Consider the following 143,409-nt stretch of genomic DNA (forward strand, 5'->3'; position numbering starts at 1 on the left):
GGTCGCTTTCTCATAACACCAGCACGCCGCCTGAGTGTGTTTTAGGTTTGCACAGAAAAAGGAGCTGTGAATATGGACTGCAGGCTGCTTCTTATGCAGACAGACTGAAGACAGACACGTTTCAGCACAGCAGGTTATGTGGTAACACTGCACAGAGGCCCAATTAAACTGGTATCTCTTGCTATGGTTTGGTTGTTTTTTCTACAGGGTGATAAATCATGTGTTTACAGCCTTTACATTTCTTCTTGTTAAAATAATAAAATCCCCATAAAGACTACTATTATTGTAACTGCCTAGTCTTCTTAGTTCTTAGTAACTGAGGTAATCACAATGTAAAAATCTTTTAAGCTCCCATTCATGTGAGAAAAGGCTTTCCATGTGTGAAACATGCATAATCACACCTAAGAAAAAAAAAATATGCACCACAAACAGGCATATTTCATTTTTACATGACCATTTTCCAAACAGTGTTTATCCTAAAGATTTAAACAGACAGTTCTGTTTAGGAATGACATGTAAACAAGCTCTGTTCTGATTGGCTGTCCTGTGATGTGCCTCATTCAAAAAGCATTCCAGGCTGAAACTGCTTTTAATATCAACATCCAGGGCTTTACTGCTGAACAGGCTGAATAGGTGGATATATGGAAATGCACTTGGTTTTCTTTCATGACATCACAAAAAAGTTGATATCCAAACAAACTGTTTGTGCAGGTCAGTTTCTCTATGAGGACTGTATGGACTGGGGAGTGAGCGGCAAGTTTTGAAACTTTAAGTGTTACATACTACATCAAACTGTTATTTATCTCAAACAAGCAAGGAAATGTTGTTTTTTACATTATATGGCCGCAGATGGTATGTTGTTGGACATTTGAATGGTCAAACTAGATTGGCAATCATGATAGATGAAAACTATGACCTGAAGCCTACATTCCAGGAAACAAAATAACATGTAACCTCTACCCCAAATTAAAAAATGGACTGTAAATACTTTTTTTTGTGAATAGGTGCTTCAATGTATTAATGTACAAAAGTGGTGCACTGCAAATCTGATATATGCCAATTACTGCATTTTTATGGCCCTACCATTTTAGGTGAATAAGTATTAGACTGTATTTAATGAAAACACCACCTTTCTTCCATTCATCAGTACTAGGCCTCGGTGATCTATAACAACAAATTAAAGAGCACCCCATTTATCAGCCTCCTTCGAAACGCATCGCCACCACTGACGTCAAGTTTTCAGCTCATTGTCTCTGTTCTCTGAAACTGTTTTCCCATCGTGAACCTAAGAAGGAAGCAATGGCTTTAAATATTTATCTATCCCCAACCATAATGTCTTGCATAATTGCTGAATTTGTTCCAAGCTCTTGCATGTGGGCACCATTTTGGACAGAATGAGAGTTTCCAGCTGTCAGCTAAGTCACTGACAGTAAAAAAATCAATATTAGTTTTCTCACAATGCAGCATGAGATTACATCTATTTGTTACCTAATACAACAGAGGTGTGTTCATGGTGATGATAACAAAATGGAGGTGTGGAGAACACAGGAAGTTAATTGAGAGAGGGCCCTTTATTTCGTCCTAGTGTTGTTTCCTTCCTGAGCAATTTTTCGTTCTCTTTAAAAAGGACGTCCTGTACTTAGTCAAGTGGCTAAAATAGAATGATAAAAAAAACCTCTAGCCCTACTGAACGTGTCTTTCAAATCTATGATAGCACATCCTTCTATATACATCCAGATGTGTGGTTTAAATGTGGGAAAAACAATTGAAACACATTTGGAAAAATAAAATACACACAAAAGCATCTACAAATCAGCTACATTCTCTACTTGCAAGGCAATTGTACCTTCTTGACTTTTGGCTTAAGTTATCAGGCTACCTAAAAAAATTCTGCTTTCATTTTAAAACTGATGCTAAATCATCTACTGATCTTGTTTCCACCATTTGGGGGTCTAATTAAAGCCCTAAAAATAAAAACCCTACAGAAGCACTATGTATGCTTGATAAATAAGTCATCGCATGCTGGAATCCCGCAGGCCTCTTGGTGAGAAAGATATCTTATGGTCTAGAGCCCCCTACTGGTGCACAGCTGAACATAAACCAAACACTAAAGGTTAATTAGTCCGATTTTTCAACATTTCTGCATAATTAAATTATTAAGATGTAAACAAAGCCATTCAGAGTGGTATGAGGTGAAATGCACTGTTGTAAAAAACCTCACCAAGTCAGCACTTTTCACAGTGGTGGTGACTAGAACCAGACATCCAAAATGCTCAATGGGTCTAGTTTTGTCACAGAAAGTTCCTAGATGAAACTGTTATAAATATGCTGCTAGATGCCTGAGACATTGTTTTGTGATAAGGTTTTCACCTAATTTTGAATCCATTCATGGCAGAGAGGTAGAAAGAGATGGCAGAGAGGGACATCGTAAGTACCCAAAAAGTAGCCAAACAAAACCAATTTTCTTAGATGCAAAACATGTAAAAACTCATATGCAGGTTCACCAATTGTTTTGGATAGCAATAAAATGGCTATATTTGTGATTCTGATGTGTCAATCCATCAGCGGCATTGCAAAGAAATCTACGCCAATACATTTCTCTAGAATGGTGCATTTCAAACCACTGTAAATGATGTTGTTTACACAAAAAATGACTGAAGTATGAAAGCATAAAAAACTGGTGGAATTCCTCTTTACATCTGCAGTTTACCTACTGTTTGCCACCAGCTATGAACTCAACCTCCACACAAAAAGGGGAAAAAAACCTTGTGTGATGCAGAAAGGCCTTTACTTGTTGAAATTTGAGGGTGGGGGGGTGCACAGTGGCTGCACAGAAAACTCTTACTCTCCAGCTTTAAGCATCACATTTACTCATTTCTAAACAGGCTGTATCACTGTACAAACATAGACTACAGTGATAAGAGGAAGAAAAAAAGCCACTTAGGTTTCACTCAAGACTCAGAAGTTAAGCTGGGTACAAGCTCATTAAATTCCTTGTTTTAAGATATCCTAGTCAAGGACAGTCAAAACTTGGAATGATCATGCTGTGTTAAATCAGATTAATCATTAACATCATCGGTTCCAAAAACCTGAAGGATTTGCAACCTCTCAAAAAAATAAAACTGAAAATGCCCATCAAAACCTTTTCCTTTTCAGACTCGAAACATCACATGAACCTGTACCCCCAGCACCAAATAAAAGATGTACAATACAATCTCTACTGCTAAAATGGTCTAATATGAACACAAATAATTATTCAAGCATTATTTTTCTTTTAAAAGTCTTGCAGAGACAATGGCCAAAGGAACGGTCAACTAAAAGTCTCAAATAATCAAACCTCTGTACTGAGCGGAACAAAGATGTTTATGAACAGTTCCAGGAACAGCTGATAAGGTAAACTTCACAACAAATTAAGAAATTCTTATATTGTAAGTATATACAACATTTTTTTGAGAGAATTTAGTGTTAGTTTTGTAATATTCTGAAAGTATCAATGGATTATAACTGCCTTGTAACTGCCAATAACAACATCTCTTTAAATTTAAATCTTGCACTACGGACCCAACCCTAATGAGCTTATGTCAGTATAAAAATTAGAATTCAAAATTCACTCTCTCATTTATACAGGATTTTGACAAACAGGCTGTGGCGTTCTGATAGCATTAAAAGAAAAACACAACTACCTCCTCATTGTCTTGCATTACAGGCAGTCTGTTCTCTCCTCTACTCAGTCCTCAGTCTCTGAGGAGTACATACTCTTTGACAGACTCTGGCAATGGTAGCTGTTTCACAGCAGTTGGGAGATACTGCACTCCGAGGCTGTTTCGAACAGCGCAGCGAGCCAAGGCTCGCAACAAAGGCGGCTGGGCCACCATGCTTGTTAGACGCGCCAGCAGCTGAGGATCTTTGCTGAGCTCACGGGGCAAGGAGCCATCGGCCCTACGGATATCAAACTTCCCCGCGGCTCGGCACAGAAGCTCCAGGCACTCTTCCTCCTGCTCTGTGCCCAGGCCCCGCGCCAGTAGAGCCACCAGTCGAGAGATGGGCGTCTGGCCCTTGAGGTTGGTGACGTGAACCTGGGCTCCGTACTCCAGTAACACACGCACGCTCTCCAGGTTGCCCTTCATGGCTGCCCAGCTAAGCGGGGTGTCATTGTTGTAGTCACGGGCATTGGGGCAGGCACCACTCTCCAGCAGGGCACGCACACATTCAGGGTTGTCTTTGAAGGCAGCCCAGTGCAATGGGGTGTCCTTGTTGCCATCCAGTGCATTGGGATGAGCTCCATATTCCAACAGAAGCTCCACGCAACCCTCATCCTTCTCTGCAGCGTAATGCAAAGCTGTGCGGTTATAGCCGTCCAAGGCATTGACCTGTATGTAAAACAGAGCATGACTGGATAGCATTAATAAGATACCTGAGATGCTGATTTTTTAAAAAATACTGATAATTACGTGGAAGATACAGCACCACTTTAAATTACTATGTGTTTGTTTTGTTTTTCAAAATAAACCCACAGTTTCTTAATATTACACATGGATTAATTTAGTCCCAGGCATGGATTAAGTTTAATCTTGGACTAAACTTCAATGCCAATAGTTCTAGTTTAAGCCAGGTCGTAAATCGGTCTGGGAAAGTGGCTCAAGTTTAATCCTAAACTAAAACATATTGTCAATAAAAGATCTCCAATGCCTGGCTTACAGGGCATTCCAGACTGAAACTTTCATCGGTTTAACAGAATTTGTGATTTATCACTGTCATGTTAGTATGTTTTCCTCAATGTTCTCACTACAGTGGCCAGGATACATTATGCAAGTTCATCACACAACAACTGGAAATCCCTGTGGTGTCAACCAATTCAGACTGCTAGCCTAGCCACTGCACTGAGCTATAGACTAATAAATCTGACCAGGCTAGCATTAATGTAACTCTTACGTCAAATAAAACAGCTCCAAGTTTTTACCCTTTTAGCCAGAGAAGCCAAAATAAGGTAATATATCTAGACAGCCAGACAGCTACTTTGCTGACTTTATCTTTAAGCTTGCTCCCTCCTCACCTGATGAGTCATTTCTGTTGAGTAATGCATTCTAATGATATGAAGACAGTTAGTTCTTTCATTTTGGCCAGAATGTTGCTTTAATCTATCTGGAAAATCAGCACTATGGGATTCAATTCATTAAAACTGCTGTACCTCTGCACCTTTCTCCAACAAAAGCTCCACACAGTCTGCATCAGCCACCATGCAGGCACAGTGCAAGGGCTTCAGGGTGCCATGCATTCTGTTCACGTCCGCACCCTGAAGGGGAGGAAAAACATGTTGTGGTCAACCACAATAACTACTGTATTATACAAAATTGGATAAGACAGTAGACCTGTCTCATCACTAAGGATACAGCCAACGTTGACAGCATCTCTCATCCGTTATGCTACTGTCCCATTTCATAAGATCAATCGAATGCAGAAATGCTGAAATACTGGCCGAGTTTGCTTTCTCTTAGTTTCGAAAGTGCATCTAGTTGCAGTTACACTAGTCTCATCTAATATTTATCTAATATTTACTTAGATGAGCACTGAGAAATAAAATGAAGCTGCATGAGAAGGAGGAGAAATGCGTAGCTCAGGTACCCTGATGTGTGTAAATTCACATAGAAGCGCTTTGCAGTCGTTTAGCTAGCTTAAACCTTAATGAGTCAAAGGAAATGGCTGTGTCTTTAGAGAAGTACAGTTTGGTCATTTCAGCAGCCGATATTTGAGTAAAAGACTTCAGTCGAGTCTAGCTCACGTCTTTGTTTTCAATATCCCTTTTGCCAGTGATTATGGTTTCTTCGGTTCACTGTTATTCTCTGCATTCTCCTGCCAGAGCGTAGTGCAGTTTACCTGAGCTAAAACGCTCAGAAATGGATCCAAATCATCATCATCATCATCATCTTTTACAGCACAAAGATGGCAATTTAAATCGATTTCTGAGCCTTTTTGCTCTGGTAAGTCACACTATAGCCCACAAGCTGTTTTTATATGCGGCCCATAGCAGGTCAGACCATCCTTTTTTATATGTTTAGGTGACACTATATAGTTTCTCTGGGAAAAAAAACATCACTCATGATTAAATAAGTGATAGAGCCATAAATTAAGCCTTAGTGTCATTAATGTTTGTATGTAACTGACATACATAATACATGGTGTTGTAAATGAAAAACTGTGTATATTTGTTATAGCCAACTGCAATTACTGTTTTTTTCTTAAGTTACAATTTTTTTTATATTTCTGATGTTTCAGAGTCAGTGTCACCTCCCACCCCAGCACCAAAATATATTTCAAATATGTGGGACAGACTAAGCCTTGACTTCGAGACATGACTAGTGTTACCAGATCCAGTCATGCAGTACCCCCTGAACTAACATACCTAAACCAGATCATGACGGACTCTATCATTGCAGAAAAAAAAAATAAAAAATTGTGCAGCACAAGTGGACCACAGGGCTGCAGTTGGTAAAACAAATAAAGAGCAATTACATTTATAAACCTTACCCTGCGTATAAGGTCCTCCACATTGTCGTGTGGAAATGAGCGGATGGCCGCAATGGTTCGGATGAGCCTTTCCGAAAGTGAGTATTTACTCTGAATACTCTGCATGATGTACCACATAGTCGAGCTCATGTGGAGCAAAAGGACATTGCACCCGGCCGGGTGGCGCCTCACAACAGCAAGTAACTGAAAAGCAAAAGGGAAATGACCCCATGAGATGTCCAAATTTGTTTATTAAGACATTTTCAACACTGTGTAAGATTAAGCATCCACTAGGTTTGCACTTATCTAGCGCGATCAGTGGGCGTGTTCATGCAGTCACTCAGTGTTTACAATGCTCAATAACATTTGTGGCCCATACTCAGGCCATATATAGACGATAAGCTGCAAAAAAGAGTTTTCTTTGAATGCAGTGTATTTGTGACATCACAAAAACCAACGTATTAACACATATAAACATATGTCTACTCAGTCTACAGCAGTTTAGCTCCGCCCATTCATGTGTGAAGTTTTAAGGAGCGTTTCAGCCCAGATTGCTTTTTGAATGAGTCACAGTACAGAACATAGGTCGCCTACATATCAGTTTCAAAGGCACAGTAACGTAAATAGCCCATTTAATTCGAGTGGACAAAGAGAGGTCAGAGATAATAATGTAAACATTAATCATTTTGGTGCACTTTTGGTACATAAACCCACACAGACGTTCTAAGTGGACCCCAGGAAAAAAGTAAATACAACAAAATGTAGGATATAGCCCCTTTAAGCTATCAAAGAGTATATGAAGGCTTGGAGAATATAATTTTATTATATTATAAACGATAATTCGGTAACGTTAGCTAAAAAATGGCAATTGATGATGACGTTACACTTGGCAGATTATTTTAGCGGCAGGCAATGCCTGACAAAAGTGACATGACAGAGGAAATGTTTGCGTGGCTAACGTTACCTTAGCTATGCTCCAGTCCGGTTCCCTCTAACACTACTGCACATCTTAGTGATGTCCTGCTCCAACACATTAATTTCAACCTCGTGAAGGCTTTTAAAATGAGCTGATGAGCTGACCCGGGTGTGCCTCAGCAGGGAAACCTTAAAATGTGCTCGTAGTTCAAAAAACGGCATTGGGATGCACCTGTCTAGAGTAATACTAGCTGAAAATCACAAAGCTGAAGACAGTTTCTTATTAAATTTTCCGTTCCACCTTAAATGCTGCAGCAGTTGCATTACGGCGCCTGAACAGGTGTCAGAATGTAACGTAAGTGCTGCACCATTTAAGGTGGAACGGAAAAATCAAATAGGAAGCTGCGAAGAGGCCAAATTCTGCCTCATTTTAATACTGTCTACAGAAATGAAGCACTCTAATCTAGTTTAAAAATCAAAATCAATCTCTTCCATTCTTGGTTCCACTTATTAAACCAAAGCGAACGCAATATCGTTAACTGTTTGCGACTAACGTTAAGCTAACTAGACGCTACGTGAGTTCGGCTAGACAGCAAGATATCATCTAAATTCAAATTGACACGCTGTTTTCATCCACAATTTCGCTCTGGAGTGGTTGTAAACAAACCCTGCAACGCAGAACGAATAACACAGCGAACTGTGCTGATAAATTACACTAACACAGCCCGTCAAACACGTTGTTTTGTTATTAGCTTCGTCGGCTTTTCTGGCTAGCGCTAAACTAGTGTCGAGCCGCCGTCAACGCGGACTGACTGACTGCTTTCTTTTCCCCACAGCGAGTTAATACGCTACGAATGAACTCTCATCGATGTGAATGCAGAATTAAGTGCCTTTATCTATGTACTCACACAAGAAACTCACAAATACAAGAAAGCCGTACCTTCGAGGTCTGTCTGCTTACAAGTTTCAGCCTGTCAGTCGAACCAAACCAAACCAAACCCCCTCAGCTCAGCCCTGCTCAACAAAAACACGGCCATGGAAACGTCACTGACGGGAAGTGACTTAGAAAACCTGCATCCATCCCATCCACAGTTCACTTAACGTATTATTCACAGAACTACCGGCTACATGGCCCGTTCAGCCTGTGGTCAAACATTTAATGACTGAATTACCTAAAAGCACAGCTATAAATAGTTTTAAACATATCTCTCCGTCGTAGACAACATTCTTCCCATACCAAGCTGTGCACTCCATATATAGTCAGCACATGGCAGCCGGCTCCTTCCAACACACTCTAGACCAGTGGTGCCCAGTCCTGGTCCCGGAGGCCCACTGTCCTGTACATTTAAGTGCTTCTCCTTCTTTAACACAGCCATTTTAACTCAATAATGGGCTGTTAAAGAGCTGCTTAGTTGGATCAGGTTTTGTGAGCAGGGAAAACGCTAAAAAAATGCAGGGCAGTCGGCCTCCAGGAGCAGCGTTGAGAAACACCCCTACAGACCAGAGGCGCCCAGGCCTGCTCCTGGAGATCCATCACCCTGCAGAGTTTAGCTTCAAACCTACACCTGATTCAGGTAACAAAGGTCCTCAGATGCATCTGAGCACTGGAGCCAGGTACGTTGCATGTGAACTTTCCAGGGTGGTAGATCTCCAGGACATGGAGTGAGCAGCACTGCCCTCACTCAGACTCTACACTAGGGGTGCCTAAACTTCTTGTCTTGAGGGGTCAAAGTGCAATATTTATGATGGGCTGAGGGCCAAATAGAATTTAATTAGTCATGTATGCAGTCGCACGCCCACCGGTTGTATTACAAATGAAAAGAAGTATAAGAATACTAAGTATAAGAAAATAAGTGAAAATAACATCCTCCACAGAGAACACACTTCTGCACATTTTAATACACAATTGCTATTTATTTGCTGAATTTAACATATTGGGAAAAATAAAGCATGAATGTGGTCCATGAAAAATAGTTCTGGCACATTAAAATTTTGTTTTCAATGTTAAATTCAGTAAATAAGCAGAAATCGTGCACTAAAACTTTCTGAAAAATGTCATATTTAAGTTTGCTCTTGGTAGAGGATGTGCTAACTTATGTTCACTAAGAAAATCAACAAAATATGTAATTTGACCAGTGGAGGTGTTCAAACTTTTGCCTACAACTGTAGCATAAAATAAGGATGCATGATAGAAATCAACAGATTTTTGCTCCAAAAAAGCAAATGACAATCAGCCAGTTATTATTTATTATTAAAAAGCTATTACATTGTTATTTTATAATCTAAATACACTTGCGCTGTATTTGAAGTACCAATATTGTGTTAGTGTGTTCCATGTATTTATTCAGCCCTTACATTGTGAGCGTCAGTTAAAAAAAAAAATCAATTTAACTTTAAAGGAAGCATAATTGGCTATAAACATTCACAGGTGGATTCCTAGTATAAAATGAAGTTTGTTCTCTCATTGGATGAAAGGTTAGATTGACTTTCTGGCAGGCCAGAACACGGTGGGCAGCCCTGCTGTACACGGTGCCCTTCTCCATGTACAGTGGTGTTTCTGGACTTTTTGGGCCCTAGGCCAAGAAAAAAACAAAAAACAAAAACACCCTGTAGGCCTTATCAAATATCCTCCGTCTGTTTTGTCAATGCATTGACTGCAAAATGGAATATTTTACTAGCCAATCAAAATCCAGGACAAAAAAACCATCCAGATCGCCAGACTGCATACCAGCCAATCACAACAGGGAAAATTCTACTTTCATTAGTTGTAGCAGGATCAAAACATTTTAAAATAATATAAAATGCATTTCAATTCCATTAAAACCTGTGTATTACTTAGTTAAATTCCACTCCAATTTTTAATTGTAGTATTTATTAAATATTTCAGGTAAGCTAATGTCTTTTAACAAACAAGATTAAAGAACTCATTATATATGGCAATTTTTTCCCCACTTGTGGTCTGATTATTATGTTTGCATGGTTTTATGTACTAAGAACAGACATAATACAATTTTACATACAAATTTTCCAACCTCTAATTATGTCTCACAATGATTCAGGCTATTGTTTCTGTGTTAATATATGTAAATGACCTCTGCTCTAATTGGGTGCTCTGTATTGTGCCTAATTCAAAGAGAATTCTGGGGTAAAACAGTTCTTGTAACCTCAGTGCAAATAGGCAGATATATATAAACACAGTTTTTCCATTACGTTTTCCATGTATAGGCTTTAACAGTTTGCACACTACATCAAACTCAGATTAAAAACAAAAAATGAGGACAACTGGGTTCTTAAGCAGAATGAGTTTCTGCTCCGGTTGACAACACATGCTTTTGAATGAATGACATGCCAATTTGGCTGTTTGATTTTGATCAAATGTTAGCTCGATACTGCTGGCTACATACTGATGTTTGCATACATGCATTATCTGTGCTGTCTGATGTTAAACATTCAAAAAGTTTGATTAACTTTGCATGGTAGGGTTCTGCTACAAGGGTTGTTGAATAGGCTTATTGTTCTATAACATTATAACCACCAGACATACAATAAGACTTGTTTATAGTCACTGTCAGTACAAAACCTCATATCCTTATAAAGCTACCTACAACTTTTATTGGAAGCTAATGGAGAAATTATTTATTCCAAGCTATTTTGGAGCATTTCTATTGGTCCATTCTTCATGAATTTGGATACAATGTAAAGGGAAGCTGGCAACGTCAATTTGTGTCAAAAAACGAAAGAAGTGGAGACGCAAGCCCCCCCGTCCCCGCCCCCCCCGTGACCACCATTGTAAAATTAAAGTCAGTAAGTCTTTGTACAGTGAACCATTTCACAACATACCACTCTGAATGACTGTTTACATCTCACTTATTCAATGTCTAGAAAAAATGCTGAATTCCAGTTATTCACATTCCAACTGTTTCTTAGAAGGAAACAGGACACGTGTGGCAACAAATGAGCTGGAACTCTAAGGCCAAAACAAAATAATTTATTTCTTTTTTGTGACATTTTATGCAGACAGCTAGAATTTAGTGTCTCAAACACTTTCGATCCATTGTTATATAGTTCTTCCCTTTGCCACACCACCCCAAAAATCAATTAAACAGTAATATCCCAAACATTAAGGAGAATGCTATTCCTGTAGATTTTTGCAAGCCTGTCAACATCAATATCATTATCTTATGCTTCTAATATGATTTCACATTACATAACAGTAATATTTTTTTTAAACAAGTTAGTGCACTTTGTTTCATTACACTAAACCACTAGCTGCTCAAATTCATTAATGAAAACAAAAGGAAAAAAAAAAAAGTAAAAATAAACAATAAAAGCCCCAGTGATTCGTTAATTTACTGCATTACTAAGCCTCTAGTAAATGCATCAAGTATATTCTCTCTGCTGAAATCTCAAAAATATACAAATGTTATATCTGATATCTGTGATTCTCTCCCAATGTCTTTTTTTTTTTTTTAACATAGTCAGGAACCCATCCTACGAGGACTGGGCTGAGGTGTGTGGGTGGGAGGGGAGGGGGCAGCAGGATTAAAATAAATAAAAAAAAAAATAAAAAAAATCAATTTCATAAAAGCAATACTTACAATGAATTAAACAGCAATACTGCATCTTCCTCTGATTACATTTTTTGAAAATACACAGCACCAGTTCACCTTCACGTCACATTTTTTTCCTTTTCTTTTTGGCGTTTGCAGAGTCCCTGCTTCCGTGAGCATGATGCCCAAAAGGTGACGTCTACGTCAAAACTCTATGTTGGGCGGGCCCCATATGCAAAAGCAACTCTGTTATCCAAGTGGTTTAGTGCAGATTCCACAAGCAAAAGCTGGTCTATATGAACTGAGCAGCTTCCATTCTTCCCCACGCTCTCTCATGTATGCTGGCGCCATCAAGAATCTTGCACTGAAGCTTCTGTGAAGGAATTTCAGATATTGCTATAGCTATCTGAACAGTCAAGCAAGCGGTAGATATCGGTTTCATATTTTGGTGCTTCAGAAAGAAACATTGCTCACATTTGTTTTTATAATCAAGGAGGACACAATAAGTGAATATTAAGCATGTAGACCGATTTCTCCCTGTTTTGTTACATGAAATGACTAGTGTACTACAAAATGAAGAAGACCACATGTGTGACAGTCTGATGTAACTGACAATCCTTCGGGCATGGAAAAAACAAAGTGGTGCGAGAGGATAAATGCATTCCAATGCTCATTCTTTTAGCAAGGAAATCCAGTATAACTTTCCAACGGCCTTCAGTTAACATTTCTTCTCTCAAACAACCTATAGAAGACTTCTCAGCAGGGGAAGAAGCAGTTTCATGCATAATCTGACCTCTGCACTGCCCACAGAGACATTTAGATCCAGCAATGCCAGACAAATCTGTCAATGAGGCTCTGAATTTTGAATGACCACCACAATCTGGTGCACACACTGGACACAACTCTAGGGCAGCCCCAGAGATTTGTCATAAGTTCACGTTCCTGTCCTGTAGCCGTTGTTCTTTGCACCATCTCTGGAGGTCAGAAGGAATGAAATGAAACGTTAACTGAATACAGGGTTGTTTCTCGTTTCTGGATGTACAAAAATTTAACTGACCAGAACTTCACAGTGGATCCTCAACCAATGTCTGCTGTTAGATTGTAGTTACAACTGCGACAATAAAGGATATTGACATCACTCGTCAATAAAATAGGCTTCAGGCTTTCCTGACCTATATCACTATGACAAATCTAAGCACAATATAGTAACTTGCCATTCGTTATTAATATTGAATGTCCTGATCTTGTTAAGAATAACAAAAAAATGTCACCCCAAAATGAAACCAAAAAGCAGCCATTGGCTTAGCCTGTCTATCATTAGCCCAAACCAACACAAATGTTGTAAACACAGCCATGTGCCTGCCTGATTATCAGGAAATGCGAGCTTGCTCAGAAGCCATTTTGGGAGGATAATGCACAAAAAAAACAAAACAAAAAAAAAACAAAAACAGAACATGTATGAGATGATACAAAGAACTTGAGTGTCTATGTACCAAACTGTGATATCATGATCTTTCACAGGCTCTTGGTTACTCAAGCGAGCTAAAAACAACTGTAATCAAAAGGAAAAAAAAACAAAAAAAAACAAAAACACCCTTCAGCAAACCAGTGATCCAACATCACAGCATGATTATTGGCAGGCTTTGACCATATAAAGTGATGTATACGAATCATTACCAAGGCTCAACAATCCTTCAGATCTTACTGCGCATTACACAATGTCTAAATACAGACTTGATTCCGAGAGCGCAATGTAATCAACAACTATGTCACGCATATTAATGCAAAATTCCAGATCAACAGCAAACCGCACTGTTGCTCCTAGCTAATCTGCCAATCCACTCAAGCACACTTTGCATGTTCTATATGGGATCTAAATCCCAAAACGGATTAAATCAACACTACTGCAAAACACATCCTTCCACTCAAAGATCAAGGTTCATGTACATCTCCCCCCCTCTCCAACTCATTCCACACTCTTTTGCTTTCCTAGTGCCCTGCAAATGCAAACAAAGCAAAAAAGAAAGAATCAGATGATCATTGCATGTCAAAAGTGATATTTGTATAGGTACATGACATGTACAGTATGCATGTTCCTTTTTCTTCTTAGTGCATATGTTCTTTGCAGACCACTATTATTGTTTCAGTTCTACAGCACAGAGCACTGGGTCCCACCTCTCCCTAACTGGGTAAAAGGCCCTCTTCTCAAAGAAAGAAAAAAAAATTTAAGAAAACAAAAAAGGGAAAAAAATATAAAATAATCGCATTGATACATTCTGAGGGGACATTGTCAAGTGAGAAGCATACATTTTTTTCCTATTTGAGGACCTCCTTCAAAAAGCTTATAGTAGCTTCTGATTTTTCATGCCCATATGCCTGGACGTCCCAGTCTGTGCAATGTCATTTTATAAGATTTTTCCTCTGGATGTGCTCCAGGCAGGAGGGGTGGCTACCATTAGATTTTAAACTTTTATATTTCATCTTTTTAATATATATATTTATATATGTATGTGTGCTTGTTATATATATATATATATATATATATATATATATATATATCACACATAAAGGATTTTTTTTAGTCTTTACTTTGGCGATATAGGGGGGATGTTCTGCTCTTTGCCAGTGTGTCTGGATCCTCCTTGGGGAGAAGTGCGGCGGTTAAAAGGGGGGCGTCTCTGCTGCTCGCGGAGCTTAAATCCTCCCGTATTGGCTCTTGGGGGGCCGTTGCTGCGATAGAAGCCCTGGGAGTCACGGGCCAGCCGGCCCTCCCTGGCCTTACAGTCTCCTCCTCGCTCCTGAGGCCGCTCTTGTCGTTCAGCAGGCCTTGTGGACTGCTCCTCCACCTTGTTGACCCGCAGCTCTCTCAGTGGCTGGGAGGCTGCACTGGCAGGGGCAGAGGTGGCCGCAGGAGGAGGAGGCGGAGGAGGGGGATCCTTAGGTGGTCGCTGACACACTTCGGCGTAGCTGAGCTTGCGAGGCTCCTAAAGAAGAGACAGATAACAGGAATGAAGGGAGTTTGCAAAATGCACTGTGATTCATCAATCTGAATTGTGCTAAAACTGCTTTGGAATGTCAATTATGATGATCACAGGAATAGTACACAGTGTGTGCGTGCATACATTTTCTGGCCAAACTAAAATTACAGAAAGCTTGGCAATACGTTTTTATTAACATGTGACAGTGATCATTTTGCAGTTTGAATAATACAGAATATTCACACTTCATTATAAAAGGCGAGTTTCGCAGATTCTCCACTCAAATCACTTGTGTGCACAAACGCATGTATGTTTATAGTTAAGAGTTTCATGTATAATGCTGATCCAAAATGTGTATGTGGGTAAAACTACTTGAAGTAAAATGTTTTGTTTGAAATACAGCTAAGAAGAGTTTGGTCTTAAGGAAGGATTCACTACAAAACTACAACATGAACATGCAATATGAATGTGTGTTTAAGCTTTGGCTAAGAAGTACTAAACCCTGTGTGCTAAGTGAACATAGACCACTACCATCTTAGTTCAGAATTAGGGAATTTCAACATAAGCGCTCAAAGTTAGCATTATCTAAGCAGTGGTACGCAGGCTAAATGAGAATCTACCATTCTTTAAATCGTTTCAAAAAGGACTGATGTATTGAATCACTGTGTGGCCAGTGATTTATACCCCAAGTGGTCACCAACCCCTCTGATGACCCAACTACCTTCTAGTAGGTTTGCTCTGCATCCTAAATCTCACAGATCCAGTCCAGCTAGTTAGGGATCATGTTGGATCAGGTGAGGTGGATAAGTGTTGGAGCTAAGCTCTGCAAGAAGACAGATCTCAAGAGCAGGGTTGGTGTCCACTGTTCTGAATAAAAGGACCTGTTGTCCAAGTCCTGTTGTGGAGAAGGGTCTCACCGGTGTGGTGGTGCTGGAGTGAGCAGGGTTGGCCTGTGAGGCTGCAGGGCTGGCTGGATTCGGCTGAGTCTTGGGGGCAGGTGCAGGCTGCGTGGGGGTTGGCGGAATGGCTGCAGTGTGGGTTGGGTTCACAGGCATCTCTTTATGGACCAAGGGCTCAGTTTTCTCCAGTTTCTTCTCCTGAGGGTTTGTGCTAGGAAGCAGAAGCAATGGAGACACAGAATCGACACTGATGAAGACTGCACAATAGCTGCTTTGGAGTCTCTTTTGTCTTCAGGAAAGCAAAAGCTAAGCAATACAGACAGGATACATGGCTACCTGTGAGTAGCAGGATCCTCAGAGTGAATAGTCGGTTTGCTCGCAGGTTGAGTAGGCCTGGGAACGGTCTCCTCCGAGGCTGGACCAGCAGGACTCACAGCAGACTCTTTGTTTGCGTCCGACTGCTGGAAAGGGAGAATTCTTGCAGTCAAGAAAACTGAACCTCACAAGCTCTTATCAATAAAACAACATGCCTTTACGTTTCCTAAACTAACCTTGTCTCTGTTCAGACCCCGTACCACGTCAGACATGCGGTTCTCCAGCATGGGCTCCCCCTGTGGGCTGACAGAGCAGCCAGGTAGAGGAGGAAAATTGGAGGCAGCCAGGTCGAATTTAGGTTGTGGAACCTTCACTTCAGCAAGTGGAACTGGCCTCTGAAAAAGTTAATAAAACAGAAGAAATTAATCTTATGATTTGAAAAAAAGAAAAATAAAGCCAACAAAAGCTCTAAAACAGAAGCAGCAGTCGCATTCATATTACTGTTGTGCGTTCATCCTCTCTCCTCCTGCGACCCCCTCTGTATGTAGTCCTCCTGTAAACACAGGTTTATAACTTCAGTATTACAGGAGAGCCATGCAACAAAAGAGGGCTGAGTGTATTGTTGGGTGGCAATTAATTCAATGAGTCACTCTAGTCTCTAGAGAGCTCAGATCAGGTAATCTGACTTCATGTCGGGCTTGACACGGGGGATTAGGGCTTTTGTGGGGGAGGGGGGCAAATTTGTTGAGAGCTGTATAGAAAAGTACGACAGAACTCAAAGGAGTGCAGAATTCATTATGCGCAAACTATAGAGACATTCTCTGCCAAAGAATTGTACATTTTCTCCCTTCTCTAGTATACCAGTTCTAGAGAACTGCTTACAGAATTATCCATGGTGATCAGCAGAAATCGCTCACAACAACTGGCCATTAACTTTGAAAGGCCATTTTTAGTGTTTGCTGCAATTCTAATGTGATGACAAACCATATGAACAGCAACAAGCAATTAATATGCTATTTACTAAAAAAATTAGTGTTGGTTAAACAGAAATTTCAGTTTCCACCTACCCCAAATGTAACCCATTACCCAAGACTCAATGTAAAACCAGTCCACTTAATAAAGCTTCTTTTACAAAACTAGTGCCTGATGATCTACAGTACTGGGCAAACACAGCAACAACCCTTCATTTATTTAATTTCCAGTCCAAATGGCCATTAAGCACAAATTAGCCATTTTTCAGCATGACGAAAAACACAGAAGATATATTTACCAGAAAATTACACAGCCTCAACTAAATAAGTATATTTTAAGCATTTAGTGTGTCCACACTCTGCTTTTATTACAGCCTTCATTCTTTTCGGGAGACTCACTTTCAGGTTTTCAAATAAATCTGCAGAGATATTTTTTTACCATGTAGTTCAGTCTTAGGAGTACATTTTCTGCAGCTCACAATCCAAGCAATCCCAACTACAAAGTTAGACTTTTCAGCCAATAAAACCTTACTGTACTTATCTCAGACACTCAATTTCAATGTTCTAAGACAAATTTTCTTCTGTTTTGTCCATTTCTTTTGTCTGTCTGAAGGGGAATATAATGCAAGCAACCGCTTTGGGAACAGCTTTTGTTGGAAGGACACAACTGTAACTGGTTGGTTTTAAGACGGAAGGATGGAAGAGTTAATGTGGCAGCAGGTGCGCAAAAATAAAGAAAGGGTAAATTAAAACCTGACAGATTTAATATTATACTTAATGTCGGAGGCTTTTGGGGAATTTTCTGTTAAATGTTTCCTGCTTTTCTCCTGACACTGAACTTAGTGGCTGTATTGACTGGAAATTAAATAAACAAAGAGTGTTCCCTGTCTTTCACAGTATTGTCCATCTGGGGAAAAAGAGTAAAGCACTTTTAGTGAATGATGGCAAGAAGAATGAAATACCTTCCACGTCCAGCCCCAGTGCTGTCTTCGGTCACGTCGGTGGAGGCCAGGTGAGGGAAAGAAGAACTGAGCTCGGAAGACCCCAGTGCTGGGCCACTGCTAGAAGGGGGCTGTGGACTGCGGAGTCCATCCACCAGAGACACAGGGGGGACAGTAGAGGTCAGCCCATCGTTAGCCCGTGCCTGAGGTTTCACGTGGTTCCTGTTCAAAAAGAAGCTAGCATCAGATATGATTGCAAGTTCTCATAAAAGATATCTACTGTCATCCGATAGATCAGTTCAGACAGAGGCTCATGATCCGTGGACTGGGGCAGCATGCAGTACCTCCGTAATATAAATGTACTTGCAAGCAAGTATAGAAGGACATTCAATCACTGCATTTCCCTGTCAGTGGGCTAACTTTGACCATTATGTCATCGGCAACACAAATTAGTCCATACAGTGTATTACTTGTATGGCAAGTAGTATGTATGTGTATATATATTATATATAAAATGCAAGTCATAATTTAGCTGCACTGAAATTGAAGCAAAAAGCCAGAATTTTTTGTTGTTTCATGAAGTCAAATGTTAAAACACTGGGCAGGGATTTTAATCAACTTTAAAAGCCTGCTTTGTTAGCCTGTTACTTTGAGAGCTACACCTCACCCACAGCACAGTAAAGAATGACCAAAAACACAATGTTAGTTATGGAGATAATGTTATTTTGACACAACAGAGGCAAAAAAAAGAACGCTCTTTCTTGCATCATAGCGGCAGAAAAAGGGTCAAGCATTTCCGACATCATGGAAAAATGCAGATTGGTATGGCATTCAATTTGAGTTTGATGTTTCTCCCCACACCAATACAAGCTTCACTGCATAAGCATGGCCAAAGTAATACTGTGTAACGTCATTTAAATCAAACACAGGAAGTATTAATATAAATGGAAGGGAAAGGGTGTTTAGTTAACCACAGACATTGGTGGGAAGGTATGTGCTGCAGTATTACTGGATGGTTTATTTTGATGAGTTATTTCTGAGGTATGAAAAGGGTGGAGTGATAAGGCAGGTATAATGATTTTTCAAGCTTCAACAGCTGTACCTGAAGGCATTTATTACATTCTTTCTTGAATAGAGTGGAACACTGTGGGGACAATAAGAAAATCAACATGAAGGCTTGAAAACAAACAGATCACATTCATTCAAACAACCTACCTGAGCGACCGGTTATATTTCACAGTTTAAAATGGAGCCATGAGTTAATTAGAAAGCAAACATCTAAGCAAAACCTTTTCCAAAAGCTAAAGTAATTGTTTACGGAGCGTTAACATGCATACATACAGGCACAGAATTGCCTTTAACTAGCACTAGTTTGCAGCTACTGTACCTTCTGCACTCTTAAAAATTAAGGTTTTCTTTACTAAAGAACCCTTGAACAAGCATCATTTTTAAGAGTGTGCTGATCAATGTACTATGAAAGACTGCCACATTAAGATAAGAGAGTCTCAAAAGGACAAACCGGTTTCTGCTGAAGGGTCGTCCAATGTTGAGAGAACTTGAACCAGTTTTGTAGTGTCCGGCTGAGCTAAATCCATTGACAAAACCACTGTTGGGAAAAGGTGCCTGTGGTAACAGGAGAAATAAATAATAGCAAATTTCATATAAATGTTAAGGTGAGCAAATTTTCAAATTAATGTGAATTCTACAGATTTTTTTTTCAATCCTCAAAATACATTAGGATATAAGCAAGATCATTCAGAGTGTTTTGACATGAAATGGCCCATTCTGGAGAAATTTAGAATCACAACAGTGTTGACAACACCTGAGACACACCAAGCCAACTCTCTGCTTCTGGATACACTCAGACAGTCAGCTGCTGTCCGCTGTGTGTCGGTGGTTGGCCACAACCAGAGAGGGTGATTGAGGGTGATTGAGGAAATGAAAATGAAAGCAAGAAAGAAATCTACACATGAAAACGGCACTCTAGTAGACACACATCGAGAACAGCATGTTTGGAATGGGCATTTGAACTAGTTTTTCCTATCCAATGTCCGAACATTTAAACAAAAAATACATAACTATAGTGCTCCCAACAAAAAAAAAATAGTTATGAATAAATATGGATGCGCTAAATCTCTGAAGGCACTCTGATAACACAAACAAAGCTTAAGTTACTTTTAGTCATATAATTATGAAAATGAAACCACACATTTTAATTTACTGTTTAAATGTACAAACATTCAACAGCCTTTCAGCCCCAAATACCGCTACTAACATTGGTCTTCTTTCACTTACACACTCTAGGCTCAGCTTACATATGGACATTTGAAGCTAATAATACATTCAAACAATATATTGCCACTGTCTAGAGGAAAAACAAAACTCCAAAATGGCCTCTTTACAGAAGAGGGCAAAACTGTTGATTATTTTTAATAGTTCATGTTAAAGTTCATGTTAAACAGTTTTATTCCAAGCCATTTTGGAGCATTTCTCTTGGAGCATTAAATACGACATTTTCACACTAAGCAACGGGTAGCTGGTAAGCTAAAATGATGCAAAAAATAAAAATTGACAAGAAAATGAGATACTTGGGTTTTTTGGACAGTCACTATATTCTTGAGATTGTATGCTCCAGTTTTACAAATTTAAGCTATTTCTGATTTAATACTATTTTACCACTATCAACATTACACCTGAACTCTGACATGCATAGGTCCACTGGTCAATCTGAATAGCAATTAAATGGCTGTATTTGTGTTGTAGATGTCTTGACTCCAGAAATTTACCATGTCCGACTTCACATCAAACCACTCTGAAGGACTTTACATCTCAACAACTGATCTGTGTGCAAGTTTTGAAAAATCCAGTTTTCCCCTTCAGTACATTTCTAACTGATTGTAAAGGCCCACAATCAAAGCATCCTGTTGCATTTTAAGCTCAACATGTTTGAGTAGCAAGCCATACCAGGGGAGTCTCAAAGTATGGAGTTGGAGATGGAGTCCAGGTGGGAGGTACAATGCCATAGAGTGGATACTGTTGCTGAGGGCTGTAGACAGGCTGCATAAAGAGTGGTGAGCTGTACTGAGACTGCGTGTGAGACTGCTGTTGGTACACGTTGCAGTCCAGGCTGCGGTAGCCGTTCTTTGCAAAGAAGGTGTTGATGGCTTTTATTCTAGCCTGTGGACAAAAGAGAAGACACATCAAATGAGTAAATGGGAGTATTTTGTTAAATAGGAGAAACTTGTTTTACGCAAAACTCACCATGATTGGTTTTCCCTGAAATGTTTTCACTTCTTCCCTTAAATATTTGTATGCCTGAAAGGAGGGGGGTTGGGGGGGGCAATGTAATTACGCAAAGATTAAAATTAGTGTGATGATGAGCTTGTACTGGCAACAGTTATTACAAAAAGCAAAGTAAAAACCCTGAAACTATACGCTATATGAAAGACATAAGAATTCACAATAATAATCAGAATCACATCAGTATCAGCATATAGATGTTATATTTCTCTGTAAAGCTTATCCAGGTAGTTTCCCAATTTCCACATTTTCAATCTGGATACTGGATAACAGCAATGGCACAATTCCCATACTGGGGCATAACTAATAAAAACAATGCTTTTACCTGTTGCGCGTCCGTATCTGATTGGAATGTAATGTACCAGTTATTGTTGTGTGCAAACTCCACACTAATGACCTTAGGACAGTTGTCATTCTTGAACAAAGCTTCCACTTCCTAGCAACAGAAAACAGTACGAATGAGGCATGGGTGAAGTTCAGTTAGAGATGCTTCATTCTTCTGCATCTTCCTAACATTCTTAGTACCTCCACAGGGGTTGTTTCAGGGAACCTCTCGCAGAATGATGATGCAGCGTTTATGATTCGGTCGCACTTTCTCCCCTTTCTCATCCACTTGCACCATAGGAGATGCTGAGGAGAGAGAGTAGAAACGAGTCATAGAGGAACAAAATGACCTCCAGACAACATGACGCAAAAAGGTAACTACAAAACAAGTATGTGATCACTGCTGTCATATCAAAACACTGCAAGTCCTTTGTTTGCCTTTTTTCTTTTTAAATGGCCCATATGGAAAAATGAGTTTCCTTTGTTTTTTAATAAAGCAGTTAAAAGTAATATGCAAACATTTTTAAAGTTTAAACATGTACCATTCACTATCCAGTCCATATGGTAAGCAGCAAAAACAGCCCATTTTAAATTGACTATGATGCTGTGAGAACCAACTATTTTATATAAATCCACATAGCAATCCACAGCAATCTAGCACCTCCCATTCTCACTGAAGTTCTAAGGAGTGTTTCAGCTCAGAGTGCTTTTTAAAAGAAGCACAAAGCAGGGCCGGTCACAACAGAGGTCATTTATGTCATCAGTCTTAAATGCACAATAGGAAAAACAGCCTGTTAAATTATAACCATTTTTGGTACATAAACCACACAAATGTAATAAATGGACTACAATGGGAATAGATACATGAAGAATGTTGGACATGGGTCCTTTAAAACTTTTTTAAAAATGCCAGTTGCATTTTATAGTGTAAACATTTCAAGATGAACCAATAGGAATGGTTCAAAATGAGTCGCTGCAAAACCTTATTACATTAACATACACTATGTGGACATCTGACCATCACACCTATATGCACTCGGATATCCCATTCCAAAACCACAGGCATTAATATGTAGTTGGGCCCTCCTTTGCAGCTATAACAGATAGTGAAGTGTGATTCATCACGCTTCCATAGCTGCAGAGTGTACCCCACTCCAGTTGATGTATGGCACAGTCCATACAGATCTTAGGCTTGTGTGCAGCTGCACACCATGGAGACCTATTTTATGAACTCTTGATGCACTGTTCATGGGCTGATGTTGCTTTCAGAGGCAGTTCGGAACTCTGTAGTGAGTGATGCAACAGGAAAGTCTTTTTTTTTTTATTTAAAAAAGAAAACAAAAAAAAACCCGCACAATGTGATTCAGCACTCAGTGACCCCGCTCTGTGTGTTTGCCTGGTCTACTGCCTTGTGGCTGAGCTGTTGCTGCATCTAGATGCTTCCTTTTCACAATAATAGCACTTACAGTTGACAGGGGCAGATCTAGCAAAGCAGAAATGTCACAAACTGACTTGTGGTAAACGTGGCATCATACGTGGCATATATACGTTACAGTGCTGTGTTTATAGTCACAGAGGTCTTCAGTAAGACCCATTCTACTTCCAATGTTTGTCTATGGAGACTGCATGGCTATGTGCTTGATTTTATACATCTGTGAGGAATGAGTGTGGCTGAAACTTCTGTATTCCATAATTAGGAGGGTTGTCTACATACTTTTGCCATATAGTGCACTTTAAGTCATACATAAAGTTAGGAACACATTTTCCTTCTCCTGTACAGTTACCATTTCAAAGATGCAAGGTTTTAGGACAACAGCAACAATGTGAAACAATAAAGACCTGCACCTGCAAAACACTGACATGTAAAAGTGTAGAAATGTAAAAATGTAAAACAATACATACATCTCAACACATCCAAGATAAGGTCCATGTCAGTAGTAAGGACCTTGATTCCTTCCATGCTGGCAATAGTCCAAATCGGGACAAACTGGTCACTGTCCATTTGAGAAATCAGGTAAAGATCCTTTGATAAGTTTTCCCTGTTGAACATACATAAGTTAAGTGACAGAAAGACTCAAAACCCAAATACATACATTTAGTGAGATCTGACCGCAGATGCCTCAGAGACCAGACCCACCTGGAGAAGCAGAATTCCAGCTCTTTCTTGAGAGACTCACGCAGACTTTCTGCAGAGAGAGGCTGCTCCTCAGACAGTTTGGACTCCACTGTGTAACAGAAACACAAGCCATCAGAGAACACAGTCTGATTTGTAGATGTTCCTACAGCCAATGGCACAGACGAATGAGACTGAATTTGACACTGAGTGTAACATAAATCCAAGTTGAGCTTTGGTGTTTATACTACTAACCATTAGTTCCACTGGTGGGCTCACAAACAGTGAAGTTTGGATCAGGGGGATCCATGCCGTTTACCACACCCTCCGCAGTGGCCGAGCTACTGTTGCCCGCAAGCACAGAGAACCCAGGCGTGTACGGTTTACATCCATTGGGCTCTGAGTAAACACAGTCCAATCAAAACAGATGTCAGCAACATCGCTAGCATTTGTCCTACCAATGTTGAGCGCACCAGGACGGGTAGGCAACGTTCCTTGTGATCAGTTAAGTTCTATCTGTCTTTATGACGATGTGTTATCATTATCACTAGGGATGCAAACTGTTTTGACCGATAACCGATCATCATCGTGTTCAGTTGTTAAGTAAATAACCTAAAACCACTAATTCGACCCATTAAACTCAAACACAGAATTGCAATTTATATAAACACGGCTAAAGGTTTTACTGAATAAAAAAACAACAGCCAGTAACAGTAACAATGTAGTGTATTTACTTACCAAATATTATTAGCCCAAGTTAACATAAGGCCTAAAAATGGCTAGCTTTAAGTTTATATGTATAGTTTAACCAACAATCAACATACAGTAGCTCACAGGTTGTAAGCATTTTCATGGGACTAACTAATCATTAACTAACACAGGTGTAGGCTATAGCTTAAGGCTATACTGAACAGTTTAAACACTTCTATATCCCTTTATCGACAGCTCTGGCCAGTTAAAATTAAGCCGAGTGTCGAGAGTCAGGGTCAACTTTGTGCGTCACTAAGGAGGACTTCTGGAAGAAAGCGCATTCTTGTGCCTTCATGTGTATAATTATCCTCAATTTGAATGAAAAATCTTCCTATTCAAATATCAATTGTTTACCGGGAATTAAATCAAGCATTAGTCTAACATTTATACAGTTGTTGTTTAACAGCTAATCAGATAATCATTAGCATGTCTAGTTATCATGGTAATTTATGTTGCAATATTCTTTTCTGAGTACAGAAGAGGATATTAACAGTAACCTATTTTTCCAGCAAGAACTACCTAATTTCAGATAAAGATATTAATAGATTTGGTTTACCCTCAGTCACGTTATGCTGGGACCAGGGAGAGGCCTCAGTGCCATCCACAAGAGCCTCGCTGGATGCAGCTGGAATCTCCTGCCACACTTTGGCATTAGGGTTCAGACCGGCTCCTTTCGAGGTCACCTGAGAACATGACAGATCAGATTCATTTCACTGTGACTTTGAGAATAGTCCAACTTATGAGAAAATTTGCTGTCAATGAATGTAAGACTACAACACCCCCCCGCCCCCCGATCAAAACTATTATCTGCCTTTAAAGTTTTACTGACGAACAAGGGCTGGAAGATTTAGCGCTTTTTCTTCAAAATTGCACATTTAAAAGACTGCAACTGTAAAATTGCAAGAACTGAATTTATTACAGCCTACACTACCAACAACATAGTCCGGTGTGGCAGCAGATTTTCATTCCAATCAAAACAGAAGCACACTCGGTTGAACAACTGATTGTTTATATGAGGTGTGCTCCTGTGTGGTAGGAATGAAAACCTTTAGCCTCACTGGCCCTTCACAGATAAGACTAGTGACCCCCAATTTAAACTTATCACAAACAACCAGACACCCATGAGCTGTGACAACACAACAAGAACTAACTGGCTGTCTAGTGCACTCATGCCAGAAAAACGTGGATATGCTGGTCTTCCTGGCCAAGGCTGGACCTTAACTTGTAGAAAGAAAAAAAATCTATAACTTAAATCAGTCAGAATATTAATCAGAAAAATGTGGTTTCTGTCCTTCTCAGTCACAGCCCATTCTTTACTTCCTTCCTCAAAACACATTTTCTACTTAACTTTTCTAACTGCCCCTCACATCCAACAACAGGCCTCCTCAGGACCAGTAGCCATTTATCTAACTAACAGTTAGCCTCTGTGTTTACACAAACCACATGGGGAACAAAATACACATAGTTACTTCACACTTCTGTATGTCACAAAAGAGGAAGGCTCATTCAGCCACTGGATGCAAGCACCATTAGAGCCCTATGATTTAGGCAATACAAAGAAAACGAACAAAATGATGGAAATGAGACAGCAAGAAGTATTTCAGATAAACACAGAAAAGCATTTGAAGATTTGGGGGAGATTTTTCAATTTCTAAACAAACTAAATGTTTTGTGTAATTTGTCTGTCCACTATGCGGATATATTCACATATAAATTTTATTTTTTACAGAATTCCTGTAATGCTTTTGTGAACATCACAGCGTGCACAATGACCACCCACTGCACATCAGTAGAGGCATGAAGTTAGCTAGTTGACCATGGGAAATAACCTGTAAATTTAAAAACAAACATGTAACATTCTGCACTGGAGCTATGACGCTAACGCCGTTTACCTCACACGAAAAGATTCAATTACTTGTTTGCTACATTAGCTATACTTAAGCGTTGTTTATGAAGTAAACTTTGCGTGACTAACATGACTTGAGTGATCGACTGCATTTGGGGTAAGGAGATTATTATTATTATTATTTTTTTTTAAGGCACTTCACTTGTACACTTGCTATATGTGTACAAACGATGTGCATAATGCTAATTCATAACATACTGCACTTATTGATTATTACATGTGGCGGAGTATCAGTCTATTTGAAATAATGTTTAAACAAAAAAAAAATTTATATATATACACACACACACACGCACGCACACATAAAAAATATATATATTTAAAATAAAAAAAATGCAAAAAATAAATAGAGGACACTACCAAGACAGTTAACTAATTATAAACCTTGCCTGATTTGCTTGACTGGTTGCTAAGGACTCCTACAATATTGACAATGATGACCCAACGTTTTTCAGCTTACTAGGTCTTGGACTTTGAACAGACTTCAAACCTGAGCTAAGTTTTAGAATTAGAACTATAGAGCCTCATCCAGCTGTGCAGCCACTGACCCTTTCAAACAGTCTCTCTAGCCATTCATACTATCAGACCATACCAGGATACCAATACAGATACCTTGATTTCATTACTGAATCCTAACTGTGGCTTAAACCAGAAATGCAGAAATGAGTACGTTAACGTCTTGCTGTCTTTTTTGACCCTCACAAACTAAGCATCTGGGAGTACCTTAACAGAAAAGGGGAAGAGGCAGGGCTTATGCTTAAATGATTAGAAAGCTACCTGAAGGACTCATAAATTAAGAAAAAGAATACTTATGTGCAGGAGAATAACCACTACCGGGGATACTATGGGATGGGGAAAATAATGTTAACCTATTCATTTGTTTCACCTACTATCAAGCAAGCGTTCAGTTAATACGTTATCACTCTCACTATACCTCAAGGAAAGCATACGAGTGAAAGCAAACCAAATTAACACGACGCTAAATCTGCATTAGTACTGTGTGCGTGTTAACCTATATACTGATGAGTATCACCAGCTATTAAAACAATAATAAATAAAATAATAAATATCAACCCCAAGCAGAGCGCTGATATCTATGTTGTCTACAACAGAGGACTTTGATAAAGCCACATATTTGGACTTCAGAGATAAAAATCAAAGACGTTCCCAATTCAATGTGACTGACTGCAACAAAAAGGGAAACATGAATGAGTTGCCTATTGCATTATCTAACATATTTATACTCCTCTGAGATTACGAAAAAATCATCCCAACAAATAAATGCCCATTACCTACTTCAATCAATTACCTACTACAATCAAATGAGTCAGTTGGCTGATAACACTGGCTGATATGGACGACGTGTGGTTTTACCAGTTTTGAAGAAAAACTATCAATAATCAGGATTTTTTGTTGGATTTTTTTGGACTTAAAATATGACCTCAATACAGGCTGTACTGGCACACTTCAACACAAAACACCATTATGGGTAAAATAAACATGTAAAATGTATGCAAAACCTAATATTTAGAAAAAGTTATAACACATATGCAAAAACCCACAAATTCTTAGGAATAATAAAACCATCCAAAGAATTCTGGTTAACTCCACTCTCCTGGGCTGCACCATTAATATTATTTAACACTGTATTTCTGTGGTTTGAGTTTAAGAAGTGACCATTTATAACTGACGGTCACTTCACAATTCACAGATGACAACTGCATAATATCTTTCAGTGAATCACTACTAAGACAATTGAAGTATACAATTAAAATAAAGATATAAATACAGAATTACTAGCCTATATTACTGGTCATCATTGGTTAAAATTTTCATATAGGTCAGGCCTTAATGTAAAGTGTTCTGAATATCATTTTACCATTATATAAGGGTGCACCAATGCTAGGCACAAACACTGGGCTGAGTGCAGAGCTCTGCCTCTTTATTATTAATGCAAATGTGGCAATAACGAAATTGCTAAATGTAGCCTGCACAACAATTCTGATGGTAGGTACAAATTTATAAGACAAAACTGCTCTCAATATTAAGACAGTCTGTTAACTACTTGGTATCCAAGACACACTTCACAATATGGAAAAGACTGTGAGCCAGAAATAATAGCTACTTTGAATGAACCAAGAGAGAAATCTGCTTTTGACCGCTACACTTACACACTTACCGGACCTGTCTTGCAGCTTGACCTTTAATTTAGGGAAAGAGTACATGTACCATACCACTGTTCTTCGAGTGTTTAACAATATAATCAGGCGACCGTGTCAAAAGCAGTCACTGAAAACAAGAGCAGCCCTGTATATTCAACTCATTTGTTTACATTAACATGTAACAAATTAACATCGCACACATGAGACAAATATACTAGAAACGGTGGCAGGAGGTTGTTTATCACTCGGCTGTTCCCTTCCTGTCAGCTACATTCACTCCACACCACTCTACTCAACAATGAATAGGCCCGATTCATGTTTTGCTCTATGATCCTGCCTTAAAGGACACATGGCTGGATTAAGCAAAATTCATGGCATTCTTCGAGTGATCTAGCATACTAAAAGTCACAACACCACGCACTTGGTACACGACTGACCTAAGCCAGCTGTACATTACACAACTTAATATACTAACTCTGCAACTTAAAAAATAATAACATATCTAAAATAGAAAGCGTCACATGGTTAATGTCAGTCTTTAGGTCATGGCTCACACACTAGACAACGACACAAAGAGGGAATTATGAGTAATAGCTACAACAAAAGCTATGAATAAGCACTCATAATCCCAAATCTCGCAATTATCACGACACAAAGCTTAAACTGGACTAGATGATTTGTTTGCTCCTTTATGCACAACCAAGAAAAACAATTTTAGCATTTTACTATGAGCTGGGAAGAAGGCACGAAATTGTTAAGCAAGCGCACTGAAGTTCTGCTCCATACATTATAAAGGCACTTGTACATTCATCAAAGTTCAACAAGCAGCTTCTCCTTCTCTGCGGTCTGCAGTGTAAATAAATGTTTCTTCCCTTTTTTTCCCTCCCTTCTGGCTGTCAATGGCTAATACCTGAAACACTCATTCACTGACCATCTCACACAACAGGACTTGTAGGTTTTGAGTTGTAAATATCTAAATGTGAAAATACTGTAAGGCCTCCAATCATTTCAGAGCTTTTAACACTGAAGGTTAAAAGAATCGCTCCCTTCTCACAGCCTGACCTAGAAAATCACTTCTGGCTGTCAGAATTTGACAGAAGGGGAAATCGTGGTTAAAAATCATGCTTAATCATGTAGTTTATATCTAGCACTAGGTTAAACTTGGGTTACTTTCCTTGCTCTTTTGAAGAAGCTTGATGTAATATGTAAACACTTAAAGTTCAAAATATACCATACAACATCCCAATCCAAACACAGAAACTAAGCTGCAAAAATAGTCTGTTTTTGTGATGTCACAAAAACCAACACATTTACTTATACCAGCACAGTCAAGTTACAGAAGGTTAAACCCTCCCATTTATGTTTAAGTTATTTAAGGAGTGTTGAGCCTGAATTGATTTTTGAGTAAGGCTCAATACAGGGCAGCCAATCAGAACAGAGCTCATTGACATATCAGTCTTAAAGGCTCATTAACAAAAACTGGCTGTTTAATTCTAAGCAGTAAAGAGAGCTAAACAAAGGGGAATCATGAGAAATGTAAGATGTGGACCCTTTAATAAAGCCACACTTCCTGAGTACTGGCACTCTATGCTAAAAGAATGACTTTAAGCTGACATGGCTTGTGTTGACCAGACAGTTTTGTCTGCTTTCTTCCTTTAAAGTTATACAGAGGAACAAGACAGAAACAATGTTTCCAGAAAGGAAAACTGCCATTTATTTCATTTATGTATTTTGAATGGTTCTTTCAAAATAATCTGAAGCAAGCAGCAAATTACATACACTGTAGTTATCGCCCAGGTCCTGGATACAATGAGTGAAGTGTACAGCACTAGGGAACCACGTAGAATTAAACTACAAATATATCATGTAGCACTAATCTAGGCTATAACTTCACTGTGAAAGTGAACAGAATGAGTCTTGCTGGGTACGCACAGCTCAAATTAACGAAACAAGCATTAAATCCCCAATCTGTCTTCTGATTATTTGACTTGCTAGACAAAAATGACTGTCACTGGTACAGTCACCTGGAATTCAAGACTGCTGACACTATTTCTTGGCTGCTCTCCTGGAATGCAGAAATGAAAGCCAGCCTTCACATTAAATTGGAAAAGTCTAACTCAGTAAAAGCACTGTAGGGCCAATGCACCCATTAAAGGGGAACACCACTGATTTTTCAAAAAAATTGACATGATTAACTAGTTAAAATTTAAGCAATATCACTCAAAGTCATTAACATTACATATAAAAACTCAGAAGACACATGTAGGTTCACTGGTGGTTTTGGATTTGTAAATAAAATGGCCATGTGTTGTAGACATGGTGACGCCTGGTTCCTATCACCACCACTGTAAAGAAACTAAAGTCTGTAAGTTTTCTCCTCACTGAAGCATTTCACATCAAACCAGTCTGAATGACTTCATCTCGAGGACTGAATTAATCTGGAAATTTTGCTGAATTGGTGGAATTCCCCTTTAAAGTGCAATAGCATAGTTTTTTCCCCCCACAGGTGATTGCTATAGGTGACTATTGTCTGAACAGACAATTGCATTACTGAAATGGGGTTAATTAAAATAAATAAATAAATAAATCAGCGTTGTGTTTATAGCCTGGCTTCCAACAGTGTTACAGCTTGCTATGCTGAAATATTTAGTACCAGGACATGTTACATGTGAATGGGGGCGCAATTGTGAGCAACCACCTGCTCCAAAGGGACTCGGCTCCTCCTCCTCCTCCTCCATAACAACTCTCATTTCAAAAACAGCTGTTGCACATTATTAAGCTTTAGCACCAACAGAGTTACTTCTAAAAGACTCCTCAGTGCTCAAAAACAAGCTGAAATGACTGTTGCTCAAGAAGACAGTACAGAGAAATCATTAATTAGCGAGAAATGAGACGATGCATTTGGTAAAAACAGTGGCCACGGGCCCCTGTCTCTCTCAGGCAGGAAGCCCAGTAGACTACAGCATTCCCAGGTGGCAAACTGCTTTTAGAAGTAAATACACCGTTTGCCATGTCCTACTCTAACACATCAGGCTTTAGTTTCGTTACTCGTGAAACGTCGCCGGGAAAGGATCTGATCTAGATTTACTCGGATTTTTTTGCCATAAATACGCTAGAGCTCGTTGTCATATGACTGACTCAGTAAGCTTCACAAGCAATGGCATCACACAGGCCGCTAACGCTGTTCGACCTGCAGTTAGCCGCTAGCTAAACACCGAACAATTAACCGCGATAACTGTAGATCTGCTCCACCGAAAATTTGCTCTTTGGTCCATTTCTAACAAGTTTAACAAACTAACGAGTGCAACAACCAACCGGCAGCTCGCCGGCTAACGATAACGCCTGTCGCAGCAAAACAAAAAGTAGGCGCCTGACTCGTTAAGACAACTAACGTAATGTTGGCTAGCTAGCATACCTAGCATACCACTTCATTAAAACACACTGATGGAAGCCGGGAGCTATAGAGTGATGGAGTGAACGTGCAAAACGTAAACAGCATCATATTGTCGCAGTGTTACTAGGGGGTGTCTAGATCGCAAGGAGCAAGAATATTTTTAATAATCGATTGACAAACAACGCTAGCTAGTTAGCTAACTAGCTATCGATACCCAACATCTGAAGCCTTCACGCCATGAGCAACTTGCCATTTAGATCTATGTATGTCAATGCTAGCTAGACGAGGCTGAAGTCGGCTTCTTGTTCGATTTTTTCCTGTTCCACCTTAAATGGTGCAGCAGTAACATTCTGCACCATTTAAGGTGGAACGGGAAAATTCGAGCAAGAAGCTGACTTCAGCTTCGTGCTAGCCAGACCAAATTAACACCACACGTCGTTGGCCTTATTTAGCTAGGCAAGGTAGCTAACTTAGCTCGCTAGGTTATCTAGCTACACCCCCTTTTTCAAAAGACAGGGGCCCGGTGACGGTGGCTGTCCACCTTGTTGTGTGCTTTTTAGGAAGGTAGGTCAACATGGAAAGGAATTCAAGGCCTTGGCTCACCATGTTGCCCGAATCTCCTCCGCCGGTCCCGGGTGCGGTCTCGGTTCCAGTTCTAGTCCCAGTCCCGGTTCCGGTCCCGTCCTCCCCGCGGGTTTTCGGTCCCGGCTGCTCAGCCTCCTCCTGCAGCGGCTCTCCGCCCTGCTCTGAACTCATCGGCCGCTCCCTGGCTCTCACCGCTGCGTCGCCTCCGTCTTTCTCTCCCCGGCCGGGCCCCCACGTGTGTCACCCACCCCCTCTTCTTTATTTCACAACCACCAGCTAGCTAAGGAACAAGACCAACCGATGTAACCGTCACTACAGTCGCAGCCGGCTCCCTAGCACGGCCACTTTAACTGCTTCTCCGGCTGCTTATGATCGCTAAGCTAGCGCGCTAAATGGCTACAGCGGAGACTCCGAGCTGGCTAGCTGGCTAGGCTGACTATTCAATGCATCGATGATGATGATGATGATGATGATGATAATAATACGATGCGAGCGCGCGCGGACGGCTACGACAGCGAACCAACACACGACGAAGACGCGGCTCCGTCTCTAGCGCGTCTTTCTCTCCACAAACACAGGCGCCTGAGCCATGCGGCGCATTCCTGAAGGGGCAGCCCGAGCGGACACAGCGGACACGCACCTTCCCTCCGAGCAGGCGGACATTAATGCGCTCCGCCACAGTCCCAGCTTCCCCAGCGACCTCCCCATGCCCTCTGAAGTCTTTCTATAACATCCGGTTAGTGAAAGAATGGCTACCAGAAACATTTATAAAATAGATGCATAAAATAGATTATTAAAATATAAAATAGATTTTTATAAATAAAAATCAACACGATCATCATCTTTCGATCATTTATGCTTTAAATGTAATTTCGTTGCATATTTGCGGAGAAAGAGTACACTTCTGATTTTTTCAACTTACAACAAGCGCTGATAGTAATGTTAATAACGCCATGGTACTGCTTTTATTTTGTAATACAGGTTGTAAACATAAGTGTGGTGCCATAAAATTATCACTTTAAGGGAAAAGTTACATTCATAAATGTCGATTGACATGTCAGATTTTTGTGTCTATCTTGTAACGCTATGTACGTATATAAAAAATTGAAAACAAAACACCTATATTTACTTCTACTACCATCTCATCTGCTTCCTTTGAAATGTCTCCCCTGTTCTTTTTTTCTTATTTTCTTTATTGGATTTGTAATTCTGTGATCCAAACATGCCTTCCCTCAAATGCAATGATCTGTTATGGTTATTTAGGTTAATATGGTCAATTAAAAAACAATGTATGAGCTCAGAGCTTCATTCATTCGTTGAATCATTTTTGAAGTTATATTTTATATACTTTTATGTAATATATATATATATATATATATATATATATATATATATGTGTGTGTATATATATATATATATACATATATATACATATATATATATATATATATATGTATATCAGCAATCACAGGAGTGATAGAGACTTTCAGATAATAGTGTGCACACATATGTAAGACATAACAAAAGGAAAAGCAGGTGTACACAGCTCCAGGCCTTGGAGGGGCCGGTGCCCGGCACAGTTTGGTGTTTTACCTAACACACCTGATTACACGGTTAATTACCAGGTTTAGTGGGTGTGTTTGAGTAGGGAAACTTCCAAACTGTGCTGTACACTGGCTCTCCAAGACCAGAGGTGTGCAACCCTGGTATAAAGTAACCATTATTAATTTAAATGAAGTAAGAGTAACCAGGTTGCAAAACGTTTACAGAAATGCATTGAAAATGGCACTGTATAAACTCAGAGTATTCATTTATTTAATTTTATAAAGGGCTTTTGTTATTAGTGATTTTTTATCCCAGCAGTCAACTGCCAGAGATATTGAGGCAATGATACCAGCATGATATGAGTGGACCAGTCACAGCAGTGCTGTAACCACGTCGGTGTCACTGCAGTGCTGAGAATGATCCACCACCCAAATAATACCTGCTCTGTGGTGGTGCGCTGGGACCATTGAAAAGTAGGGTAAAGGAGGACAAACAAAGTGTGCAGAGAAACAGATGTAATTGTAGAACAACAAAGTGCACCTATATGGTAAGTGGAGCTGATAAAATGGACAGTGAGTGTCAAAACAAGGAAATGGTTTTAATGTTACAAATGTATAAAGTAACTATCAACAATTTGAAGAAAATAAGAGTAGCCAGAGTGCAGAACATATACATTTGTAGAAATATGTTTTACAAATTCATTTTCATAACAAGCTTCTTTGTTTTTGGAGAAGGCCATGAGTTTTACATACTGCCTGGCACAAATGTGCCACATGGGACAGAGCTGTAGGATAATGTGACCCTGTAGACCTATAGAAACAAGGCAAATATTGCTTGTTGTGTTAGCTGATGTTGGCTGGCAAAATTGGTGTAATCATTTGTTACAAATCAAATGATTACACTGCAGTGAGAACCAGCCTTAACAGTTCTAAGCAGTGCACATGCATCTGTTTTGAGGGGTGGTGCTTAGAACACTGAAAAGGGACTATATTCATTTAGTAGTTGAGTTTTGCAACATTTAGCTTTAGACAACCTCCACCAAAATCTATGACTGCTCCTTTAAAGGAATGGTTTGGTGAAAAATCTACTTAACACAATTATCTACATACTTCAGATGTAGTCCATCAGCCAAGATATGTGTGGTGCCTGAAAACGTATCTAACAAACACTTGAAGATACCCTAATCTTTTCTAAAAAACACATCCTCAAAACTTTTTTCAACTCACTCAAAAAGCATCCAGCTCTTCATTAAGGTCATGCAGATGATACTTTAGGAGTTACTGTAAACTACAACAATGAACAAACACAACAACTGTGAAAAAAATGTGAATGTAACCTGTAGCATCCATATGTCTGTGTGATGCACATGCACAAAAACACAAATCAGATTTACACACAACACCCCTGTTGTCTAAAACAGCTGTCCCCAGCGTTCAGCTACTCAGTTAATGCTACACACTGCTAACCACATAAATGTCTGCTTGACCTTAAAGAAGACCGTGGTTTGAGAGGGTTGAGAAAAGTTTTGTGGATGTATTTAAGGAAAAGTTTTGGGTGTCTGTTGACTTCTTTTTTTTTTTTTTAAATACGTTAGCCTTGTAGCTCCAGTGCTAAACTAAAATGTAAGTGAAAAATTTGATTTGATTGTAAATTTGAATGTAAATTTTCTGCCAAACCATTTAATTAACCCCTTAAATGACCCACTGGCAGGCCCAGCGTTTATTACACACTTCTGTAACCTAAGAATAGATCAGCCAGTTTGCATTGAAGTCCCTGTAGTTACTGGATAATAAGCTTTAGTATGTAACAACGATGGTATTTTAAAGGGTTAAGGCACGATTTGGTAGTAGATGTTTAAAAGTACAAGGTATGTTAAGATCATAGTGGACCCCAAAATTACAACTCCTCCAACTCCGCTGCAGAAGATCACCAAGGTCCCAAACATGGACATCTGAAAGGTCTGGAGGTCTGAAAAGAGAGATAGAATACAAATGTTGCACAGCACTGAAGCCATTTGATTATGCTCTTCAGTTGGTTCCTATATTGGATTCAAGAACAGAATAGTTAAATCTGTCCTGCAAGTGATGTGACTCACTTTGCTTTTCACTGTAGAAGATTCGGACAGTCTCACTGTTCGACTCCACATTAAAAAAAAACATTTCATTATGACAGGAAAAGGTTTGTGTTTCAGGTGAATAAATGAGCTCAGTAGAGGAACAGCTTTGTTCACAGCTTTCTTTTCCTGATGTATTTGACAACCTACACCGAACACAAGCCCTGGAGGGAATAAAGAACCAATATGAGTAAAATAACCGAATTTATATTTTAATGAGATGTCCTACTGGTCTGATCTTCCAGACAAGGCTAGAGTCTTTAGTAAAACTGCTCTGGTAATAGACATTCTACTATGAAGTCTCACACACAGTGGCTAGGATGGGGTTTAATCTGTGTCTAGACAGCCAGAACACAAGGCTCTTGGGTTTTTAATTCTTACCCATATTCAAGGCAGGGATACAGGGCCTCATTGCAGTGCTTGCCTTTGAAATCTGGATTGCATATACATCGATTACATTCACAGTGCCCATGATCACTGCATATACTCCTATTTCCTGTATGGCACTCATCTGCAATGGTAGGACATTCACAGGCAGGCCCTTCATAGTTTGGGTGACATTCACAAGTGCCACAGTTACATCGCCCATTTCCTGCAGAGGCCAAAAGAAGGCTCAAGTCAATAGATGTGCTAACAAATGTATAAAATAACCATATTATCAAAGGTTTGTGGGCATCTGCTCATCCAGTGTTCCTTCAAAAATCAGAGGTTGATTATTTATGGGAAAACCAAAATTCCTTACTTTGTTTGATGTACTATATAAACATGATTAAAGTTTCAAAATGTACCCCTTGCTCCACCGTTCACACATTCCATAGATGGAAACTCAGCAGCAAAACAGCCTAGTTTGAAGTAATTGTTTTGGCGATGTCACAAAAACCAAGACATATATCCGCCTATCCAGCCTACAGAAATTTACCCCACTCATGTTGAAGTTATAAGGCGTGTTTCTGTCCAGGCTGCTTTTTGAATGAGAACAAGAACAGGGAAGCCAATCAAAATAGAGGTCATTTGCATATATTTGTTTTAAAGGCACAGTAACAAGTACAGCCTGTTTAATTCTAAAGGATTAAGAGAGGATGGAAATTGTCATTCAAAATGATTTATGGCTGCTTTTGGTACAAAAACCCACACAAAGGTCATAACTGGACCTCGGGGGGAAAACAAAATACAAGAAAAATGGATGAGGGGCCTTTAATAGGGAATATGCACACCTTATTAATTAGAGGATTGGGCTTCACGGCCCAGTGCTGGGGGACGTTATATCTCTCTGTATGACTATTCAGTACCTGAATTCGCTGATTAAAGGGATTTGGATACTTTTGGAGATACGTAGAAAGTAAATGGATCCTAATTCTTGGGCAATATCACGAAAGACTTACTATAAAAAAATGAAGATACAGCAGTAAATCATTGTAAATCCTGCTGAACCTTTTGTTTTTGGGGCTGAGCCCTTCCCTACCTCCACAGATGAGGTTTTTGTGGTAATTGCAGCTGGTGTCATCACACTGGCAGTGCTGGCCTCGGTAGTGACTGCGGCAAATGCATTGACCACATAGGCAGCTCCCATGACCGCTGCAAATTTGTGTGCTGTTATTGTGTGTGCATGCAGCATCCATGGTCAATATGGAGTCTGCATTCTGCTGCTTCTCACACTCGCACGTCTGACCAATGTAGCCTTCATCACAGCTGCAAACAAAATGCACAAATACTACTTACACGTGCAAAGACAATTCAGAAGAATACTCTTAAAAATTAAGGTGCCAAAAGGGTTCTTTGGAGTGGTGCCATAGAAGAACCACACTGGGTTTACTAAAGAACCTTTCAGTGTTCTTTTTTTAAGGAATATATATCTCTATCTGTCATATATACAACATACAGTAACACACTTATAATTGACCATGTGCTAATAATGACTGACGCTCTCATTCTTACAGAGATGGAAAAACTTTGACAGAAGTCCTCTAAACAAAACTGCAGTTAGAGCGATGGCAGTAAATTAGTATTAATTATAATTATTACACTAAAATGATGAAAAGGCGTTACTGAGGAATGTATAATGCCTGACATAAGCTGTCCTGGTCATCTGAACCAATCTTACTCCTGAAACTGAAAAAGTTTTGGAATAATCTGTGTGGAAGACAACACTTCTGAGGTAAGTTTAACTTTATTTGGCTAAGTGTATTTTCAAAAATCAATTTGATATGATGTCTAACGATAAAGAACATTCCAGAAAAGGGTTGAGATCAGTTAGCTAAATTGTTAGCTTAGCTGCTGACATTGTTTCATTAAAGTTTGCTCAAAAGCCTTGTGTAAAATGTGAAGAGTCCTTCTCAGCATCTCAAATTGCTCTAACTAGCTCAAGTGTAAGCTTTAGCATTAGCTCCTCTAAAGGTGCAGCGTCTGTCACTAAAACCCCTTCTTGATTACACATAAAAACCTGCTGCTTTAACGTCAAGTGCCTAAATGTTTTCCCTGGTTTAATTAATGTTAACAAGTTTCCAAAATCCAGTTTTTGTTCACTAAAATTGGCCTATATTCACATTTTGTGAGTTAAAGGTGCAGTGTGTAAGATTTAGTGCAATCTAGTGGTGAGGTTGCAGATTGCAACCGACTGAAAACTCCTGCCTCACCCCTCCTTTTCCAAGCATGATGTAGAACCTAAGGTGGGCACCATGTTTTTGCTTTTTTGATGACAAGGATTCACCCTGCTTTGCTTTTTCTTGTGCTGAATAATAAGTATGATCCTTCATTTGTCAGAAGTTGTTTTTTTCAGACTTCTTACAACACAAAAAGGTTGGCCAGCCCAGGCAACAACCACTGATTCTTCTTCTTTTTGCATCTTCCAACCAGTGCTACAGCACCACCAACTTTAAGCTGCTGCTTTAATGTAAAAATGTGAAAGGTACCCTCTAGAGCCAGCGTTTGGTTTGTCTAATAGTCTATGGTCTAATAAGGCCAATGCCCCAGGAAAGGTTTTGAAATTGCCACAAAATCCAACACATTTAAGTACAGTATATCCGCTTATTCAGTCTGTAGCAGTTTTGCCCCATCCATTAATGCTGAAGTTACAAGGGATGTTTCAGCCCAGACTTCTTTTTGAACAAAACACAATACAGGGTATCCAGTCAAATCAGAGGTCATTTACATATATCAGTCGAAAGGTACAATAACAAATCAGGGAATTACAACTGTTTTTGTTATAATATAATAAACTAAATAAAATACAAGAAAATATGGGTATCAGGGTATAGGGCCTTTAAAAGATGATTCAGCATTACTCTAAAGAACCTTTCTTGCACCTTTACTTTTAACTGTGTACAATTTGTCTCTTGTGCACTTCCACAATAGACATATTGTTAAACAAATACCAGCTTCCGCCTCAGATCATTTAGCAATTTCTGCGTACAGTTACACAAGAGGAAATGTCTGAAATGTAACCATTCTGAAAACCGTGAGCCAAGGTTTAGATGGGGACCTGCCTGCAGATGCCACATGTGTATGTTCCATTGCCATGACATTCCGTTGACTGCTTCTCTGTGTCGCTGCAATCGCAATCGCAGATTGTCTCCACCGTCACGGAAAGCTCTTCATTAAGGCCTTGAGGTTTGATAATGAAGGACTGGATGTCGGAGAAACATACTGAACTGCTCACCGTGACGGTGAAATTAATCTGCAAGAGAAAAGCAAACGTTCAGAATACTGTAAGTACTTGACAGTTTGAAAACTGGTTAACATTCATTTTTATTTTTACACCACTACCTACAGTTGGCTAGTTTGGATACCCTGGTCAGATTATATATTTTGTTGATTTTCTGAGTGAAAGTAAGTTAACACATCCTCTACAAGAACACACTTCTGCACATTTTAATGCACAATTACTGTTTATTTGCTGAATTTAACATATTGGGGGGAAAATAAAACAAAATGCAAAAATTATGGCACATTTTATATTTTATGTTAAATTTTCCCCTCAATTTATTTAACTAGGTACTGAATAAATACAGCAAATAAAAAATTGTGCTGCACTAAAACTAGCAGTCAAAAATCATTGAAGCCTGAGCCTAACAACAGTGACTAAATGCATTCATCTGAAAGTGATGAATCAGCAGCATTGATTTTGGAATGTCCAGTAAAGTATGAATTTTTGCCCTTTTTAAAACCTAAAACCCCAAAACAAAGCTTAGTGTGTTGTTTGTATTGTCTAGATTCTACCGTGTAAATATGTGGGTGTACAAAATAACAAAAATATCATGTCATATTCAAATGCGAGGTCAGAGATTTACACCTTTTTTTTACCTGCTGAGCGAAGCCTACGTTTCTGCACTCTCCTCGTCTCTGGCCATGAGTATTGGTGCCATCGCTGCAGTGTGAGCTGTAGGAGATGTCCAGTCCTGCTGGAGCTTTGTGATGCTCCAGTATCAGCTTAGAAACCAAATCCTGTGAATATTGTAGTTTTCTTTGAAGGCTTTCTTCAAGCTAGTAAACCAAGGTGCAAAATACAGGGGGCCTGGTGGTGGTGCCGAGGGGGGGGGGCTGACTAACCTCTTGGACCCCCTGAATGTCTCAAAATAAAATTGTGGGGGGTCTCCGAAAATAAACTTATTATGACATTTTCACGGATGTTGTTCATCAGGTAAAAACAGGTCCTCAAATACAAATTCAGTGAAAGGTCACTGTTTAGCTGCTTAACCCACAATCGGCGAGCTTCTCTCTTCGGTATTCTTAACTAACTAGAGATGCAGCACTAGTCTGCCTCAGGGTGGTGCTGTAGCAAATTAATTTACCCAAGTTGGTCCTTCATAGCTTAGCAACTGTAACTATGCCCAGGATACCTTTGAGAAAATGTACAATATGCCATAACATATTTGCAAATCTGAAATCTGAAAATAGCATTTCCAAAAGACAAGTTGTTAAACTAAACATTTTGTTGCCGTTGAAGCTAGCACCAGTGCTGCTATGGCGAGTGAGTTAGCAGCTAGCCAGTGCTGGAGCAGCCAGCCAACATTTCACACACTTTATCAAACCATGATTTCATAACTCCAGGTTAGTTTCTAAATACATGATTTGAAGGCAAATTTCAGTGATCTTTCAAAAATTCTGCATAATTGAGTTGTTGAGTGTTTTTTTAGTGGTGATGATAGGAACCAGGGGTCAGCAATAAAAACGATCTCCCAGGCATCAGATAGCGTATTTATAACCACTTCATGTAATAATTTTCTGTAAGGTAGCATTTAGAGGGATTAAATGCTTCGGACGTCTGACTCCCCTCACCACAACTGACCAATTCTGACTCATTCTGAGCATTTAACATCAGATCACTATGAATGACACTGTTTACATCTTCATATACAAATGTTGAAAATTTGGAAGAATTGTATTTGAAGGGTCAAGAAAAAACTGTTCGCAGGCCTACTATTTTAAAACCCCGATTTTATTTTCACAGTATGCTGGTTTACTTACATTGTAGGCATCAGAGATGAGCTGTAAAACATTACTGGAGTCATCCTCCAAAATGCCCACCACTGACTGGGGAATTAATTCACTGACTGCCTACAAGGTCAATGCATTTAAAAGTGTGAGAATACAGCAGAGAATATAGATGTAAACGTTTTTGCAAAAAAAGTTCCACATAAATAAATGAAGACAATGACCTGATAGCTCTCAACAACTTTCTCAGTAATCGCAAATATTATTTTTATATGGTTCTTAGCAAGGACCTCGGAAAGATGGGCAATCGAAGGGTAGTCCTAAAAAACAGCATGATGGGAACACATGTAAACAACATGACTGTCACTGAAAATCATTCAATAAATGTTATAAAACGGTTATACAGACTGCTATATCCACATAAAAGGGTATTTTTGTGTGTCTTACGTAGACTGTGGCCTTTTCGTAGAATCCCATACTATTTAAGTGGCATTTTCCATCATTTGGCCTGACAATACCAGCGAGCCTGCCATCTCCAGCCATGTGGAAGAGATCATCAGAGAGGTACACCAGGATACGGGTCACGTTGCCCCACCCGATTTCTTTCTGAAGAGAGCAGCAAACTGAAGATCATTCAAATGCAGCAAAACTCATTTTGATTTGTATTTGGAAACTAAAAGGAGACACTTATTTACTATCACAGTCTTTTATTTATCAGTCATTTTGTTGTTTTCTCACAACAATTGTATTGGCCTTCTCATCTGTATTTTATATTTTACAAAGTTTTACTCATTTATTTAAGTCTTTTTCTTTCTTCTAGATTTTGTTTCTGGTCCCTCTTATAAGCATTTGTTTAAAAAAAAAAGAATTAGGTTGTCTCGACAAAGCAACCTCCTGGGACACCATAGCAGTGGCCAAGCAATACCTTAGCAACCACCTGGGATATCATACCAACTGGCTAGCAATACCTTAGCAACCACCAGGCATAGCATACCAACTGGCTAGCAACACCTTAGCAACCACCTGGGATAGCTTAGCAAAAGCCTAGCGAAACCTTAGTAACCTGGGATACAACAGCAATGGCCTACAAACACCTTAGCAATAACCTGGGATGACACAGAAATGACCTAGCAACAACCTAAAAACCACCTAGTTATTATATTAACACAATTAAGTTATCAAAAACAATCAACAGCTACCCACAACTGTTTTAACTTTTAAAGTGTATTTAGTTGTTTTTTTCAAGACAACCTAAAGTGTTTTCACAAACTTTCCCTATCTAGTTATATTATCATCATCCAACATCCTTTTACAGTTACCTCACATACAGCAACCTGCATTACTCCGTCAAAGCCAGACTCAGGCAGGTCCTCGTTTGTGGAGATTTTTTGCTTGCTGACCTCTGTCTCAAATTCCTCCATGTTGTCAGTGAGCTTTAGAACATGCTGGAAGCTGAACGATGGCTGACACTGGTTCAGGGGGCAAGGATTGGCCAATTTTTTTGGATTTATGTTAACGTAGGGACTTTCACGCTTGTCCACAAAAGCTCCAAAACCTGCACGTAGGAAAGGTAGTTAGTTACATTACTGGGTGACAAAACACACTATTTAACATCATCATTTCACTATAAATCGTCTGCTCTCTCTGGGTGAGTTCAAGACTATAATTGCCCATCAGGTTGTTAAAAATTTTCTATAGTACACATGAAAGAACTTTCAGCACTGTGAGAAGGTCAGATACCACCCTTCATTTGTTTAATTTCCAGTTGAAATAATAAATACAACTTATTCATGATTCAGGAGAATTCAAACTACTAAAATATACACAGAACACCACCAAACACCACTTAAAGCTTTCATCTTTGAGAGACAGCAGAAAATCTAGCTCAGCCATTGCTTCAGATCTGACAAAGAAACAGCTGATGTTCCCAGAACAATGGACTGGCCACCCAGGCGTCCAGACCTCAACATCACTGAATATGTTTGGATCGTGAGAAGCAGAACCAACTTCTAAGACTGAACTTTGGAGGTGTTGAAAAATATCCCTGCAGATTTAATTGAAAAACTGAAAGCAAGTCTTCTGAAATGAATGGATGCTGCAAAAAAAGAAAAAAAAATTAACACATTAAATACTGAAAAAAAAAGATATTTAGTTGTTGAGGCTTCTGAGGCTAATTTTCTGTTAAATACATGCTTTTTTCCCCCCGACATCGAAATATGATGAACTTATCCTTAAAAGCCAGTTTGAGTGGAAATTACAGTACTGAACATCCATGAGACTAAAAAAGGACTAGACAATTAAAACAAAAGTTGGTTAAAAGCTTACAGAAGGACAGTGAAATGCAGCCCATACAAACACTGGTTCAAAACATACAAATAGCGAAACAGTAATATTAAAATACAGTAAATCCAATCAAAAAAAGAGTTAGATAGGTTTTATATAAGGATATGAATGTTAAATCATTCAGCACACGCACCAATCCTCACAGCTTGGGTGAAGTTCTTCAAAGTAGAGACGACATTACGGCCCAGTGACTTCACATTCTCCAAATCATCTCTCATGGAAAATGAAAGATCCATAAGGTAGTACAGGTCAATAGGGTAGCCCTCAGCTCTTTTGAACACCACCTCAAACGTGTGGGGAACTCCTTCAAAACAATGCAAATATCAGTCTATCAATAAACAGTACATATAGATCACATCACATAGACAAATACATTTTGTTTTCTTTTGACAGTGGAAATGTTACACTATGTTATAACATGTTATAAACTTGTTTGGCAGTGTAATTGGTTTAAAGAGCAAAACCTCATTTTTGAACTTTTTGATGTAGTATAGAAATTATATACTATTGTATAAAGTAGTTTGACTTAAGTTTCAAAATGTACCATTTACTTTCTATTCTTATGCAAAGCAATAGCAATAGCAATGCGAAAACAGTCAAATAGAATTTTTAATTTAACGTTGTAGTGATGTCACAAAAACCAACACATCTGCATATATCCACATTTTCAGCCTGCAGCATTTTAGCCCTGCCTATTCATGCGCACCAACTCTGAGCTTGAGATGGAGCTTCTGTGGTCGAAGCTGGACCACGTTGTCCAAACTGCTGCCCAGCTTTGTGTCAGTGATGCTCTGGACGTTAGGCTTGGGGTCAATGATCGCTGAGCAGTTCCTTCTCCTCAGACCCTCTGCAGTGTCACAACGCTTAGAGTCTGGCTCTCCTGGACTCAGAAAACCCTTCAACCACACACACACATTCATCACTGCAGTTGTCATGTTTAAGTAGTATTCTGACAGGAGAAAACTAGCATTGTAAATAAAATGATGTACAGTACTGTGCAAAAGTCAGAGATTACTCATCATTGATTTAACAAAAAAATTACACAAAAGCTTCAACAACTAAGTATTATGTCAGATCTTTCAGTATTTTGTGTGCCCGCTCTTTACCTATTTAACAGCTTCTAGTCTGTTAAGGAGACTTGCTTTCAGTTTTTCAAAGAAATCTGCAGGACCTTTTTCACACCTCCTTGTATTTTCTGCTTCTCATGATTCAGTAATTCCAATTACAAATTTATCAGCAGTCCATAAAACCTTATTCCACATCAAAGATGTCCAGTTTCAGTGTTCTAGTGCAAATGTCCTTCTTTTTGTCTATTTCTTTTTTTCAGTAATGGCTTCTTGACAGCTACACATCCTTTCAGCCCCATAGCTTTGAGAAATAGCTGTTGATTTTTTCAGATCTGAATCAAGAGTGGAGCTTGATTTTCTCCTCTCTTTCAAAGATGAAAGCTTTAAGTACTGTTTATCTGACAGATTTGGTGGTCTACCACGTCTTGTAGGGTTGTAAGGAGACCCGTTTTCTCTGTATCTTTTTTTTTTATTATTTCCAGGTTTGCAAACTCCATTTTTTTCAGTTATTTGCCTTTGGTTTTCCCCTTCATTATGCAAGTGGATTATCTTACATCTCCTCAGAACCATCTCTTTTAGACATTTTAAATGCACATGAATAGGAAATGTGTGAGGCAGCTGAGGTGAGTTTGGGTAGTTGTTTGAGTAAATGCCTGTGTCTCATTGAAGAGGAACATGTCAGTGAGAGCTTTGGGAGCAGCTTTTGTTGGGAGGTTGTAGCTGTAACTTGCTGCTTTTAAGGTGGACGAATGGGAGAGTTAAAGTGGCAGAAGGTGCACAAAAATAAAAAGTGGACAAATTAAATACTGACTGATTCATTAAATCTCGAGTTGGAGGATTTGGCCTAATGTTCTGTGAAATATATGTTTAGCTCTATATAAAGGGTACAAATCTTGATGTGTCGAGGTACATTAAAAGCATTTTACTTCTCCAGTAAAGTCACTGTTTAGGAAATTGATTTGTTGGCATAATATTTTAAATCTTCATGATGACACCAGAAAAACTGTACAGACAATTTTGGAATGTTCAACTGCTCACCTTCTGCTTACACCAAGCACAGCTGGCATGCTGCACACACTCTGAGCAGGTAGGATTGGACTGGCACTGACCTACAGTGCCTGGAAACAGAAGATGTTTGGGAAGTCAAAATCATGTTAGAAGAATAATGTTTAGGAACACAAAATGGAGTTAGAACTGAAGTTCAACAGGAGGACCATGCCTGAAGCCCCTCCCCTTTCAACCTATCCTAAGAATTTCCTGTTGTTTCCTGTGATGAAGCTTTCAAACCCCACCTCCATCCTGTCTAATCCCTGTTCCTCAGTTCTATCTGTGAGTCCTACCTCTATTCATCTAGATGGGGGTCCAGCCTTCTAGCTTAAAGAAGAACCTGCCCAGAACTTAGAGTTCTCAGGGTTCTCTCCACTTCATCATCATACAGTCTCATCTCAAACTACACTATATGTTGAAGGCATGGTCCAAACTCGCAAACTGCAAATCATCAATTATTGGTAACACTTTATAATAACAGGCCCTAATAAGCAGCACCTTAATATTCATCTAAGAGTTTTTAGTTAGTTACATCATGGTTAGTTATATCATGGTTATATATGCATTAACAGAAGTGAATTATTAACCATTTACTCAGAGACACAGATAATGAATAATTATTTTGAATTGTAGAAATCTAATCATTAATTATAGTTTGTTATTAATGACCATTTGATTAAAACTCAAAAATTCTATAACTTGAAATATTAAACATGTAGCTTATCTTAATAAACATGAGCATTTTGTCTATGTCCTGTTTTAAGTGATTACATAGTTATTACATGCTAGTTTAACTGTGATACATAAAGGTGATGGGTAGGCTATCTGATCAGCACGCAGTCTACTTGAATGTAGCTACCATGTGATCTACAAATAGTGCAACAATTTTTGAAACTGTGTCACTTTTTCAGCCATCCATATGGTGTATGTTGATGGCAGCCGTCTCTGTCTCTCCAGAACTGGAGCTGCCCAGGGGTGTGTTTAGGGTCTGGCTCTTGGGCTATAGCCACATGCTTTTTCTGTAGTCTTATTTACTGCCAAAATATTTTGTATGTGAATTATGGGCTCATATAAGCACTGAATCTTCAGGGTAATTGTATCACCGAAACAACCCTGTCTAAGCCACTAGATTTAGTGCCTTTTGAGACCCTTTTTACTTAGTGACTTTATTTATAGAAAACAAATCTCGCAAGGGGGAAAACAAGAAATATACATCTTTTGTAGGACTGTTGGTATTTATTCTCATGCATGCTGCCCATTTTCTTTATTGAGTGTTCCATAGTTTACCATTGCGTGCTCATTGTGTTAGGCTACTGTATGATTTTCTGACATGGGTTACAAAGTTACTTAGTTAGTACCCAATTTTAGATGGAGAGATGAGTCGGTCTTCACCATAGGTTATTACAGTACAACAGTTATCAAACACATTGGATATTTTAATGATATATTGACCATCAAACCGGAAATGTCGCTGGTTTTCATTTCAGAAATCTGGTCACCTTACTGTATAGTGCAATATTTTCGGATTCTGCAATTTTGTAGTGCTGTCTGAAAAATTCAGATCCAGTGCACTCAAACAATCCCACAATGCACCGCAATAAGTGTACGACTGATGTACACAGCCAGACAGGGGATACCCATAACGCACTGCATTATTTGGTTTGAAGATGCAGCTTCTCTGAGGAGGATTACCGAGCCCAGCTACAATGGCAGTGTCTTCACAGAGCTCTATTCAGACCTGTTACAGATGCAAATAAGCTCTTCTCAGGTCTGCCGTCAAATTCAGCAGTTATATTGCACTGGTAGTGTTTATGCCAGTGTGTATACAGTGTATATAGGGTATACAGTACAGGGTATAAAGATCAGGAAACCATTTTGTACACAGCACTGAAGTAGAACCATGGTGTAACGCCTTTCTTTTTTTCTTGCTAGCCGTGTAGCCTTTAGCATACTAATAAGCCAGCTAGCAGAGGAAAGTGATGAAGTTGTTTGTGCAGTCATGTATAGGTGGAGTAGTTTGTACCTTAAAGCCCAGCAAATTAAATGTTATGGTTTTGAAATGTTAATGATTTAAAAGTAGTTTATTGCTTTGGCTTATAAATAGCTTTGTCTGCCATTATTTTCGGTTTGAAAAGGGAAATGTGTCAGGTCACCATGATTTCTGGGCAAGTTCTGCTGCTGAAGTCGACACTGGTGTTCGCTCGCTCTCTCGCCCCTCAGAAGGCTAAGCTAACATCCCGTCACTTCAGCTAATAAAGTAATAGAACTGCCCTTAAGATGGTGCTGGGGATTCCCTCTGTCCTTTTTCAGCAGGGACTTTTAACATTTATAGTTATACTTGTGAGGTTCTACAAGCCCTGCATCAGCTTTTGACAGCATCAGCTGTTTTTGTTACACCCAAGAGAATAAGCCAAGAGCCACAGTGGTGAGGAAAAACTCCCTAAGAGTAAAAAGGAAGAAACTTTCACAGGAAGCACGATTCAAAAGGGGATCACATCCTCCACTGGGGGATGATGAATAGTGAAACGATAGGACAACTCATTAACTATCAATAACAAACACTTAGAAAAGGAATACATTGCTAAATAAAGCGGCCTCTTGTTATAAAGTGTTACTGTACTGGGTGAAAAACTACTGAGGTACTGAGGGACTACAGCAGAACTTCTTAAGATATCCAGCATCTGTCATCAGTTATCAGCTTGTTAGCTGATTCCATTATTCTCTTTTTGAAGCAAATCATATGCTCTCATGAACAAATCATAATTAGTAACAAAAGGAATCAGTAACTAAATGCTAATGACTAACATGTAAAAAGATTAAATTCTTTTATCACAGATATATTTGAATAGCAGTAAAAATAGTATCATCTAAATATTAGATTGAGGATTTGACTTACCCCTAAGAACAAAACAAAACATGAAGACAGCCAAAGATATCTTCTGTCTCAACATTGTCCAGAAACAGAGTGAGTTTAGAGCTCAGCTAATTCAGCTGTGAAAAGAAAATATTAATTTAATGTCTGGAAAAAAGGTTTAAAAGAGTGACTCCTCATAGAGGTCTGGAGCTGCACAAAAAAAGCATGCGATTAAATATTTTGTACAATCAAAGATGGAAACTGTGGTGCATTGAAAGCAACTTCATGATATGGTAGAATGGGCACTGATCAGGCACACCCAGCAATGACCGTCCTTTATGAGTGGCTGAACATGGTCTACGATTTTCTTCATTTTACTCAGGCAGGAAGAAACAAAGAAAAAAATGCAAGAAGCACAAAGAAAATGAATAAAAATGCATTTCTTATAAAGGTAATATATTGAAATGTAGTTTGAATTATTAGGTAGGCTGATTATTTTCACAGCTGTCTGGGGGTTTCAGTTCTCTTACACTCAAGAAGCAGTGGGCTGTTCATGGTGTTCCACATCACTGATAACTCAGTGGGCACTGCATGCAGTGAACTTTACTTTTTTGCTCGAAGGTTATTTCACAGTAAATATATCATACACAGTACTGTGCAGAGGTCCACCATTTATTTATTTAATTTACAGTCAAAACAGCTGTTAAGTACAAGTTATCAACTTCTTAGTGTCAGAAAAAAACAGAAAATATTAATTGAATAGAAAATTAGTCAGAAGACTCAAACAATGTCAAAATCTTCAGTATTTATTGCCTTTATTACAGTTTCCAGTCTTTTTGTGAGGCTTTCAGTTTTTCGAAGAAATCTGCAAGGATGTTTTCCACTCCTTCAAAGTTCAGTCTTAGAAGTCAGTTGCATTTTCTGCTTCTCACAGTCCAAGTAATCCCAAACACATTCGGTGATGTTGAGGTCTGGACTCCGGGGTGGTCAGAACAACAACTTCTGTTTGATTTGAAAACCTTTTTTTCTTTTCAGTCAGTAAGGGCTTCTTGACAGCTACACATCCTTTCAGACTCATAGTGCTGAGTTGTCTTCTCACAGTGGAAGGATGGACAGAAACACCTGTGAATTTTTTTAGATCTGAAGCAGAAGTGGAGCCTGATTTTCTCCTCTTTCTTAAAGATGAAAGTTTTTAGTACTGTTAGTATGGATGGGGACAGTTTAGGTGGTCTTCCAGGTGAGTCTTACGAGTCCCATTTTCTAAATGGTTTTTTAATACGTTTTATAACAGTTTCAATCACAACTCTGTTTTCAAAAAAGTTTGGATGTTGTGCAAAATGTGAATAAAAACCAAATGCAATAATATGCAAATCATTTAAACCATATATTTAATCGAAAATAATGCAAAGACAACATACTGAATGTTGAAACTGAGAATTTTTATTATTGTTTGAAAAGTGTATGACCATTGGAATTTGAAATCTGGGACAGAGGCATGTTTACCACTGTGTTTCATCACCTCTTCTTTTAACAGCACTGTAAGTGATTGGGAACTGAGGAGTCCAGTTGCTGTAGTTTTCCTGCTTGATATAAGATTTCAGCTGCTCAACAGTTCAAGGTCTCCTTTGTCGTAGTTTTCGTTTCATAATGCACAAAATGTTTTTAATAGGAGACAGGTCTAGACTGCAGGCAGGCCAGTGTAGCATCCAAACTCTTACTATAGACCCATGCCACTGTAATATGTCTTGCTAAAATAATCAGGGCCTTCCCTAAAAAAGACGTCGTCTGGATGTATATTGTCCTATGTATATTGTTCAGCATTAATTGTGCCTTCACAGATGTGCAGGTCACCCATACCATGTGCCCTAATGCACCCCTATACCATCATGGATGCTGACTTTTGAACTGTGTGCTGATAACCAGCTTGGTGGTCTTTAGCCTGGAGGAACTGGGATCCATGATTTCCAAAAAGAATTTTCAAATTTTGATTCGTTGGACCACAGGACACTTTTCCACTTCACCACAGTCCATCTTAAATGAGTTTGGGCCCATAGAAAGCAGCAGCGTTTCTGGATCCTGTTTGTATATGGTTTCTTCTTTGCATGGTAGAATTTTAACTTCCATTGTTGGATGCAGTGATGAACTGTGTTCACAGACAGTGGTTTTCAGAGGTTTTTCTGAGCCCATTCAGTGATTTCCACTACGTAATCATGTCTGTTTTTAATGCAGTGCCGTCTGAAGGCCCAAAGATCATGGCTAACCAATGTTGGTTTTCGGCCTTGTACCATGCATTTAAAGATTTCTCTGAATTCTCTGAATCAGTTTCAACATTTGATCTGTTGTCCTTTTTCAATTAAATATAGAGTTTATATGATTTGCACATCATTGCATTCTGTTTTTATTTACATTTTGCACAGCCTCCCAACTTTTTTCGAAACTGGGTTGTATTTTCACTTGATTTTCTCTGTCATTACGCAAGTACATTATCTGATATTTCCACACAGGTGAGTAACGACAGCAGCGATATATATATGAAGTGTATGAGTGAAGTGTATGGTAAATGGTGACTTCCTAGTTTGGTTTGGTGCCTTTCTGCTGGTCTGTTTAATGAATAATGAATATATATGAATATGTATATAGGAACATATATAGATATAGCTATATATAGAGATAGCTAGTCTATCTTCTCCTTCAATTTTCTGCAATCAATTTGCAGAGAACTGGCATAAAAGACCCAAAGAAACTTCTGCTTTAGTTTATTCTGTTTAAATTAATTTTAATTGATTGCAGTGGTTACAGTGGTAACAGATTCCACAAGTGCATGGACAAAATATGACAAAATAAATGGTCAACAAAGAAAGAGGGCCATCACAAAAAAATGAAAACAATGAACAGTAAAGACTAGTGACATGAGAGAGATTGGATGTGTGGTCAGGTTTCCCCACATTAGTCCTTTGCTCTTCTCAGTCCTCATTTTACTCTTTCATTTTACCAGACAGAGCGACTGGAGCTCTTTTGCTGATAATATGCTCCATATGAGCCTGCTCAGAGGTGTCCAGATTGATCTTGTACTTAGCCAAGATCTTCAGAATAGGTCTCAACTTCAGCCACCACGTAGTCTTTGGAATACGGTGCCTAGAGAAAAGATTTGAGTAATAAAGAATGTAATTTGGATTTCTCTAATTTGGAGTAGGCTTACCATGTGCTTGGTATCACAGGCTTTATGGATCGATTTTAACTGATTTAGAAACATATTATGAATTATACACTAAGCATCACAGTTGTGCTGTCTGTTTGTTCTCAGTACTGCAAGTATGGAGTTTCACAGCAGGGATTTTTACCCTTTCATCCCTCGTTGCTCACTAGCAGCTCAACACAGTCAGAACACTTTACACACAGAGAGCTGATAGTGCCATAGTTAATCTGACAACACAGTTACAAGTAAAAATATAAATAAGTTGATTTCCATTCCATCGGCAGAACAGCCATTAGAGGGCCTGCAGAAAGAGGCTACAGCAATTTACCATCATCAGCAAACTATGGACAAATCAATGAGCAGCAAACTAACCAAAGCACCAGCAAAGTGGAAAGCATAGTTTGCCAATGATGGTAAAGATACCTGCACTATAACAGGAATCCAATAGGTGTCAAACATATGATTGCTACTGAATTTGACTAGTACCGAAATGCAAACTTACTCAAAATCAGTCTGCTCCTTGAGCTCAGCCAGGGGCTGGAACACCAGACCTCTCTTCCTCATGCCCAACACGCACGCAGAGTCCTCACTGTTGGCAAAAATACGCCCTGCACAGACATCAAGATGTTGTAATCAAAACCAGGGGAAGACATAACATATCCTAAAATCATTACATATACATATAAATCTGAGATACCAAAGATATAATTCTCACCATGTCTGTAACACTCCTTCAGCTTCTCAGTTAGCCAGAGAACAGACTTTGCACCCATCTTAGTGGCAAAATTTCTGTCAAATGGAGTTGGAGTACCACCCTACAAACACAAATTCATAGTAAAGCATTTTGATGCATTTGGGAAAATGCATTCAGTGCCAGCTCTACATAATAAGCAACATAGGCTGCTTAGGGCCCCGTGGCTGTCATGGGGCCCCAAAACAACTTCTGGATTATTAAGTTATTGGAGTAGAGAGAAAAAAGCAAGTGGTTAATCATGTCACAAAAAATGGAAAAGAAAAAGAGAAGATGAGGAGATTAAGTGTAAAAATGTACATTTTGTGTTTTTGTAGTGTTAACATTATGCCATCTATTTTGGCTGATTAAATCTTCAAAAAACAAACACATACGCAATTAACTTCTTGATATCAAAAAGATCCTGCTTAGGGCCTCCCAAAGGCTAGAGCCAGCCCTGAATGCATATCACAAGTCTCAATAGTGATTGTGTATATTGAGTTCTTGATCACTCACCTGCTGCATGTGTCCTAGGACATTCTTACGGCAGTCAAAGATGCCCTTTCCTTCTTCTGAGTACAGGTTGAAGATAAAGTCAGTTGTATAGTTGGCATTGCAGTTCTCATTTCTGTGAAAAAAGAAAGGATTTAAAGGGGCCATATTCTTCTTTTTTCGATATTTCTGTTTTATTATGTTTCCTTGAATTTCAATTATGTTTGTGGAGGTCTGTGTCTTTAAGATTGCTATATGTAAATGTGATTGCTGTTCTTAATGCCCTCCCTCATTCAAAAAGCAGTCCAGATGGAAACACTCCTTACAGTTTCAGTATGAATGGGCAGGGCTAAACTGTTGTAGGTTGACATATGTACATATGTATCTAAATGTATTGTTTTTTCGTAACCTCAAATTCAAAACAGACTGGAGCTCAACAACATACGGACTGCATAGATTTTAGCAGCCTATGGATCATATAGCCTGAGGAGTGAACAGTACTTTTTGAAACTTTAATACTGTTTACATAGTACATTGAGCTGTTTGCTGATGATATCGGCCCTAAAATTTAACAAAAATATATATTAATGTGTAACATAGCTTTGATCCAGTATATTTGCTAGAACCTGATCCAAACTGTGAACTCCAGAGGGGAACTCTAAGGGCCTTCAGAGAGGGCCTAATGATTTCTGGGAACTATACAATACAAGCCTGTAATTTTTTTTTTTAAATTTACACTCTGCAGTTATTACAGTGCTACTTTTGCTTTATTGGATGGAAACAAATTTTTGAAATGTCCAGGGATTGTTTTTCTCTGGGGTATAACTAAGTGACCTCTTCTGATGATTAGGACTTCAAGAGCTGAAGAAAAGCTCTAATGCGTTACAAACAAATAGCATTATTAGAAGCTATAAATGTCTGTGTTTAACCTAGAATGGCCAAAAAATGGTCATGTGAATTGCTGCTAACATACTACTAGAATCCCATACTGACGCTAGCAAAAATTAGCGTTATTGTAGAGGTGGGATTTTCCTCATGTTTTGACCAAGGTTGCACAGTCATGACCCAAATTTAAGGCCTACCTCTAATAGTCATGGTTTGTCACTGGTGAACTCTGACATCCTAACATGTTTTAGTTATAAAACATTACCTTTGACTGAGTATTTCTGACCGACACCAACCTGAGAATCAGCCCTCTCTTAACTGTTGTCTTCATTTTCTCTACCAGATGCTCCACATTTGTCTGAAACAAAGCAGTTTAGAATACCAGATTATAAAGAGAAGAACCTGCAGGACTGCACACACATGACTCCGCAGACTCAAGTGTTTTGCACGTTCACCTCTAAATCACGAATGTTGAACTTGTCCTCAAAGATGTATGCGGCATCTGCACCTGCAGCGAGGCCGGACATGGTGGCCAGGTAACCACAGTAACCGCCCATAGTCTCAATGATGAACACGCGTCGCTTAGTGCCAGCAGCTGACTGCTTGATCCTGTCACAAGTCTACACATGCACACAAGTCAATGAACAAATAATATAAAACACCTGTTATAATGGCCATGATTTTTATTATGTTACTTGTTGCCATGTTAAAATGAATTTTTCTTAAATATTTGGAAATAAAATACTTTGTATAATATACAACCGCTGTTAAAGTTTCCAAAGATATCATCCACTCCTTATACAGTCAATATATGGAAACTAAGCTGCAAAAACAGCCCATTTTTAATACAATATTTTTGTGATGTCACAAACACTAACATTTACATAATTCTGCCTATATTGGTTTAGCCCTACCTTCACACTGAAGTTTAAAGGAGTGTTTTGCCCTGGACTGCTTTTTGAACAAGGCACAACACAGGGCAGCCAATGAGAACAGAGGTTATTTACACATAACAGTCTTAAAGGCACAGTAACAAAAACAGCCTGTTTAACTGTATATGAAAAAAGGAGGTTGGAAAATGGTCGTGTAAAAATCAATTATGACTGTTTTGCATAAGGCAGAAGTTAATTATTGAGCTAAGTTTAGTAACATTTTATTTGGAGTGGTCCTTTGTAGATGATTAATAAACTCTTAACAGATTATCAGTAACACAACAACAACATATCAGTGAAGTAGCAGTAGTGAAGCATCTGATTAATGTGATAATGAGAGATCTGCTGCCAATTTTGAGTACATCATTTGTCTTGTACATAATTTGGTTTGTGTCAAAACAAAAAAACATTAAAGTATTAAAGTATCTGAAGTAACAACGCTATTTTTTCAGTGTGAATGGGCAGGACAGACTGACTTAGGCTGAAAGGGCAGTCACACAAAGTTCGTTTAAAATCTTAACACCCCCAGGCAAAGGACATAATAAAATAAGAAAAAGAAAATAAGCTAAAACAACCTCTATAGAGAACACACTTCAGTGCACCATCTCTACTGATTTACGTTTGACATATTGAAAAATATATATATAAAACATGCTATTTTTTTGCACAGACCACGTTTTATTATTTTTCCCCCATTATGTTAAATTCAGCAAATAAATAGTAATTGATTCAAATGTGCAGAAGTGTGCTCTCTTAACTTTTTTTCTCTTAGAAAATCAACAAAATTCAAACTCAAACTCAAAAATTCAAATTCAAAACTTCACATACGACTACATGAATGAGTGTTAACAATTTGAATGAATTTAAAACAGCCTGCTTTTCAGAAACAGGACTGTATGGACTGGAGAATAAACGGCACATCCGAACAATGTTTACACATTATAACTCATTTAAAAAAAGAGAGTGAGTTAGCTACGGCTCTAACCGAGGTGATGGTGTTCAGGGCAGTATCAGCCCCAATACTGAAGTCTGATCCAGGAACATTATTAGAGACAGTAGCAGGTATGACCACCATGGGGATACACAACTCCTCATACCTCTGTCTGGCCTGGACCAGCTCCAGACCACCTGAGAACGCCTGATTAAAAAACAAAAACAATTTTAGGTCTGAAAATCAGTGGTGCATATAGATAGATAGGACAGTCAGGCAATGTAAGAATGACAGCATGATAGCACTGAGTTTGATTTGTAGGTGGATTAAAATGAGGTTTTGTCACATACCTCGAAACCTCCTATAATGACCAGAGCATGAATGTTGTACTTGGCAATGTTCAGGCTTATCTCCTCTATGTGCTTAGCTGGAAGGGTTCTGCCAGAGAAAAGAAAGACAGCAGAGAACATCTCAGGCCAGAGATGAAAATAAAGAGGTTTGCTGAATAAATAAAGAGAAAATAAACAGTGATATTAACTAAATTGGGGTGCGCAATATTACAATAAATCACATCATAATACTGAATATACAGTGGGTATCATCAGCACTTCCAGAAAACTGAACTGCATATTTCAGAACTGCATGTTTCAGAAAACTGAACTGCAGAAAAGCCTAATATAACGATACACATTGTATATGATGAAAATGTCTTCAAGTAACAGTATATTTCGACCATATTGCCCACCCCTACTGATAAGTAAACAGTACCTTTTGGTGCCGAAAACTGAGCCCCCTTTTCCTGTCCAGCCGCCAACACTGTTCCAAGTGACAGACTCGATCTAAGGAAAGGATCAGACTCACAGTTCTAACACATATCAAACAAACAGCACTACTGAAACTGATTTTTTTAATGTTGTTCTGACAGACAAGCATTCAGTATTTGCTAAAGAACTTTTTGTGTGGCGTTTAGTGACCTTTCCTTGGGCCAAACCCTCGAAGCCGTCATGCACTGCCAGCATGCTGTGGCCCTGGATGATGCCGATCCTGACCGCAGCCCGCACAGCTGCATTCATGCCAGCACAGGGAGCCCCCACATTCAGCACGGCCACATTAATGTTACTCTGATAAAGAGAGGAGAGGGAGAGCCAGAGTGAGACAGAAAATGAGAGATTACCCATACATAGAGTTGTGCTTGAAAGTTTGTGAACCCCTTAGAATTTTCTACACAAGATTTTTCAGATTTTTACACAAGTTCTAATAGTAGATAAAGAGAACCAAATTAAACAAATGAGATAAAAATATTAGACTTGGTCATTGATTTATTGAGCAAAATGATCCAATATTACGTATCTGTGATGGCAAAGGTATGTGAACCTTTGCTTTCAGCATCTGGTGTGAAACCCTTGTGCAGCAATAACTGCAACTAAATGTTGATTACTGTTGATTAGTCCTGCACATCAGCTTAGTAGAATTTTAGCCCATTCCTCTGTACAAAACAGCATCAACTCTGTTATGTTGGTGGGTTTTCTCCCATGAACTGCTTGCTTTAGGTCCTTATGCAACATTTCTATAGGATTATGGTCAGGACTTTGACTTGACCATTCCAAAACCTTAACTTTATTCTTCTTTATCCATTCTTTGGTTGAACAACTTGTGTGCTTAGGGTCGCTGTCTTGCTGCATAAACCACATTCTCTTGAGTTTCAGCTCACGGACAGATGTCGTGACATTTTCATTTAGAATTTGCTGGTATAATTCAGAGTTCATTGTTCCATCAATGATGGCAAGCCATCCTGGCCCAGATGCAGTAAAACAGGCCCAAACCATGATACTACCACCACCATGTTTCACAAAAGGGATAAGGTTTTTATACTGGAATGCGGCGTTTTCCTTTCCCCACACATAATGCTTATCTTTTAAACCAAAAAGATCTATTTTGGTCTCATCCGTCCACAAAACATTGATTCAATAGCCTTCTGGCTTGTCCATGTGATCTTTGGCAAACTGCAGATGGGCAGCAATGTTCGTTTTGGAGAGCAGGATTTTTTCCTTGCAACCCTGCCATGCACACCATTGGTGTTCAGTGTTCTCCTGATGGTGGACACATGAACATTAACATTAGCCACTGTGAGACAGGCCTTTAGTTGCTTAGAAGTGACCCTGGATTCCTGTGTGACCTCGCAGACTATTACACACCTTGTTCTTGGTGTGATCTTTATTGGTTGACCACTCCTTACAGTGTAACAATGGTCTTGAATTTCCTCCATTTGTACACAATCTATCTGACTGTGGATTGGTGGAGGACAAACTCTTTAGAGATGGTTTTGTAACTTTTTCCAGCCTGATAGAATATCAGCAACTCTTCTTCTGAGGTCCTCAGAAATCTCCTTTCTTCGTGCCTTGATACACTTCCACAAACATGTGTTGTGAAGATCAGACTGTGATAGATCCCTAGATTAAATAAAAAAGGGTGGTCACTCACACCTGCCATTGATTGCCCACTGATTAAAAACACGATATATATAACAAAAGTGGTTTGCCGGTACACCATTGCTACGTCAGCGTCAGTGCTGAGAATGTTTCACCACCCAAATAATACCTGCTCTGTGGTGGTCCTGTGGGGGTCCTGACCACTGAAGAACAGGGTAAAAGGGAACAACAAAGTATGCAGAGAAACAGATGGACTACAGTCTGTAAGAGTGATAGTTGTAAAACTATAAAGTGCACCTAAATGGTATGTACAACTAATAAAATGGACAATGAGTGTACTTAATGAAGTGGCCTGTCTCTGCATACGTTTGGGATCACTGTCACAGTTGTCTATAAAATAAAAAAAGGCTACAGACAAATGTATGAAATGAGTCCATTAAGATGCTTCTACTCTACAAAAGATGTATTAATAATAATGAACAGAGCTGTAGATTATTCCATAATGACTAGAGTTAAAATATATTCTTGACACTGTAACATTTTATTAGAAGCAAAAAAATGGCCTTAACTTATAATGTAAGTAATATAATGTAATGTAAATCATTATGTACCATGTATATTGGTCCAATTGCCTTAAGAGTGATATACATAGAGTTTTATGTAAAGACCTGAACATCCTTCAGTCAAATGACATGTGCTGTTGATTTTCTAATTAAAAGTAAGTGATCACCTCCTCTAAACTTAATTATGGCACTTCTATGACAATTGTAGTGTCATTTAGTAGACAATTTCTTTCTTTTTTGCTGAGTTTAATATATTGAATAAATTAAATCTAAAATCTAAAATTTGCTTTAAGTTTTGCACCAACTTTTACACATTTTGTACTTTATTGTTTTCCCAAAATGTTAAATTCATCAAATAACCAGTTGTGCATTAAAATGTGCACAAGTGTGTTCTCTGTAGAGGGTGTGTTATTTTCACTTAGAAAGTTAACACAACATATGATGTGACCAGGGGTGACCACACTTTTACATATGATTTTTTATATGTTTTAGTAACATATAAAAAAAATAAGTTTTATCTGGTATATGTATAAAACATGTTATTATTATTACTGTTGTTGTTGTTCTAGTTTACTTGGCATAGAAACATGGTTTGAGGAACTGATTCAGCTGCTGTGTGTTAGAAACAGATGCAGTTAATAAATTAATGAAATGTCATGCTTCTTACTTTGGTCTCTGGAAGATGTACATGAGCCAGCAGCTTGTATGTGTTCCAGTTGTTCTCAAAGCTCCTGGACACAGAGAAATCATTGTGATTTCACATGACAAAGCAAATTTAAAAACTGATTATTCTACAAACACACTGAAGATGCCTTCACAACCACATACAGTATTCATCCCAAGCATAAAGGAAAACATAAAAACCAGTATTCAATAGCAGACACCACACAAAGAACAAACCCATGTTTGGAGCAAACTGACTGAACTGAATTAAAACACTTACTTTCCTCTGAGCTTCACAGCTTCGTCATATCTGCCCTCTTTCATGGCAATAGTAACATCTTTGGTCTGCAGGAGAGAAGGTGAGCGTCAGAGAGAGAAAATCAGAAATCCTCACCACACAGATCAGATGGCTCCACAGATGCTGAGAAACGTTTGCAGAATTACGCACCACTTGCACACATTCCATCAGCGGCAGTCGGACCGCCTGGTTCCCCGACAGACTGACCACACACGCTGGAGTGTCAGGTGTGGCCTCCAGCAGAGCCATCACAGCCTCCACACCCATCCTACTGCCCTGTTACACCAAACACACCAAACACACAGGACAAAACCGAAATGACATCTAAAAAACTGAGAGAAGCAAGAGGAAAAAAGAGAGAGAGAGAGAGAGAGAGAGAGAGAGAGAGAGAGAGAGAGAGAGAGAGACAGAGAGAGAGAGAGAGAGAAATAAAGAAAAAGAGAGAGTTAAAAGAAAAGAGAAAGAAAAAAGAGAGGGACAAAGAAAGAGAAAGGAAGAAAGAACAAGTGAGAGAGAAAGAAAGACAGACACAGAGAGAGAGAGAGAGAGAAAGAAAGGCAGAGTGGGGAGAGGGATATAGTGAGAGAAAGAATGAGCATGGAAAAAAAGAAAAAAGACAGACAGAGAAAGAGAAAGAAAAAAGAAAAAGACAAAAGACAGTGGAACAGTGAGACAGAAAATGAGAATGAGACAGAAAAAAGAAAAAGAGTGTGAGTGATAAAGAAAGTGAGAGAAAGAAAGAAAAAGAGACAAGAAAGACTGAGAGACAGAAGGGAAGAGAAAAAAGAGAAAGATAAATTAATAGAGAAAGGAGGAAATAGAAAAAAGAGAGACAGAGTGGGTCAGAGAGTAAAGGTTAGAAAAAGAGAGAGAGAGATAATGAGAAACAGAAAGGGTGAGATAGAAAGATAGAGATAAAGAGTGAAATAATGAAAAAAGAAAGTAGAATGAAAAGGAAAATAGAGAAAAAGAAAAGAAAGGGGTAAAGAAAAAAAAGAAAGAATGAAAAAAGAAAGAAAGAGGCAGAGAGAGCGTGAAAAAGACAAAGTGACAGAGGGGAGAAAGTTAGTGAGTAAAGGAGTGACAGTGAAATAAAGAAAGATAAAACAGAAAGAGATAAAGAGAGAAAGAGAGAGAGAGAGAGAGAGAGAAAGAGAGAGAGAGAGAGCAAAAGAGAGAGATAGACAGACAGACAGAAAGAGAGAGAGAGACAGATAGAAAGAGAGAGAGAGACCAGTATCCTGTCGAACGCTGAAGGGGTTCCTCCTCTCTGCACGTGTCCCAGGATGGTGGTGCGCGTGTCGTAGCCCAGCCTCTTAGTCACCAACTACACACAGAGACGAGAACAAAACAATAGGACATTCAAACTACCACACACAGGATCTTTAATGAGCAGCAGCAGGTATGAATTTAAAGATGAGCAGATTAGTCTGTTACCTCTTTAACCTGATCACATGTGATGGGTTTGCCGTCTCTGCCCATGGCTCCCTCAGCCACAATGATCACATTCAGCCTAGAGCCTCTGTTTCTGGTCTGAGGGAGGAAAAACACAGAAATACAGAAAATAGCAGGATCATCTATGTGTAGTGGCCTTGTCTATTGTGCTGAGGACACTTAACTGCTAGTATTGTATCAATGTACCTTTTCTATACGAACATCTCAATCCAATACACACAGGTTGCGAACAATACATTCAATGGACTGAAGCAAATAAACTACTCAGTTTAATATTGATTATATAGCATGAAGTGTAATAAAAATATAACAAACAAGCCCACAATGAAAATATTGCTTCCTCTATACCTCAAAATCAAGAGTCTGGAGGATAAGCACATTCCGTGTAAGTGTTTATTACCTTATAGCTATTGCATTTTTATAAAATATGTACTTTTATAATGTTGAATGCTGTAATAAATTGAAAATGGAAACATTAACATAAGGCAGATTTACTTCTATTTTGCTGTATTGAATCAAACTGTCAAATTGAACCAAATAATGAATTTTGTGAATCATTACACCCCTAATAATTATTTAATACATAATGGATGACCTCCTGTTGATGACCTCCCATAACAGTCAGGCTCAACTGAACTACGGTATGTTCCATTCATTTTCCATGTTGTCATTTTTCAGTTAGTTATGCTAAGATGAAGATGTTATTTCTGATTGTTCTGATGCTGATAACTTTTTCTTAAGGGGGAATTCTGATGATTTTTCAGAATTGTGCATAATGCATAATTAATGATTAAGATGTAAACAAAGTCATTCAGAGTGGTCTGATGTGCTAACGTTCTAGCTAGGATTGTTAACTGTGGTGGTGATGGGAACCAGCCTTCTGAGGTTCTGAAGTTTTTTTGGGGCCTCTGGAACCTGCACCACAGAAAGTTATACATGAAGTAGTTACAGAAACATATCCTGATGCCTGAGACATTATTTTGTGATAGTTTTCTGATCTAGTTTTGGTAAAAAGATACATGCATGGCATTGTAAAGAAAAGACAGAAAACTTTTTTTTTCATATTCACCACCATTTTATCAGTATTAACATATGTATTAAAATTTTCGTTCACATATAGTATCACTGGTTGTTTTGGATAGTAAATAAAAAATATATATTTGTGTTGCATTCATTTTGACGCTGGGTTTCTATCACCACCACTGTAAAGAAATGAGTCTGTAAGGCTTTGAATGACTTTACAATTGGTGGAATTTTAAACCTCTGACCACTCTAATCTGAGTAATGTGAGTCTGCACTTTTGCCTCTGAAATACATCACAGCTTTAAATGTATTATGTCAGTCCCACAGTCCAGTTTGCTGTGACTGAATGTAAAAATGGTCTGATGTGTTTATCAAAATAGCCAAAAATGTATTATTTTTTCTGCTTCATATTCATCTTTTCATCTTTACTCCAAACTACAAATCATGTGGCTACACTAAGATGTGTGTACGGTACCTCCATCAGCCTCCTGCACAGGTGGTCCTCCCAGCCATCATCAGGAGGCATCTCAGGAATGAACACCCAGTCAGCACCACACGCCAAAGCAGTGACCAGAGCCAGATAACTGAGACAAATACAAATACACATAAACATGGGGCATTTAGAGTTAATATTGTAATTGTCTTCTCATAGTTATCAGTAGGGATGCGCTGATAGGTGAATTGTGGGACAGTGCAGATACATAAACATGTGTAAAATGTAGACATACCTAAACCTAAACATTCTGTACAATAAATACATCATCAAACATCAGTTTGAAATATCGGTCACATATAAACATCTGTCAAATGCCTGAGTGTTTATTTTTTAAGCAGATATCTGCTGATACTGATTCTGATATTGTCATGCATCCTTAATTATAAGTTACTTGTTGCTTTTTGGGCTCTTACCCACAATGCCTTCCCATGACCTCCAGGATGAAGGCACGCTGGTGGCTGTGAATGAGAACAAAGTTGAAAATCCTTATTTTGACAAACCCTGCTCTTCATACTATAGAAGACACTTTGATAAACCTGAAGCTGAGTACTGACACTAAATATACCCAAAGTATTAGAAACAAATAACTGCTTTTCATTGAAGCTACACTATGTAAGATGAAGCTGACGATTGTGAGCGTTGAAAGAGAATTCGAAGAGAACTCACAAGCACACCATATTTTAATGTGTTTGTTTTTCTCATGACTCAGTAACACTATATCAATGACTCAGTAACACTATATCAATTGTATATCAATTCTAACAACAATCTTACATAGTGCAGCTTTAACAAAAGCGTTGCTGGCATTGTTTGAGTTCCATTTATTTTTCAAAATGTTCTAATACAAGTCATTCAGAGTGGTTTAATGTGAAATTGTTCATTGTAGAGAAATTTAATGACTTAGATTTCTTTACAGGGGTGGTGATAGGAACCAGGGGTGACAATGTCTACAAAACTAATATAGCCATTTTATTTACTATCCAAAATGACTAGTGAACCTATATGTGTGTTCTCAATTTTTTCATGTAATGTTAATAATAAACAAAGAAAAAAAATGGGGGACTATTTTTCCTTATAAAGCTCTGCATATGCTTTATGCCAAGATTTTATCTCAAAACTATCATAAATTAATGTCTCAGGCATTTGTAACCATTTCATGTAATCATTTTCTATGCTAAAGCTTTTAGATGCGTTAAATGCTTCAGACCTAACACCACTTCAGGTTCCTAACACCATCACTGTGAACAATTCTGACTGGCTAAGGTTATAACACTAAACCATTTCACATCAAACTGCTCTGACTGAATTTGCATTCATCTCAATCATTTGAATATGCAGAAATGTGGGAGTGGGAGGGGTCCTAGCTTGCTTCTGTCATCCTGCAGACCTCTGAGCTGTGGTGGTGATGCTGTCCACCACCTCCATGATGCGGTGGAGAGCAGAGTCGGTGCCGATGGTCATATCTGTCCCACAGAAATCATTATCGATGGATCCCACCATGCCCACGATGTTCAGGTGAGACGCACACTTGGCCTCCTCTGCAGTGATCTTGCCTGAAGGAAAAAGTCGAGTAATTGTTAAGTAGAAAAAAATGCGGAGAAGATTTACAGATTGTGCTGTACTCTAATGACAGACTGCTACAGTGACTTTTCCTTCCATACCTACCTCCACACTACACATAATAGCAGTGGTTAAAAAAAAGCATGTTGTAAGTTTATATTAATAATTTTGCACAAAGTAATTAATACTTAGTAATTAAGTAATTACATTTAGATAGTGTAGCAAAACAACAATAATAACTTGAAATATCAAAGGTTTAAGTATCTGGATCAGGCAGGTTATGGATGGAGCTAGACTATGCAGGAAGGTAGAGCAGGATTGGTGCCCTCAAAGTGTAGTAGTTATTGTGGCATCCATCAAAGTCTAGTAGAGATCTGGACTCTCACCTTTGCTGACCAAATCACCCAGCAGACCACTCCACTCTGTGCGGAACTGATTGGCACCAGTCAAGCTTCCGTCTCCACCAATGACACACAGGTTGGTGATGCCCCTTTTGACCAAGTTGAAGGCAGCCTTTATTCGGCCCTCCCGGGTCTGGAAATCCTTACAACGAGCGCTGCCAATAACAGTGCCCCCCTAACAAAGCAGCCAAGTGGATACAATGTTTGCTTCATGAAAAAAAAACCCTATGTAGAATAATGTAAAGAACCTATGTGAAGTACACATGGCTATGTATTTTATATGTGAAATACTTTATAAATACATTGTTCCAGAACACAAAAATGTATTTCAAGACATGTCACACACATACTAAAAACATTTCAGAATACACTTAAAATGTGACCTGCACTATTTAAACATATAAGACAATAGTAGGTACATTTATTGCGTCTTGTACTGTCATAGTATTACAATGTGTCACAGCAATACTACGCAAATGCATTAAAAATGCATAAAAACAGGAAAACCGTTATACATTGATGAATAAACGTTGCATATTTTTTCAGTATAAGAATATGAGAACTCACCAGCTGGAGCATCATAGACACACTCTCCCAGGTAGCAGGGCGAATGTTATCTCCTCCATCAACTAGGCCCTGGTAGCCCTGAATACGGAGCACAGTAACAAGTGAGATCAAATAAACAGGTAATAATGACATGGGTTCTTACAACAGATCGATATGAACACATGCAATTTCCCTAATAATACAGCAAATCCTCCATCAATTATTTAATACTTAACACAAATCTGTAAGACAAACTGTGCTACATTATGTCTGTTGAGCTGCGTTTTCTCTTGACCTCATGAACGAAGAAGACTTTAGCTCCCGTGTACAGGCCGACTCTGACTGTGGCTCTCACTGCTGCGTTCATCCCTGAAACAGACAGTGTGAGTGTGAGTTTCATCTCCAGTTGGAAAATACCAGCCCTGATTAGCTTTACTGCTCCCAAAATGCCTCAATATTAGGTGTACATATAAAGAATGTTGATGCACAAATTGCATTTGTCATTCCCTCAGAAATGATAAGTTTCCTTCTCCGTCATTATATCATTTGAGGCTCATCGAATTATATAGCCAGCTAGTCTAGCTTGTCTCCTCTGGCTTGCAAAGCATAGAACAAGTGAGAAAGGTAGTAGTGGTGACAATCAATCACATGCTAATCAGTCACAGGCTATGCAATCAAAGGCTAGCCAGTCATGAATTAATCAGTCATAGGATGCTTCTAGAACTGCATACTACTATACACATACTGTTCTGATGAATGGATTCTTATGGTGGCATACTAGTTTTTACATACTAAGTGACCCTTATTAGTCCCACAACGGGGAAATTCAACCTCCGCATTTTAACCCATCCGTACAGTGAAACACCCACATACACACTAATGAATGCACACACACTAGGGGTCAGTGAGCACACTTGCCCAGAGCAGAGGGCAGCCCTATCTATGGTGCCTGGGGAGCAGTTGGTGGTTAGGTGCCTTGCTCAAGGGCACTTCAGTCATGTACTGTCAGCTCAAGGGATCGAACTGGCGACCTTCTGGTCACAAGGCTGGTTCCCTAACCTCCTATTAGTATGGTAGTATGTGGTTTTGGACACACTAACAGACTAACCAGTCATAGGCTAACCAATTGTAAGCTAAAAAATCATAGACTAACTAATTATATACTAAACAATAATAAGCTAACCAGTCATAGACTGACAAATCATATTCAGTCATTAATGGGCTAACAAATCATACAATAAACAATCATATTCTGACCAGTTATGGGCTAACCAATCATAGGATGGCCAATAGTAGAAATCCATCATAGGCCTAACTACACTGATTATGATTTTCTGGGTTACTTTGTCAAAGAAAAGACAGAAACATTATCTTTTACACAGATTTTACTCTAATGATTTTTTTTTTAATGAAATCCACTAAAAACGCAAAGACTCTAGAGAAGATCTTATTTTAGCATTTTAATTCCACAAGGGATGCAAATTCTTTGAATCTCAAGGCCAGCCCTTGACAGGGGGCAGCCTTGTCGACCACCCGGACAGCGGTTCTGTGGTCAGAAAATGACCAATGCAAATCGGATACAGCAGATCAGCTAGTGTCTGTGTTAATATAGTCATTAACATCAGCCTTTTGTTACAGAGCCCCTAAGGGCCTGTGGTTGAAAATAATTTTGTGTTCCTTTACAAGTGCAATAGATTTTGCAAGAAAACGCACAACTGCTGCAAGAAAACATAGCACATTTCTGCTGCTGCACATTTCTGCTGCTGCACAATGGCTATTTAGGGGCTTAGCATGTTGTAGTTATTCATTCAGAATGAGAAAAAAACATATCATGTGATAAATGTAGTGGCATTGAAACTGTATCTAAGTTCTTAATCAGGGTCCAGAATTTCTGTGGGCAACTCGTGAGGTCACTCAATCCTCCTCCTGCATCTTCTACAGCTCCACTGTAAAGGCCAGGATGCGTGGTCTCCGTTGTGATGGATGCGGTGACTCTAATTTCAGAACGGAACAGCTGTGGAGCTGTTGGTGTTCCTATCTACATGTTCATGTCATTCCAGAAAAAGGTCACTGGTGCTAAAATAAGACCCACATCACAGAGACACTGAGGCACAAGACAAGGAAGGCTAAAGGCTAAAGCTAAAGGTTATATGAACATTGGAGTGTAATGGAGACAAGTGGGGGATGATCAAAAGACATTCTGAGCACATGATTGAGCCTGTCTAAGTGTTGCTTAAGACATGTTGCTCTTGCAGGAAATCAGAGAAGCAAAACAAGGTTTGTTGGAATATGGAACTGGAATCACCACATAGCTGATTGTTTATGCTTAGTATGCTCGAACACTACATTGCAAAAAGAAATGCAATTGAGTTTACTTGATTCAAATGTGTGCATCATTTCCATATGAATCATATCAAGTACATCAACAGAACTGTACTGATAACTAAGTAAACATTTAAGAAAATACTACGAACTAAGAAAATAAAAGGAAATTTGTATTTATGTGGAAATGAAGTACACAATAAATCAAATTTAAATGTAATGCATTAACTTTTTTCCAGTGTTCTGCATTTGTAATCCTGAAAATACAATGAACTTTCCATTTTAAACAGAGGTCTTTTATACAAATTACACTGCTATAAGAAACACTATGACAAAAGATCTTCAACTGTGGCCCAATGTTAAAGCTGGATCATCTTGCCTTGTCTGCTATTTCTTTGGACGTCCTTCTGAGGCTTCTGCGTCATCACTAGGTCTTAGATAAATGGGGCCCCTACTTAACCGTGCTCAAACAGACTTAACCAGCCCCTCTCCCCACTCAACCCATTCTGCTTACCTTGAGCATCACCTCCTGATGTCAGGACAGCGATGGCCCGTCCAACCCCCATCTTGGTGGGGTCCACTCCTGTGCTGGGCATTTGTGACATAATGAAAAGTGCTCCAGAGAGCCCGGTGGCAAAGGGCAAGAGAAAAGCAGGTGAAAGACTGATGTTTTCCCCTCAAGTCTCTCAGAACAGGGTTGCAGAGGGGAAGGTTTTATAAGAGAGGATTTCACCTCCCGCCCCCTTCCCTTAAACACACAAACATACCCCCCTCCCACCATGCAGGACTAAATATAAGTTCCTGCATCATGCCTTAGCTTTCTTTCAGCTTTAACATCCACTGCTGAATAAATCAACGTCTTTAAAGTTATCAAATGGTGTGAAGACGTGACCTAGTGCTGCACACATAGGTCAAGGTCAATCATGCATGGTGGATACTATCTATGTCACTCACGACCAGGGCAAACACCAGGTTTGAAGTCAAGGTGTTGGGTGCTCTTAGCAACATCTTATTTGGGGACATCCACCAACTCCAATAATATTCTTTTGTATGCAAGAACAGCGCTTTTTCTACAACATATATTAAATGTATTTTTAAAGTTGTACTAATACTTGGAGCCCCCTGATAGCTCAGGGGCTCTACGCAACTGCTTACATCGCTTATACCAAGAAAACGCCTGTTCCATTCAACCATATATGCAGACAGATCTGAGATGGGAAACAAACAAAATACTAAAGAATTACAGCTAGCTGATTTAGTGTCTAAAGAAATATGTGCACACCACCGAACTGCACCAGCTATACAATGTAGCAGTGGATGTAAACATGTCATACATAAAAATACTAGGTCCTGATTGATATATCGGTTATAATTGCTGAATATTGAAGTTCCACAGATTTATCAGCATAGGTGGAAAAACCCTCAAACAGAGCACTGACTATGTCTGGGAGTAAAAATATTGTACTCATTTCATTTGTGAGATGATTTTATTAGACAACACTTAAACACTAAATCTGCTCCTGTTTGAGAGTCCAGCATTGTGAAAGCTCATATCACGGTCTTGTTTTTCCATTTGATTATTTAGGGTCACATTTAATTTGATTCTTTGAGTTTTAAAGAGCTATTTGACCTAAAACTAACATTTAATGTTATTTGTTATGTAACATTCTGTAGCGCAGCATACGACCAAATTCACAAATTTGTATTGTTTTCACCCAGTGTGAAAAACTACAATACCCAGCATGCATCACATCTCTCATTACAATACCCAGCAGGCATTATGCAAATACATCACACAATCACTGGGAATCTCTACAGTGCTAAACAAGAGGCTAATAAAAACATTGGTGGTGTTAGTTAGCATTAGCTTTGTTAAATGAGTAATTCAGCAAGCAAGGAAAAAAAACAAACACATATCCACCCCAAAGCACTGTAGGAGGGATGTTTACAACAGCTTTATAAATGATTTTATAAATTTGATAATTGACGTCTGAAAATCATCAGTCTGTAAAGCGCTGTTTAACAAAAACTACTGGAGTCTATTTCATTTTTCACTGTATAAAATGATATTGATCTATAGTATCACTTGTTGAAATGTTTAGCCCAGAATCAGAATCAGTGACAAAACATGTCATGCCATAAACATTACACTGTAATTCTCTTAGTTAAAGGTGAGCAAACTGGAACTTCAAGCTATCCTCTTACACACCAACTGATTGCTGTACAAAGTAAAGGTTAGCATGCAGTTAGTATCAATATTGCACTTCCATATTTGTTTTTTTACAAAGTGCTCATTTATCACAGCATTTCAAAGTTTCAGCAGGTTCAGGTAATGAAAGAAAAGAGAGCTGAGGACATTTGTTAAACATTTATTATTCTTTATAGACAAAATAATTACAATGGCAGTGATCAAGAAATCAGCTCTACAACCAAGAAACAGCCATTTCAGCTTAAACACAAGGTTATTTCTGCCTTCCTCTGAGTGCAGCACACCTGATGCAGATGGAGGCAGACACAGAGGCCATTCAGTCAGACAGTGATCAAACTTTAGTGTTTGGGTAAAAATACATTAAAGTCATCCTACAAATATCACCTTAAAAAATACAGAGAGCATAAATCATCTCATGTGGAAGACAATCATGTGAACACCAGTGTGTGCAACATTAAGGACCTACTCATATGTAATTCCAATTTTTCAAAATTTTTGCCCATTTAATTTGCAATAGATATAAACAGTCATTCAGAGGAGTTTGATATGAAATTTTCCATTCTAGGGACATTTAAAGTCAGAGCTGTTCACAATGGTGTTGACAGGAACCGAACATCTGAAGACATCATAGAAAGCTATCACACAAAATTGTTATTAATACACTGCCTGAGGCCTGAGACATCGTTTTTACAATATTTTTGAGATAAGCCTTTTCATGGGTAGAGGTACATGTAGGATGCGATTAAATAAAACAGTCCCCAAAGGAAATGGTTTTTTTTCCAGATTTACAACAATTACACCATCATCAAAATTACACATAAAAACTCCTATGTAGGTTCACTGCTGGTTTTGGATAGTAAATAAGATGGCTATATTTGTGCTATAAACATTGTTGATCCTGGATCCTATCGCTGCCACTGTGTAGAAATTTACATTTTTCTTACCTTTTCACATCAAACCACTTTGAATGACTTGATTTACATCTCAACAATTGAGTTTTGCAAAAATTCTGAAAAACTGGTGGAACTGCCCTTTTAACAATCATCACAGGGCATCTGCCTGTCCTGCTTTTGTGCAAGAACCAAAGTAATTTTTTTACCAATTGCCTGCAGGATGAATTCCGCATTAAAAAAAACAACAACAACAAAAAAAAGCAGTATAATGAAATAATACTGTCTGGTATACTCTAGCATTGAAAAGCTGATTGAACTTTGCCTGGAAAAGTGAATTAATCAAGCAGGCTTCCACTTTCTTCTCTGCAGATTAGCCTGGCATTACCCCAACCAGGAGTTGTTCTCCATTCATTTTTAAGTTCAACCAATAAATTACACTGACGTCTCTGACTGAAATACTGAAATAACAGCCTTTGCAAAACTTATATAACCAAATGCTACAATAAGTAACTCAGCCGTTTAACCAATTTCTAAGTATTTTATTAAATCTCAGTTGCTCCAGGTGAGTTTCTGTGGCCGTTTTGATGAATTAAGGCTAGGTTATGCACCAATGATATCAGTTTCGCATCAGTATTGGCAGAGATTTGCTTTAAAAAATAATATTAGCATTGAACAGACGGAGATTTAACTAATATTTCAAACTGATATTTGATGACGTTTTAACTGTACTCCAGAAGAACAAAATGTTTAGGTGGCACTGTGCTAAAATATCTGGATTTTAGTCCTCTTGCTGCATTTGTAACCTGGTTCAAAATAATCATATACTTTTCAATAAGGTTAATCCAGGTAGATCCTTATTTCTACATGGTTTTGTAGTGGCACTGACAGATTTGTATATGAAAAATATTGGATATCTGAATCTGCCCTCAATTCCCATAATTGGTGCATTGCTAATTAAGGCATTTGCATGATACACTTAATCATTTTAGTAAAAAAAAAAGAAGCAGCTCAATCTTTACCCATCACACATTAAGGATCTGCACTGTAACAAAATTAGAATTGTCTTGTAATTGCAATGTCTAGCAATTAAAGAGGGCGCAGTACCACTTTTTCTTTGAGTGCTGTCTCTAAAAGTAGGCCATCCTGTTCAAAGGACTCAAACACTACTATATCACAGGGTTTTTAACGGGATTGAATCAGATTCATTCTTGTTTGCTCTCCAATATCCGAGCCAGATGGTATAGAAACAGTGCAGTCCCTAGCAGCAATATATATAATATCTCAATATAATATTCAGCCTGAACATTTAAACTACTCTACACTTCTGGGCAAAAAATGGGCCAAGTCCAAAATGTAATTGTTTTTACTGGTGTTTTGGCCTGGTCAGAGTCCACATTTAAACCCTATAGAGAATACTGGGTTACACATTAAACACAAACTAGCTCATCAATGTTTTTTAACTGTTTAAAGCCACCAATGCTAAGTGTAAAAATACTGACTTCTTTCTGTCAAAGGTTATTTTCACATTTATAAACAAGACTTCAACATTTGAAGAAATCAAAAAAGCTCTCCCATTTTAAGTTACTTTATTTATTTGTTTAATAATTTGTTGTTAAGCCCATTTTCTTGCCCAGGAGTGTATAATGCTAACACAATCTGATGGTGGAGAAATGCCAGAATTAATCTGTGGAGTGAAATTTAGTGAAATTCTGAGAGAGATTCAGGATGGTTTGCATGAGGCTAGATTGAACTATGGAACAGGAAAACAACAGAAATCAACGCATGTTTGAGTTGAGCCGTCACGCTCCAATTGACGAGGGAAGGTAGGGAAGAGGACTGAGGCTCTAGGAGTTCAAGCCAATAGGCAAAAAGCACTGTGGAGAGGAAGACAAAACAGAAAAGCAAGTAAGCTAAATTGCAATTTGATCTATTCCCATGTGAGGTGGACAATAAAAAGAGGGTAACTCACAGTGGAATCCTGAAAGAGGAGACTGGAGGCCACAGGGTTGCTACAGCGGGGCTGTGCTGGCCATGCTTGCTGGCAGGAAGTGTACGTAGCACATTCTTCATCCAGAAACATTTCTTCCAGGGGCGGCAGACGCCGTCTTAGAGCACACACTGCTGAGCTGAGACCAGATGCTGCTGCCAAGTCCATAGACATGCATATGCACACATACACAAACAAAAACACATCAGTGAACACTGTTAAACAATACGTCAGACTCAACTTGCTCACTATAACAGGATGCATAGCACTGCAAATTAAGAAGTGAAACTGGCTGATGCAGACTGCCAGCCTGAATGCAGGAAATAATAAACTAGTCAAGAAATATTTTCTGCTTAAACAAGAATTAGACCGAAAATTTCATAAAAACATCCGCATTATTAAACTGTTAAGTACAAAGTCATTCAGAGTGGTTTGATGTGAAATATGTCGTTCACAGCAGTGGTAGGAACCAGATATATGGAGCATCTTTAAGATGCTTTACATAAAGTTATTACATAAAATGGTTACAAATATGCTCCCTGATGCCATAGCTCTGAAACAAGGCCTTTGTCAATAATATATAGTTTTAAAATCCATTTATGGTGGTGATGTATAGGCAGTACTATTTAATACAATTTTACTATGATTAACACTACATACAACAACTTAGAGGACATTCACTCGTTGTTTTGGATGGTAAAAAAATGGTTCCATAGGTTCTATCACCACCACTTTAAATAGGAGTCATTATGTGCGTCTACATTGTACCATTTCACATCAAACTACTCTGAATTAATTTAAATCTCAACAACTGAATTATGACAAAAAATTTGGAAAAAAACAAAACGGTGGAATTAAAAAAAAATAAGCTGAAACAGACTTGTTGGTACACAACCACATCAGCACACGATCTAAGACAAAAATCTTAACCAAACGCTGAAACATACATATTAAACACCAGAACATGCATACTGAACACATATTAACCCCTTAACATTCACATTCATATTCAGACTTCTATTACTCATTCCTATATATAACTTAATGATAACTGTTCATTTTACATTTTTTCCATGTAGTTACTGAATAATAAGTCTTAATATGTGGACATCCAGGAATGTTAAGGGGTTAAAGTGAAATAAACTGAGATGTATCACACTGAATGAGTGTGCAGAGCTCTGATCAATTTACCTTTTGTCTTACAAAGTGCGCTGGGGGTAACTTGTTTACTGTCTGAATTTAGTGCACTCTGTGATCCACTGGACCGGGCTGACTGTGCAGGAGCTGTGCTCTGAACTTCAGTGCTAGTTGCACAGGGCTGAAGCTGCCCTGCAGGCTCAGGAGTCTGTGCATTACCATGAGTCGGGCCCGGCCCGAACAGCCGCAGACCAGATGAGAGAACAATGACCGACTGCCTGTGCGTTGACTGGATAAAGGGCTGAGCTACTGGGATACTGTTCTCTTTCTGTAAAAGGCAGCTGTTTGTTGTTGTGCTCCCTTCATGCTTCAAGTGAGGTTCAACCTATGAGAAACAAAAATACTATAAAATATATGGCAGATTAAGCAAATCAGGTAGATCACAAAGCAACACAAAATGTATCTTACAGTTTGGTGATGTTCCAGTGATGGACCCGTATCTCGTCCTTCCTCCATCTGCTCATTCTCCTCCTGCTCTGGTTCCTCTTGAAATAGCCTCTGAACCACATCCTCCTGCCACAGATTCACATTTCCACATTAAAACTTGTTCATGCCCATTTACTTCCTTAATAGTGTAAATTAAGTTCAAAGGTTTCAAACTCTGATCACCTCTACTTCCTGAGGGGTAGAGCTGTCTGTGCTGGCCGCTGGGGTTTTACTCAACCCAGGAGAGGCACTGAAGACGGGAGTCTTTGGTGCACAGATAAGCCTCCTCTGAAAAACACACCCACACATACATGCGTATTTCAAGTGTAGACAAGGAGCCAAAAAATGAGGCTTTAAAATGGCTGCTACTACTGTTTTCAGCAATGCAATGTACTTTTGTCTGGTTTTATAGATAACAGCAGAATCTTATAAAAAAAATAATAATAAATTGCCAAGCTATGGCTTCAAAGTCTTGTACACACGGATGTGAAATATAAATGAACAAAACAGCAGAGCACTAACCAGAGACTGTGACTGGCCGCAGGGAACTCGTTGTTGTGTCCATTTTGTGTTGGGAGTTCGGCTGGCACCTGCAGGTGGAACAAATGGAGAAATTAAACAACGAACAAAAAAAAAAATTAATACAACAAAATCTTAGGCATATATTAAAGATATGTCAATACTGGTAATTTCACACTTCAACAGCTAAAGTGCACCAAATCACACATGTGGTAGGCCTGTTACAATTGTTACATAACCACCTAATTAATTATTTGCGAGGATCACAATTCCTTAAGCTGACTGCAATCATTTTCCAATGTTGTTAAATTTTAGAATCATATGCTGCATCAAACAAAAAGTGAATTGGGTTTGCTTGGTTGAGGAAAGAAAGAAGGGGTAGGTTATGACAAAAAAATGCTTTAACTCCTAACTTGGTGCTCCAATATGTTTACAGAGGTCAATGGTGCATAATATTTGTTTATTTGTTAGCTATGATTAGTCAATTTGGCCACTTTAGGTTTGTACTTTGACAGCTGCATACAATGAACAAGAAAAGACAAAACGTTCATTTGTATGGCAATTAATAAACTGTTGTATGACAATATTTAAAAATGTTACTTTATATCTACTTCTTTACAATTGGCTTGTCAATTTGAGTTTTTTTTTTTTAATCAGGTTGCTGATGCTTGGCGAAAAATATGTTCCATGATCCCAGGGGCCAAATTCAAACATATAACTTCACTATACTTTTATTGCTTATCTGCTGCTGTTATCAGCAGCTTGTGCTGCAGGAACGATGAGTGTAAAGAGTCAAACCTTAAAACAGGCAGGTTATGTGGACTATGCAGTGCTGACATGATGCTAGAAGAAAAGGAAAGCATGCTCAGGTGGTGAACCTTCTCAGACCATTGTAAAAATGGCTTTCAACCAGCAGGAAACTGAACTAGGGTTCACTTGAAAGCGAATTGAGACCCGTGAATTTTGCTGGACCAGGGCTCAGTTGTTTGGTGCAGACCCAAGAACAGGTGGGGTGTTTATACTATTGCAATTGTTACATAATTGCCTAATCACAATTTTTTGAGAGGACTGCAATTACTTAAGCTGACACTTTTAACTGATTTTCCAAAGTTGTTAGATTTCAGAATCACATTATGCTGCATCAAACAAAAAGTGAATTGGGTTTGCTTGGTTGAGGAAAGAAAGAAGGGGTAGGTTAAGGTACGTGTGAAAGCGCCCTTAATCTACACCCTTAATCCCTTTCGTTTTGCACCGGAGCTCTGTTTTCATGTGTTCTTCTGCTCTGTTGGCATGAAAACATGCAACCACACTGGCCTTTTCTGGATAAGACTGGACACCCTGCCTTATGATAGGACGTTGTTATCTCCTTATCACTATTAGGTAAACCTAAAAAAAAAAGCTAAGCCATTCAGCTGGACACAAAAGTAGAAACCATGTTCAGATGTTCAGGATATAGCGAGAGCAAATCTCAGAGTGACACTGTACCCCAACTTCTCTCCACTGATATTCTATTCAACTCCTGAACTAATCCCTGATATTCTCTAAACATCAGTGCCTGGTTGCACACAAACACCTGAAGTTTTCCCCTTAAGGATGAACCTTAAGGGTAGGATTTCCCTTACCAAAGGGAATTTGTTAAAGGTGTTGCATAAAACCCCTCAGACATTTCTTTAGCTAAGGGAAAACACAGAGGTTTACTATAGTCACTGAGGTTTTAACTACTGTAGTAAAAGTCAATTGTACCCATGGCAGCGTTCTCTCATTAAAGGAACTTAATATTAGCAACTAAACTAGACAAATACTGGCAGTGACTCTTTTAAAATCAGTTCTCAAATCATAACTACTGATTACTTCTGCTGGAATATCTCCCACTTTTAGCGAAAACTCCACTGAAAACGTGTCACGAACATGATTAATATTCTTGATGCAAATGTATTGACTCCCTTAAACATCCTAAGGGAAATGACAGTTAAGGAACTTTATGCAGCGCTTGAGGGATTATTGAAGGGAAAGTCAATCGTTAAGGAAAAATGTATGATGAAGGTGAATGATGAGTTCACTTTAGGAAAACATTAAGTAATACCCTAAGGGTTTTTTCATGCAACACACTTAACCTTAGAAAATACATAAGGGTAATCTTAAGGGAAAGCTCAGCTTAAGGTGTTTTATGCAACCGGGCACATGGCCTTGTAACAACATTGAACTGTTGTTTAAATAGTGCAGTTTGAAAATGGGCTGCAGGCTTTGATGAATTAAGCTGAGCACCTTTGGGCAAGACAGAAAAAGACTCACCAGTGTGTTCTGCCCCTGTTACAGGACCTTCTGCCCGAGTCTTCTTAATTGGTACTCTTTGAGCCTACAATAGAAAAACATTATTTGTTCAAAACAATTTTGTCTCATTAGTTTTGTATTGGAACAACAAGGGTAATACAGCCATGGAGGCTTACATTAGGACAAATAGACTTGTGTATGTGGTTTCTGTCACTGTATGGCATACCGTTATATATAAAAAGACAACAGTGTGTTGCTTAGCTAAAAACAGTGGCAACCACTTTGAACTTTAATTTTGTCCATATATTTGTTTATTGTATAACTACATTAGCCTTGTAGCCCCAGTGCAAAGCTAAATGAGCAAATTTCAGACATAAAACAGGTCTTGGCTGTTTTGACTGACTTCAGATTGGCATAAGATGAAAATTGTTCACCTTCAATTTTTTTTTTGCCAAATTCTTTTAAAGAGATGACATACTTGATATGAGAGTTGTATCATATAGTCATATAGTCAAATGATCGAGGTGTTAATTGGAATGAATCCACAAGCAAACCCACAGAGTAAATGGAAGTTCCTCTTCCTGAGGGGCAGGTAGACATTCTGGGTGTCCCTCCAGCAGGACCCCCTGCTTTGATACCCTCATTAAGCAGAATACTACGAAGGGCTGAAGGGTCAGGGGAAAATGGCACAGCACTCCCTAGAACAAAGTACATATTTTAGATGTAAGCAGTAACATACTGATGGGTTTCAATCTAGTAGATCAGCCTACTGTGGCAAGAAAAGAAACTGAAAGCTCAATGAAATAAATCCTACCGGTGCGTCCTGGCACTACTGTAGCAACTTCTGTCTGCGGCTTCTTAACAGGCACTCGCTGAGCCTTTCAGAAACATACCACTCCATGAAAAAAAATTCCCCTCCAAATCTCACCATTCAAAAAACTTTTAAAGCTGTAACTTCAATCAGATCATTTTAATTAAACTCACAGAGAAAATGGAAGTTTCTCTCCCTGAGGGGCAGGTAGACACACGAGGCGTTGCTCCACTAAGACCACCCACCTTCACTCCCTCTTTTTGAAGAATACTACGGAGGGCTGATGGGTCAGGGGAAAATGGCACAGCACTCCCTACAACAGACACACTATATCAGTGTTGTGTATTCATAGAAATTACATTAATATTACTTATATTATACTATTCTTTTCCTTTTTGTTTCAAGATCACTTTCTGTTGCTAACTGATCATTTGTCCATGCTGTGACATGAATCAAAGATCAATCATTGATCAAAACAGTAGGAATGTGGGAAGAAGGAATTATAGATGATAGAACTAATACATACCAGTAGGTTCTGGCTCTGCTGTAGTAGCTTTTGTTTGGGGCTTCTTAACAGGTACTCGTTGAGCCTTTCAGAAACAAACCACTCCATGAAAGAAAATTCTTTTAAATATTTAAAAAATTCTATACTTAAAAGGGCCCATATCATATTTACCATACCAATTTTTCTTTTTCTATTTTTTAATTAACAATATTTTATTTGTGATGCAAAAAGTACCATCCACTACTCAGTCCGTATATAAAAATAAAGTAAAGACAGCCTGTTTAGAATTTGCCTTTTGTGATCTCCAATGCATTGAAGACCCTGTCATACATGGATCTTGGGGAAAAAATGAAGTACAAGGAAAACGTAGATATGGGACCTTTAAAAAAATCATTAAAAAATATTAAACGCTGTAAACTGGAATCAGATACTTTTAAGTGAACTTACAGAGTAAATGGAGGTCCCTCTCCCTAATGGGTGGGCAGATGCTTGGGGTGTTGCTCCAACAGGACCACTCACTTTAACTCCCTCATTTAGCAAAATACTACGAAGTGCTGACGGGTCAGGGGAAAATGCTACAGCACTCCCTAGAACATGTTAGTATATGTTACATCAGTGTTCAGTGTTTATAGAATGAAATGCTAAGCTACAGAATGTCTTGCTAATATTACTATTACAATTACTGTCCTTACAAATATTACCTAGATTTTTAATAAACCATTTAATATCCTACATTTTAAAAATATTGCATAAGAACATCTGCTTTTAAGGAATTACTTTCATGTAGTAGGACTCTACTTACCTGTTGTATTTGTACAACTAGCAGCCAGAAGCGTCTGAATACATCCTTTAGTTGTTGGATGGCGAACTGCTTGGTCATCAACCTCAGCAGTTCTTAAAGAGTTAGTTTGATCCTTGGTAAGTTCTGAATGTGCAAGTGTGATGCTGCCCAGTTGTCTGCTTAAGTCTCTTTGAATAGAGGAGCCTATTTCATTAGAGAAGTCACTGACTACCTGTGACTCAGACTTTGTGTGACCCTCTAGACTTAAAGGCTTAGTTTTAGTATTGTTTATGTGGTCCACATGTGCACTCCTTAGAGCAGTATTATGAGTAGGAGTTCTGTTTTTTGTTCTTTGTTGAGAGGTGCTCAGTGTCTTGGATGGTGTCTGTCGACTATGATGAGTCAAGGGCATTCTAGACCCCTCACTTTCAGAAGCAGCTTCAGCGATCTTCTGGCTGTGGGTCCGAGACTGGGACAAACTGAAAGGAACAGGCTTGGTACATGTTTTCCTCTTCTGAGCCTTGCCCTGAAGTGAGCATAAAGAAAATTGACCTGATTAAGGGGGTTTTCAGACTTTTTCCATTTTTCAGACAAAGACTCCATGGACATTCTGTGGACAGAATGCCCCCAGACTCCAACTCCTAAAACATTATGTAAATGTAAAGCTGTTGTAAAATATCTGTCATTATCTAGTTAGAATAAGGAGGTAATTTAGCATTAAAGCATTACCACAGTCAAAACTTACAGGCCATAAAAAAAAATTAAAGGCTATCAAACTTTCTAAGCTCAAAAACTCGGGAGTGAACTTTTGTTTTGGATGCACTTAACCGTGTAATGATTTCAGTATAGATCAACAATCGAATCTAAGTGCACAGAAATTTAAAGCCATACTCTCAGTACGCCCTCTGCTGCCAATCTCTCATTCAAAATTTTTCAATGCAAACCGCTGCCAGTGACCAACCAAGGCATCTGGGTGCATCCTATCAGAGTAACATGGGCAGAAAAGGAGAGGGGCTTATACATTTTAGTGGTTGTGATTTTTGGGGTTTATTTTGTTAAAGGACAGCAAAGCAAGTGTTGAAAAAGTTTAAGAACTCAACCGAACCAAACAAGTCTCTGTAGTGTACACAAAGCACATTTTCAGGCACTGCTTATTTCTGGTGTATCAAAAAAAGGTATTGTGTTAACACTAACATTTGTTACACCACTGTATCATACTGAATAGCATTTTGTGTACTGTTACACCCCTAGATGTCATGTGGTGGAAGTGATCCCTACCCAGTCCATAGGTATCCCTTCTCAGTCCATGGGTAATAAATAATAATAAATCATCATCATCATCATCATCATCATCATCATTTTAAAGCTGCTGACTATATGTCACAGACCCCACTTTGAGAACAATGGCCTTATAGGGGTCCAAAACTTTTGTCATCGTTACTGATCTCTGTGAACTGTCATGGAAAACCAGTCATGAAAATTTTATTGAATGACCACAATTCTTTTGCACAGCTGGAACAATTCACTTGATCATGCTCCAAAGTATTTCAAGTGCCCAATTCGGATAACCGACAGCTTATATCTTATTCATTAATAGAAAAAGAGAGATGGTTGTTGATGTTCATCTGTATTTGCTGCTTTAACAGAACTGCCCACAACAGGTCCATATAGAGGTTCTTTGTTGTGAGGCGGGCATAAATAAAATGATGAACCTACCAGCAGAGGCCTCTCTTCCCATTTCTTATACCCTGGAGTTTGAGAAACTTCTGTAAGAACTGGCTGCAGGGATTTTGCAAGGACAGGAAGCCTGCTGACAGTCTTCAGTTTATTTACTCCTTTTGTGGGCTTAGTAGCTTCATTTGGGTCCTGATTCTCAGATCCTGTTTTGGACGACTGGGCAGTGTGGGGTTTGGTCCTCAGCTTCTCAGAAATTTTATTTACTTCTTGATGTCTCAGAAACCTGTTGGATTGAGAGAGAGTGTGACTATTAACATGAGGATCAACCACTTTATACGTCTGGAAATCATATACCAAACTTTAGCAAGTCTCAATCCTTTACGTGAAAACTAAAATATGAGCAAAGCACTATTATCTTTTAACAGTCCATTTACCCTGTATGTTCTTTCTGGTTTTGGTTCTGAGGACCCAGAGGAGCTGTTGAGGATGCCATGGCTTTCAAACGTCTGTTAAAAAAGAAAGATCATGAATGTTCACTGTAATGACTCGTTTCAGATGAGAAAAGGGTAATGAACGACGCTGAAGTTGGTTTTGTCAGCTTTCTATTCAAACGTTCCATTCCACCTTAAATGGTGCATCAGTTACTCGCCGGCACCTGACTGTTTAAGGTGGAAAAGACATTTGAATAAGAGGCTAATTTCAGTTTCGTGGTTAACACAACGTCTTATAGTACATACACAAAAAAATTAGCAAAAACAGTCAGCAAACTACACAAATTATACAGAAGTTACAGGAATGCTGCACAATTTAAGGTGGACCGGGAAATTCGAATAAGAAGCTGATTTCAGCTTCGTTAAACTAACGTGGTTTGACCACAAACCCGTAATGTTATATCTCGCTATACAGATGAAGTCCGAAGTTTTTAAATTCACATATACTCACTAAATATTGTGTAAAACTCCTCCAGTATTCCCGTCTGTTTGAACCAAACCGCACAAAACTTTTATTTTAACCCACCACTCTCGCTTGTTGATTTCCGGGGTATACAACAATTTGTAAAAAGCTCCTTTCTCCATTGGCTAACGCGCTCATTCCGTCAACCAATCGTTGAGCTCTATCAGAATTACTATGGAAACCATGATGCGGCTTTAAACCACGTGACCACGCTCATTTTCTTGGGTCATAACCGCTGCATCGTGTTTACAGGCGTCTGTGCAGTACTCTTAAAGGGCAATTTCACCGATTTTCAAATTTTGTGCGTAGTTGACATAAGAAAAAAAGGCGTTCGGATCAGATTAATTGCAGAGGAACTTACTGACTCTTACTGATCAATTTGTTTTGGTAATTGAGGGTTGTGACGTATGCAAATGTAGCCATTTTATTTACAATCCAAAACAACCTAAACTTCTTTTCGGTGTTTTTAAAAAGTTAATGGTGGTGAAATAGTGGTAAGTTAAAACAAAAAAAAAATCGTTGGGTACTATTTTGCCTTACCATGTCCTGCATGTGTCTCTCAGGATTTTTAAACATATGTTTCCAAATGAAAACTTCAGAAGAAGTGCAAAAGTACAATGTCAAAAAGTAAGTTAAGTGTGTCATAGAACTGCAGTAATCCTACATCCAGTACCTAACAGCAGAGGAAATCAAATTTGTGAGTCTCTATTTTTTTGCTCCAAAATTAAATGCTACAGTAAGATGTGATGATCTCACAGTAGGCCCAATGCTATCACCATGGGTGGAAAAAGTACAGAGAAATTGTACTTAATAGAAATTTGTACTTTGTCAAAATCTCACTCAATTCAAAAAAAGTGAAAGTGTAGAGCCAAAAATATACATGTAAAAGTCAGAAGCGTATACATTTACACATACTCAAGTATATAAAAGTAAAAAGCACGTTTCAACAGATAAATTGGTGTGTGATGTGCTGACTAATTGGTAGAACTAGTCCCCACAAAAAGACAAGTTAGCATATTTATGGGCAGTAAAAACAGTAAATTCAAATGTGCAGAAACCTTGCTCGCCTTTGAAATTTGTCACATGTACTTTGAAGGTCAAAGTAAAAATGTGAGGAGTGAAAGTCTGTATTTTTTTCTTGGAAATGTAATTAAGGAAAAACCTCAGTTGCTTCCAAATTTAAAAAAAAGGAAGTCTAAACCAACTGAGGCATACACTGTTTAACCGGGTTATACAGGGTATCCCAAAAAAATTGACAATTTCGTAGTCTAATAACATAGCATATTCTCCCTCAAATGATCTCAAATTTTAACAAAATGTGTAAAAACTAACCATGTTTAATTTTTAATGTTTTTTTTTTCAGGTTGAAGAATGGCGTTCACTAGAAATGAAAAGGCATTTTGTGTGTTAGAATATGCTCGAACACAGTCAAAGAAGAGTGTGCAGCATGCATTTTCGAGAAAATTCAATAAAAATGCACCAACTGGAAAGCAGATTTGGACTTGGCACAAAAAATTCAAAGAGGAAGGCTGTCTGTGCAGGGCAAAGGGATCTGGACGACCACCAGTATCGGAAGACATTACATTTGTGAAGCTTTGTGAAATCAGTTATAAAATCTACATCCCCCTGAATTTCTTGTTCAAACTTTGATAAATAAATCTTGTATTGTTCAACATGAAGCCTATTTAATTTCGTTTGCCAGGACATGTAGTTACTCAAATATTCACATCTCAAATGATGTCAATTTTTTTGGGACACCCTGTATACTATGGCTTTAATCTGGCAATAACACACACATAGCCAATCAATCAAAAACTGAAGCATTGAATTGAGCTTAAATGGACTTTTGCATTGTATGCTAAATTAAAACAATAACTGGGGAAGAGATGCTGCAGGGCCACAGACGCACAGAGCATAAAGTCACTACGAGACAATAAACATGCAAGTAGAATGTACCTCTTGCTATTTTTGTTGTAGAAATGCTAACTCATATTCTAATCCTACAGCGATGCTGAAACATGCCTACACACCCACATTCAGCAATCTGTCTGAAAGGGTAAAAATACTTGTCTCTGGTCTCTTTTTTTGTTGTGAATAAGTGAGTTACACTAATGCTAGTTTGGTTGTTTTGTCAGCCTGTTGCTCACTTGCTAGGCTATCAGTAAGGATTGGTTAACACCACAGGGATTCCTAATGGTCGTATGACATATTTGTGCAATGCATGCTGGGTATAGTGAAAGAACACTGATTAAAAAGAACATGGAAATGATATCAAATTGTGAACCTTATTAAACTGATGAGACTGAGAGATACTAATACTGTGCCACAGAACACCATATAACATAACAAATAACATTAAACCTCAGCTTTAGGCCAGAATGCTCCTTTAATATATGATAACTGCTCATGAAGGATGAACTATATCTAAACACATTCTAATCACACCTGTAGTTACGCCTGTCTATTAAATGACATTTCAATTCTAACAGCAAGTGTAAACACAGCCTATTAGAACTCTACTGTATGCATGGTATTTTATTTCTATTACAGAAATTTGTGATGAACCTGAAGTGAAACCAGCAAAGTGTGCAGGCTCCGTATAATTTCCATATAAGTTTCTCTGTCTCAAATTCACTTCATTTGAAAGGTAATTAACTCTTATTAATATGTGAGCCTTCTTTGCTGGCTATGTGCTCATGTGAATATGACAAAGATGCAAGCAATAACATACAACGTTAAAAAATATCCTTTAATTGAGCTCATTTGAAAAAATCTGTTCAAACCTTTCAAATTATCAACCAAATGGTGTAGACAATAGCTGGCTGGGAAAATGTCAACATGTGTAATTTTCAATATGCATTGGACTCAATTTATGTCGTGCTTTAAAGCGGTGATGCACTACGTTTGACGTCTTTTTGTATTCCATCAAAATGATATTTGAGATACAAAATAAACCCTGAGAGGAACTGTGGTGAAAAACATGAACCATTTTTTAAGACAAACACAGAAAACAACTGGAAACAACTTACACAAATCAAACAAAATACAACAGAGGTGAGGACAGAGAAGCAAATAACTAAAATTCAATGGGACGTTTAATTGGTCTTAAAGGGCAGAAGAAATACAAGAAAATAACCTTTTCCTCTGATTGACTGGGATGACCAAACGTTTCTCATGTCAGTATAAGCATCTTTTTTCTCCACATTAACCTTGATCACATGATTATAATACTTGAACATGGGGAGGCCATTTGCACAAAAAGGACGTATTTGCCGAATTCGCTGTATTTTTTGTCATACTAGCCAATGGAGGAGACTTCAAAAAGTTAAAATAATAAAAAACTTAATCCAGATTTAGTAAGAACATATTCAATCCCTCTAGAATGAATATTAAAAAACTAAAATATATTGACAATACAGTTTATATTGTTGAGGGGGTAAAGCAAAGAGTGAACAGTAATAAACTGGCAAAACTATAGAATACATTAACTTCATTATCACCTTACCAATGTCATAAAACATCAACCAAAAATAACATATTTACCCTATACAAATAAAAATGTCTAAACAGCTTGCTGTTAAACTCTCACACATTTCCCAAAACATTAAGGTATCTTTGTACAAGGTATGTTAAGAAAGATTCAAATGCAACAAACCTTTCATTGTAGCTAACAAAATTACACCAATTATGTACACTAAACTTTAATACCCCCCCTCAAATCTTTGTCATGACACTACACTAATTTCCATTTTAGATGCATTACCGTTTTACTAAAAGGTACCACACCACTCCTGCTGATATCAGCTGGCAGAAAACTACATTTAAACAAATAAATGGAGGCAAACAGGGGAAACGAAGAGCAAGACAACATTAAGACATCCTACTGTCTGTGCTGAGTGACTAAAAATGTGTATTTACAGAGCTGAAATACATGAATCAGTAGAAATACATTATGTGACTATGGTAAAAATGACACACAAAAGCAAACAGTGACAAATGAGCACTCGTTAGAACCTAGAGCATTACTAAGGGTAGAACTGATTTTACTGTTTACGTTTGTTGTGAGATCTCCTTAAATCGGCTGCAAACAAGTATTACTATTCCATACTACCAATCACTACCAATTTATGTGTACGTTAAATGCACTGACCACGTGGGAAAAAAATGATCGTGCTGGCCAAAAGCATTCACAGTGAAATATTTTGTTTGAATTATGAAAATCTGTCAGAAATAGCAGGATTGCTTACTTAATTATGCTCCCTTGACCAAAAGTCAGCAGACTTCAGAAAATAAAAGCTACATAATAAATGCTTGAAACTTCCATACACTGAAGACTGTATGTTGGCTTGTGTAAAAGTCATCACCAGCAAGTTCACCAAAACGGTCTCATACCTAGAGCTGCAAACAAGGGTGCTGTTTAAATTGATAAATAAAGAGAAACTATGTAAAAATTGGTAAATTAACTGATATGCTCATAAACTATCTGAAAGCAACATGACCTCCCACTCTTGTTATTTCTTTTTTAGCTGGGGCTACTACAATGTTACTCTGTAATTGCTGACTGTAGATTTAAAACAAACCCTGTGGACAAATATATCACAGGACTTGTCAAAACCTCTGCTGCAGGCAAAGCGAGAGATCAATGAATAAGAGGGTGTTTGCTGATGATGACATTTTACACAGACAGACAACTGTCAGATCCTTACGCTTGATAGTGCCTTGGTGAGCAGAATCTATACGAGCAGCATTATCTTTATGGATTTTTAGAAATGAAACGTTTCCTTTGCTTTATCCTTCGAGGGACAGCATTACATCATACTTGTTGACAGCCCCAATTTAGCTTTAGCCTTCATTACTTTAGTAGTAGTCCAGATGAAACTAACCACCATGAATTCCTGTGTCATCTGAGGTCTGTACAATTTCACTGAGGAATTGAGTGAAGCAAATGGGACTGATTATATTACACACAAACGAAGAAAGCTTTAAGTCCTGCTTCCTCATGTTTCTACCATTACTTGACTTGCTACAAGAAAATGCTGCATACATATATTAAACACACTCCCCCTTCCCCAAATCCGCTCACTCACTGTTTGGGTGCTAATCACCTGAAAACTGAACCACTGTTAGTTTAGAAATAACAGGGCTTCATAATTAACTGCAACGAACTGTAGAGGCCAAATTTACAATTTGGTTAATATACATACCAATTATGTAGCCGAAACAGAAATATTACAGTAATGAGGACTGAAGCCATATCTGTACTAAGCCCCTTAAGTGCTTTGTAGCTTTTAGTTATTGTTTTACAATATGTAAATAGCATGTAATAACAGATTAACACAGACAAACTCATGTCTAAAATGTTAAATAAATGAGTAATAAAAAAAAGCATGCTAAAAAGAGGAGGTATTGAGCTTAAAATGATGAATAGCACATTTTACATGTAAAAGTCACAATCACAATAGTCAAATCAGTCATGCCATCCTTTGTTCTCACACATTCAGTCACACAGCGTCACAGCGTCTTTTTCAGCCAGTCTGTCCTCTTTCGTCGTCATCCGTCATCCGTTGCCCCATTTCTCCCCCACACATCACTGTCTTTTCCAAAGTCCTCTCACAAAAGAAGCTTGCCATTGCGGTGTATTTTCAGAATCTTTCCCAGTCTCTGTTTAGCTGTAGCAAGTCCTTTCTTTGGACGTTTCCCTGCAAGGAAGAAGAGAAAAACAAAAACAAAAACAATGGGTTACAGATTATACAGAAAAGCCCTTTTGTTCTAGCAATGAATGGAAAACTATCACATTAAAACGTTAGCTGCCATATTCAGTGGTGAAACGCGCAAGCTACTTCGCTATGCTTTCCTTTAAAAAATAACATCATGTGTAATAGAACATTTGTGTGTACTGTAAAATAAAACTTAGTAGCTCATGATACAAACGTTGGTACAAATTTTCAGCCATACCACCCACCCCTACTAACAACCTACAGGAGTAGTGTTTTTGCATTTACCTTGTCCTACTCCAGCAGACCCAGGACTTGCCAGCCCAGCAGGTGAGGGTGTAGAGGGGGAGTAGTTGCTGCTGTTTTGGGGTGAAAGAGAAGGTCGTCTTGATGTGAGGAACACCCCTGGGGCCATGGCAGCGCTTCCTCTGGGACCACCTGGGCCAAAAGGTCCTGCTGTGTACTCATGGTCCAGCAGGCTGGCGGAGTAAGCCTCCACTCTCCTCTCCTCTGCAATACAGTCTACTGGAGGCTCAGGGGGCAGTGAGGGGGACATCGGGCTGGAGTCTGGCTGTAGCTGAAGTTGTGATGCTGCTGTGTGGGCTTTCTCTTGAGGGATCTTCTTTTTTGTGTATTTTCTCTTGGTTGTGGTCTTCTGTTGCTCCTAATATCAAAACCAAAGAAAGGAAGGTTAACTCAATAGGCAGCACTGCATATTGAAAGCCTGTCCCTGAATGGAAGCATAATGCTCACCTGCTGTGCCAGTTTGGCAGCAGCAGCAGCGAGCCCAGTCTCCACCGATGCCACCCTGACGCCCTCCCTCACTGGTCTCTCCTGCTTGGGCAGGGTGGGGGTTACACGAGCTAGGAATAAAGGAACAGTGAGAAAGACTGCATCAGTTACGAACAGGCATACGTGGCTGTGAAAGTTTTGTAAAGAAAACACAGCTAAAATAAAATATAGACAAAATGTTTGAAGTTATAAGCTTGTACCTTTAGGGCTCCACGGTGTATCATCCCAGTTCCTCTTTCTTTTCATTTTAGACTTCAGTGTATGGTCCTCCTCGTCTGACTCTAATGAAGGGTACACTAAATAAACAGGAAAAATCCAAAAGCATTAGAAATAAGTCAATTAAACTCAATGATCTTAAGGACAAATAAGCTATTAAGAGGACCATCAATAAAGTGAACAATTCTCCATATATAAGACAATGCTATGAGATGCATGGTAGGAACTCACCATACTCAGAGTCCTTGAAACAGGTGCCCAGAGTCTCCTGCTCATCTGGGCTCTCCTCGTCACTTAGGTGCCTGGCAGGCCTTTTAATGGGTCGTTTGCCTGGCCTCTGGATGGTGGCCTTCTTCTCACCCTTTTTCTGAGTGCCACTCACCCATGCAGCTCTCCTGCCTTTTTCATTCATGACCCTCAGTGCCTCACCCCCTCCAGACATAGAGAGAGGAGAGGAAGAAGAGGAGGAGGAGGAAGATGAGGAGGATGAAGAAGAGGAGGAAGAGGAAGAAGGAGGATTGGCCATGGACAGCATGCCCTGGATCGCATCACGGGTGCTGGGAGAGGCTGGAGCTTCCTCACTAAGTGACAAAAAATGGAAAATGAGCATTGCAGCTCTTGCTTAATAGCATGTATACATTTAACTTTTTTCTTTCTTTAATGTGTTTCACAATTTTCAGATGATGTATTGCTGTTTCTTTTCACTTTCATGTACACCACACTTCATCTGAATGTATGGTGAATCACTAAGCAGGTGGAGGCAGGAGAAAGTCATGGTAGGTTCTGTACCTGAGGGCCGGGTCCAGGCCAGCCACCTGCTTGCTGGCTTTGAGTAAGTCCAGAATTCCTCCTGCACCCCCCTTCACTCCCTGAACAGTGAGCAATTCTTCATCTGTGGTGTAGTCCTCCTGAGGGACACAAAAAGATACAAGATCATGCTTGATAATATCTTTCCACCTATTGCAACTGTAACACATAGCTCTGTACATTAAGAGGGGAATGTTACATGAAAGAACATCTGAAAACAAGTTTACCTCAATGTCAAAGTCCACCTCCCCCGGTTCTCTGACTCTATGTGGGTCAGTGCACGGTTTTGCACGAGGTAGTTTCCTAGGAAGACCTGTTGCACAGCAGTATTAGACCGTATTATCAGTATTGGGTTAAACATCTATTTATACTGCTCTGAAGTTCTGATATATGCAAACAGCATTACAAATAAACTGGACATGATCCTACCAGCCAGCTTTTTCTTGCTGGGTACAGCTGGCCTACGGCGAGGAGGAGGGCTTTCATCAATCTGAAGCTCATCTTCAGAATCGAAGTCTGAAAGAGCTGAGCTGCTTGTTAGAGGCTGAAACTGAGCAGTGCGCCCTGCTCCATTAGCGCTACTTGAGCGGCCACCTTTCTTCCTGAGAGCACAGTAAGCATAAGTAAGGCACAGAGCAAAGTCTTGAAACAAAATTTTATCACTACACCAAAGTAGAGTCATGCAACACTGTCCATCATGAAGGCCCAATCATACCCTTGTATCTTGCCGTTGGTTAGGACCAATTTGAGCTTGCTCTTATTTATTTTCCCATCAAAGTCATCTAGGCAGGCAGCAGGCAGGTCCATCTTTTGAAAACAAACAAAAACACAAACAGTGGCAACCTATAGTTTGTAATCTACATCATTTTTTAAAATCCAAAGTGTCTGTAAAAGTCTTTGCCTCTGTTTTCAAATCGATTACACAATTCTACCTTGCTCTTGTTCTTGGCTTTATTTCCTGGCTGGAATTTCTTGAGGGTGTGTTTAGTATGAATCTCAAGCATATCCAGCTCTCCTGCCTCCGTCTTCATCTCCTTCCCTTTCTGGCCCTTTTTCTTTGTCCCTGGAGGGCCTACACCCCCTCCTCCAGCCATATCATTAGGTTTGGGGCCCCTCTTTTTACCTGGGGGTCTGCCAGAGTTGAGAGGAGTAGTTAATGGAGCTTTGGGATGAGGAGAGGGAAGGCCTTGTGAGCCACCAAAGGGAGCCCCACTTCTGCCAATATTCTGCTGGAAGATGTCCTAAAAGGAGATCAACATGTAAAATAAGTCAGTAAACACTGGACTTATTCATACCTCAAGAAACATACCAGATGGAGGGCTTTTTTAGTGCAATACTTCCTCAAAAGCTTGCATTAAAATAGAATGACATTCACCTCCACAAGTCGAATCTCTTTAGCCAGGTCCTTCACCAGTTGCTGGGTCTTTATAGTCTCAGGTATCTCATCCTCATGTTCAGCCAAGGACTGAAAGGCATTCACTAAATACATTGAACTTTCAGTTCTAGTGAAATCAATTTTAATTTAGATTGTATGTCTTTAAAAGTCACATATAAGTACAATGCTTTATGGGTGGAGACCTACTTCAAATCAAGGCAAATTGAGACCAAAGCAGGAAATGCAACTTCTATAACATTATAGATAAAACATTACCCAAAATGTGCCCTGTTGAGCACAAGCAAAATAGTCTGAACAGCATTTGAATTGATTTCACAGTACTGATTGACTGCAATAGATTTTCAAAATTACCTCTTTGCGGGTCCAGCTTCGGAAGGCATTATTAAGAGCCTTGGCTCCATTGACAAGGTAAGAGGCAGGATGCCGACGATTTTCCCTTAGGCCTACAATGAACACAACAGCATTTCAAAAGAACAGCTCTAGTTTTGGTTGATACAGCTTAGATGTTGTTGCTGTAGTAGCAGTGAAAAGCCTGCCTCTCTCTGGATAGCAGAACATGCCTTCATCAAAGACACCTTGGCCAAATGACTTGAAAATCTGAACCTAAACAAGTCTCAAGCAAGTAAGTCGCTCCCAAGGTTTTCTCAATGGTAAAAACAAACCCTACAGGGATCATTTCAGTAAGCAATCTAAACGTCAATATTCACTTCTGAATATTTAACAAACAGCTGGAAAGTCTTACCTCTGAAGGTGTCAAGCAGGTGCTTGCCAACATACCAGCACACTGTCTCAAAATTAGGAAACTTAAACAAGTCTGCTGTACTGAGTCTTTTCTCTATTTCATAGGCCCTAAGCAAGACAGAGGGAGAATCAACAAACAGAAGCGTTAGAAACAAAATGCATGACATACTGGATTACATAATAGGCATAAAAAATATACAACTAACCACAAAGATAATATTCCTAACATCCCAACTAAAAACAGGAGACAACTCACCGAAGCTGCATGTCAATGTTGAGGCTATGAAGGAAATTTCCACCAAACGCCAAACAGTCAACAGGTGTGAGAACTGCATGGATCCAACCTGACACAGGACAAAAAGACCATCAAACGTTACCTTAACATCATCATCATTTCTAAGACCCCACAAGTGTCTTCTGTATGATGGAACTGAATATGTCAGCACTGGCACACAGTTCTCATTTAGACAGGTGTTGAAAATGTGTTCGGAAAATAGTCCCTTTAGTGTGAGAATAAACCAGGCATGTCCCCATTGACCAAGCACGTAATTAGCTAGAAACTACTTAAAACACCCCTCGACAAACATACTGCACATGCATTTTGACATTTTAAACACAAACTGAATTTTAAAACAAGTGGCAGACGCAGCCAAATATGTGGCTAATCTCAAAAAGTTCTCATTCACTGCAATTACAACACTAATTCAAACAGCTGCATACCAGTAGGGATAAAGAGAGTGTTTCCCTGCTTGAGTGAGCATTTATAGCACATGTCCACTTGGTCCCCAAAGAAGAGCTCGTTTTGATTGGAGGAAGAGCTCCAGCGCTCAAATAGGGCCAGGTTGGCGGGCGTTGGACGGATCAAGTAGAAGATCTTCTCACCCTAAGATAAGAACACACGTGTTAACCATGTTTACTCAAACTTCTTAATATGCTTCCTTTTTGTCGGGAATTAAAAAATGGATTATCAGCTTTAGCTGTTTTACTAACATTAAACTAATGTGCCTTACCCGCAGCACATGGTACCATACAGAGGTTCCCCCAAAATCAATGTGAAAGTCTGTGTAGCTGTCCTTCACGCCCATCAGGCAGTACTTCTGCACATTTGGCCTCTCAAACACAGACTCCTCTGGCCAGAGATTTTCCACCCATGACAGTTTCCTTACAATCTTTGGTGTCTCTACCAGGTTAGATAACCTAAAGGCATACAAAGTGAAAGAGAGTTAGTGGACAGCACTACTTGAAGTAAAGAGTCTTCAATTAATGCAGATTAATGAATTACATACTAAGGACATGTTGAACATGCACCAAATTGTACCTAGTATCTGAAAACTCCAGGCTTATCACATTGAGCACTCTATCTCTGTTGGGGCTGTTATAGTATGCAACAAAATCCCCAAGTTTCATCTTCAGGTCTGCCTGACGGATCACATCAATCACGTCAATTTCCTTGTCACTTCCTATAAGACAAAGCACTCTGTTAGCATTTCATAAAAGATGCACTGGTTGATATCCATCATTAAAAAACATTAACTGAGAAAAACAAAGACCATATGGAATTACAAAAATGATGGAAATAGCATTGCTAACAGCATTGGACTATTGTTTGGCAAGTAAGTAAGGGTGTTTACCAATATAGTGCTCAACATCAGACACAGTGAAAGATGATGGAGGCAAGCTCATGCCCAACCCATCCCTCCTCAAGACTAAGACTGGAACACTGAAGGAGCGCTCCTCTAGAAAGTCAACTGTGAGTTGGGCTCCTGTGGGCTTCAGAAGGACCTCATCAGCACTAAAATGAAGATCAAAATCACAAATTAGGCACAGGCTCTTTTGCATTACTTTACATATTGACCTTTTTAAGTGACTGACGACAGGGACAAATAAAAATTACCTTGGAAAGGTTCGGCTGCGCAACTCTCTAACAAACTGAGCACTACCGGTCTTCACAGGCCGCCCTGACTCTCGCCCACCTGCTCCACTCTCAGACTGCTTAGAGCCCCCACGCCGTTTACGCACTGAAAGATAAACAATATTCGCAATTATACAACAAAAAATGTAGCTAGTTATCTTAGTGGCCTAAACAAAAACAATTGCAAAAACAGAACAGTCACACATATGACATTGTCCCTTATTGTACCTCCTTTAAAGATCCTGAAGCAATGATTCCCAATTAAAAGGGTAGTTAAGTCTACTTTCACAAGGAAAAAAAAACCTGTAATGACCTCCTCCTTTAAGGGGAACTGTGGCCTACAATTTGATTTGTATTTAATATATTACACACACACACACACACACACACATAATAGGAATATGTGTCATGTAGTGCAGTGTTGTATCCTTCAGTTACACAAAAGTGTTCTCTCGCTACAATATCCAGCATGCATTACACAAACATGTCATACAATCATTGCGAATCCCTACAATGCTCAAGGCTAATAAATGCAAATAGGATATTTGGCTTCCCAGCAGTAACTTTATCTGAATAATTGAGCTAGCACCAAATTAGCACAAAAACAAAACAAAAACATTTCAAAACAGCTCACTGCCAAGTATCCATCATAAGGGGCTTGTTATTTTCCCAAAAGATCCTGCCACCCTCAAGATACATTATGAGAAGGGAGTCTTCCTTGTCTTTCACTATCTGGACTATTGTGGCATCACTGTATGAGGCAAGTTGGCATATTTACAATGGACACAGAAATACATTTTTCATTTTGGGAGGAACGTCCCTTTAAAGTAAGTAGATTAAGAAACACAGGAGAAAAACTACAGGTACTTACTAACAGAGGGTCCATGTGTCACCTGACAGTTAGGGCAGTGATACAGGTCAATGTCTGCTGCTTTATCTTCTTCCACTCCAACACAACTATAACAAAACATTACAAGTGTAAGACACATCACCAAAACATTTTAAAATCCAAGAGTAAATAAGGCTGATCAGGTTTAATCTGTATAAAATGTCACACTCACCTTCCATGGAACCAGTCTTGACAAACATCACACTCAATCATAAACCGTGTGACATCGTAAGGAAGTCGGCATAAGCAATACACAGGAACAGATGCCATACTGAATTTGTGGGCAGACTATTTAAGCACCAGAAGGTAAGTCTCAACTCTGATCTCCCTTTAGGCACCACAGTGTACTCAGCTGTAACTGTGCACAAGCACAGCGGTCCAGCTCATTCGTCAGTGGGCAGTTTTGATATAACAGTCACTTTAACTGCAATATGTTAGACTGTGGAAAATGATGGCAGGGACAAAAGTTTGCTTCTGATGGCATCAGGCAAGGTTTTCGTCACCACTGCAGTCAAACACGGCAGCCAGCATATGCCATGACTTGACACCTGTTGAGACAGTGATGGAACAATTCAGGGCAGAAACTTTTGTTCTGTTTAAAAACATCAATTAAAGTACACTTTAATTAATTTACACCTACTCTATAACACAAGCACCGCTTGCAGGTGATCACCCGCGTAATTCCCAAAGACCACTAAACATCAGATTGGCGCCTTATAATTTGGAAGGGAGCAAATTTGGGATGTAGAATGAAATGTTTCGACAAGCATACGTTTCAAGATTTTATTACATTCAAATATGTCAAATATGTCACTCAAAAAGTTGCTATTTACTGAACACGTATCACCACAGTGAACCGTGTAAACATCCGCGGTTTAACGCTGGCAATTTAGAAGTCCATTTAGAGTGATACAAGTGTAGGAGAAAAATTAAAAAGGCGCACTTTTTAAAATAGCTAATTAACCAAAATAGAAACAACTAGTGACATTTATATTCACTCTTTAAAGCCAGCTGCTTGCACTTATTAAACTAGCCTGCAAAATTAATGTAGTAAAACAGCTTATCTTAGCCACACAGCCTAAATAAACTGAACACAATGAATACGGGAACCCGAGCTAACTCAGCTAGCAAAACACTCAGCGGCTTTTTGCTAGTTAGCCAACAGTACTAACGTTAGCTAACCTAAAGCGTTAGGATGGACAACAGCATTAATATTCATGTTTATTATTAGTCAAAATGAGATTCAGCGTGGGGGAATACTTTGAAAAAGGGATAAAACATATTAGCTTACCGCACCTATGAGCTGCTCCGCTCTGCAGCTAACATGCTAACTAAACTACGCTACGCACTAACGTTAGCTTCTCGATTTATTAGCTAACTTTAATATTAATGTAAACGCTAGCCGTATAGCCTCTATCCTTCGGCTACCAGAATCTTTTTGACTAATAGGTGTAGAATAAACGTCGACGCGTTGCTCTTAGCTCCTGGGCCCGCTCCGAACCAAAACAGACAAAAGACTTCCCTCAGAGCCGCTGTCAAGTCTTACCGAGTTCAGAGTGTCGCTAGAGAACCGAGGGCCAGGAGCGTCATACCGGTTGAAGTCCTTGGGAAAATCCGAGGCGCCGTGAGGCCTAGTTTGGAAACACTAAGCTGCTTTCCGACTGTAATATTTGCATTGCTTTTTGTTATTTTTTGCTCACTCAGAAGTGGAGGTTGGTGAGTAATTTGCGCCAAATTACAACAAGGTGTATCGGAAGAAGCGCAAAGCAACAACTTTGTTCAATTCGCTACATAAACATTGGCGATAGAGAGTATCCATGTCAACACACCCGTGCAGCGACCACTGTCTGCAGCAGGAGGAACCAGATCAGTTCAGCTACATTTCGGATTAACGGGCCTGAGCTCTCACAGCTAGCCCTCTCCACACAGCGCACACTTAGATGGCTTTCTGTGATAACTCGTGCACGGGCAGCGCACTTCTGATAAGAATGGAGTAACACAGCTTTCTATGACTACAGGCGTATGTACAACCAGTGCTTAAAGGGCCAATATCCTACATTTTTATTGTAATTTATTTTTCCGCCCCAGAGATCCACTTACATCATTAAGAGTGGTTTTATACACCAAACATACTCATGATTCATTTTGACTTTATACATTTTCCAACTTCTCTTTATCCCTTAAGATTAAACAGGCTGTTTTGTGACTGTGCCTTTAAGACTGACTTATGTAAATGAACTCAGTCCTGATTGGCTGCCCTGTAAAGTTATTGTGCCTCATTCTAAAAGCAGTCGGGATGAAATACTCCTTATAACTTCAGTGTGAATGGGCGGGGCTGAACTGCTGTAGGCTGTATAGGTCGATATTGGACTGGGGAGAGAACTGTACATTTTAAAACTTTTTTACTTCAAACTCCTTTGTTTCAAAAAAACGAGGGAAAGTTTTCTATTATATGGGCTTTTTAATGGTTTATTTAATGTTTGTGTACTTGATTGTATATTGTATTGTATAGCATATTGTTCATTGTATTTATCCATTGTCTGTTTGTATTGCTCCACTGTGTTAAGTATAGGTGGAACAATTTTTCGTACCTTATTCAACACAAGGTGGTGGTGAGAGGGAATGACAAAGCTGACGACGAGTGTACACAAGTATAGAGTAAGATCTATTTCTATGATGATAGGCTCATATACAATGCATAAATCTTGTCATCATATATATCTTTCAGGATGATACATACACTGATAGCTTTCTGTGATGCATAGCCAGTTCACTTTATAAGGACAGTTTTATACTCCTCCATAATGACAGGCTCATGCACACTACTAGCTAACTTACCCAAACAGACCAGTTTCCCACACATGGATTAGGTCTAGCCTTAGACTAACTTTGCAAGGCCAATGGTTGTTCACCAAAAGTATGAAAATCCGTTTTAGTGTAGGCTTTGGCCTTATCTGGGTCTGGGAATCTGGCTCTGCATAGAAGCATAGAATTAGATACCTTTTCATGAGAACTGGCTCATGTAAAATACAGGCTGTGCATAAAATTTAGATCTATCTATTTGGCTTCAAGTTACCCCTGAGGATTTATTTTTTGAGCCTTTATTGGTGTTGTTCATGTTGATCCTTAACTATTGTTTGACTCAGTGTGAACTAAAATATAGCAGGCTTGTTTATCACATAAAAAATGACTTATTATAGTCTAGCACAGTGAGAACATAAAATTTCCTTCTGCTTCAAACATTTGTTGCTCTGAAATCTGCACCTATATCTGCAAAGAACTGTAAAGATGTTTTGAGAACTGTAATTGAGTAGAGTTTTGGATTTGAAAGTTTTTAAATTCTTATAGGCAACTAATTAATGCAGACAGTGTGTACACACACACACACACACACACACACACACACACACACACACACACACACATATATATATGTATAGGGAAAATACAAAAATAAGCAGAATCTGCACACAATGTAATGAAAAATAAATAGTTGTATTGGTAGTAACAGTAGTGGAAGTAATAGTGTATTTTTACTCATTACTCAGGGGAACAGAATCAGAATATCTGGCATAAGGATTACAATGATTAATAAAAACAAAGCACTGGTATCATGAATAATGACTTAGTAATTTTGCCAACATCAGAATATGTGTAGATCATATGCCTCATGGTGTGTCCAAATGTGTCCAGTAGGGGGAGTTATTAGCAAAGCTGAGATCGTAGCAAAGAAACTGATTCAGAGCATATAAACTAAAAATGTACATTTTAATAGAATGAAAATAAATGATACTCACAGGACTTGCTAACACTAACACAGACACATTGAGCATACCATCCTTTATTTCAGATGTACACAGTGTTCTGTGACTCCTGAATTGAGGTTCATTTTGGTTCAGCTGTTTGTATTATTCTATCTCGAACTTATCTTGAGCCTCTAGTTTCAGCAACTGTTTTGTGCAGCACATGTATTTGATCACTGTTCTTTGAGTTATAAATCACAACAGACAACTACTTTGTGTAGGAGTACAGCTTTAAACCACAGCAATGAGAGAGTTTTAGTTCTATTCAGCAAATCTCACAGGATGCAATGTAACACATATCTGAATAAAAGAACTGAAGTTATGTAAAGGAGTTACATGATAGATTACAAAACAAGGCTTTTGCTTACGTCTGTCACAGTTGTTGATAACACAAGCTACCATTTGTCGCAGAGAAGTTGACCATGATCACTCACTGATGTTTCATCAGTGCTGAGTCACTGCTGTGAAAGAAGTTCAAATAAAAATATAACAGATGTTAGTTAATGACTCTTTTAATTGTTGCATATCACAATTATTAAAGTACATATAATTGTACATGTAGCTCCTTAAAAAAGTTATGAACTTAGTCATTAGTTCACAGATTTTAGCACGTACATATTTGCCTCTTACTGCCAGATAATTTCAAACAATCTTTAAAGAAGGGCTGACACACTAAACTCCATTAATAATAATAATAATAATAACAACAATAATAATAATGATAATAAAACACATTAAAAATGGCCTGCAATGACTGGCAATTTGCATGATGATATTTCTTATTTTAAATCCTTCTTCTCTTAGAGTAAAAAGCAGAGTCTGATAGACACATATTTATATACATTTTTGCCACAGTGTTTACATTATTTTTAAAAGTCTCCCTTGTTTATCTTTGTTCTAGTAAAGTACTGAAAGGCTATACATGATTTATTTTTGTCCAGTTAAATCGATTTATTTAAATGATTATTCAATGAAACAAAATAATCAGTAGATTACTTGATATCTAATATAATTGATAGTGACAGATCTAGTTCAAAGTGGAATCTTTATGGCAGTACTGTTATGCAACCTGCTGCATACCGCCCCCCTTGCCCTACTAATGACCTGCACCACTTCCAACTAAATTGCTGCCTTGGGGTGGTCAATATATATATATTACATCAACTTCTCACTGACAATACTAAAAAACAGCATGTATCATAAAAAAAGAGAGACCAATAATAAAGTGTCTGTGCACAACAACAGCCCGTACATAGTAACTGTATAAGCTTAATTAACATGTAGCTGATTGGATGTCAGCCTATTATGCCATCATCTTATTTATTAATTTATTTGTTACCAATTGTTAGATATTTTCCTGCTGTTCATTCTTAGTTTATATTTAGAAAAACAAAAAGCAGTGAAGTTGTCCTTTCCAGCTTGTTCACAAACCTCAGAAAAACTATCATGATATATACTGTATATCAGTCAAATGTCTCCAAACATTATGATATTTTATTTTTGTCATACTGTCCACTTTTACAGCAGCCTGTCCAGCAGCAGACCACTGACTCCGGCTCAATATCCCAGGCTCAGCGCTGGTGGCCGAGGCCCAGCTACGGGGGTGGGCTGGCTGGGCTTCAGCAGTCCGCGCCCCCATCACAGATTGATGAATTGATTGCGGCGCTGCTGCCAGTGTGTCTGTGCCCTGGGCGAGGGCGCCCCGGTTACGAGAGGGAATCCCAGCAATGGCACCCGCTGTGGTGCCGCAATTGTGTACGGCCTGCAGGGGGCCTCGGGGGCTGTTAGCCCCGGGAGCAGCCCTGACCCACATACTGCTGTCACACCCCTGGAGACACACACTGCGAGGGCAGGCAGGGAGATGAGTGTGTGTGTGTGAGTGTGTGTCTGTGTGTGGGTGGGATAAGCCAGGCAAAAGTGGGGGTTAGGTGGTGGGCACCTTGTTGAGAGGATTTTCACAATTCCCACTGCTGGATTTTTCCAAGTTAGTGATTAATGTTGGCTGAGAGCAGTTAGAAACGATTCAAGGTCCCATATACTACATTTTTCTCCTATTTCACTTTTTTTCTCCTGAGGTCCGTTTTCAGTCATATGCAAAAGTTTCAACACCCCCTGTCAAATTACATGTTTTGTAATTCTAAACAGGGAACACTCTTAAATATGGCGTTTTTCATCTAGTTTAGTTCACAATTTCTATATTAGTTAACATATAGTTTATATATAGTTTAACATATCCAGAAAATACATTGGAAAATGTGTCATAACTTAAGCACAGTCATATTTTATATTTAAATTAAGCAAATAAATAGAAAACTTGCACTAAAATTTGCAGAAGTGTGTTCTCTGTAGAGCATGTGTTCACTTATTTTCACTTCGAAAATCACTGTAATGAAACGGGGATGCCCAAACGTTTGCATATGACTGGGCAAAGTTAGTGTAGTTTTCTCTACCAAAAATAGTCATAATTCATTTTTACATGACAATTTTCCAACCTCTCTTTCTCCCTGATGTTTTGTTACTGTGCCACCTTTAAGACTGATTTATGTAAATGACCTCTGTTTTGAGTGGCTGAACTGCATCTCATTCAGAAAGCAGTACAGCCTGAAATGCTCCTTATAGCTTCAGTGCCAATGGACAGGGCTGAACTGCTGTAGTTGTAGACAAGTAAATGAACTGGTTTTCATGACAACACAAAAATGATTTACTCAAACAGAATGATTTTTCAGCTTAGCTCCCATATATTGACTATGTGGACTGAGGAGAAGACCGTATGTTTTGAAACTTTAACAATGTTACATACTACATCAACTTTATTTAACACAAGTGAGGAAAACTCAGTTTTCTATGGAATGGCCCCTTTAAAAGCTCAGGTATCGCTAACTCCTTCTGTATCTATAGCACCATACTCTACGAAAAGATTTATAACATTCTGTGGTATTGCGTAATGTTACCAGCATTAAGACACACGTTCTATAATTACGTACCAAACCACAAAAAGGCTGAAATATATGGTGTAACAGCCCCACATCCCACAGTGCTTAAACTGTATTCTGGAAATAACCAAGTAAATAATGAACCCAGCATGGAAGCCACTGCAACAGTCAAACATCTTCTGTGGAGTCACACAAGTGCTCTTTCATTTTCGGTCACAGAGAGTTTATTTGGGCAGTTTTGTTCAATAAACGTATGTTTATTCATGCAAGCAGATACACTGTAGTACTAGAGGCTAAGCATGAACATGTTTGTAAGTATTTAAAATGGTTTCAAATAATGGATCAGTTTTTGATTATGTATAGTGCAGAATTAATACAAAAATCATATTTAATATACGTATCAGATCAGTCTGAACAACAATTTGTGAAGGCAAAATAAAAATGGAACACACAGGGTCATGAGTAGAGCTGTAAGTTGTTGATAATTACCCTACTTTTATTTCAATGGAAAAATAAAGCAATTACACCACATTGAAAATTCTTATAATATGATGTGCTAAGTGCCTTTGTGCACAGATTAGTGAAGAACCAACAAAGTAACTAGCTGAGGTAACTGAGAGGTGCTGTATCATGCAGTGAAATGAAGATGGTGTCCGAGGCATTGTTTAGTTCTTTACAAAGCATTGTCGCTGCTTGCTTAATGTTTGATTTTGATAGAATCTCAGCACAGGAAACATCAATACAGGCATAAATAATGTTGACAAAGCATTTACAAAAATACAAAATATATGTTTTCATCAGCAGCAAAAAAAGATATGACTAACAAAATAACACAAATTTACTAATCTCTTTTTAAAGGTTAACATTCATACTTGTTCATGGGCACCAACACACGCAAACGAACCTAGTTCTGATTTGAGGACAATATGAAATGTAAACAGTAGGGCTGCACATTATATCAGTGTAGGGATGAAATCTGAATCATCTCAGTATTAGCAGATATCTGCTTTTAAAAAAAACATTATGGACAGATGTTTAAATTTGACCTACATTTCAAAATATGTGATGATGTATTTGTCGTATTTGGGAAAAACAGAACATTTACGTGATGCTGGGTTACTGCGCTAACATGTCTGCTTTTTATTCAGTTCACTGCATCACTGCAACACAACACAAATAAACATTACATTTCTCTGAAATGCTAATGCAGATGGATCTAGTCTTAACGTCTTAATTTTGTCAAAGAGACTATTTTCAAAATTTGCTTGTATTTTATTTTTTCTCCTGAGGTCCACTCATAGGATTTGTGTGATCTTGTTCACCAAAACAGTCAAAATTTCATTTTTACATGGCCATTTTCCAAACTCTCTTTATCCCTTAGAATTAAACATGCTATTTTGATACTGTACCTTTAAGAGTGATATATGTAAATGACCTCTGCTCTGATTGGCTGTCCTGTATTGTGCCTCAGGAAAAAGTACTCAGAAATGATACACTTCCTTTGAGTTTAATATGAGTGGGTAGGATTAAACTGCTGTATATCTGGATAGGTGGACAGTTGATATTACAGAAACAACGAATTTAAAACAGTTCTTGGTTTAAGGTTTCCATATATGGACTGTAGAAACTGAGAGGTGAATGGTACGTTTTGAAATATTTTTTAAAAAGTGAGGGAAATTTAGCTTTCCATGATAAGGGCCAAATAATTTTTACGTATGTGTAACTACTGTATGTGAAACATATTGAATATTTTCATTTGGCCCACAGTTCCCATATTGGTGCACTGCTAAATTGTTGTTAGTTGTTATCATGATATTGACCCTTGCAATACTGATACCACAGGATGCTGCATTATGCAGACCTACCCTCTAACCAACTGCAAGCTTTTTCTTTTATTGTGTTGGATGCTTCTTGACCATTTACAGCCGCAGATGAGTGTGGCAAAACAACGAAATTGTAATACTATGTGGTAGCATGTAAAATCTCAATTCTACACTTCTAAAAAAGCTGGTTCTTCAACGGTTCTTTAGCAAAGAAAATGATTATATATAGGACTATGAACACTCAAAGAGCCCTTTGCATTAAAGGTTTCTTTGCATCGTGAAAACGTTCTTCAGATTGATGGAGAATGTGCTGTAGATGGTTCTACATAGAACCTTTTTACAAAAGTTCTACAAAGCACCAAAAAGGGCTCTTCTATTGTTACGATGTCAATCTTGTTAACCACCTACAGCTCATTCTCCATCAATCTGAACAACCCTTTCGAGATGCAAAGAACCTTTTAAACATGCAAAAGGTTCGTTGAGTGTTCACAGTTCTATATAGAACCATTTTCTTTACTAAAGAACCCTTGAAGCACCATCTTTTTTAAGTGTGCAGTACTTTGTCCAAATCTTGCAGCCCTAATGAATAGAGTGCCTTAGAATCAGTCTCCACTACTGTACGGATACTCTAGGAAATATAAATGTCTGAAACACCTACCAGTCAAAGAGCTACAGAGAGCTACTCCTGCCCTGCTATTAAGGCCAATGCACAGCATCTAATACACACATGCAACAAATACAGCAAGACAGATCACACTACCATGACAGACATCATGCAAGAGCAGCAAATTCCTTTCACTGAGGTGTACAAATACAGCTATCTTGTTATAGAATTGTAAGGACCACACCAGGCATGTTCGGTAACACTTTAGTGTAGTGCTGTGTTCATAAGACTACATAACACCCACATTAGCTCGTCATAACAACTGACACATAACTATACAAAGATTTATAATGGCTTATTCTATTTAGCCTTCATTTGTCACAAACGCTGCTTTTGTCAACTTTGACGCCATGGTGACATTACATTAATGTCAGATGACTGATTTTTTTTTCTGACATGACAATTTTTGGGGTGAAATAACGTGTTCTAACAATTTACTGAATAATAAAATGAAACTCACTTTACATCACAGAAGATGCTGACTTTTGTTCAACCAGCCTGGTTTGGCAAGCTACATCATATTATCATTATTATGACACCGTGACATACACAGAGCTACAAAGCCTGTCATTTCACCACAGAAAGTGTCATGATTACATCACCTTACACAGATGTTAGGTCTACTTGACATCCAAATTGGCAAATGCAACCTGTCTGAAAATGACACATACTGGACTGAGTGTTCAGAAATGTTAATGTAGTATTTCAGTTGTCATGTAAGGGCTTACGTAGGTGTGATGTAGCACTATGAACAATGCCCTACAGTAAAGTGTCACTGTATGTTCTTCATTTAGTGCACTACATCACAAAAGCGCACCTCAGGTAGTGCACTACAACATAGTCTGTGCAACCCCCACAACAGTGCACAAACTACCATTCAGTCAAGGCAATGTGTACGTGCAAAGACAAAAGAGCAGTGACCATATCATCTGTTTGCTCACAGAGGACTGAGGCCTGCTCAAGGACCTGGGCTATATGTACAGGCAGCCAAAGTACTATTGCCACTCTCTACAACTTTCACCACTGACTTAAATGCTAATAAAACAGTGTGTTACTGTAAAATCTCCACAGCATTACTCTAGCAAAAACATATAAAATTGAAACACATTGGAACACATTTGAGTCTAGCATTCCTCAAGTCACAGCACACCTCTGAAATTCTCTAATAATCCGAGCCTTATTTCTGGAATCGATCAACAACATTTCACAATTTATTTCCCACACTTAAAACCTTATGAAAATAAGGTCTAAGCCATTAGGAACAAGGTTTTGAGCCACTAGGGCAGTGTTACGATAGTTTAAATGACCTGCATTTAACACTAATTACTATATGCCACAGTAATAATAAAAGCCAGAGAATTTTTATCATCCCTTCATAGTGTTTTACACATTTACAGGGTGAATAAATAAGAAGCCCAGAATATGATAACCGGATCACTCCAATTCACACAAGAGCTAAGCAACTTTCTCACTAGATAAAATGTTAAAGTCATGGGGATGTGCTACCTATCTTTTAGTGATTACTGCTGTAGAAGATTCATCAAAATGGGAGAGGGGTTTAAAGTGACATTTTTACAAAGTGAGAAAGCACTGAAGAGTGGAGCCCAGGCTGCACAGTAAAACTCTGCGTTGGCCTGATCTCTCCACTCTCATCTTGTAAACAGAATAAAAGAAACTCCAACCCTCTGGTGCTCCTTGATGAGCTGCAGCTCAAGATTCTTCTTCCTCCGGTCCACTTCACTTCTTGTTCTTGAGCTGGTTGGCCAGCCAGTCCAGCCCCTCATACAAACCGTCGCCACTGGTGGCACAGGTTGCCTGGATGTACCAGTTGCGATGACGGAGAGAGTGAAGGCCAAGCTTATCTGTGATCTCTGCTGCGTTCATTGCATTTGGCAGGTCCTGCACATCAAAAGGAAGAGAAGAATGTGAAGCAGACAACATGAGCCATAGTTTGGTAAAAATTAAGCTAGAGTATTAAATGCTGCACGCAAGAGACACTAAAAGAGCAAAACTACAATAACTAAGTAACGACATGGATATATAAAGCAGACTTGCTGATTGTGAAGTACTGAATGAATAAGGATCATAATGAAATGCAGGATGTTCAGAATGATAATCTCCAAGCAATGCTTCTGGAGGAATCATCTGTGAGCAATATGTGAAAAATGTTGTGCCTTAGTCATGCAACTCTGGCAGCCCCAAAAATCCCTAAAACACTTAAACTAGGTGTGAACTGTTTTCACAGCATGGGGTTCTCACCCCTCCTCTTTCACCCCTCATTGCTCGCTACCAGGTCAACAAAGAGCCACAACACTTTACACACACACATACACACACACTATTAATATGAGAATAGCTAAAATTATTTTTATTATTTATTTTATTTGAATATATTAACTAAAAAAATCCACTTCCATTCCGCCAGCTGAATGGCCACTAAGGGGCCGGCAGAAAGAGGCAACCTTTAGAAGTCAAGAGATTATAATTAGTTTTTCTATATTGTTAAACTGTATTTATGTAATTATATTTAATTTCATAGTAAGACAATTATACTTAAATTCGATTTACAATGTGTATCAACAGAATTGTGTCTTTTTAACACTGACTTTCCAAAAAACAAATAAGAAATGGCAAAAATATGGGGAAAATTGAAAGATTTGAAACAAGAATGTATGAATACAACACATCAATTCATCAAAATCAAATTATGCAATATCTCTTCTTCTACTTACAAATATAACTGTGTTATTGACTGAAATTTTAGAATCTGTATTTTAGACACAATTTCTCTTTTTGTTTCAGTGAGCTATTAAGAATTACACTATGTTTGCAATCCCCTGCTCCTAAAAGTTAATATGCTTGATAGGGCCTGTGCATGCAGCAGGTAAGCTGAAAGAGGTCTCTTGCCTGTTTGTTGGCGAAGACAAGTAGCACTGCATCTCTCAGTTCATCTTCAGCTAGCATCCTCATCAGCTCTTCTCTGGCTTCATTCACTCTCTCACGGTCATTGCTGTCCACCACAAATATAAGACCTGACAAAACACACAGAAAAATAAGGAACAGGAGTATAGCTAATTTATGGCAACAAGATAATCACTTACGAGGAATTTAAATAGCAAGACTGTGTCTTCGGTGATGAAGCAGTCAGGCGACGTCCTTCACAAGTTAATTAATAGAAAGGTTAGTGGTGACCTTGATTTATGATTGATGCAGAAGTGATGTTCTTCCTCAAAGTGAATCACCAACAGCATGACTTCAAGGTATCTCGGCAACAATGATATCACAGTCTATGCAAAGTACAGATGAACAATTAACTCACCCTGTGTGTTCTGAAAGTAGTGTCGCCATAAAGGCCTGATCTTATCTTGACCACCCACATCCCACACAGTGAAACTGATGTTCTTGTACTCCACTGTCTCCACATTAAAACCTTAGAAATGTAAACAAGATTAAGATAAACTTCATTGTAGACATATTATTTCATTAAAATATCAAATTTCATTCATGAGAGCTTTCCTAATGAACCACCTATCCACAATTATAAGAAATACATCTATTAATAGCAGAGCGTATATTTGAGAAATCGTACCGATGGTGGGAATTGTTGTAACTATCTCTCCCAGCTTCAGTTTATACAGGATTGTGGTCTTCCCAGCTGCATCCAGACCAACCATCAAAATCCGCATCTCCTTTTTTCCTATAAGACTCTTTAGGAGGTTGCCAAAAATGTTCCCCATGGTAGCAGATGGAGCTTTCCTGCAAAAAGAGATGTACAATTGAGAGATACTAAAATGCAAGCAAGTGCTAATTGTGTCTTTTCATTTGCAAAGTCACAGCCCTACTAAGCAGCCATTTGTACTGTACTGACAAATGTGGCATTGCAAAAGTGAGAAAAATGAAACCAGTCCTTACTTTCTGAGAGATCAGCCTTGGGGCACATAAAATCTTTCCGGTTATTTGGATAATAGACAATATGTCTTTTTTGAGTAATAATACTAATGGTAGCTTACTCTTTCCAAACTCTCAATGAATCACTGAAATTCTAGTGTATTGGTTTACTAGTGCACTTTTTGATAATCAAGATGCATTTTTGCTGAATGATCCCTCTAACTTGAGCAAGGCCTAAATTCAACAGGCCTTACACTGCTGTGGACCTTCACACAACAGTGCCACAAGAAAACTTCATTTTGACCACAAGCGTTTTCAAAAATCAGCAAATCATGAAACTATGCAAACTGCTCAACAATCCTTGCAATTTACACAAGTCGTTTTTCATTCCAAACCCAGAAGCAACTAAAATCATTTGATACATCATTTTGCTGCACATAGTACACATAATTTGGCATGACAAAATCACACCATTCAAAATACGTCATAATTGCTGGACATTTTATCCTTTAAACAGGGAAAATGCACAATGCACAATGACCCTCATCGTGGCAGTTGCTCTTGTCAGCTCTCCCTCCTTCTTCACAGGTAGAGAGGTCTTTATGCAGTGTTAAGAGATTCATCCAGCAGCACAGCCATGAGTGCAAGAAGGGCAGCATCAGCCCATTTACTTACTGTCATTAACACCTCACTGCACTCACAGTGCATCTAGGCAAACTAATAAAGCCCACTTTATACTCCGAAGCTGAGGTGATGAGACAGAAATACGCATGAAGAGACCTGCCAAAAGCGTGTAACAAGAGAAGTCTTATCTGGGCATAAATATGGACCAGTGAAACTTCAAACTGAATCGTCTCAAGAAATGGTTAGCGATAAAGGATAATATCAGGATCATAACAATATTTGCAGATTTTTGCTTTAAACAAATTATTGGCATCAGATGGATGTTAGTCTTGACCGTTATTTCAAACCGATATTTGAAGACATACAGTACTTTACAAATTCAGAAACCACCCTTAATTTATTTCATTTCCACTCAAAAATGGACAAACTACGCCATTTTTAGAGTGAAGAAAAAACCCAAAATATTATTTAAAGAAATATTTCAGAGAAGCTTCAACAAATAATTTTTTTTTTTTAAGTTTTCAGTATATAGTGTGTCCATCCTTTGCCTTTATTACAGCTTCCATCCTTATTATTAATAGACCTGCTTTCAAAGAAATCTGCAGGGATATTTTTCCACATCTCTAGAGTTTAGTCTTTCTGTTTCTCACAATCCAGGTAATCTCCAACACATTTGATGATGTTAAGGTCTGGACTCTGGGGTGGTCAGTCCATTGTCCTAAGAAAACCTGCGGCTTCTTCGTTTGATTTGCATTTTTTTTCTTTTTTGTGTACTTTGTTTTTTTTTTCAGCAATGCATTCTTGATAGCTACACATCCTTTCAGACCCATAGTGTTGAGTTGTCTTCTAACGGGGGAAGGATGGACAGAAACAGCTGAAGCAAGAGTTGAGCTCGATTTTCTCCTCTCTCAAAGTGCTGTTTATCTGATGATGAGTCCCATTTTGAACTCCACTTATGGAAAATCCTGTTTTTCCACTTATCTTCCTTTGACTTTCCCATTCCTTAAGCAAGCAGCTTATCTTATATTCTTATCTCCTCAAAAACATCTTCCGAAAAATAAATAACTTGTACTTAAACCACACTTTATTAATGTATACTGTATTTGTAACCCTGTATCAAAACTTTGTCTATTTCTCTGTGATGCTAATACAATCGGATCTAATTTTAATCTCTACATTTTAGAAAAGTTTATGTATTGGCCTCATGAAAAACAGATATAAGCATCTGCCCACAATCCCCATATCGGTGCATCCTCAGAAATGGTATGTATGATGTACTGTGTGATAACAGTTTGGCAAACATAAGGCAACACATAAGGATGATATAAAATGACTTCACATATATCTGATGATAGTTTATGAGTGGAAAAATACAATAACAGCAATAAAGTAAGACCACAATTAATTTCGAGTCTCAGTCCTTTTAAGCAGCACTACTGATTACCATAGCAACAGACCAGCAAGAATACAGCAATGAGCTCATGTGTCATGATTTAGTGTGGCATTATTGCTACCTCATCCTAACCTTTACAGTAAGAATTGACCACCAACGTAAACCTCACATGACTCAAAGGAGGGTCATCATGATGACACTAAGTAAAACAACGGCAGACTGCATGCAGAGACAGTTTGTAATTCCTGAAAAACTCAAAAAACAGTGTGTGCACTGTCATTCATTAGCCTGCACTGAATTATGCGCTGACAAAACGGAATTGCTGTGGTGTCGCCTACAATTGTAGCTAGCTAGGTTAAAATGACGTACAACGGATGACAGTAGACGGAAAATGCAGATGTAAAAAGATAATGCAGCGTCTGTTTATACACTGTATATGGAAAAAGGAACAGAGCAGAGGCTGATCTGAAGTGTTTGTAAGATTTGGATTGATGAAAAATACTACTATGAACTATAATTTTGCTTTGCTTCATTTAAATCAAGTACAATACCAATTATACTGCATGTTACCACATGAGGTGAAGCTGAATTGAAAGCACATTTTTAGAGCGTATGATGTCTACTCTTGAAATTACTAGATACTAGTTGCAATTATATCTTGGCAAGTGAAATCATCTTTAATCTAGCCAGTATATATTATTTCTCATATGCAATTGTCATAAGAATATTATATGGTTCTTTTGCTTATTTCTAGACATGTATACTTGTTTAAGTCATTTATTTAGTAGAATTCTCTTCAATTGGTATATAAGTTATTTATTTCTTGAAATCTGCATTTGTGTCTTTAAGAAAGCAAAACTGTCTACCCAAAGAAGACAATTTCTCCACATAAAGTTATCTAAAACAGAAATAAAAATAATTTAAACAGTTTAATAATGTTCTTACAACAATCTCATAATGAGAAATATTAGATATATTGACTTTAAGATGTTTTCACTTTTAAATTTAAAAACTAATTCAGACTATTTTTTCGTTCCACCTTAAACAGCGCAGGCGTTCTGAATCTAACGGCTGCACCATTTAAGGTGGAACTGAAATTTCGAATAAGAAGCCGGCGAATAACTTCAGCTTCGTGTTAAAACGCGTCAAAAAAAGGAACAAACCTTAATATTTCACTTAAGGAATCGACTACAGCTTCTGTTCACGTTGGTCTCCGTTATTACCACACATATACGGAGTGCAGTAGCGTAAACTGCCCATCACAGAGCTCATTTCCGTACATGCTAAAGCTAGAACCGACAAACATTTCTCACCTCTCCTACGGACGTGCTCTGTCAGCTGGGGTGGCCTGACTAGCTTACCGGCAATGTATAAATACCTTCTGGCTCCTCCGTCAGCTACCTATTATTGCACTGTATGAGGCAAACTATGTCATGAATAAACAGTATATTTGACTAATGTCCGTTTCTGGTTGTCATTTCTCACCTTTGCTGCATCCCTACTCACCTCACACAGCGCCAACGGACAAGTCACCCCACTCTCGCGATAATATCATCCTGGACGTTAGTGCAGTAGGGTCCGTAGTCTTATAATCTCGCGATATCTTCCCCCATCCATGCCATGTACCACCGGTGCTGTGTTTGCATCCATGGCGTTAAATGTTCAACAGAATATGCAAGACACGTTTGTGCACTGCACACATAAAGGGTAAGAAGACGAGAACTAAAAAACGACGCAAATACACCATTTCACTCGATATATTACGGTACAATCTTAAAAAAGATGGTTCTTCAAGGGGTCTTTAGTAAAGGTACTACGTCTATCCAGAACTATGAACACTGAACCGTTTGCATGCTTGAATGGTTGTTTGCATAGTGAAATGGTTCTGCAGATTGATGGAGAATGTGTTTGCTTCCATACAGAGCCTTTTTGAAAATGGTTCTGTATAGTGGCAACAAGAGCTCTCCTGTTGTTATAAGCTTGCCATCATAGCAACAGCAGAACCCCATTTTTGGCGCTATATAGAACCATTTTCAAAAAGGTTCTACATAGAACCATATACAACATTGTCCATCTATCTGAAGAACAATTTGACCATAAAAAGAATCATTTAAGCATGCAAATGTTTTTTGAGTGTTCATGGTTCTATACAGAACCACTGTCTTTACTAAAGAACCCTTGAAGAACTGTCTTTTTTAAGAGTGCATAGCATTAGCCTAGTTGGAGTAGCCTTTGTGTTTATCTAATAGATTCAAGATTTCCTCTAAAAATAAGATTCCTGTCCAATGCAGTAGGTCACAGTTTCAGAGTTTCAGACGTAGCTGAAATGTTGAATTATTTAGCCAAGACTCAGCTCAATAAATAAATAACTTGCCAGACGCTGCCAAATGACAGTATTTGGCAGCCTGAAGTGAACTCTAGCTGCTAGAGCAAAAGAGCCCAAGGACCTCTCTAAGTGTCCTAGTTGGGATTTGCTGTTAAACCTTTATTAACTGATGGAATATGCAGTGTTTATAAGGTATTCATGCACATTATGAAACCCCCAAGCCTCTGTTTTATATCTTCACCATTCCATACAAGAGCTAGGGATCTTTTTAAATGACGTGTTAATAACGTATTCATGCAAGTTATCAAGCCCCAAAATTAATGAGGTATGCAGTGTTAATAAGGTATTCAAGCGATTTAGCAAGGCTCCAAACCCCTATTTCATATCTTCTCCATTCCATACAAAATCTAACGTCTATCCAAATGACACACTTGGAGTGCGTGAGCATGCTTATTCAGTAATTTCATGCATTCTGCCTGGTTTGCGTCACTTTTCCAAATTTTGTGTTTCTACTGTGACCCAGTAGGCTTATTCTGACAGTGGCGTTTTAGTCAATGAGAATCATCAGTGCTTGCAAAAACATTGCTCTGGTGTTTTTTTTCTGTGTCGTTTTTGCATGCCCCACCGTCTGTCAGTGGCTTCGTGATGGATGTGTTTATCAATTTGGTGGTTTTCAGAGAGGAGAGAGGGACCGGAGCAGATGCTTGCAGCTGCACACCAGATTATGGGGTGGAGTGTTGAGTGGGGGAGTGCGCTGTGATTCTGTGCGCTGGGAGTTTGTATGGTGGAGGGGGGGTACGTACAGTGGTGGTAGGAGCAGAAGCAGGGTGGGGGTGGGAGTTATAATTTAAAGGAACCTTTCCTCTGAAGTGTTTGCCAAAGTGCACCCCGGCAAACACAATCACAAGTCGGGTTGGTTAGGCTTGCAGAACTAATGAGGGCTTGCACGTCGAGGCAAGGGCTTTGATGTTCTGGGTAGCTGGCTCCTTGTTTTTTTTTCCTCTGCCTTTTTCTCTCTTTCTCCTTGTCCCACATCAAAAATGGAAAGGGTAGGCTGGACACAGAACCCAGAAGCAGATGTTTGCAGCTGTTTTGCCCTTGTCCCTGTCCCTTTTGATGTACACGAGTGTGCATACCGGGTCTGTTGGCCTATCTATCTACCTGTCTGATGGTCCATCCATACTTCTGTCCTTTGCTCTGCCTCAGTGGTGGCAAGTTTGAAAAGTGTTCTTATCCAGCGTCAGATCAGTGAACTCCATCCCACCCCTCGAATTTCAATTTTTGGAGTGTCTGGTTGTCATTATTCTAGATGCTGTCAGTATGTTGCTTTGGACGTGTAAGTGGCTGCATTGCATTGACAGGAAAGATCGAGCTCCAAAGCTATTCAGTCTCTCTCTGTCTCACACATGGAAGAAACAGCGACAGGAAATTCCCTTTTGCAGCAGCTCCAGGGTGAAATGATAAAGGAATGAAGAAATGCAAACCAGAGATCCAGCCCTTTATCATTCCACACCACTCTCCTTCTCTCCCATCTCCTTTACTGTAGCACTAAATACCATGCAAGTCATTGGGGCATTGGAACAGTCTGCTCTGACCTGCCTGCCCTGGTGGGATAGTGCAAATTTAAGCACATTTTAGGTCATTATTACATAGTAACACATGGTTTATTCACATTTTTACAAATCTTTTACAAATCTTGCACTTTTCAGAATCTCATTTCTGCATCAACATTCAGTGTTGGGTAGTAACGAAGTACATACAATCCTGTTTTTATGATTACGTTTAGAGTCATTTATCACTGAGTGTGCTCATAAACTGCATAACAGCAGTTCTAAAGAATATATTAAGTCTGTATCTTCGTATAAAGTACTGTGCAAAAGTCAGAGACTCCCTTATTTTTTTAATTTAAAGTACAATGGCATTATATACAACTATTCATTATTCACTGTAAGAAAAAAAAGCAGATAAACACATATTTAACAGAAAATGACACAAAAGCCTCAACAACTACATATAATGTTTTTTACTAATTCCTGTGTCCACTCTTTACTACAGCATCTGTCTTTCTGCGGAGACTTGCTTTGAGTTTTTTTTTAAAGAAATCTGCACTGGTATTTTCCCACACCTACAAAGTTCAGTTTTAGAAGTTGGTTGCATTTTCCGGTTCTCACGATCAAAGTTATCACATTCAATGATGTTGAGGTCTGGACTCTGGGGTGTTCAGTATGTTGTTCTGAGAACACTAGCAGCTTCTGTGTTAGATTTATGATTCTTATGTTCTTCTTTGTTGTCTGTGTCCTTTTCTCAGTGAAGGCTTCTTGACAGCTACACATCCTTTCAGACCCATAATGCTGAGTTCTTCTCACAGTGGAAGGATGGATACATCTGATGTAAAGCAACAGTGAAGCTTGCTTTTCTCCTCTCTCTCAAAGATGAAAGTTGTAAGTACTGTTTATCTGATGGGGACAGTTTTGGTGGTCTACCAGGTCTTGAAGGTGGTTGTTAGGAGTCTGATTTTTCTTTATCTTTTAATCATTTTTGAACACCAGTTTCAGAAACTTGTTTTTTCATCTTGACTTTCCTCCTCCTTATGCAAGCGGATTATTGTATATCTAATCTCTTTAGAAACATCTCCTGAAAAATGAATAACTTGTACGTGATGGCTGTTTTGGCTGAAAGTTAGATAAATGAAGAGTGGTCTCTAACTTCTGCACAGCACTCTAGTGTTAACTCTGTGAAACCAGTGAATTGATTATGAAACCAAATACGCCAATTAGAAGCAGTCAGATGAGATTACATCTTTACTCATTACATTTTTCGTCATACAATTTGTAATCAGTACCAGATTACATTTCTTAAGTAATCTACCCAACACTGCCAACATTAGCTCCGTCTGTGTTGAGTTAGCGCACAGCAGTTGATCCTCTTTCAGTGGCAGATGCACAGACAAGTACGAACTGTCCTCGGCAGTCTTAAACTGACTGTCAACTTTGTACAGCTGATCCCACTAAGACTGGTATCATTCCCCTCCTCAGTTCCGTCCCATCTTGTAAAAGTCAGTCTCGAAGGAAACCACATCCATGCTGCCCACTTCGAGCCACTTTCCACAAGATACTTACGTTCTTTCGCCAATTTAGCCCTCATCTCAGCTCTCCAGACACTTTCTTTGTTCTAAAGCCTCTGTAAATGTACTAGGACAGCTCCTAGAAAGAAGCATCCTGCACATTTTATAGACGGTCCTGCACAAAATTGCAACATGGCACATTTCCCAAAGCGAGAACTGATTTAACAATATAATTCATCTGTTTCACTAAACATCTTTTGCACAATCAAAAATACATGTGTCTCAGTGTCATTGTAAATTGATTATCATTACTGCAGTTTACTGAATACAGATTTCAAAAGAGTGTTTCTTCATTGCAGTATATGATGTTTGGTCTCACATACAGCACACCAGTTTCCATCTGAGATTAAACGTGACTGTTTCTAATCAGACTTGTGAAAGAACCCATAGGACGTGGGAGCATTCTCCAGCCGTTTTTTTTCACAGCCTCCACTGTGGTCCTCGTCTGCACAGGTTAGAAAAGGCAGCGTGCTATTTTCACATTCACAAATGTCCTGGTTTACATTAAATCCAGCCAATGGGCAAAGGCACATCCTCTGTCCTCTGTTTCAGTTCTCTACGAAATTGCTTGGCTTATGGCATCAGTTTTGACATCTAAAAGGAGTTGAGAAAAACTCGCAAAAGATTTGCCACGGCAGGACGAGTTCATTAAGCGCACTTTTCCAAATGTACACACAAACTGTATGCCTTTGCCTTTTCGGCAATAATATGTTCCTGCTGTTGTGCCTTGTTATTGTGAAGAACACAGATGGCGTTCGGGGCATTTTCATGGCTGAAGAGTCCAAACAGGGGAAACAAAGACAAATGACATGAGTCACTCCTCTCCTCAATCTTTGACTTGGCATTGGGAGAATAACAACAGCCACACAAAGCAAATGGATCCCAGATGAGGGGGCCGAGTGGAGAAGTGGCTGAGTCGATGCTGCGGAAGAGTAAGACTGGAAGCCTAACACTCATGCACACTTGGCGTGAAAGGGTACGGCTAACGTCTTTTCTCCCCCCTACTCATCCCCTGATGAGTTTCTGGCCCACTGATAGGGCAGGAGAAGCTTGTGGCTGCTCACTTGCACACGTTGACCCACTCGGTGACCCTGCACTCGTCGCACAGCACATAGCAGCACCAGTGGAAGCGGCAGTGGCAGCGTTCGCTGCGCGTCTGCTTCAGGATATTGTGGCCACGGCCGCAGCACAGTGAGCCGCAGCCATCCATGGCCGGGCTACTTTTGTTGCAGATGCGGCCCTGCGTGCCTGGCGAGTCCACAGACGGCTCACGCTCGCAGAAGTCGGGCGACTTCTCAAAGTACACCAGCTCCCTGGAGAGGCTGCGACGCCGTGCCCTGCCAGGCTCTACTCCCGCCGGCTCGGACGTCACTCGCGGGTTGAACACACCATTGTTCTTGTTCTGGGAGTTGATGAAGACGGCAGACAGGAACTTCTGCCGCAGCAAGGAGCCCACTAGCCGGAACTCGGGGGACACGTACCAGCATGTCTTGAACTGGCAGCTGCCGGAGGTGCCATGGCACTTGCACTTTCTTTTCATGTTGTCAGTCACTATCTGTTAAAAGACATAGATACGTGTATGTCAGTATTTGGGAATTGCACACTTGTACACCAGGAACAGACTGACAAACTTAAATACACTGACATTATCAGCATATGCTCTGCTCTGTTTGATCAAATGGAAATGTGTGACATCATGAAATTAAGATTTTTTTAGTTTATCTTTGTATTCTTTGAAAATGGTATTACCAAGCTAGGCACTAAAAATGGCCTTGTGCTACTTAATTGTAATTAAACAAATGGAACAGACTACAAAAATGTAATTGATTGATATCTGGAGTAAAAATTATATATATCATAAGTATATAAGTTCTATAAATGGTTATAAAATGTGGAAGAAAATGTGGTAACACTTTACTGTAGGGTATGGTTCATAAGGCTACATGACATCTACATAAGCTTTAATGACAATTGACATAGACCCTTATTACAATAGGCGTTATTCGCTATAAAGTTACATTAGCCAATTGTAATCTAAGTTAGCTAAAGTAGTCTTTATGGCAGATGATGCCTATTGGAATAAGCATTTATAAACATTTATGTAGGGTTATGTTGGTTGTCATGACAAGCTTACGTGGGTGTCTTGTAGCCATAATGAACTGTACCCTATAGTAAAGTGTTACCAAAAATGTAACACTGTTATAAAGTGAGAGTAATGCTGTCCTAAAACAATTTTACACTGCAACTGTGCACTAAAGTTGACAGTGTAGTGTTACACAATATTGTTACCCAGTGTTTTGCTATATTGTTATGCTAAAGGGGGACATAAAGTGTACAATGTTACACTAAAGGTATATATTAAAGTGTACACAAAGTGGCATTAAAGGTGTCACATGTACACTAAAGTTTATATTGCACTAAAGGTGTTACACTGCAGTGTTATACTGAAAGTGTCTATAATGTGTACAATGTTACACTATAAGTGTACACTGAAGTGTACAATGTTACACGAAAGGTGTGACACTGCAATGTTACACTAAAAGTGTACACTGAAGTGTGCAATGTTGCATTAGAATTGTTCACTGAAATGAGCAGTGTTACACTAGAATGGTATAGTGAAAGTGTACATTAATGTGTACAGTGTTACACTAAATGTGTACACTATACTGTACACTAAAGGTGTTACACTGCAACATTGTACTGAAAGTGCACATTAGAGTGTACAGTGTTACATTAAAGTATACACAAAGTTGCAATAAATGTGTTACACTACAATGATACACTAAATATGTACATTAAAGTGGACAGTGTTGCACTAAAAGTACACACTCACACTGTTGTACTAAAAGTGTTACACTACAATGCTACACTAAAACTATTCAGTAAAATGTACACTATAACCAGATTAGAAAGACACATGATGGGCCATAGCCATATGTTGCTTATGACCATACCTGCCTGCCAACTCGGTTGTTGTGCATCTTCATGCGGGCGTGTATATCTCGAGATGACCCTCTGGAGTCCAGCCAGTCTCTGGAGAAGCGGACGCCAAAACGAGCATCGTGACTGCAGCCCCCCCACTCCCATGTCTCCTGTAGAGAGGTGACCCCATCAGGCAGGGGTTTGAGGAGACTGGTAGGGTGGGCAGAGCGCAGGTAAGTGGGCAGGCTGCTGTGATTGGGGCTGAATTCAGGTGTGCGCCCAATGGCTCCCGCGATGCTCACCCCGCTCCTTTGCAGCGTCTGCAGCTGTAGCTGGGTAAGTTTCAGCCGGATTTTGTCGTCATCCAGACGGCGCTTAGCTTCGCAGCCGCAGCCCCGCAGCTTGCCCAGGCTGCAGGCGGAGGCCACAGAGTGAGCCACACCTGCGGCCAGCAAAGCCAGGGAGAAGGCACTTTCTCTGAAACCTGCAGGCAACAAAATACACTGTGCATGAAGCGTTTAGATACATTTGACCTTCTTGATCTGAATTTACTTGCTATTTCTTTTCAGTTGAGTTTAGAAAAATACCTGTGAAGTTCCTGCTTGTTATCAACATAAAATACCTATTTTGGGTATGCTTTGCAACACTCAGCATCATGTTTAATTTACATTTGTTTTTGTAACAATAAAGACTTTTTTATTGTTAAATGTGTATTAAAAATCTTTTGGCCCAAAGGTGGTTATAACCCCTTACATGGCCAGGGCCCACCAGCAGGCCCAAAGTTTTATTACACACATCCATAACCTAAGAATAGCTCAACCATCCCCTGCTCTCTAGTGCTTTGATTCAAACAGGTTTTGTTTATGTATCTTAAGACTTCTATATGTGATTTTGGCTCTGGTTAGCTGCCCTGTATTGTCCCCTATTCAAAAGCAGACTAGGCTGAAATAAATCAGAACAAACTGTTAGGTTCGGACTAAAATCTTCTGGAATGTCGTAAAAATAAGCATCAGCCACTCCTTTTAGTGATGTGGATTCTTATGAAGGCTGATCCATTTGCTTCCTGACAAGGAAGAACAGTTTTCCCTACATTTTCCCTTGCATTAACTCTGCCACAGACTGTGTGCAGTAACAACACTTCATATCACTTCAGTATGAATGGATGGGCAGAACTGCTGTTGGCTGAAAAGGCGGTCATTTGTAAATTAATACATTTAAAATGGTCTGTTTTTGCAACTTCCATATATCGGCTGTGTCAAACAGGTGTATATCATAAAACGTTTAAGAAAACAATGAAAATGTCACCTTCCATTACCTAATCAGGTCATATGTAAGTCCTAGAAGTGGCTGCCCATCAATCTTTTTGGGTGCTCTCACTCACCCCTGTTGAGTATGGCGCTCTGGTGTGGCACTTTGCCGTGGTTCTCCAGCGTGGAGCAGTTCCAGCGCTGGTCTCTGAGCTGGTGCTGGCATTCGTGAATGGCGACCTGAATGCCCTGCAGGGCTGAGGCCGTGACATCAGGGCTGCGCACACACAGCCGCATCTGCCTCTTACTCAGGCCTGCCAGCCGTAAACACACTGCGTTGGGGGTCAGCACTGGCTCTCCTGCCACCTTCAGACCGAGGATGTCATTACACAGCACCCTGGGAGAAAGAGCACATGATGAATTACACTGACTGATACAGCAACACGGGATTGCATGCAGAGGGATAGTAATCAGTGTGTTCTAAATGATCCCCTGATTTGTATCCCCTAGACTGGACACCACATACAGTACAGTGCACAAGTGAGAAACCACAGTTTATTTAGTTAATTTCCAGTCAAAACAACCATTACACTCTTAAAAGAAGATGGTTCTTCAAAGGTTCTTTAGTAAAGAAAATGGTTCTATATAGCACCAAAAAGGGTTCTTTTACTGTTATGATGTCAAGCTTGTAACAATAGAAGAACCCTTTTTGAACCACTTAATAATGCAATGGGTTCTTTGAGTGTTCATGGTTCTATATTGAACCATTTTATTTACTAAAGAACCTTTGAGGAACCATCTTTTAAAGTGTGTACATACATAAGCTGGTGTTCTGAGAACAATGCTAGAAACAATCCACAAAGAGATTTCACTAAAATAAGTGAAAAAGCAGGAGTTTCCAGAACTGAGTTTAAAAAATGATAAAAAATTACAGAGAAACTATGACTCCTCTGAACCGTGCAAGACCTGGTAGACCACCAAAACTGTCACCATCACACAAACAGAAATTGAAGCTTTGAGAGAGAGGAGAAAATCAAGCTCCACTTTTGCTTCTGAAAAATTCCACAGGTGCTTCTGTCCATCCTTCTGCTGTGAGAAAACACCTCAACACTCAGTCTGAAAGGACGTGTAGCTGTCAAGAAACTGTTACTGAGAAAAGGAAATAGACAAAAAAGACACTTTGCAAACAAAGAAGCTGCTGGTGTTCTCAGAACAATGGACTGACCACCCCAGAGTCCAGACCTTAGCATCACTGAGTGTGTTTGGATTGTGAGAAGCAGAAAATGCAACCAACTTCTAAGGCTGAACTTTGGAGCTGCAAATTTCACTGGAAAGCAGAAAGCAAGTCTCCCAAAATAATGGAAGGGGTAATAAAAGCGAAGGTTGGATGGTTGGATACACCAAATCCTAAAACAAAATTTGATATTAAATTAAAGCATGTGTGTAATTTTCTTCATATATATATATATATATATATATATATATATATATATCCTGGCATTGATAAATGAGTAATGTATTAAATGGCCATTTTGCCTGAAAATTAAATGAAGGAAGGTTTTTGTTTTTTGCACTATACTGCACACACTTAAAAATGATGGTTCTCCAAGCGTTCTTTAGTGAAGAAAATGGATCTATATAGAACCATGAACACTCAAAGAACCTTTCGAGTATATATATTTTTGAAAACAGTTCCATATAGCACCAAAACGAGTTTTTCTAATGTTACAGGATTGACATTGTAAAAATAGATGCTATAAAGAACCCTTTTCAAAAAGGTTCTATATAGAACCATCTACAGCACATTTTCCATCAATGTGAAGAACCATTTAGTGATGCAAAGGCTTCTTTGAGTTTTCATGGTTCTATATAGAACCATTTTCTTTACCCTTGAAGAACCATCATTTTTGAGTATAGGACTATATAATTATAGTCACTAATATATTTCACTATTATAATTATTAGGACACTATAATCCGGGATGGACTTCTGACTGGGCCAATGGGGCCAGTGCCCAGGGCCTTCTGAATGCCAGGGGCTTTGGGGAACCTCAGACCACAAGGCAACCCTAGGCAACTCTAAGACTGGGGACAGTCCACTGCAAATGAAATTAGACAGCTTTTGAAAATTTAATGACAAAATAAATAAAAGATCCTGCCACCATATTTAAACAATTCCAAAACTGTGCAGGCAATAAAATGCTATTGCACCCAATATTAATTCATTAATTTTGTTTGTTTAGATTACATTTTTGTAGCATTATTCAATGTGTATGTAAATAAATACAAGCTGTGTGATAAAGTCATTTTTAGATCCTTTATTATTTTTTTATTATTATTTTTTGCATTATTGTCAGAGTGTATGGGTAGGGGGCCTCTAATGACACTTGTGCCCAGGGGTCTCACAAGACTGATCCTTCTCTGACTATTATAACAAATAGAATTTGTTATTTAATTAAACAATTTCATATTTCAACTATCACACAGTCCATTATTGGTATTCTGTGACTGTGGTGCACCTACTACCTACTGTAGTGCACTGTGGGATTGTAAGAGCACTGGATGTAGTCTTCTATGCTTTCTGATTAATGCAAAACAGCATCCTCCTAAAATAGCACACTAACCAGTGCAGGACATTGATTTCCAGCTTTGAAATATAGCATTGTTGTACATTTCAGCTGTTCAGAGAACATCCACAGGTGTGATGAGTGTGAAAATTCTTCTAAATCACATCAACAGATCACATCAGTTGTATAGAAGTGAACCGAATCCCTAAAAAGACCCACATTTCCTGATCTGGCTCATTTGTAGAGGAACGCTCAAATAAGTGCTTGAGGCAGGCCTGCACTGGTGTGATGTCATCTGTGATGTGATGTCATCTGATTAAGCCACCCAAAATAGCTCCCTTCGCTCACTTCAAGCTGTGGAGGAGACGACAACATTCTGCAGGTGTCAGGGGAAGGGTAGCAATGTAGTAATGCAACATTTTGGAGCTGCGAATTCAAAGGACAATAGCTTCCACTGCTGATATCTAGTTTTCAAAACAAACAAGTCTGTTAAAACAATGTGATGTTCCCTACCACGTTATTGTTGATAGCATGTACACTATAAGAAATAAAGATACTGCGCAGGTACATTTTTTGTTCATTAATGTACAAACAATGTAAATGTACCCTCAAAGGTGCAATAGCGGTTTTAAGGTCTAAATGTGTACCTTAGGTAAGCATTTCCCAGGTGAAAAGTATATATTGGTACCTTATAATAACCTAATGTTTTAAAACAGAACAATAAAATAAAAAGCCTGGAGTTGAGATGGGGTGTGTGGAGTCAATACAACTTAATAAAAATAAAAAATAAAAAAAAATGTTGGTACAATTATGTTCCCTGACTAAAGGTACTGAGATGTACCCTTGAGAGTCCTACCCCAGAAACAAGAGGGGTACTACCTTTTTCTCTGAGAGTGTAATATGTTAGTGGTGTAAATCATGGCCTATGAAAGGAAAGCATATCCATTTGTATGACAGAAGTATACATATATAATAATGAGGGGATGATCTATAGCATCGTAAGCATTTCATTCAATATTTTGAAATACAAATGTTTCACAAAGCTTATATTGTAAAACAAACAAAATCATGGCATGGACTTTGCACTTTTGCTTAGTGCACAAAACTGGAAACATCCAAAAGCAATTATTAATGACCTTTAACTTCTCTTTTGTTGCCTCTCACTCTAATCCCCCAGAGTGAAGGCTTCAACACAATGGATGGATAGCAGCTATTCCAAAGCCCTGTTTTCTCTCTTCTCTTTGGCACATTTATTAATAAAAGAGGAAAGAAGAAAAGACACTCTGACACAGTCTGTGGAAAGTGTTGCATCTTCAGCCCATCAGTGTTCACACAGAAAGTTTGTGTCCACAGACAGCTTTAGGATTTGGGAAAGACAGAGGACATTCTTAAGCCTGCAGTTTTCCCTGGCACATACATAACTGGTTTTGATTAGTGCGTTTGTATGTGTGTGCCTGTGATTGGAAGCCAGGCTTGTATGGCTGGAACTGTGCTCACAAAGGACAGCAATGCAAAAGAAGTGTAAAGACATGACCACTGGTGCAAAGAATGTAAGTGTAGTGTTTACTGCAGGCCCAAATCTGTCATCCACATAACGCAGAAAGGTGGAAGCCTCAGTTTTCTTAGCTGTCAATCATGGGAGAAGGCTCCTAACCCCACACACATTATTAGGCAGCCTCATTTTTACTGATAAGTGAAATAGACCTCACAGATGCACGGCACCCCTTGCAGCTCTGTACTCACGTGAAGGCAGGTGACAGAAGTGCTGCGGCCAGAATCAGGACTCGTCCCGGACGGCGTTGGCGCGACGTTTCCATTCCGATAAACGTTTTTGTCGACGTGACATTAAAACAGCCTTTGTGCTGATGGCTTTCAGCGCGCGGAATGAAGACAGACCGAGTGCACGGAGCTCGCGGTGAGGAGGCAAAAGAGGAGTAAGGGGAGCGCGCGGAGGAGGAGGAGGAGGAGGAGGAGGAGGAGAGGAGAGGAGGAGGAGGGCCAAACGCAGCCTGCGCGCCTGTTTTCAAACTATTACAACGAATTGTGGAAGAGTGCGCGTGTCTATGCAGTAACGATCTCCAAGCCTCAAACTAGCACCAGTGACGTTAATGATGATGATGATGATGATGGTGGTGATGAGGATGTAAATAGCATTCAGTAATAAACCCAGAATGGAGCTGCACTGACTGAGATGTATGTTTATTCATATTGGCTGAAATGTTTGCCACTTTGTTAAGGCAGGAAAGAAACAGCAGGCAGGCGCGCGGAGCAGGGGGCAACTTCACGCGCTCAGCAACCCAACCACACACAGACAGACAGACAGACAGGCAGGCAGGCAGGGAGGCAGGCAGGCAGGCAGACAGACAGACGGACAGACGGAAGGACAGACAGACAGGGCTCCCACTCAGACCAGCACATTCAGCACTTTACACGACGTGCTCTAAAAAAGATATCCTCTACACGCTTAAAATGGTTCTTCAAGGGTTCTTTAGTACATGTAGGCTATGTAGAACCATGAGAACTTAAATACCCGTTCTTTGCATGCTTAAGTAGTATTAATAAGAAATAATATTAATAAATAGTGTTGCATATGGTTCTTCAAAGAAGCTATAAAAATGGTTCTATATTGGACCACAAAGGGTTCCACTATTGTTACGCCGTAGAGCCTTTTTTGGGACCGAACAGAACCATTTATTTGCAAAAAATGTGTTCTTCTTCTTCTTTTATTATTATTATTTATTATTAACATTAATAATTGTAATAATGCTCATATCGGCGTTATTACTGTGTTATATTATTTTTATTATTATTATTATTATCATTATTATTATTATCATCATCATCGTTATTGTTATTATTATTGCTGTTGTTGATGATGATGTTGTTAATTTTATTTACTACTTAAACCGTATTGTTATTACTATTGTTATTATTGTTGTTGTTGTTGTTGTTGATGATGATAATGATGATCACTTGCACGTTCTACTGCCTACATAATGTTCACTTATAACTTCTTTTGTCTGCTTTCCTTAAATGTCCTGATTTGTAGAGCCTCAACATCAATCTGGGAAAAATCCGAGAGGAGATGAATCTGTAAGAGGTTATTTTTAATAAAATCCTTCTTCGCCCCTTTTTACAGTTAAATAATAAACTTCTTTTCATAACAGTCGCCGCTCATTGAGCAGAGTGAGTAACCCCCTCTTCGCTCACTGTGGTCATTATAATGGTCAGAATTCTTTTAACGGTCTAATTAATCATCTCCGACGTCGGTATTTTACGTTTCGTGCATCCACAGGTCGTGACACAGAATCGGCTTATTTTCTTAATGTGAAAGCGGCCTAAAAGCGGCGGGATTAATTTAATAAAATTGAGTTAAAACCCACCCATAACTACTATCAACAAGAGACAGTGACAATTCTTCGTTTAATCTCCTCTATTTCGTTGCCTAATCTCTGCCAATGAAAAGTGCATTAGCATTTTGCCACGGCGTGTAAGTCTAAGTGGCTTAAAAAGTGATTTGAAGTTGATTTGTGTATAAAAAGGCGCTGCCTTTAACCGGATTGCCACTTAATCTGCTCGGCGGCGCATGAGCGCTCAGAGACGCGGTCTAAGCGCCTTGGAGAAGCGAGAGAGAGAGTGAGTAAAGAGCGGCTATCATTAAACAGAGCCAACAAAGGCACTTCCTTCAGTTAGCCTTTTGCTGCAGACCTTCAGAGAAAACGGGGCTTTAGGCCACTCTGTGTGTGTGTGTGCGTGTGTGTGTGGTTGGGGGGGGGGCAGAAATTGCGCTTTCGGCACCCAAAAAGTGAGCAAAAAAAGTAAGACCAAAAACATTTCTTCGACTTTTAACAGCAATGAAACTCTTTATTAGTGCTGTACGGAATCACATTTTAAAAACAGCAGTTTCTCCATCATACACTGTGTTATTGTTGTTAATATTGGTACCACTAAAATACAACTACTCTTATAAAGCATCTATGAATAGTTTACAAGTAATTTGTTAATGGTTATTAGTTAATCATACACACTTTAAAAATCATTAATAAGCACACTTTAGTAAAAACACTTTAGTAAAAAGAGCAAAAGTTTGCTGTACATCTGATGAATATGACTGTGATGAAGCTTAGGCTTAATGCCACTGATGCAGAAAAAAAAGTAGGATCAGTAAAAATCCAAATCTGAGGTTTAACCGTACAAATGAATGAGGGTTCATTATTAGGCAAACAACAGGTGGCTACTGCCCTTTTATTTGTGTTGTAACTGCTAATTAATGATTATAAGGTGTTTTTGATAACCATTCATGAACACTTTATAAAGGTGGTCTTAATTTAAAGTGGTACCGAAATATTTCCGTGTTAAAAATAACCCAAAATGTGTTGCCTCCATCTAAACTGATGTGTCTAGTCAGAGGCAGAATGTGTTGCTTTTAACAGGTGTGTTTTAAGAAAGCAGAGAAGAATCATTTAAACATTCAAATGACTCTGTGAGTGTCATCCCTTGTTTTTACTAAACAAATTATGAAGAACTCATTTTTCTAAAGGGTGCAGACCCTATGAGAATGTCTAAAACACAGCACAGACAACATCCAAAACCTGACCAGGGGTAGTTCTTATTGAAAGACTGTGCAGTTCAAAATAATACTAACAACAACAGCAACAACAACAATTATAATGAACACACTTTCTCATAAGAAAGTGTATTTAAAGTAGCTGAAACAGACACTCCACTAAAGATTCGCTACTTCTGTGAAATAAAGATTCAAGTAAAAGTACAAGGTCAAAAAACTACTTAAGTACTGATTTACTTACAGAACTACAGCTGAACTTCATTCTTAAAAAATACTCTTTAACTTTTGCCATATAAAAATAACTTTTGCTTCCCTAAAGAACCATGACTGCAAAAGAGATCTGTGAATGTGAAGAACCTTTAAAAGCTTAATGTGATGAGTTTAAGGGTTTGTCCTGGATCCCTTACATCCCACTCACACATCTTCCTTACCAAACAAGCTTCTGCAAAAAACAATCCACTGAAAGGTTCTTTGGGGGTTCTTTGTGTGGTGCAAAGAACCCTTTCAATCATCTTTATTTAAAAAGTGTTCTCAGCAGATCCAGCATCTTTGAGTATAGGAGCTGTTCTTCTCTTTTTGAGATGATAAACCTCAGGTGTGACCAGACACAGACAATGGTGACACCAATGGAGTTAAAGTTAAATGTTAATGACTACAGTCTAACTGGGTAAAAATATTAGATTCCTTGACATTGAAGCACAGAGAAATAACACTCAGCAAGGTACAAATTCATCAGACTTTACTTTCTCTACTCATGAGCTTTATTCTAGTGTTAAGTAATTGTCGACTTAGTGGTGGGGTTTAAATGAAGGGAGCATTTTTTAAGTTATAACACCAAATCTTCTCCTTCTTCTTATTTTTTCATTTATTTTTTTTTACAGTGGAGTGCGTACTGTACTGTGTGCCACAGCTCTGGCCACATGTGTCTCAAAGAAGGTCTGCAGTCCAGATGTTGGAAGCTACATCTCGACTTAGTTCCTTTCCCTATGTGGTGTCACCCCTTAAACCTCTCATCCACAGAGTTATTCATCTACTAAAATAACTTCCCTTTCATCCCGGCACTGGAAATGACCAGAGAGAGAAAGAGAGAGAAAAAGAAAAAAAGAAAGAAAGAAAGAAAGAAAAACAGAAAGAAAGAAAGAAAAGAAAAGAAAAGAAAATAAGGAATGAATGAAAGAAGGAAAGAAAGAAAAGAAGGAAGAAACAAAGGAAAGAAGGACGTATAGAAGGAAAGAAAGAAAAAAGGAAGGAAAGAAAAAGAAAGAAAGAAAGGAAGGAAAGGCAGGAAGGAAGAGAGGAAGGATGGAAAGGAAGGAAGGGAGGAAGGAAGAAAAGAAAGAAAGAATAGGAAGGAAGAAAGAAAGGAAGGAAGAAGGGAAAAAAGAAAAAAGAAAGAATAAGAGAGAGAAAGAAAGAAAGAAAAGAGAAAAAAAAGAAAAAAGAAAGAAAAAGAAAGAAAGAAAGAAAAGGAAGGATGGATGGAAGTAAGTGAGGGAGGAAGAAAGAAAAGAAAAGAAATAAAGACAAAGAAAGAAAAGGAAGGATGGATGGAAAGAAAAAAGAAAGAAAGAAAGAAAGAAAGAAAGAAAAGGATGGAAGGATGGAAAGAAAAAAGAAAGAAAGGAAGGAAGGAAAGAAGGAAGGAAAAAAGAAAATAAAAGAAAGAAAAAGAAAGAAAAGGAAGAAAGGAAGGAAGGAAGGAATAAAGAAAGAAAGAAAGAAAGAAAGAAAGAAAGAAAGAAAGAAAGAAAAGGAGGGAGGGGTGGAAAGGAAGAAAGGAAAGAAGAAATGAAAAGAAAAAGAAAGAAAGAAAGAAAAAAGGAAGGAAGAAAGAAAGAATAGGAGGGAAGAAAGGAAAAGAAGGAAGGAAAAAAGAAAAAAGAAAGAAAGAAAGAAAGGAAGGAAGGGTGGAAAGGAAGAAAGGAAAGAAGGAAGGGAGGAAGAAAGAAAGAAAGAAAGAAAGAAAGAAAGAAATGTCCTCCACAGAGTCGTGGATGAGTGTGATGGTGCTGCTGGGCTGATAAAGCGCGGCTGGTTCGCTGTGGATGATTCAGCTCTCACTCAGTTAAACAGAGGGAAAGCGGGGGACTCCGGCGCGCAGGTGGGGCAGAGCTCGCTACTGTAAGAGGGAAATAGAGGGTGATGGCTGGGTTGATGGACATTAGCTGGAGGAAAGGATCTGTATTTAGTGGGAGAGAGAGGGAGGAGACGCGGTTAAGGGAGTAAATCCAAACACTCCGGAGTACAAAAAAAAAAGAAAGACAGAAAAAGGCCACATTAGATGCTTCATATTCCGCACTTACTGTAGTGCGGAGTGACCGCGCGCGCGGATAAAACGCTGGAGAAAGACGTGCCGCGCGCTCATCCGCGGCGAAATGGAAAACTAAAATGCAAACGGGATCAGGCTTTTGGATCAGAGGAGGAAAAAAAGTTTCACCCTTCCTTGTTACGCGCGTGATCGGAACCGTTGGATTCAGTTCGGACTTGCCAAATGATACTTCGCTTTGAAAAAAAAAAAACAGAAGGGAAAAGAAAAGAAAAACATCGTGTATGTGTTCTTTTCCTCTTTTTAACCCCCCTTTTCTTTCTGTCTGTGTTTTCTTTTCTTTCTTCGCCGTTCCCTGCGAGGAGAATTAACCTATCCGTCTTTTCAGCCCTTTTCAAAAGGAGGGGAGGAAGAGAGGAGAGGAGAGGAGAGAAAAAAGACAGAGGGAGATGAGAGCAGCAAATCCCTTTTTTATTCATCTTGTAGCGCTCAATAAGTGAAGAATGTGTCGCCTATCAGTCACCAAGGGGATGAGGAGCGCGAGCGCCGTGCACAGCATCAGTGAGGCGCAGACACAGAGCGCGAGAGCAGCAGCAGCAGCAGCAGCAGTTTCGAGCTCCCTCACACACACATAAACCACACACACACACACTCACACACACATACACACAGACACATACACAAACGCACGCGCACATACACACGCGGCTGACCGGCCCTGCGCATCGCTGGAACATGTGGAGTGGTGAGTACAGCCTGCACGAGACAGGATCATATAGAACAAGAGCACGTGCACATTATGGAACGGGTTATTTCAGTTACATAGGCTCGTCTGGGGGAAGCTGCAGTGGACACATTCGCCAACTACTCAATGCACACCTACAGATTTGAGCTCACTCTCTGTGTGTTGAATTCATTTTGAATGTGTAGAAATCACTCTTAGTGTGTAGAATTCACTCTGAATGTGCTGAATTCACTCTGAATGTGCTGAATTCACTCTTAATGTGTAGAATTCACTCTGAATATGTGGAGTTCACTCTTAGTGTATCGAATTCATTTTGAATGTGTAGAAATCACTTAGTGTGTAGAATCCACTCTGAATGTGTAGAGTTCACTTAGTGTGTAGAATTATTTTTGACGTTTTGAAATCACTCTTAAAGAGAAGAATTCACTCTAAGTGTTTTGAATTCAATCTAAAACTGTTGGATTTACTCTTAATGTGTTGCATTCACTCTTATTGTGTTGAATTCACTTAGTGTGTTGAATTTTCTCTGAATGGGTTGAATTCACTCCTAGTGTGTTGAATTCATTCTAAATGTGCTGAATTCACTCCTAGTGTGTTGAATTCATTCTAAATGTGCTGAATTCACTCCTAGTGTGTTGAATTCACCCTTAGTGTGTTGAATTCACTCTGAATGCGTTGAATTCACTCTTAGTGTGTTGAATTCTCTTTGAATGTGTTGAATTCATTGTTAAAGTGTAGAATTCACTCTTAATGTGTTGAGTTCACTCTTAGTGAGTTGGAATCACTCTTAGCGTGTCATTCCTACAGTGTTGAATGCATGTTTACAGCTGAACATATATAATCACTGTAGGTTTTAATTGAGCTCTGGGGATTTGCTGTGATCTAATGATATAATGATATAAGCATGCCATTAATATCTCACTCATGCAGCGGTCAGTCCATGGAGAGTGGACAGTACACAGCAATTCGCCACTGAACACAGAATTAGAGAGAATTCAAGTTAATTTAACATTTTGTGTACAGCGCTGAGTGTACAACGCTGAGCTCTCTTCTGCTGTCCAGCTGGGCGTGTTTATTCAGCACTGGAGGCTTTTCTCTGTAGTGGACAGACTGTTATACCAGCGTAAAAGTCCAGACAAACTCAGTTGTTGTTATATTATTTTTTGCTATTTAGCTCAATTATTATTATTTTTACTATACTCATACCTTAATTATCATCATCATCATCATCATCATTATTATTAGTTATTTTGTTTGTTTGTTTGTTTGTATTATAATATGATTTTAATTGGTGTGAAATTATCGCCTCTGTTTGCAGCCGCCTTGCGCGTGCTCGCGCTGCTGCTCGGACTGAAAGGCGCGTGCGTGCTGCTCGTGTCCGCGCTGTCGGGAGCGAGCGCGGCGAACAGCAGCGGCCGCTGGTGGTGAGTGAACTTCAGTTTGACCAGGCAGGGATCACTGTAAAGGGTCTCAAGCGTCTACAGGGTCAGTTCTGTCCGATTTAAAGCAGGGGCGTGACTGAGCTGCTGCTGCTGCGGTCGTTGTTGTTACTGTTGTCTGTATTGAGTTAATCATGCACTTACTAGAGCTTTAAACAATTTAATATAACCAGCTTGCACTTCATTTACAGTGCTGTCTTAGCTATTTTTCTAAATTTCTGTTTTGTTAAATGGTCAAGAAGTAAACAAAGCCATTCAGAGTGGTTTGGTCTGAAATGCTCCGTTCTGCAAAGACTTACAGCCAGAATTGTTCACAGTGGTGGTGATGGGAACCAGACGTCTGAAGCGTTTAACGCCTCTAAAAACGACTTCACAGTAAGTTAGTACACGAAATGTCTGAGACACTGTTTTACAGTGAGGTTTTGGTCTAAACCCTGGTTCCTATCAAAACCACTGTAAAGAAACCTGAGTCAGAAAGTTTCATTACAGTTAACCATTGAACATCAAACCACTCTGAATGAGACTGTTTACATCTCAACCATTTAACTATGCGGAAAATTTGAAAATTTCGGTGGATTTCCCCTTTTAACCGCAAGTCCAAGTCAGGAAGCCTTTAATTTAACAGAGTGAAGACAGATTTACACAAATGGGCCTGAAGATGAAGCTAAAGTGAACGCAGTGATCCCGCTGTACAGTCAGAGCTGCTCAGACAGATCGAGGCGGAATGTTCCAGATTCTTCTAGAACATGTTCTGTGTTTTAGCCTTTATTATGATGCACAAATGATATTATCGAGAAACTCTCGACGCCTTGATCTGTTTAGACCGAGCGAGGCTTTATGCGCGTGAGTGGAGGATGAAGAGGAAGGAGGAGGAAGAGTTTTACTCCAAGCAAAAATATGCAGTTTTACAATGAAGCAGCCCGCTCCTCCTCCTCCTCCTCTCAGTGCCTTTCGTTTTGAGAGTGTGGCTTGAACCCCAGACAACATTTCCCTCAGTCCAATGTGGGATAAATTAAATGTGGATTTATTTCATGGCTCCGTTCAGGGTCGCGTTCTAGTAAGACGCTGCGCGTTCACGCTACTCCAAAATGCGCGCACTCGCCAAATTCTATATGTACACTCTTTAAAAAATATGTTTTTTTCAAGGGTTCTTTAGCACAAGGAATGGTTCTATTTAGAAACATGAGTTCTATATAGACCCATTTGTATACTTGGGGTTCTTGGCATGGTGAAACGGTTCTACAGATTGATGGAGAATGTGTTGTATATGGTTCTATATTGAACCTTTTTGAAAATGTTTCAATATGGCACCAAGTAGCAGAACCCTTTTGGTGCTATATAGAACCATTTTCAAAAAGATTCTCTATAGAACCATATACAACACATCCCCCATCAATCTGATGCAAAGAACCCTTTAAGCATGCAAATGTTCTTTGAGTGTTCATGGTTCTACATCCCTCTTTCTCTCTTGAGGAACCATCTTTTAGGAGTGTATGGTTTCAGAAAATGGTTCTATATAGGACCAACAAAGGTTCTGCTATTGTTACGATGTTGAGCTTGTAATGATAGAAGAACCCCTCTGGCACTACATAGAACCATTTTATGAAGGTTCTATATAGAACCATCAACAGCACATTCTCCATCAATCTGAAGAACACTTTCATGATGCAAAGACCCCCTTAATCAAGAAAAGGGTTCTTGGAGTGTTCATGGTGCTATAAAGAACCATTCCTTTTACTAAAGAACCCTAGAAGACGCATCTTTTGTATGTGTGTATGCATTACAGACTGATCATGTTGAGTGAATAAAGTTTCTGTTAATGATCTGCACACACTGCCCAGAATCCTGCAGCCATTTCTAAAACGTCCTGATTTTTATGAGAGCAGAGGTTAAAAATGAACACCTACAGTGTTTTTAAAGCAGAATTCCACCCACTATTTTAAAATATTCTGCATAATTCAGTGGCTGAGATGTAAACAGGGTCATTCAGAGGGGTTTGATTTGAAGTGGTTCATTGTAGAGAAACGTACTGACTCAGATTTCTTTGCAGTGGTGGTGATAGGAACCAGGGGTCACAATAACACACATATAACCATTTTATTTACTATCCATAACCACCAGTGAACCTACACGTCTTGTGAGTGTTTCATGTAATGTTGCTTATGGTGAAATAGTGATGAATCATCCCAAAAATATTTTCTTTGGGGACTATTTTTAGTATATTCTAGTTCAAAAGAATATCTGAAAACGATCATAAAAACAGTGTCTCAGGCATCAGGCAGCATATTCATAACTATTTTGTATAATAACTTTCTGTGAGGGAGTTTTGGAGGCATTAAAACTCTTCAGACATCTGGTTCCTATCACTACCACTGCGAACAATTCTACAAATCTGAGTCGGTAAAATTGTCCAGAATGGAACATTTCAGATCAGACCCAGAGTGATGATGCTGTTTAGATCTTTACCATTTAACGATGGATACTTTTGAAAATTTGCTGGAATAACTCTCTTATGAACGCTGTAAGAGTGAACCAAAGTAATTTTGCTGTGCATACTGGAAAATAGGTTTTAAATACATTATAAAATGGAATGGCCGTCTTATTAATGGTCCTGCACCGCAGGCACATTATGGGCGCGGTCAGTTGACATGAGTTTGTTTTAAAAATCGAGCAGTGCACCAAATGTGATGTTGAGAACAACTCAAAAGTGATTACGTGGTCAGAAGCTTTAAATAAGCTATTTTTGTGAATAATTTCCAGTTTCACTTGATATTACTGATAGGCAGGGCATTACTCTGGCCCAGCTCCAGCCATGTCTGACTGCAGACGCTCTGCTTTATATAATAACAGCCTACTGGTACAACAGAATGAGAGCTGTGAGGTCCAGGTTAATGAGGAGTTTCCGATTTGCTCTGAAAGATCTATGAGAGATTCTTCTGCTGTTCTTGGTTGTGACTGAGCTCTGTAACCTGAACACTGATGAAAACTGATAAATTATTCTTTTTAAATAATTTTTCTTTTATCAATAGTAGAACACTTTAGTGCTACATAGAACCATTTTTTCCAAAGGTTCTTTTAAGAACCATCAATTTCAGATGATTCTTTGTCACAGCTAACAATCTCCCTTACTAAAGAACCTTTGAAGAACCCTTTATAGTGTTACTGCAGTAAGCCTACACTCTTGAAACAAAGGTGCCAAATGTGTTATTAGGAGAACGCCATAGAAGAACCTCTTTGGTTCCCCTATAAAGCCTTCCAACAGAGTGGTTTCAATTGAGTTTTTGACTTTAATGGTTCCGTAGAGAACTGAAAGCGTTTTTTCTATGGCACTGCACCAAAGAACATATTTTGGCAAAAGTTTGGGCGCCCCTGGTGAAACTACATGTTTTATTCATTTTGAAAATTAGTTAAATTCTCCACAGAGAACACACTTATATAACTTTTATTTTTTCCTTTAACAAATAGTAATCGCGCATCAAAATGTGCAGAATTGTGTTCTCTGTAGAGGATGGGTTAACTGATTTTCCTTTAGAAATCAACAACATGTGATATGACCAGGGGTCATCTGTGACTGTAAACGTGTTAATGCTGTATGATTCATCTTTCTGTCATCATCTTTCAGATTCTGTACAATCAATCAAAATGTCAGAACAGTGATGCTGAGGGTGCACAGGCTCACCCTCCTCTCCTTTCCTCCTCCAGGGGCATTGTGAACGTGGCATCTTCAGCCAACCTCTTGACCAACACCAAAAACGTGCAGTTGGCGCTGGACCCCAGCCTGACTTTGCTCAGCCGTCGTCAGAGGAGGCTGATCCGGCAGAACCCCGGCATTCTGCACGCCATCGCGGCCGGCCTGCACACGGCCATCAAAGAGTGCAAGTGGCAGTTCCGCAACCGCCGCTGGAACTGCCCCACCTCACACACTCCCACCGTTTTCGGCAAAATCGTCAACAGAGGTGAGCTTATCTCGTCCGCCAACGAGCGCTCTAGTGTAATAGACGTTTTCCACACCCATTTTTTTAATCCCTTGAAGGGGAATTTACCTGCATTTTTTCATGATGATAGTTTTGAGATTGAGAGAGCTTTAGGCATAAAACATACTTTTTACAATCCATTCTTAGTGGAAATTTACATGCACGATGTTATGAGGCAATTACTCCCCAGAAACTTAAACATTGCCATTCCTGGTTCCTATCACCAAGATTGTAAAGAAAATCTGAGTTCTTCTCTATAATGCACCATTTCACATCAAAACCACACTGAATGACTGTGTGTACATCTCAGTAATTTAATTATGCAGCTTTTGATTTTGAAAAATCAGTGAACTTGCCCTTTAAACTACAACCTATTCAGTCATTAGTTTACAGACTTCTAAAACAATAAGTAACACTCTAAACAATGAAGGTGCCAAAAAGAGTTCTTTGGAGCGATAGTATAAAAGAAGTGATTTTGGATTCTTTAAGAAGAACCATCTATTGAAAAAGCCAAGAACTATTGTAGTTATGAAAGTGAGGAACAAAAGTTTGAGAGGTTAATATAAGCCTACCTTACATTTGAATGGAACAAAATGCAGGCTTGTGTTCTTGGCCAGTGGAACAGAACCCAACCGCAAGAGAGGCTTTTGCGAAATGATTTATCCGTTTAAAAAGCAGGCGCGGTGGGAATTCCTGAATAACATTGTGGCTGTTGTTTTGTCAGGTTGCCGAGAGACAGCCTTCGTGTTTGCCATCACGAGTGCGGGGGTGACCCATGCAGTGGCCCGGTCCTGCTCTGAAGGCACCATCGAGACCTGCACCTGTGACTACAGGCGGCGGGGCCCCGGCGGGCCGGACTGGCACTGGGGCGGCTGCAGCGATAACGTGGATTTTGGCCGGGTGTTCGGACGAGAGTTTGTGGATTCCAGCGAGAGAGGCAGAGACCTGCGATACCTCACTAATCTACACAACAATGAAGCGGGCAGAATAGTAAGATATACCATCAGTTACTAATATTCACTAACAGTCATTGATTAAACTATGAATGATTATGTTTAAGACATAATGTGAATGTTTTTGAACCCCTGAAACTCTGAGCTTACTACTCAGTCATTAATCTTAAGACTTATTATTCAGTAACTACTATGAAACTAATATGTGAGTTGTATAGATATGAAAGGGAGGATTTTTAGATCAATATGGAGGCCTACATATGGTCCACTGCACTATGATGGTCTAATCACTAAAATGCTAGGCTCATTATTCAGTTATTATTCTTAAGACTTATAATTCAGTGACTACTATGAAATTATGAAATGAATATTTAGCTATGAGAGCAAAAAATTAAAGTCTGGACCTGCCAACAGCTCCAGCAGACTATTATCATTATTATTATTATTATTATTATTATGCTATATGGTGCGGCCAAGAGTCTTGTTTCCTCTCAGTGTTTCTTATGCTCTTAGGGAGTTTTTCCTATGTTGCCCTTAGCGACACTCATTAGGGGTTGGGACAGGGGTTTGTGGAAAGCTTTGTTTATGGCAATATGTGTTATTAAAATACCATACAATTTAATTAAAATAAATATATATATATATAAACTGTCAAGTAAAGCAGAATTGCAAACTATGCTTCTGTGCTTAAGACAGCACTTTATAGTTAAGACACAAATTATTACATTATTTGAACTTTTTAAGCCCCTTAAACTGCAGGCTTTTCATTTAAGACTTAAGTACTATGATTTAACCAGCAAGTACTCTGTTACTAATGTGCAAGTTATGTAGCTGTGAAAGTGAAAAACAAAGTTGGACCCACATACAGGCTCTAATGTGAGTTTAGGCGATTAACCCCTTGAAATGTAGGATTATTATTCAGTTATTAGCATAACATTAAGAGTTAATACACAGTAACTACTATGAATTACTCAATTAGTAAACTACTACAAACCCCATGTGTAAGTTGCATAGATATCAGAGTGAGAAAATGAAAGTTGGACCCACATACAGGCTCTCAGATTAGTTTAAGGGATTAACCCCTTAAAATCCTTATAACCCCTTAATAGGCTTATTATTTATTTATTAGCCCAACATTAAGTGTTATTATACAATGGCTGCTATGAATTATTCAATCAGTAATGACTCTGAAACTAATGTGCAAGATATGTAGTTATAGGAAAAAGGGACTAAAAGGTGGACCCACATACAGACCCTTAAGGTTTAAAGAGTTAACCCCTTAAAATCTAGGCTTATTATGTATTTATTAGCCTAACATTAAGTGTTATTATACAGTAACTTTAAGGAATTACTCAATCAGTAACTACTATGAACCTAACATGCAAGTTATAGTTGTGACAGTGAGGAATTTAAAGGTGGACCCTTAGGGTTTAAGGGGTTTACGTATTAAAATGTACACTTATTATCCAGTTATTAGCCTAACATTAAGGGTTATTACATGTTAATTATTCAGTGACTATTATGAAGCAAATATTTAAGTTATGTAATTATGAGAGTAAACAAGCATAGACCCACTGATGGGTACTGATGGGGAGTTAAAGGCACCTCACTGATTTTATAACTCATTTCTCTCTCTTTCCTCCAGACTGTTGCCGCAGAGATGCGTCAGGAGTGTAAGTGTCATGGCATGTCTGGCTCCTGCACTGTGCGCACCTGCTGGATGCGGCTGCCCAGCTTTAGAGCAGTTGGGGACGTCCTAAAGGACCGCTTCGATGGAGCCTCCAGAGTGGTATATGCCAACAAAGGCAGCAACCGGGCATCCCACCGTGCTGACCCCCGCCACCTGCAGCCTGAGAATCCAGCACACAAACTGCCATCTGCTCGCGACCTTGTCTACTTCGAAAAGTCACCCAATTTTTGTTCTTACAATGGCAAAACGGGCACGCTGGGCACATCGGGACGCACCTGCAACAGCTCGTCTCCGGCGCTGGACGGCTGTGAGCTGCTGTGCTGCGGGCGGGGCTATAAGACACGTATTGAGAAGGTGACGGAGAGATGCCACTGTACTTTCCACTGGTGCTGCCACGTCAGCTGCCTCAACTGCACCAGCACGCAGACTCTGCACCAGTGTTTATGAGGGCAGCGCTCCTGCCACATTCAAACGGGCATAAACTGGAAATGGACATTTGGACTATAGGCGTTTTTCCAGGTTTAGTGTGTATATATTGGAGATTAATATCTTTGTTTTTAGCAGTTGCTTTTATACCTGTTAAAAGAATGAGATAAATTGACAAAAACAGTGGCTGGGTAAGTCAAAAAAGTGAGTACATATGGCAAGAAATGTGCTAACTGACCAATTCTTTTATATCATTTTATTAAATGAATACAGCTGTCCTACATGAGCTTCTTAAAGTAATACCCCAACATTTTTCAAGCTAATCTCTATCTACCATATATGTAGCAAATGATCTATTATGATGGACAATAATTGTGACACATTTCCTTGTACTTAAAAAAGAGCAGCCCATTGACTCAAGAGCCACAATAGAAGCCGATGGGCAGTTGATTCAGCACCTACCCATTGGCTTCTATTGTAAATGAATTTTGAGTCAATGGGCTGTTCTTTTACAGCACGAGGAAAGTACAAGGAAATTACTGTCAGTGGTAACTGATCATATGCTACAGAAGCAGTAGATAGAGATTAGCTTGAAAAATGCTGGAGTGTTCCTTTAAAGGAGAATTCCACCAAAAGTTTCAAAATTCCTGTTTAAGCAATTGTTTAAGTGTGTCAGAATTCTTCACAGTGGTGGTGGTAGGGACCAGACCTCTGAGGTGTTTAATGCTGCTAACAGCTGCATTACAAGAAAATGACTGCATAAAATGATTATGTATACACTGCTTAATGTCTAAGACACTGTATAACAATAATTCTGAGATATGAATCTGGCCCAAAATGTATTTTTTATTGAAATAAAAACATTCCTGGGCATATGCAAGGTGATGTAAGGCAAAATAGCAATTTAACCACTATAACATTATCAGCACATTGCATATAACAGCCCATGTAAGTTCCATGGTCATTTAGGATTGTAAATAAATAAATAAATACTTCTGTTATAGACATCATGATCCCTGGTTCCTATCACCACCACTGTGAAGAAAATCTGAGTTTTTCTACAATGAACCACTTTTAATGACTTTGTTTACATCTCAACGACTGAATTATGCAGAAATGTTGGAATTCACATTGGAAATATGTTGGAATTCCCCTTTAAAGTTGATAAGCTCCAAGGGTTTACTCAAAATATTAGAACACTAGAGAACTAGTGCAGCTCTGGCTAGTGTAAAAAGCTGAAATTGATACATCAAATTAAATTAGGTGGGATGCAGACCACTATGCAATGCTACCCACTGTGCTACATTATATAGGGAATTGCTGAGAGGGATCCAGTCCAAAAATACTTATAGATTTTGAGGCTAGAACCACCAATCTGAAGGCCTCCCTCTCCGGGTGTCTGATTCTCTGCGGAGCAGGAAACTGGAGAGGCAAGAACTGGATGCAAAGTCTGACAGATGTTCCTGTGGCCAGAGAACCACAAGCATGTTCTCTCATAAACCGGTGAAAAACCCTTACAAGAGGAGGGTTATTTAAAATATCAGCATGTTGTTTACTTTAGCTACAGTTCTGCTTTTCTCACTGAGAACAACCCAAAAAGCTGTATGATGTATATCTCAAGACGGGATGTGCCGTCTTTTCCCGATTTCTGTGTAGTGGAATCCTGGAGCCCACCCAAAGCTCTTACGATTTCCCACTCAAACTCATCCTACTTCCCGGCGTTGCTTACGCGCTTCTGTCATTCTGTACCAGCATTCACTAATGTGCGGTCTACCACACCACAGCACTGATAGACAGTGATTGGAAGCAAGCATTAAAAAGAGACTAAAATTTCCTCTCAAAATGAATGAATGTAGAGCTTAAAACACTGAAGAGAGACACTTGTTCATCGATTTGCTTTTTGTTGTGGAGTAGCACTAAACAGTCTGTACAGAGAAGGCCAGTAGTCTTCACTACTGCACTGAATTTTACTTGTGCACACTCTCTATATGAATAGAATATATCACATCAGCACTTTTACTGCCAAAACGAGTACAAGATAAACGTGTGTTGATGTAATATATTTTTGTTCATGTGGAAATGATGTACACATTTGAATCACTTGTTTCAGTGCTATGAACAAAGAACATAAGGTAAAAGAACAGGAGCATCTGTATAACAATATAAAAAAAATGTGTGATGGTATAAAGTACTGTGCAGAAGTCAGAGACCACCCTTCATTTGTTTATTTTTAATTCAAAAGTAATTCATTTTTGAGCTTCAAAGAAAAAAAAAAAACAGAAAACATATTTAACCCCGTAATGTTCCAGGGTTAATTTCATACAAAGGCTTATTATTCAGTAACTACAGGGACTTCATTGCAAACTTATGGAGCAATTCTTAGTCTGGTCTCATGGCTTGTTAGGGGTTCAACAGACAATTACATAGACACCTAAACAACTAAATATAATAGCAATTCTTTCAGTATTTTTCCTTGTCCTCTTTTTGCCTTCATTGCAGCTTCCATTCCTTTCATTAGGCTTACTTTAAGTTTTTCAAAGAAAACTGCAGGGATTTTTTCCCACCTCCAAAGTTCAGTCTTAGAAGTTGGTTGAATTTTCTGCTTTTCATGATTTAAATAATCCCAAACACATTCAGTGATGTTGAGCTCTGGACTCTGGGGTGGCCAGTTCATTGTTCCGAGAACACCAGCAGCTTTATTTGCAAAATATTTGGCCATTTCCTTTCCTCAGTGAGGCTTCTTGACAGCTACACATCCTTTCAGACTCATAGCGCTGAGTAGATTTTCTCCTCTCTCTCAAAGATGAAAGCTTTAAGTGCTGTTTATCTGATAGGGACAGTTTTGGTGGTCTACTATGTCTTGTAGGGTTGTTAAGAGTCTCATTTTCTCTGTATCTTTTATTCTTTTTGAACTACAGTTTTGGAAACTCCTGTTTTTTCACTTATTTTCCTGTGAATTCCCTCTTCCTTATGCAAGTGGATTATCTTACACCTAATCCCCTCAGAAACATCTCCTGAAAATTAATAACTTATACTTACTGGCTGTTTTGACTGGAAATTCAGGGAAATAAATGGTGGTCTCTGACTTTAGCACAGTACTGTGGAGCTTATAATGTGTAAAGATAATCTTGTAAATTCCCTAGTTTACAATGGACATGTAATCCTTACTGAAACTGTTCTGTATATCAGCTGACTTAACCAAAATGTTGTAAATACTATACATAGATGAATATATATTTATGCTGACAAAATCTGCAAGTGATATTATCCAAAAGTAGAGTGAAACAAAGCTATCATTACTTGCAAATGTGGAGAACTTTCATTCATTCAGGGGTGTGAAGATATATAAAAATCACTAACATATGAATATGACTTGTAGGTTTACCTGGTTCTTCCAGGATGGGACCAAATATACCGTAGAGACACGGCTGCCCTGAAAAATGCTTTGTTCTCTTGTCTCTGAAAACCTGTTTTACATGCACTGAACATCATTTTTGTGAATAGAAATATTTATTGCTGTATGACGGAGCGCAGTGAAAGTATTTTCAGTATTAGGATTTCAGTTTAAGACTTAGAAACGTGTCCTTGTTGTCTTCAATAGTGTTATAGGAAAATAAAGTTTATATTTTCAAGTATGAAAGAGTCCTCTCTCTCAACAAAAACATGGTTTTAAATGAAATTCCTTCAATTCATTCTATTCCTCATTTTTCACTTAGATACCGCAACATATTCTCATCAGCTTTGCTTCACTTACTGTCTGTCACTCACATTCTGCAAAAAAACATAACGCAAGTGCTTTTATTAAGCTAAATCAACACTGAGAGTGCACTAGTCTATCAGACGCTGTGGTCCCGAAGCCGCTGCTGTGAGCCTGTGAGCAGGCCGGCCCTGCCCAGCGAATCCACAGCAACCGCTGAGGCAGTCTGAGCAGTGCCATAACACAGCGTCCATTCTATATGTTTTTACAACACCAAAGGTTTTGCTTCATTTACTTAATGTCGGAAAAAAATAAAGAAATAGTAAAAGAAATAATGACAGGCCGTTTTTTTCCCCTCCATCCGACTGGAAGGCCAGCGTGACCACAGGAGTTTGGATGCATTTCGGTTCTCTCTCTCAAGCCGGCGAAGGCGCAGCGGTGGGCTACCGAGGGTCAGCCAGCCAGAGCACTGCAAAACCACACTGAGAAAGAGAATGAGGGAGAGAGAGAATGTTAAAAACTATGCCCTATTCATTATACAATACAGTACTGTCACTATCAATTATATTAGTAATACTTTATAAACAAGTAAACAAGAATACATGGGTGCCTAAACTTTTTGCCTTGGGGGGCCAAATGTTTGAGGTGAGCTGAAACAAAACCATACATAAATAAAGAAGGTAGTTATGTTGCAAATGAAGTTTTTAGGATTTTTTTAAACATGTTTATAATGTGACACCATATTTTTTTACTAAAATACTTAAAATATACAACTAGAGAGAACTTAAGTTATGTATGGTATAAAAATATGTTTTTTCTCCATTGGCTGAGGGGGTGGGGTTGTGGTAACTTTATGGAGAGCCAATGTGAACGTCCTGACAGGCCAACTTTGGCCCCCAAGCCACACTTTAGGCAGCCCTGCTTTACACTGTTATGAAAACACCTCTGTTTCTTACTATAAGGGAGACCATATGAGAATTTGAAATATGCATTATCATCATACAAATGGCCACAAGAAGTTGCAAAAAGTTTAATTTAAAACTATGAGTTTTTGAATTGTGTTATCAAGTTTAATCGAGTCATTGTGACTATATCTGGTATACTATTTTAGGAATGTGCCATTGTGCAGCAATAATGACATTTATAATTCAGTGGCGAACCATGACTTTTAGAGCTAGGCCTTCATTTTGGGCCAAAAATGTCAAACTCAGTCCACAATGGGGAGAAAACACCTCTACAATAATGCCTATTTCTGCTAGCACCCCTTTGGGATTCCTGTAGTATGTTAGCGCTAAGCTTAGGCAATTCACATTAACTTTTTTGCCTGTTCAAGATTAAACATCAACATTTGAAGCCTGGAAAAGATATGTTATATTTTATTTGAAGCTTATAACAGACATATTAACATATATTTTACCTTGTAGCAGTTTTATGGTAACTCTTTTAGTAAACTACCACAACTGACTGAAACCTGGTTAGACTATGACTCATTCACAGCTCCTGACAAATCTAGGACTTTAGCATGATGTTACTTTCTCACAAAACTTGTCCCACGCATTGTAAATCAAAACGTGATTCCACTGTCAGTTGCTAATTATATTTAGTGGTTAATCTGACACTGTAATCCTTCAGTTCAGCTCCTGAAACTCTAAATGTATTACTTGACTAATTAGTTCCCTCTTTAATTCTATTTTACTCTATAAAACCCACATAA

General features: G+C 38.9%; 9 protein-coding genes across 13 annotated transcripts; 1 reads left to right on the top strand and 8 right to left on the bottom strand.

The window, feature by feature from the left end:
- Positions 1–1,552: 1,552 nt before the first annotated feature.
- On the bottom strand, positions 1,553–8,581 carry asb8 (ankyrin repeat and SOCS box containing 8). Its single transcript, XM_036591968.1, has 4 exons — positions 8,360–8,581; positions 6,526–6,708; positions 5,189–5,293; positions 1,553–4,370 (listed from the first exon to the last, which is right to left on the bottom strand). The coding sequence occupies exons 2-4, from the start codon at positions 6,652–6,654 to the stop codon at positions 3,735–3,737; spliced, it is 870 nt and encodes a 289-aa protein (XP_036447861.1). The 5' UTR covers positions 6,655–6,708; positions 8,360–8,581; the 3' UTR covers positions 1,553–3,734.
- Positions 8,582–12,272: 3,691 nt separating this feature from the next.
- On the bottom strand, positions 12,273–33,321 carry LOC118822116 (la-related protein 4). Its single transcript, XM_036590978.1, is given in 18 exon segments — positions 12,273–14,953; positions 15,865–16,057; positions 16,183–16,307; positions 16,398–16,556; positions 16,663–16,714; positions 18,095–18,295; positions 19,176–19,217; positions 19,593–19,696; positions 21,038–21,250; positions 21,335–21,388; positions 21,699–21,809; positions 21,899–21,919; positions 21,921–22,003; positions 23,600–23,736; positions 23,835–23,922; positions 24,066–24,209; positions 25,117–25,243; positions 32,626–33,321. Coding segments are annotated over 18 exon segments (2,406 nt in total). The 5' UTR covers positions 32,779–33,321; the 3' UTR covers positions 12,273–14,554.
- A 2,590-nt stretch (positions 33,322–35,911) lies between these two features.
- LOC118822416 (integrin beta-7-like) lies at positions 35,912–49,264 on the bottom strand. The gene is made up of 14 exons (XM_036591457.1): positions 49,049–49,264; positions 46,144–46,223; positions 44,745–44,934; positions 44,172–44,342; positions 43,015–43,250; positions 42,143–42,301; positions 41,920–42,015; positions 41,729–41,818; positions 40,565–40,705; positions 39,748–39,938; positions 37,728–37,954; positions 36,647–36,857; positions 36,248–36,429; positions 35,912–36,120 (listed from the first exon to the last, which is right to left on the bottom strand). The coding sequence occupies exons 1-14, from the start codon at positions 49,101–49,103 to the stop codon at positions 35,981–35,983; spliced, it is 2,169 nt and encodes a 722-aa protein (XP_036447350.1). The 5' UTR covers positions 49,104–49,264; the 3' UTR covers positions 35,912–35,980.
- Positions 49,265–51,756: 2,492 nt separating this feature from the next.
- pfkma (phosphofructokinase, muscle a) lies at positions 51,757–68,622 on the bottom strand. The gene is made up of 22 exons (XM_036591204.1): positions 68,443–68,622; positions 65,902–65,975; positions 65,628–65,705; positions 65,046–65,235; positions 64,487–64,652; positions 63,513–63,557; positions 63,079–63,187; positions 61,563–61,658; positions 61,360–61,452; positions 60,276–60,401; positions 60,108–60,172; positions 59,832–59,895; positions 57,147–57,293; positions 56,941–57,011; positions 56,523–56,610; positions 56,227–56,379; positions 54,765–54,929; positions 54,606–54,667; positions 53,449–53,560; positions 52,918–53,017; positions 52,705–52,810; positions 51,757–52,141 (listed from the first exon to the last, which is right to left on the bottom strand). The coding sequence occupies exons 1-22, from the start codon at positions 68,531–68,533 to the stop codon at positions 51,982–51,984; spliced, it is 2,361 nt and encodes a 786-aa protein (XP_036447097.1). The 5' UTR covers positions 68,534–68,622; the 3' UTR covers positions 51,757–51,981.
- Positions 68,623–71,765: 3,143 nt separating this feature from the next.
- LOC118822957 (trophinin associated protein) lies at positions 71,766–82,246 on the bottom strand. 2 transcript variants are annotated; one of them, XM_036592287.1, is made up of 16 exons: positions 82,147–82,246; positions 81,639–81,710; positions 81,244–81,487; positions 79,549–80,053; positions 79,194–79,333; positions 78,768–78,831; positions 78,415–78,554; positions 78,245–78,308; positions 77,989–78,128; positions 77,452–77,515; positions 75,163–75,230; positions 74,824–74,928; positions 74,623–74,727; positions 74,209–74,539; positions 73,000–73,169; positions 71,766–72,904 (listed from the first exon to the last, which is right to left on the bottom strand). In XM_036592287.1, the coding sequence occupies exons 2-16, from the start codon at positions 81,695–81,697 to the stop codon at positions 72,875–72,877; spliced, it is 2,229 nt and encodes a 742-aa protein (XP_036448180.1). In that variant the 5' UTR covers positions 81,698–81,710; positions 82,147–82,246; the 3' UTR covers positions 71,766–72,874. The 2 variants fall into 2 exon arrangements, with proteins under 2 accessions (XP_036448180.1, XP_036448179.1); XM_036592286.1 differs by having other exon boundaries at positions 73,000–73,172.
- Positions 82,247–84,886: 2,640 nt separating this feature from the next.
- Positions 84,887–96,571, bottom strand: phf8 (PHD finger protein 8). Of its 2 annotated transcripts, none has more exons than XM_036590995.1 (22): positions 96,172–96,571; positions 94,798–95,173; positions 94,608–94,693; positions 93,719–93,842; positions 93,456–93,616; positions 93,143–93,284; positions 92,835–93,021; positions 92,545–92,707; positions 92,081–92,168; positions 91,826–91,932; positions 91,435–91,526; positions 91,063–91,152; positions 90,620–90,928; positions 90,403–90,494; positions 90,117–90,289; positions 89,915–90,000; positions 89,670–89,788; positions 89,112–89,461; positions 88,865–88,960; positions 88,626–88,735; positions 88,161–88,536; positions 84,887–87,857 (listed from the first exon to the last, which is right to left on the bottom strand). In XM_036590995.1, the coding sequence occupies exons 2-22, from the start codon at positions 94,893–94,895 to the stop codon at positions 87,769–87,771; spliced, it is 3,138 nt and encodes a 1,045-aa protein (XP_036446888.1). In that variant the 5' UTR covers positions 94,896–95,173; positions 96,172–96,571; the 3' UTR covers positions 84,887–87,768. The 2 variants fall into 2 exon arrangements, with proteins under 2 accessions (XP_036446888.1, XP_036446889.1); XM_036590996.1 differs by having other exon boundaries at positions 96,455–96,570.
- A 7,137-nt stretch (positions 96,572–103,708) lies between these two features.
- Positions 103,709–111,296, bottom strand: arf3a (ADP-ribosylation factor 3a). Of its 3 annotated transcripts, none has more exons than XM_036592053.1 (5): positions 111,260–111,296; positions 107,438–107,604; positions 107,168–107,278; positions 106,756–106,880; positions 103,709–105,747 (listed from the first exon to the last, which is right to left on the bottom strand). In XM_036592053.1, the coding sequence occupies exons 2-5, from the start codon at positions 107,583–107,585 to the stop codon at positions 105,586–105,588; spliced, it is 546 nt and encodes a 181-aa protein (XP_036447946.1). In that variant the 5' UTR covers positions 107,586–107,604; positions 111,260–111,296; the 3' UTR covers positions 103,709–105,585. The 3 variants fall into 3 exon arrangements, with proteins under 3 accessions (XP_036447946.1, XP_036447947.1, XP_036447944.1); XM_036592054.1 differs by having other exon boundaries at positions 111,067–111,269; XM_036592051.1 differs by lacking the exon at positions 111,260–111,296 and adding an exon at positions 111,239–111,252.
- Positions 111,297–114,857: 3,561 nt separating this feature from the next.
- wnt10b (wingless-type MMTV integration site family, member 10b) lies at positions 114,858–123,853 on the bottom strand. Its single transcript, XM_036592356.1, has 4 exons — positions 123,682–123,853; positions 119,507–119,769; positions 118,158–118,609; positions 114,858–116,758 (listed from the first exon to the last, which is right to left on the bottom strand). Exons 1-4 carry the CDS (start codon positions 123,753–123,755, stop codon positions 116,264–116,266), a joined length of 1,284 nt encoding a protein of 427 aa, XP_036448249.1. The 5' UTR covers positions 123,756–123,853; the 3' UTR covers positions 114,858–116,263.
- A 5,577-nt stretch (positions 123,854–129,430) lies between these two features.
- Positions 129,431–138,722, top strand: wnt1 (wingless-type MMTV integration site family, member 1). Its single transcript, XM_036592299.1, has 5 exons — positions 129,431–129,516; positions 130,835–130,940; positions 134,658–134,911; positions 135,654–135,919; positions 137,528–138,722. The coding sequence occupies exons 1-5, from the start codon at positions 129,507–129,509 to the stop codon at positions 138,017–138,019; spliced, it is 1,128 nt and encodes a 375-aa protein (XP_036448192.1). The 5' UTR covers positions 129,431–129,506; the 3' UTR covers positions 138,020–138,722.
- Positions 138,723–143,409: the final 4,687 nt, after the last annotated feature.

This window comes from Colossoma macropomum, unplaced genomic scaffold, assembly GCF_904425465.1.
Source record: "Colossoma macropomum unplaced genomic scaffold, Colossoma_macropomum, whole genome shotgun sequence".
NCBI lineage: Eukaryota > Metazoa > Chordata > Actinopteri > Characiformes > Serrasalmidae > Colossoma > Colossoma macropomum.

What these genes read in the sequence shown, in the direction of transcription:
- pfkma (XM_036591204.1), bottom strand. Translation starts at nt 68,533, where the DNA reads ATGTCACAAATGCCCAGCACAGGAGTGGACCCCACCAAGATGGGGGTT. An exon ending in CATGTGATCAGGTTAAAGAG is followed by an intron (nt 61,453 to 61,562) that starts GTAACAGACTAA and finishes CTCTGTGTGTAG; the next exon opens with TTGGTGACTAAGAGGCTGGG. An exon ending in AAGGAGCAGACTGATTTTGA is followed by an intron (nt 52,142 to 52,704) that starts GTAAGTTTGCAT and finishes TCTTTTCTCTAG; the next exon opens with GCACCGTATTCCAAAGACTA.
- wnt1 (XM_036592299.1), top strand. An exon ending in AACAGCAGCGGCCGCTGGTG is followed by an intron (nt 130,941 to 134,657) that starts GTGAGTGAACTT and finishes TTCCTCCTCCAG; the next exon opens with GGGCATTGTGAACGTGGCAT. An exon ending in ACAATGAAGCGGGCAGAATA is followed by an intron (nt 135,920 to 137,527) that starts GTAAGATATACC and finishes TCTTTCCTCCAG; the next exon opens with ACTGTTGCCGCAGAGATGCG.
- arf3a (XM_036592051.1), bottom strand. An exon ending in TACAACAATTCCCACCATCG is followed by an intron (nt 107,279 to 107,437) that starts GTACGATTTCTC and finishes TACATTTCTAAG; the next exon opens with GTTTTAATGTGGAGACAGTG. An exon ending in CTACTTTCAGAACACACAGG is followed by an intron (nt 106,881 to 107,167) that starts GTGAGTTAATTG and finishes GTGTTTTGTCAG; the next exon opens with GTCTTATATTTGTGGTGGAC.
- asb8 (XM_036591968.1), bottom strand. Translation starts at nt 6,654, where the DNA reads ATGAGCTCGACTATGTGGTACATCATGCAGAGTATTCAGAGTAAATAC. An exon ending in TGGAGGACCTTATACGCAGG is followed by an intron (nt 5,294 to 6,525) that starts GTAAGGTTTATA and finishes CCTCCCCTTCAG; the next exon opens with GGTGCGGACGTGAACAGAAT. An exon ending in TGTTGGAGAAAGGTGCAGAG is followed by an intron (nt 4,371 to 5,188) that starts GTACAGCAGTTT and finishes TTTTACATACAG; the next exon opens with GTCAATGCCTTGGACGGCTA.
- LOC118822957 (XM_036592286.1), bottom strand. Translation starts at nt 81,697, where the DNA reads ATGGCATCCTCAACAGCTCCTCTGGGTCCTCAGAACCAAAACCAGAAA. An exon ending in GGGAAGAGAGGCCTCTGCTG is followed by an intron (nt 80,054 to 81,243) that starts GTAGGTTCATCA and finishes TGCTCACTTCAG; the next exon opens with GGCAAGGCTCAGAAGAGGAA. An exon ending in GAGGGACCTCCATTTACTCT is followed by an intron (nt 78,832 to 79,193) that starts GTAAGTTCACTT and finishes TGTTTCTGAAAG; the next exon opens with GCTCAACGAGTACCTGTTAA.
- phf8 (XM_036590995.1), bottom strand. Translation starts at nt 94,895, where the DNA reads ATGGCATCTGTTCCTGTGTATTGCTTATGCCGACTTCCTTACGATGTC. An exon ending in AGGTGGACTTTGACATTGAG is followed by an intron (nt 89,789 to 89,914) that starts GTAAACTTGTTT and finishes TGTGTCCCTCAG; the next exon opens with GAGGACTACACCACAGATGA. An exon ending in TACACCGTGGAGCCCTAAAG is followed by an intron (nt 88,736 to 88,864) that starts GTACAAGCTTAT and finishes CTTTATTCCTAG; the next exon opens with CTCGTGTAACCCCCACCCTG.
- wnt10b (XM_036592356.1), bottom strand. Translation starts at nt 123,755, where the DNA reads ATGGAAACGTCGCGCCAACGCCGTCCGGGACGAGTCCTGATTCTGGCC. An exon ending in CTTCTGTCACCTGCCTTCAC is followed by an intron (nt 119,770 to 123,681) that starts GTGAGTACAGAG and finishes TCTTTCTCCCAG; the next exon opens with GGTGCTGTGTAATGACATCC. An exon ending in ACAACCGAGTTGGCAGGCAG is followed by an intron (nt 116,759 to 118,157) that starts GTATGGTCATAA and finishes GTCTTTTAACAG; the next exon opens with ATAGTGACTGACAACATGAA.
- LOC118822416 (XM_036591457.1), bottom strand. Translation starts at nt 49,103, where the DNA reads ATGTTGAGACAGAAGATATCTTTGGCTGTCTTCATGTTTTGTTTTGTT. An exon ending in GTTTTGTTTTGTTCTTAGGG is followed by an intron (nt 46,224 to 49,048) that starts GTAAGTCAAATC and finishes TTCTGTTTCCAG; the next exon opens with GCACTGTAGGTCAGTGCCAG. An exon ending in GTGCTTGGTGTAAGCAGAAG is followed by an intron (nt 44,935 to 46,143) that starts GTGAGCAGTTGA and finishes GTGTGGTTGAAG; the next exon opens with GGTTTTCTGAGTCCAGGAGA.